This window comes from Oncorhynchus keta, chromosome 29 (genome assembly GCF_023373465.1).
Source record: "Oncorhynchus keta strain PuntledgeMale-10-30-2019 chromosome 29, Oket_V2, whole genome shotgun sequence".
NCBI classification, from domain to species: Eukaryota; Metazoa; Chordata; class Actinopteri; order Salmoniformes; family Salmonidae; genus Oncorhynchus; species Oncorhynchus keta.
The window spans coordinates 39,182,813-39,326,991 of NC_068449.1; the positions used below are offsets into that span (position 1 = coordinate 39,182,813).

Here is a 144,179-nt window from a genome sequence, read left to right on the forward strand (position 1 = left end):
ATTACCTTCAGAAGTCACATAATTAGTTCAACAATGTCCACCTGTATGCAATCTAAGTGTCACATGATCTGTCACATGATCTCAGTATATATACACCTGTTCTGAAAGGCCCCAGAGTCTGCAACACCACCAAGCAAGCGGCACCATGAAGACAAAGGAGCTCTTTAAACAGGTCAGGGACAAAGTTGTGAAGATGTACAGATCAGGGTTGGGTTATAAAAACATATATGAAACTTTGAACAACCCAGGGAGTACCATTAAATCCATTGTAAAAAAAAATGGAAAGAATATGGCACCACAACAAACCTGCCAGGAGAGGGTCGCCCACCAAAACTCACGGACCAGGCAAGGAGGGCATTAATCAGGCAACAACGAGACCAAAGATAACCCTGAAGGAGCTGCAAAGCTCCACAGAGGAGATTGGAGTATCTGTCCATATGACCACTTTAAGCCATACACTCCACAGAGCTGGGCTTTACGGAAGAGTGGCCAGAAAAAGCCATTGCTTAAAGAAAAAAATAAGCAAACACGTTTGGTGTTCGCCAAAAGGCATGTGGGAGACTCCCCAAACATATGGAAGAAGGTACTCTGGTCAGAGGAGACAAAAATGTAGCGTTTGGGCCATCAAGGAAAACACTATGTCTGTGCAAACCCAACACCTCTCATCATCCCGAGAACATGTTTTTCATCGGCAGGGACTGGGAAACTGGTCAAAATTGAAGGAATGGTGGATGGTGCTAAATACAGGGAATTTCTTGAGGGAAACCTGTTTCAAGTCTTCCAGAGATGTGATACTGGGACGGAGGTTCACCTTCCAGCAGGACAATGACCCTAAGCATACTGTTAATCAACACTCGAGTGGTTTAGGGGGAAACATTTAAATGTCTTGGAATGGCCTAGTCAAAGATTGAGAATCTGTGGTATGACTTAAAGATTGCTGTACACCAGCGGAACCCATTCAACTTGAAGGAGATGGAGCAGTTTTTCCTTGAAGAATGGGCAAAAATCCCAGTGGCTAGATGTGCCAAGCTTATAGAGACATACCCCAAGAGACTTGCAGCTGTAATTGCTGTAAAAGGTGGCTCGACAAAGTATTGACTTTGGGGGGGTGAATAGTGATGCACACTCAAGTTCAGTTTTTTTTCTTATTTCTTTTTTTTTCTTTTGCCAGGACTCTGAAGGACATCACCCTCAGCTGCAGCCCCAGCACCTCACACAGGAGCAACAGAGCAAAAGACACCCTGCCCAGACCAGCGAGACACCCTCCTAGACCTGTAAGACCCCCTCCCGAAGGACATGCACAGAGAGAAACCACGCCAAGAGGACCTACACCCAGACCACAGCATCACCAGCCACACCCTAACCAGCTAAGACCACCCCAAGTATACCCTGGCCACACCCTATACAGGCCACTCCATATCAGACCTATGACCTTTCTGCCCTGCCCATGCCCCCCGCCCTTGTGGCATGGACCTTAACATGACAGCAACCCCCGCTATTACACCAGCCCAAGCCCCATCCTGCGACCTAAAAGGTATGTATCATATGCTCAACATGCTCTGCTCACACCTACTGTGATGGTCCGTACCTAAACCACACACAAAAAACACTAGACACTATGGAACACAACGCTTTTACTATCTCATCTTGGAATATATAAGGTCTGAGGTCATCTGCCTTTGACCTAAAGAGCAGGAACCCAGACTTCATCAAAGAAATCAGAAATACAGACATTGTCATCCTGCAAGAAACATAAAGGAGACAGACCCACTGGTTGCCCTCTAGGTTACAGATAGCTAGTAACCACCAAACTACCAGGTGTGAAACAGGGAAGAGACTCAGGGGGTATGCTAATTTGATATAGAGCAGACCTATTCCACTCTATTAAATTAATCAAAACAGGAAAATGTTACATCTGGCTAGAAATGAATAAGGAAATGATCTCAACAGAGAAACATGTCCTCATGTGTGCTACCTATATCCCCCAATAGAATTCCCTTACTTTAACAATGACATCCTAGATGAAGGACATTTTCAGGCTCAGGGACATGTGCTAGTCTGTGTTGACCTAAATGCCAGAACTGGACAAGAACCCAAAACCCTCAGCACACAGGGGGACAAACACCTACCTGGAGGTGACAGCACTCACTCCCCCATATGCCCCCCTAGACACAACTATGACAACATACTGTAACCAACAAAAATGGGTCACAACTCTTGCAGCTCTGTCGGACGCTGGGTATGTACATAGTTTATGGTAGGCTTCGAGGGGACTCCTATGGTAGGTACACCAATAGCTCATCCCTTGGCAGTAGTACTGTAGACTACTTTATCACTGACCTCAACCTAGAGTCTCTTAGAGCGTTTACAGTCAGCCCACTGACACCCCTATCAGATCACAGCAAAATCACACTCTACTTAAACAGAGCTGTGCTCAATCATGAGGCATCGACGCCAAAGAAACTGAATAATATTAAGAAATGCTATAGATGGAAGGAAGAATGTGTGGAAAACTACCAAAAAACTATTAGGCAACAACAAATTCCATCCTTTCTAGACAATCCCCGGACAAAAGGTTTCACTGTAATAGTAAAGGTGTAAACTTGGCAATAGAAAACCTAAACAGTATATTTGACCTCTCAGCTTCCCTATCAAATAAAGAAATGTCAAGCAGAAAACCTAAGAAAATTAACCAACAATAACAGGTTTTTGCATTCTTCATCAAACCATTTAAGAAAATTAACCAACAATAACAAATGGTTTGATGAAGAATGCAAAAACCTAAGAAAGAAATTGAGAACTTATCCAACCAAAAACAGAGACCCAGAAAACCTGAGTCTACGCCTTCACTATGGTGAAATACTAAAGACAGAAATACACTACGGAAGAAGAAGGAACAACACGTCAGAAATCTGCTCAATGTAATTGAAGAATCCACCAAATCTAACCACTTTTGGGAAAACTCAAAACACACAACAACACAGAGTTACCTATCCAAAACGGAGATGTGTGGATAAACCACTTCTCTAACCCTTTTGTCTCTATAACAAAGACCAAACAGCTAAAACATATACATGATCCAGAGATATTAAGACCTGAGCCCTAGGACCATGCCTCAGGACTACCTGACACTTGCTGTCCCCAGTCCACCTGGCCGTGCTGCTGCTCCAGTTTCAACTGTTCTGCCTTATTATTATTGGGCCATGCTGGTCATTTATGAACATTTGAACATCTTGGCCATGTTCTGTTATAATCTCCACCCGGCACAGCCAGAAGAGGACTGGCCACCCCACATAGCCTGGTTCCTCTCTAGGTTTCTTCCTAGGTTTTGGCCTTTCTAGGGAGTTTTTCCTAGCCACCGTGCTTCTACACCTGCATTGCTTGCTGTTTGGGGTTTTAGGCTGGGTTTCTGTACAGCACTTTGAGATATCAGCTGATGTACGAAGGGCTATATAAATACATTTGATTTGATTTGATTTGATGATCAAACACATATCTTAGAATCAACTATTAAAGACTACCAGAACCCACTGGATTCTCCAATTACCTTGAATGAACTACAGGACAAAATAACAACCCTCCAACCCAGAAAGGCCTGTGGGGTAAAATATACAGACCACAAATTCTGATTGGCTATACTTAAACTCATTAACATCATCCTCAGCTCTGGCATCTTCCCCCAATATTTGGAACCAAGGACTGATCACCCCAATCCTTAAAAGTTGAGAAAAAGTTGACCCCAATAACTACCGAGGGATATGAATCAACAGCAACCTTGGGGAAATCCTCTGCATTATCATTAACAGCAGACTCGTATATTTCCTCAGCGAAAACAATGTACTGAGCACATGTCAAATTGGCTTTTTACCAAATTACCGTACGACAGACCACGTATTCACCCTGCACACCCTAATTGACAAACACACAAACCAAAACAAAGGCAAGGTCTTCTCATGCATTGTTGATTTCAAAAAAATCTTTCGACTCAATTTGGCATGAGGGTCTGCTATACAAATTGATTGAATATAGTGTTGGGGGGAAAAACATACAACATTAAGAAATCCAAGATGCAATTTAAGCCCCACCCTCTTCAACATATATGTATTTCAACGAATTGGAGAGGGCACTATACAATCTGCAGCACCCGGCCTCACCCTACTAGAATCTGAAGTCAAAAAATGTCTACTGTTTGCTGATGATCTGCTGCTTCTGTCCCCAACCAAGGAGGGGCTACAGCAGCACCTAGAACCCAGAACCGATTCTGTCAGACCTGGGCCCTGACAGTAAATCTCAGTAAGACAAAAATAATGGGTGTTCCAAAAAAGGCCCAGTTGCCAGGACCACGAATACAAATGTAATCTAGACACCGTTGCCCTAGAGCACACAAACAACTATACATACCTCGGCGTAAACATCAGCGCCACAGGTAACTTCCACAAAGCTGTGAACGATCTGAGAGACAAGGCAAGAAGGGCCTTCTATGCCATCAAAAGGAACATAAAATTCAACATACCAATTAGGATCTGGCAAAAAATACTTTAATCATTTATAGAACCCATTGTCCTTTATAGTTGTGAGATCTGGGGTCCACTCACCAACCAAGAATTCACAAAATGAGACAAACACCAAATTAAGATTCTGCATGCAGAATTCTGCAAAACTATCCTCCGTGTACAACGTAAAACACCAAATAATGCATGCAGAGCAGAGTTAGCCCGATACCCGCTAATTATCAAATATCCATAAAAGGTCCATTAAATTCTACAACCACCTAAAAGGAAGTGATTCCCAAACCTTCCATAACAAAGCCATCCCATATAGAGAAATTAAACTGCAGAAGCAAGCTGGTCCCGGGGCTCTGTTCACAAACACAAACAGACTCCACATAGCCCCAAGACAGCCACACAATTAGACCCAAACAAATCATGAGAAAACAAAAATCATTTACTAAAAAACTGAGCAAACTAGAATGCTATTTGGCCCTAAACAGAGAGTACACAGTGGACTGACCCTTAATCTAGGAAAACTTTGACTATGTACAGACTCAGTGAGCATAGCCTTGCTATTGACAAAGGCCGCCAGGCATAGACCTGGCTCTCAAGAGAAGGCAGGCTATGGGCACCCACAAATGAGGTGGAAACTGAGCTGCACTTCCTAACCTCCTGCCATACATTTCCCTCAGATTACATAGACCCACAAAGAATTTGAAAACAAATCCAATTTTGATAAACTCCCATATCTATTGGGTGAAATACCACAGTGTGCCATCACAGCAGCAAGATATGTGACCTGTTGCTACAAGAAAAGGGCAACAAGTGAAGAACAAACACTATAGTAAATACCTATTTAGGTTCATTTATCTTCCAGAGAGAGAGAGAGAGAGAGAGAGAGAGAGAGAGAGAGAGAGAGAGAGAGAGAGAGAGAGAGAGAGAGAGAGAGAGAGAGAGAGAGAGACAGACAGACAGACAGACAGACAGACAGACAGACAGACAGACAGACAGACAGACAGACAGACAGACAGACAGACAGACAGACAGACAGACAGACAGACAGACAGACAGACAGACAGACAGACAGACAGACAGACAGACAGAGGCTGAGTTGTTATACCTAGCTGTAGATGTATGATACGGTACACACACATGTGTATGCCCCAGAGGTATTTTTATGTGCCCCAGTATATCAATCATAAAGTAATCTTCACATACACACACACACACACACGCATGCTCACACACACACACATAAAAATTGTCACTCAAGTCATAGACTCTTCTCTCTGCCACCACATGGGTAGCAATACCGATGTACCAAGTCTGGAACCAAAAGGACCCGAACAGCTTCTACTCCCAAGCCATAAGACTGCTAAATAGTTAACCAATTAGCTAACCTTGCCAAATAGCTAACCTTGCCAAATAGCTAACCTTGCCAAATAGCTAACCTTGCCATGCCAAATAGCTAACCTTGCCAAATAGCTAACCTTGCCAAATAGCTAACCTTGCCATGCCAAATAGCTAACCTTGCCAAATAGCTCATCTGCATTGAATGGACTATAACACTTTGTCTCACCACATACACTGCTGCTACTGTTTATTATCTATCCCGTTGCCCAGTCACTTTAAATCAAATCAAATCAAGTCCAAGTTTATTTGTCACGTGCGCCGAATACAACAGGTGGTAGACCTTACAGTGAAATGCTGACTTACCTACATGTACTGTACATACCAACCTCAATTACCTCGTACCTCTGCACACCGACTCGGTACTGTTACTCCGTGTATATGGGCCAAGTTATTCAATGTGTATTTTATTCCTTGTGTTATTCTTTTTCTATTCCTTTTTCTCTCTGCATTGCTGGGAAGGGCCCGTACGTAAGAATTTCACTGTTAGTCTACACCTGCTGTTTACGACGCATGTGACAAATACAATTAGATTTCACATCTATCGGAAACAGGGTGGGGAAGAGTGAAAACACATGACACGCGCAGAATGACAAGAGTACAATCATTCATTACTGTAATTACAACCCGCGCCTGTTCCCTATTGCATTCAGTGAGAGGGGAGAAGAGAGGGAGGGAGTGCTCCTGTGAGCAGCGGTGTTTAACACAGAATGCACTGGCCAAGCGAGCACTGATGACTGCGTTCCAACCACTACCTGCCTAGGATGGAGAGGCCGGAACCTAGAGATGATTCCCTTGCCAACCCCCTGGGAGAGCGAGACAGAGCACCAGTGCCCCCTGCTGGATAGAGCCAGTACTACAACTTTACTTCTTAAATTGGGATAGACACTGTTGGAAGAGGCAGGCAACAGTCTGGGCGATGCTCAATCGGAGAGTTTGTTCTCTCCTCGACTCCTTCTTCCGACCTCTTCGCCGTGACCCAGGAACCGATAAGTGACCGCCATATGTAGGAGACTGTCAATTCACGTTTGATCCTTTCCTCCACTGCCTCCTCCTCCGGAATAGAAATACTCAGGCGTATCCTACACCGGAAGAGTTTTGAAATCCACCACACCCCCTTTGTGTCAGCAGTGGTGTTCTCGGAGAAGAAAAGCACGCGCACATTTAAAAACAACACCTACTGCTAGAACTAGAACAACTAGCCAAGAAATACCACTTCACACACGTGTTTTGGGATTCCTCTGTCAGCTTCATTCGACTGATGCACGAGTGGAGAAGTGGCCTCACGTCACACAAGCGCATTATTTCCACCGCTCCCTCGCTTTCCCGCCCCTCCTCCGTTATCTTTGACCTTACTTCTAAAGGAGGAGAGCAGGGAACGGAGGAGACGACCCGAGGAATCGAGGGAATCCAATTGCAGTTGTCCCTCTGTCTGGTTTCACACTGACAAACAGAGGATGACCGTGACCCAAAGCGCAGAGTAATATGCCCTCAGTCAAGTCACTCTTTTTGTCTAGTATATACAGTATAATAAAAATATATAAAGTGCCTTGAGACCAATGCGAAATGCACTGTATATAAACCTGACTTGACTGTGTAAGGAAGAGTTAACAGGAGTAGCCTATGCTACGCTGGGTGGTGGGCTGTGTCAGGAGCCGGGCCTGTATCGGTCAGGGCTGTAGTGGGGAATCAGGAGGTCTGGACCAGTGCTTGCAGTTCAAAATAAGATTATGTTTCATTTCCCTATCCATTCACAATTATAAAGTTCGGGAGAAAAGGGAATGGTAATGAAATCACAATGGAATTCTCCTGCTCTACTGGCCTTCTCCTGCCCATGAGAACATTCTAGTTCTCAGTAACCCACACTGGTGTGTGGAATCTCCGTGCTCCAGTGAGGATGCATCCCACTGATCCCCATACTGTACAGCCCTGACCTCTCCATCTCCCTCCTGGTCTCAGTTACTTATAATGGAGAGGCAGGGGTCTGGTGATCAGTGGTATGGGCCCAGTCCTCCCTCCTCTCACTCTGGTTCTGCTCTGGCCCATTTGAATCCACACGCATGCACGTGTCCGCGCATACTCACAAACACAGCCTTCCATTGGTTGGGCAGCTGTGTTCCAGATCTGTGCGTGGTGCTCGATGTTTTGGATTGGGGTGGATGTACGTGTCTGCATTAGTGTGTGTATGTGTAATCTGTTCACCTCGGTCTCCTCTCCTCTGGGTTTGGGGGACCAGCACCACGGTAACTCAGAGCAGATTTGGCACGCTGAAACGGGCGCGGTGACAACATTCCTGCTCAGCGGGAGGGAGGCACGGAGGGTTTGTGTGTATGCTGTGACCACCCTGCCCATCTCTCCATCCCACCAGGCTGACACATTAGTTAGTCACAGCTGCTGTGGAGAATGTGGACTCAAATCCCTATGAAGGCAGAAGAGCTGGAGAGGAGAGGAGAGGAGAATAAATGAGAGGAGAGGAGAGGAGAATAAATGAGAGGAGAGGAGAGGAGAGGAGAGGAGAGGAGAGGAGAGGAGAGGAGTGGAGAGGAGAATAAATGAGAGGAGAGGAGAGGAGAGGAGAGGAGAATAAATGAGAGGAGAGGAGAGGAGAGGAGAGGAGAGGAGAGGAGAGGAGAGGAGAGAGAGCTGGAATCCATATTTGATCAAAGTGACCGTTACTGGTGGTGGAGGGGCAAAAGGGAGTGGGGGGGTGGAGAGAGAGAGAGAGTGTGTTCTTCGTTTATTCCCTTTCCTTTAAGGATATGAAAATGCCCCAGGGAGGTCGATACAGGGGTCATGACCTTTCCACCCCTCTGGGGGTGGGGGGTGAGGGGGGCAGTTTGAGGCTTGCACTTGAAGAGGACGCTGGCTGTCGTGTTAACTGTCTTAACGGTCCTTTCAAAGATTCTCTCACTAACTGTCTTCTTATAGACAGGCACTTCTGTCTCTCCTTCTTGCTGTGTCTCAAGGGGGACTGTGTGGGGGGGACTTGAAGAAGCTAGTGGGGTCTAGGTTCTTCAAGCATCTGCTGTTGGTGTTGAGGGTTGAGAATCTCATAAGACATGTGTAACTGTTATAGACATGGTGTTATTGACTCTTTTGTTATATCTGCCTCCGAAAACGTTGAACCGGAATGTTTGGTTATTAAAGGAACTGTTTGAAAGCTGCTCAACACATTCTGTACCAACAGCTGCTGTAAATGTGTAATGTCAGTTATTTCACTGTAGGATTCTCAAGAATTACGACAGGCCTTTTATTTAACCCCCTAGAGTCTATTGACGCACCGCTGCGTCAATTTAAGTAACATAATAAAAAAAATCCCCATCAACATCCGTCAATTCAATCCACCGCAGCTGCCTATGGCAGCCATCTTTATCTGCTGTGGAAGGAGTCCTGCAATTCAAAATCAAATAGCCAAATGATCCCTGGTATGACCATCTTAAAACAATTCCATTTGTCAGCTTGGAATCCCCCACTCCTAATGGCTTAGACTCTCTTAAGAACTCATTTCAAAAACGGGACCAAATGTAACATACCTACAACCCCACCGCACAATTCAAAGGATCTCTAACCACCGAAATGACGATCTCTTACCACCGAAATGATGATCTCTAACCACCGAAATGACGATCTCTTACCACCGAAATGATGATCTCTAACCACCGAAATGATGATCTCTAACCACAGAAATTATGATCTCTAACCACCGAAATGATGATCTCTAACCACCGAAATGATGATCTCTAACCACCGAAATGATGACCTCTAACCACCGAAATGATGACCTCTAACCACCGAAATGATGACCTCTAACCACCGAAATGATGACCTCTAACCACCGAAATGATGATCTCTAACCACCGAAATGATTTTCTCTAACCACCGAAATGATGATCTCTAACCACCGAAATGATGATCTCTAACCACCGAAATGATGATCTCTAACCACCGAAATGATGATCTCTAACCACCGAAATGATGATCTCTAACCACCGAAAGTGCAACGTTAGAAACACTAGATGACAAGACGTTTGACTGATGTAATGTCCATTAGACAGAGAAGTACCTGGATGACAGTGATCTTATTTCTCACAGATTTTAGTGAGCATTTCTCCTTTGCCAAGATAATCTTAAGGCCTGCAGTCGAATGAAACGTAAGATCCCCCCCCATTCATTCTGTTGGATGGATTATCTTGGCAAAGGAGAAATGCTCACTGAAATCTGTGAGAAATAAGATTTTTGTGCATCTGGAAAATGTCTAGGATCTTTTATTTCAGCTCATGAAACATGGGACCAACACTTCACATGTTGAGTTCATCTTTTTGTTCATTGTATAATATATATGTATATAAATAGTTTGTTCTATTTTGGCGGACTCTTGTGGTTAGTTTCCTTCAGTTTATTCAGTCAACAGCAGGGGGCACTATGGGGTAACACTTCATTTGGATAGTCCATCTGCAGACTATCAGTAGCATTTCAACTAACTATCTACTAACCCTAATCCTTAACTTAACCCTCACCCTAACCCTTAACTTAACCCTCACCCTAACCCTTAACTTAACCCTCACCCTAACCCTTAACTTAACCCTCACCCTAACCCTGATTCTAAACCTAACTCTAACCGTAACCTTACCAAGCGGTTGCTTACCAGCAGATAGTTTGTTGATAGTATGACCGTCTGTGGAGCATCTACAGATGGAAAATCCTGACCATCCAAATTAAGTGTCACCCAGTACGCTTCTAAAACTGTGAGGTGACAACACAATCTATGATCTAGTACTATTGATATCAATTCAATTGGATGGAGGGATGTTTTTGTTGGTGTTGTTGAAAGGATTAACACCTCTGTCACCCCCCAGATACATGCTCATGAAGACCAATAGGAACGTCAGATACTAATGCATAACTCACAATTTTTTTGCACAAAGCTCTGGGTTACCGCCAACACAAGAAAGGTGTGAAGAACGGCTTGAGTCTCAAGCGAGGACCTCAACGAGCCAAGGCCAGTGCTGCCAAATACGCACAATGTGGGCGCAATAGACACGGGAAAACACCTACTGTGGCAATAGAATATAACAGTAGAATTTCACAGTAGAAACTAACAGTAATATTGCACTGCAGAATCTCACAGTAGAGTCTAACGACCGGGGCAGAAGTGTGTTTTCTCCTGTGGTTTAGCACAGTGCTAGGGTTTAACCTTGGCTAGATCACTACAGAGGGAAACACCCATTCATTACATAAACAAGCCAGCGACTGAGGAAGGCCAGAGAGTGTGTACAGACACACACGCACACATACACACAGGCACACGCTCGCATGCACCACGGATTGAGTGGTATGGGTTTGTGTTTGTCTATAAAACTCTGTACTGTACAGCTGTTTTTCCCTCCTCTCTCCTCTGCTGTTTTCTATTCCCTCTCCTCTGTCTGTGTCTGGTATAGTCATCACTCTGCCCCCCTCCAGCCCTACAACACTACAACCCTCCAGCCCTACAACCCTCCAGCCTTACAACCCTAAAACCCACACCCCTCTGTTTTTCAGCTCGCTCCATGAAATCCAGCTCAGCCCCCCCCCCCTCTGTCTCTTTTCCTCCTCTCCCATTCTTCCACCCTTCCCCTCTCTTATTTCTCTCTTTCCTCCTCTCCCCCGTCTTTCTCCGTTCTCTCCGCCTGCAAGCTCGATCTCTGTCTTCAGCTGAACACTGTCAAGGCGATTGACTGTCTGTCTATGACATCACCCCGGGTATCAGGGCTCACCGCTCATCTCCTGTTCACCTCAGAAGAAAGCTGGCCCGGGGACATGAATGTGACACCTGATGACTCACAAAGGAGTAGAGGGGAGGAAGTGAGGGGGTGTTGTTTTCTGGACAAGTCGGACTTGGCTCTCCGGTTCGCTGTCCCTTGGAAGTAGAGAAGTCACATGAGGAACCTGCGGTGGGTCTCTCCCTCTGACAGCAACAAAAGACAGCCCGGTGTTGCTTCAACACTCCTCCTCTCTGTAACTCCCTTGTCTTGTGGATGTCTGTGTGGGCTTTACACCTCTACCGTCACACAGATAGTTACACACACACACACGACAGTCTCATTCTCTATCCCCACGCCCTCTCCCGCTTTCTCTCTTTCCCTCTCTACCCCGCTCCCTCACTTCCCCGTCTCCTCCATTCTCTTTCCTCCCATCTCTCTCTTTCTATCCCTTTTTCTCTCCTGTTCTCTTCTTGCAGTTGATTTTCCCTGTGGTATTTCCCAAAGTAAACAGACGGCATGTTGTGTGTAGACAGATCACATCTGTCCACAGTACCGCCGCGCTGCCTGACACACACACACACACACACACACACACACACACACACACACACACACACACACACACACACACACAGTCTGTCTTGTCTGTGGTAAACACCATGAGTGATTGAGATCTCCCGATGCCTGTGGATCCGATGTGTGCAAGCGGATGTTTTCACTCAGCTCCTTCAGTCTGTTTTGACAGTCAGCAAAACAACACCATGATTTGGTTAGTCCATCTGTAAAACCAAGGGAGGGAGAAGGAGAACACCCTGCCCGGAGAATATTTAGGACGAGCTTCCTTCCTTTTTAGAATTTGCATCTATAATTATAATGCAACTTAAAGTACAATAAGCGCATACAATTTAGTGTGTGTATGTGATCGATGAAGGAAATGAACCCATGACCTTGGCATTGCCACACTTCTGCTAACTGAGCCCTGCACGAGCTGTAGTAGCCTACTACTGCAACAGCCCCAGCCTCTGTCTGTCTTCTTGACAGTGTGCTGTGAACGTGGCTAGTTTTACAGATCCAAGCAGGATGGAAAACACTGCTCAACAATTATGGCTAGTGGTCCCTGGATCAGCTGTGGATGGTTGAAGTCGACGCACGCGCAAACACACGCACACACACACACGCACACGCACACGCACGCACACGCACACGCACACACGCACACGCACGCACACACACACACACACACACACACACACACACACACACACGCACACGCACACACACACACACACACACACACACACACACACACACACACACACACACACACACACACACACACACACACACTGAGGCCAGCACTGACCAACAGAGTGTAAACATGTTGCCTGCATGGGGTTCTTCTGGTTAGTCCTCCTCACATAGAGAATCCACAAGATGAGAGCGTGCATTGTAGTTTAGATCTTTATACTGTCATCATCGAGAAAACCGCGAGGAGACGCATATTACTGTACTCAGACAAACAAACACACGTGTACGTACTGTACGCACACGTCCGGAGCATCACGCCTTGTAAAATGAAGCCTCTCCCGAAAGGCATTGTTGTGTGACGTACAGTAGATGAACAGCCGCCAATCCTTTAGCCCCAGTGATTTAAAGATCACTGTCTAGCCACACTCACACGGTCTGCATCCGAAGCCACTGTGCTACCCGCTCACAAACACACGCACACACAGTACACACACACACACAGTGCACACACGCGCATACGCACACACAGTCTGCACCCACTGCCACCATGTGCTGGCCTACGTCTCACTCATACTCACTTGACCAGAGTGGATTTTACAGGCTGGTGGGGAGATGAGTTTGTTGAAAATGTGAACACAGCCAACTAAACCACTCACTATAAACCCTGTTACAAAATGGCAATGGTGAATCATGGGATGTGAATACTGAATATGATATATATGATTATAACATTATTACACAGTATACATATTGTGATTAAGAGTGTAAGTGGAGGGTAGGTTTTTCTTTCCTGTTTCCATTGCAACGCCATCGACCACAGTAGCACTAACTAGCCTTCACCCGCAGGTGTCTGCTTTGTCAGCTCCAGCACAACACCACAGCTAAACAGACCACACACAGAGTTACTAGGAAAGGAAGAGGGAGAAGAGGAGGGGAAAGACAGAGCCAACGAGGGAGAGGTAAAGCTAATGGCCTTGTCTTAAAGACAGAAAGAAAAAAGAAAAACGCCCCCCTTTCTTTCAAACATTTTATTAGACCTTTTCAGTACATCACAGTCACCAACAACAATGCAAAACAACCTGAACATACTTTGTGTAACACGTAACACAAAGCAACAGGAGCAAATAATGTCGTTGTATTTTACTCAACTCATTCATCTGGTCCGAGGTATAATAACATCATTCATGAACACTGCCTGCTGTCTCTTTTTTAGTCAAATGAAGCTCTTTCCCTTCCAGTGCTTCTCTCTCTCTCTCTCTCTCTCTCTCTCTCTCTCTCTCTCTCTCTCTCTCTCTCTCTCTCTCTCTCTCTCTCTCTCTCTCTCTCTCCTCCTTTTCTCCTCTCATCTTCAGCTGTGTGTCGTCCTCCCTCACGTTGCTGCTGTAAAAATGGGATTTTGTTTATTTTCCTTTTATAGTGAGTTTCCATCATGTTGTTCCACTCCTCTCTGGCTGTGGTTCCCTCTGCCCGGCCAAATGGCAGTAGCACGGCTCCCAGGACATCAAGAGGGAAAAACAGACCTATTTGTTGGCCTAACTAAGAAAAGCTCTCCAGTCTTCAGACAACTAGTCAACACGTGAAATGGTGACATGGACGAGCCAAGGTTGTACAATAAAAAGCTGTGTCAAGGTTAGGGGCTCCAATATTGCAACCTGTTGTGGCCAATCACAATCTTCCTGTCAATCCAGGTCACTGGCGTTGACAACCAATGAATGGGCGCCGAACTGGGTGATACTACTGGCTCAGTAGTATAAAGGTTTCCTGGTCTTTCTTCAGTCCTGGTCTAGTACGGTCCACAGACGCATGCAAACGGCAACGTCGCGCAAACATCAACGACATCACACCCTGCCCAGAGCCACTAGCACACAACCCCCATCACTTTCCACCACCTGGCCTGAAACTGCACCTTTTTGTTTCTCTCTGCAGCCCACGCACTATTCAATATTTCAATAATAAAATCAGTCCATTTTTCATTATGTTTACGGTGGCGGATTGATTCGTTTCCACGTTTTAGTATATGTTTCTCAGGGCGAGTGATGAGAAGAGAATCGTCCAGCCCATTGGGTGTCTCACTACACCCCCCATATGCCATGTCTTGAAATATGCAGACAGACGGATTAAAAGTGTGTTTACATTGTCATACTTCAGACCGTCAACTTTCTAGCTCCGCCCACAACTTCCAGACTTTAAGGCATTCCCAGAAAGCAGGCTCCGCCCACAACTTCCAGACTTTAAGGCATTCCCAGAAAGCAGGCTCCGCCCACAACTTCCAGACTTTAAGGCATTCCCAGAAAGCAGGGATTATTGAGTCAGTAGTCGGCTAAGCGAACCGAACGAATGTGTTCGCAAACTCCCTTAAAATACCTCCGCTTGAAGAAAAAAATGTCAAGGTGGGAAAAGTACTGTTAGTCCATTTGGAGATCAAATCAAATCAAATCAAATGTTATTTGTCACATACACATGGTTAGCAGATGTTAATGCGAGTGTAGCGAAATGCTTGTGCTTCTAGTTCCGACAATGCAGTAATAACCAACAAGTAATCTAGCTAACATTTCCAAAACTACTACCTTATAGACACAAGTGTAAGGGGATAAAGAATATGTACATAAAGATATATGAATGAGTGATGGTACAGAGTGGCATAGGCAAGATACAATAGATGGTATTGAGTGCAGAATATACATATGAGATGAGTATGTAAACAAAGTGACATAGTTAAAGTGGCTAGTGATATATGTATTACATAAGGATGAGATGATATAGTGTACAGTATATACGGATACATATGAGATGAATAATGTAGGGTATGTAAACATTATATTAGGTAGCATTGTTTAAAGTGGCTAGTGATATATTTTACATCATTTCCCATCAATTCCCATTATTAAAGTGGCTGGAGTTGAGTCAGTGTGTTGGCAGAAGCCACTCAATGTTAGTGGTGTAGCTAGTATACACTTCCTCAAAATAGTCTGAAATGATCTAAAATAACTCAAGAAATCTTTCATTAATTTTGATATTTTTGCTGAGGAGATCTTAGTTCCGCAATTTTCCATCTAAACAAGATATTTAGGGCGAGTCGTCTGTCGTTGAATGACAACAAAGACTTTATCGAAGAATCCGTCCTGTTGACCAATCACCTACGAAGGGGCGTACACTTCTCTTACCGACTTCGGCTTGCACCCGAACAGCCGGATTCCGAAGTCCAAAACTAATAAAAATGTCACAAAATGTAGTCATAATATATGCACGAACTCTTACAAACATTTTTGTCTCAGAAGAATGCTGACTCCTTTACTACACTTGCAACTCTAGAGCAGAGAGAGCAGACCACGTAAACCAGGGTTCCCCAAATGGCCCCAAAATGGAATTTGTCCCACAGTTGATTCTATTTGGCTCCCGAAGTTTCCCCCAAAAATAGAGATAAATGTGATCTTATACAAATGTAAGCAAGGTTTGAAATTATTATGTTTTCGTAAAATATTATACACCACGTCTAAAAGTAGGTGGACATCAATGAGTGGATTTGGCTATTTCAGCCACACCCGTTGAACATTGAGCACACAGCAATGCATTCTCCATAGACAAACATTGGCAGTAGAATGGCCCATACTGAACATGGCACTGTCATAGCATGCCACCTTTCCAACAAGTCAGTTCATCAAATGTCGGCCCTGCTAGAGCTGAAATGTCTAGGAGCAACAAAGGTTCAGCCATGAAATGGTTGGACCGCCGAATGCTGAAGTGCGTAGGGCATAAAAATCATCTGTCCAACACTCACTACCGAGTTCCAAACTGCCTCTGGAAGCAATAACTGTTTGTCGGGAGCTTCATGAAATCGGTTTTCATGACCGAGCAGCCGCACACAAGCCCAAGATAACCATGTGCAATTCCAAGCATCGGCTGGAGTGGTGTTGGACTCTGGAGCAGTGGAAACGCATTCTCTGGAGTGATGAATCACGCTTCACCATCTGGCATTCCAACTGACAAATCTGGTTTTGACGGATGCCAGGAGAACACTACCAGCCCCAATGCATAATGCCAACTGTAAAGTTTGGTGGAGGAGGAATAATGGTCTTGGGCTGTTTTTCATGATTTGGGCTATGACCCTTAGCTCCAGTGAAGGGTAATCTTAACGCTACAGCATACAATGACATTCTAAATGATTCTGTGCTTTCAACTTTGTGGCAACAGTTTGGGGAAGGCCCTTTCCTGTTTCAGCATGACAAAACCCTGCAGTGCACAAAGCGAGGTCCATACAGAAATTGTTTGTCGAGATCAGTGTGGAAGAACTGACGTCAACCCCATCGAACACCTTTGGGATGAATTGGAACACTAACTGCAAGCCAGACCTAATCGCCCAACATCAGTGCCCGACCTCAATAATGCTCATGTGGGTAAATGGAAGCAAGTCCCCGCAGCAATGTTCCACCATCTAGTGGAAAGCCTTCCCAGAAGAGTGGAGGCTGTTATAGCAGCAAAGGAGGGACCAACTCCATATTAATGCCCATGATTAAGGAGCAGGTGTCCACATACTTTTGGTCATCAGGTCAAATTATTTTTTATTATGTTCCAGCCCCCTGACCATTCGCTCAAGAAGAAAATCAGCCCGCGGCTGAATCCAGTTGATGATCCATGATGTAAACCCTGTAGGCCTGACAGGCAGACATTGTTGTGACTGAGAGCACTGGAGCACATTGTGCAGCTCAGGCCAGGCCAGCCATCCAGCCACCCTCCTTTCCAGCCAGGGCCCTAGATAGTGCTCTGAACATTTCCTCTGCAGCCCCAACAGACAGACACAAGCCAGTGATAAACCAGCGGCTGAGCTATTATACCAACAATGGGCTGAGAGAGAAAGAGGCAAAGAGAGCGAGAGAGACAGAGAGAGAGAGAGAGAGAGAGAGAGAGAGAGAGAGAGAGAGAGAGAGAGAGAGAGAGAGAGAGAGAGAGAGAGAGAGAGAGAGAGAGAGATTAGGACTGGTGAGCTGGCTGATGAGTGCTGGCTAAAATAAGGAATGTTTAGAGTAGCAGAGGGGAGAGTAGCACCACAGTACATTAGCTCTGTTCAGACACAAGTACATATATACCATATACAGTACACTCAAAGAATCAATCATGATGTTCTGAGGACTTAATAAAGACTTTATACACCGAGTATACATCACATTAAGAACACCTGCTTTTTCCATGACATAGACTGACGTAATGTAACTAGATGTAACTTGTTAAATCCACTTCAATAAGTGTAGATAAAGGGGAGGAGACAGGTTAAAGAAGGATATTCAGGCCTTGAGACAATTGAGAAATGGATTGTGTATGTGTGCCATTCAGCGAGTGCATGGGCCAGCATCCCTGTGGAACACTTTCGACACCTTGTAGAGTCCACGCCCTGACGAACTGAGGCTGTTCTGGGGGCAAAAGAGGTGTAACACAATCAGTGCCAGGGGTTCCTGATGTTTGGTATACCCGGTGAATATGTGTTACAGAAGTGTGTTTGTGTGCTTTACTGTACAACATGTAATGTAATGCTCCATTTCTTTACACCTACCACACATTGACCGTGTGTGTGTTGTATATATGTGTGTGTGTTGTATATGTGTGTGTTGTATATACAGGTGTGTGTGTGTGTGTGTGTGTGTGTGTGTGTGTGTGTGTGTGTGTGTGTGTGTGTGTGTGTGTGTGTGTGTGTGTGTGCGTGCGTGCGTGCGTGCGTGCGTGCGTGCGTGCGTGCGTGCGTGCGTGCGTCTGTGTTTAGTGTTGAGCGATTATTGCTTTTTGAGGTCGGTTGGATTTCGGTTAAACATTTTTGGGGGGACATTAAATGCACTATGCATTATGAGGGTTGAATACTGTAACAACACAGAATACATAAATGAATAAATGTCACATGATGGTAGTGACTGCCCATTGCTGCTTACCATTTAGCAACCATCATTCATCCACCGAGCTGCAAAACCTGCACCCGAACAAATCAGCTGGGCTTGACAATCTGGACCCTCTATTTCTGAAACTATCCGCCGCCATTGTCGCAACCCCTATTACCAGCCTGTTCAACCTCTCTTTCATATCGTCTGAGATCCCCAAGGACTGGAAAGCTGCCGCAGTCATCCCCCTCTTCAACGGGGGAGACACCCTGGACCCAAACTGTTACAGACCTACAGTATATCCATCCTGCCCTGCCTATCTAAGGTCTTCGAAAGCCAAGTCAACAAACAGGTCACTGACCATCTCGAATCCCACCGTACCTTCTCCGCTGTGCAATCTAGTTTCCGAGCCGGTCACGGGTGCACCTCAGCCACGCTCAAGGTACTAAACGATATCACAACCACCATCGATAAAAGACAGTACTGTGCAGCCGTCTTCATCGACCTTGACAAGGCTTTCGACTCTGTCAATCACCATATTCTTATCGGCAGACTCAGTAGCCTCGGTTTTTCTGATGACTGCCTTGCCTGGTTCAAATCAAATCAAATCAAACCAAATTGTATTTGTCACATACACATGGTTAGCAGATGTTAATGCGGGTGTAGTGAAATGCTTGTGCTTCTAGTTCCGACAATGCAGTAATAACCAACAAGTAATCTAACGAATAATTCCAAAACTACTGTCTTATACACAGTGTAAGGGGATAAAGAATATGTTCACCAACTACTTTGCAGACAGAGTTCAGTGTGTCAAATCGGAGGGCATGCTGTCCGTTCCTCTGGCAGTCTCTATGGGTGTGCCACAGGGTTCAATTCTCGGGCCGACTCTTTTCTCTGTATATATCAATGATGTTGCTCTTGCTGCGGGCGATTCCCTGATCCACCTCTACGCAGACGACACCATTCTGTATACTTCCGGCCCGTCCTTGGAAACTGTGCTATCTAACCTCCAAACGAGCTTCAATGCCATACAACACTCCTTCCGTGGCCTCCAACTGCTCTTAAACGCTAGTAAAACCAAATGCATGTTTTTCAACCGTTCGCTGCCTGCACCCGCACGCCCGACTAACATCACCACCCTGGATGGTTCCGATCTAGAATATGTGGACATCTATAAGTACCTAGGTGTCTGGCTAGACTGTAAACTCTCCTTCCAGACTCATATCAAAAATCTCCAATCTAAAATCAAATCTAGAATCGGCTTTCTATTCCGCAACAAAGCCTCCTTCACTCATGCCGCCAAACTTATCCTAGTAAAACTGACTATCCTACCGATCCTCGACTTCGGCGATGTCATCTACAAAATAGCTTCCAATACTCTACTCAGCAAACTGGATGCAGTTTATCACAGTGCCATCCGTTTTGTTACTAAAGCACCTTATACCACCCACCACTGCGACCTGTATGCTCTTGTCGGATGGCCCTCACTACATATTCGTCGCCAGACCCACTGGCTCCAGGTCATCTACAAGTCCATGCTAGGTAAAGCTCCGCCTTATCTCAGTTCACTGGTCACGATGGCAACACCCACCCGTAGCACACGCTCCAGCAGGTGTATCTCACTGATCATCCCTAAAGCCAACACCTAATTTGGCCGCCTTTCGTTCCAGTTCTCTGCTGCCTGTGACTGAAACTAATTGCAAAAATCAGTGAAGTTGGAGACTTTTATCTCCCTCACCAACTTCAAACATCTGCTATCTGAGCAGCTAACCGATCGCTGCAGCTGTACATAGTCTATCGGTAAATAGCCCACCCAATTTTACCTACCTCATCCCCATACTGTTTATATTTATTTACTTTTCTGCTCTTTTGCACACCAATATCTCTACCTGTACATGACCATCTGATCATTTATCACTCCAGTGTTAATCTGCAAAATTGTAATTATTCGCCTACCTCCTCATGCCTTTTGCACACAATGTATATAGACTCTCTTTTTTTCTACTGTGTTATTGACTTGTTAATTGTTTACTCCATGTGTAATTCTGTGTTGTCTGTTCACACTGCTATGCTTTATCTTGGCCAGGTCGCAGTTGCAAATGAGAACTTGTTCTCAACTAGCCTACCTGGTTAAATAAAGGCGAAATAAAAAAAATAAAAAATAAAAAAATCTAATATTTCAGTTGTTAGAATACTTTATTATTTCGTTTCATGTCATCATCTCATCATTATAGAGCTGCTGCCTATGCTGTCTGAGAAAATCACAATTACTTCTTCGAAGGAAGTAAGTCATTATTTCATGACTGCTGAATACCAAGTATCAATCACTCAGGTAGAGATACCTCGTGAAGCAAATGCTTTTTATATCTCTTGATCGCACATTCTCTCTTCTCTCCGTCTCCGTGTCTGCTCCACGCAGACCCGACAAGTGGGCGCACGTGCAATGGATTATGGTCATTGTAGTTAATTACCATATTTTCTGCTAAACTATGTCAAATATTGGCCTGTCGGAAACTGTCGGAAACTACAACTCCCTGCTACATCACACAGTTCTGATTTATCTCTTGAGAAACTGCTCATCTAGCTCACAGAAGAAGAAAAAACTAAATAGAATTCAAATAATTTAACCAATGTTGGTTAAACTAATTGAATCAATTAGATGTTTAAAAACGGAAAAATAACCAACATTTCGGGTTAATCGCTCAGTGTGTGTGTGTGTGTGAGTGTGTATGTGTGTGCGCGGCTGGTAGTGACCTCATCTCTCCGTGCTCTTTAACGCAGGTCATAAGCCCATAAAAACTGTGTGTGTGTGTGTGTCATCCTGTTTTTAGCTGGTCTTTTATAATAGCGTAGATTTAGGCATTTGTATATTCCACTTATGGCACCTAAACTGTGAATTATGTGAATTATTTGGGTATATCACACACATGTAACCGGTGTAAAATGGCTAGCTAGTTAGCGGTGCGTGTTAGTAGTGTTTCAATCGGTGACGTCACACGCTCTGAGACCTTGAAGGAGTTGTTCCCCTTGCGGAGGTCTTTGAAGCGATATGGGTAGTGATGCGTCGTGGGAGGCAGTTGTTGAGGTGTTACTAGTGTTTCAATCGGTGACGTCACACGCTCTGAGACCTTGAAGGAGTTGTTCCCCTTGCGGAGGTCTTTGAAGCGATATGGGTAGTGATGCGTCGTGGGAGGCAGTTGTTGAGGTGCTCAGAGGGGTCCTTGGTTCAAGCCCAGTATGGTGCAAAGAGAGGGACGGAAGCAACATTGTTACACACGCAATACAACAATCTAAACGCTTCCAGATTGCTCTAGCCTGGTCCCAGATCTGCTTGTGCTCTATAGCCAACTTCTATGGTCGTTGTCATGGGCTTGTACGAGATGTTTTGTCCTGGACAGCCAGCCCTATGTTGTGTCAAAACATGACAATGACCACAGGCGATGACAAGACAGCACAAACAGATCTGGGACCAGGCTACCATCGCTTTACTCACTGCAGACAACTGCTATGTGCTTATGTATCTATATGGACTCAAACCTCTTCAACATCAGCTCTGCGGATGGAACCACATTTGTTGACAAACCACTGAATATCTCATATCAGACTTAAAACCATTGAAACCCGGTAGATCGACTGAACTAGGGCAGGTATTGTAGGCTACCGTGTGTATCTGACGCTGAGGTGGAACAAAGTACTGTTTAGTCGGTAGAAACCCAGGTCAAAAACAGGCCTGATTATCCCCTCACAAAACTTTTACAGCCTGGCTAATGATTCAGTAATAGTCCACTCTCACACCACAGTCTAAAATCTTTCTTTCCAGTAAAACTGTAGGTGATTAAACAGAAATAAGACATAAGGCTATACTGGATACTCACAGAGGACAGACCGTATAAACAAAACAATACAGTCTACTGATTCGTGAAATATTTCAGGTTACTACTAGTTTATTGAAACGTTTGCAGTCAAACGGACACACTTACACCATCATTAATCATCATTAAAAACATAGGTGCTGGCCTATTAAAGAATACCAGTATAGAACAAGAAGGCCGCACACTGTTAAAGCTCCCAATTCGACGACTTATTGAGAACGTTTCGATCCGAAAAACGGATCATCCTCTCATATTCTGTTTATACTATAGTAATAAGCTTTCTACCACTTACAACACAATCAATTCCCAAATAAAATCAGCGTTGAGCTCTGATGCAATATCCTGTGCAGTTCCTACCATAGTTCCTGGCACGAGTGGGCTTGACTCCCTGCGAAATCTGATCCTGCACTTGGCCCTTTAAAGGAATAAGGGATGCATTTAGTGACTGGAGAATCGGGATCCACGGCACGGTGACACAGTCCCCTGAACTTTCTCAGTCTCTCTACGTGCATGAGAGACACGGACAACCGGGGTTATACCGGACGATACTACAGCATGAAACGTTGAAAGAAGAAGCATAAGTAGGCTAGGAATTACAGTCAGAGAGTGAGTGTTAATTGCAGCGTGATGTGATTTACCAGGGCGAGTTTACTAGGCTACGTGAAGCAAGAGAGAGCGAGAGGGAGCGGACTGACTGCAGGACTACAAAGTCACAAGGTGAGAGGTACTGGTGTTAGAAATAGGTCCGCTAGAAGCAGCAACGCGTAAGTTGTTGTCTATTTCCGATTGTAGCATACTGCTCATCCGCTTTGATTTATGCTCTCTGACAGGGACCTACAGTAGTTATTACTAGTTTGCGCTATTATGGTCTTACTATTCGTTTTACATCGTTAGAAGAGAAATGCAACATGAGTTTAGGATTGAGCATTGATACTTTGCTATATACGTTTTCATGGTGGTTTATAGTCCAGTGTGTGTGTGTGTGTGTGTGTGTGGCACACCTGTGCGTTGCTTGTGACCATTCTTGGACAATATCACACCAGCAATGTAACTTTGACGTCATCCTCTTGGCATGCAAGAAGAAGATATACAGAATATTATGTTTTTATGCAATAAACATACACACTTTTGCAGTTTCTGTGTGTGTGGGCACATGCATGTTTGCGTGTTTGTGTTGTGGAGTGTTTTGGTGTGTATCTCTCCCCAGGTAGCCAACTGTCTGTGTATCACATTCACATCCATAATAATGGTCATACTAATGAATACATGTGTACCTAAACAGCCCAGGTGTTATCCAAGGGCAGCAGGGACAGTGGCCTACCATCTGTCCTGTACTGCCACTTCCACACTAAATGCATTCGGTTGGGTGTTGGCAATTCAGCTTTTTCCACCATCAGAATTGGATCATGTGGTATGTACAGTACAGTAGCATCTATTTGATCAGAGTGGTAAATCATAGTCTTATTTATGACATGGGTATTAACCATGACGGTATTTCATCTTTTTCCTCCTTTTCTTTCTAACTCTAAATATGTAGGCTACAGTCGGTACAGACAGAATCCCAAGCATGGCAGATGTGCACTTATTAGGCCAGTTCAGACTCCACACCTAGTTCCCCGTGTTGAGCTTTTGATCGAGGACCTGTGTTAAGGCATGCGCTGCTATATGCCTCTACCCTACTGTATGTCCGAGCTGGGGATTACGTTTACACTGCTGCAACGTTTTCCCCACAGCACAGTCCTGCTCCCTCCTCTCCTGTAGTTAGTCATGCATTGTTGAGGGGAGACAGGATTGTGTGTGTGTGTTTTCCGCTATGGGACAGCAATGCCCTGGTCTGTATTTACGGCAGAGACTGATAATGAGTGTGGTCAGTTTACAGAGAGCCTGTCATTAGACTACCCTGCTTGCACACTCAGCTTCCTATAGAGGTAGGGAGGGAGAAGAGGGGGCGAGGAGAGAGGGGTAGAGGAGAGGAGGAGAGAGGTGGAGAGGAGAGAATGAGGAGAGGGCACGAGAGGAGGAGGGCAAGGAGAGGTGGAGAGGAGGAGGAATAGAGGAGGAGAGAAGGACAAGGGAAGAGGTAGTGAGGAGAGGGAAGGAGAAGAGAGGAAAGGGGAGGAGAGGTGGAGAAGAGAGAAGATAAGGAGGAGAGGAGAGAGAAGGAGGAAAGTAGAGGAGGAGGAAAGAGGGGGAGGATAGAAGAAAGGAGGGGAGGAGATGAGAGGTGGAGTGGAGAGGGAAGGAGGAGTGGAGTGGAGGAGGGAAGGAGGAGAGAAGAGGTGGAGTGGAGAGGGAAGGAGGAGTGGAGTGGAGGAGGGAAGGAGGAGAGAAGAGGTGGAGTGGAGAGGGAAGGAGGAGTGGAGTGGAGGAGGGAAGGAGGAGAGAAGAGGTGGAGAGGATAATGGAAAGGACAGGAAGGAGATGGGAGGTGGAGTGGAGAGGAGAGAAGAGAAGAGGAGTGGAGAGTGGTGGAGAGGAGAGAAGGAGGAGATGAGAAGTGGAAAGGATATGAGATGAGGAGAGGGGAGGAGAAGAGAGGAGAGGAGGGGAGGAGAGAAAAGGAGGAGAGGAGCGGAGATGAGGAGAAAGGTGGAGAGGAGAGAAGGAGGAGAGGAGAGGAGAGGAGGGGAATAGAAGAGAGGAGAGGAGGAGAGAGAAGGAGAGGAGAAGAAGAAAGGGGGAGAGAGGAGAGGAGAGGAGAAGAGAAGAGGGGAGGAGAGGAGGAGAGAAGAGGGGACGAGAAGAGGGGATAGGAAGAAAGGGGGGTCCTACATTGGCTCTTAGGTGCCCCTGCACATGCCAGTCTTTGCATGTACAGCTGTTACAGACCCTTGAGCTGCATAATGTGTATAAAGCTGTATTCATAAAACCACTAAAGTTGGGGTTTGGACAGTATACCATGTAGAGGTCGACCGATTATGATTTTTCAACGCTGATACTGATACCAATTATTGGAGGACCAAAAAAGCCGATACCGATTAATCGGCCAATTCTTATTTATTTATTTGTAATATAAATAAGAATTACAACAATACTGAATGAACACTTATTTTAACTTAATATAATACATCAATCAAATCAATTTAGCCTCAAGTAAATAATGAAACATGTTCAATTTGGTTTAAATAATGCAAAAACAAAGTGTTGGAGAAGAAAGTCAAAGTGCAAGGACCGTTTCAGTTCCTTGCTCAAAACATAAGAACATATGAAAGCTGGTGGTTCCTTTTAACATGAGTCTTCAATATTCCCAGGTAAGAAGTTTTAGGTTGTAGTTATTATAGGAGTTATAGGACTATTTCTCTCTATACCATGTGTATTTCATTAACCTTTGACTATTGGATGTTCTTATAGGCAGTTTAGTATTGCCAGTATAACAGTATAGCTTCCGTCCCTCTCCTCGCTCCTCCCTGGGCTCGAACCAGCAACACAACGACAACAGCCACCATCAAATCAGCGTTACCCAAGCAGAGCAAGGGAAACAACTACTAGAAGGCTCAGAGCGAGTGACTTTTGAAACGCTGTTAGCGTGCGCTAACTAGCTAGCCATTTCACTTCAGTTACACCAGCCTTATCTCGGCAGTTGATAGGCTTGAAGTCATAAACAGCTCAATGCTTGAAGCAAAATGAAGAGCTGCCGGCAAAACGCACAAAAGTACTTTTTGAATGAATGTTTACGCGCCTGCTTCTGCCTACCACCACTCAGTCAGATACTTAGATACTTGTATGCTCGTATGCCCAGTCAGATTATACGCAACACAGGACACGCTAGATAATATCTAGTAATATCATCAACCATGTGTAGTTAACTAGTGATTATGATTGATTGTTTTTTATAAGATAAGTTTAATGCTAGCTAGCAACTTACCTTGGCTTACTGCATTCGCGTAACAGGCAGTCTCCTCGTGGAGTGCAAGGAGAGAGAGGCAGGTTGTTATTGCGTTGGACTTAACTGTAAGGTTGCAAGATCCCCCGAGCTGGCAAGGTGAAAATCTGTCGTTCTGCCCCTGAACAAGGCAGTTAACCCACTGTTCCTAGGCCGTCATTGAAAATAAGAATGTGTTCTTAACTGACTCAAATAAAGGTATAAAAAAAAATTATAATAATACAATTTAAAAATCAGCAAATCGGTGTCCAAAAATACCGATCTCCGATTGTTATGAAAACTTGAAATCGGCCCTAATTAAACAGCCATTCCGATTAACCGGTCGACCTCTAATACCATGTTCACTTCACCGTAAAGTTGCACGCTTCTGTTTAGACGTCTAGAGTAAAAGGCTGGTCATTTAAATCTCTATAGCTTAGTGTTTATTTTGTTTCCAATAACAAACCTCTTTAAGAACACACTCAAAAACAAAGTCAGGAAACCCCATAAAAGGTGTGTGTGTGTGTGTAATCTTTCCCTTCTGCTTGCTAATCTAAATTGAATACTGTAGCTACTTTGGTGGTAAAGTGAGGCACTGAGACCAAAACATTGAGTCATAGTTTTAAACAAGAGTGTGTGTGTGTGTGTGCGTGTGTGTTGGGGGACGGGGGTGGGGGGCTCTGTCCTAGATAGTTATGTGAACCAGACAGGAAGACCATACTGGATATATCTATGTAATGTAACCTGTCCCTGACCACTCCACATCTATAAACATAACTCTCTCCTTGTGTTGACTTCTGTCTCTTTTTCTCTATTACACGCACACACACACGCACACACGCACACACACACACACACACATTTAGACACTTGGTCCTCCCTGATCTGAGTCATTCTGGTTAAAAGACAGTGGGGATTTGAAATGTCTACTGGGATGATATCATCCCATCCTCGGTCCAATCACCTAATCTATTACATCACCCCAGCTGCATGCTCAGCACTGTGTATGCATGTGTGTGTGTGTGTGTGTGTGCGTGTGTGTGTGTGTGTGTGTGTGTGTGTGTGTGTGTGTGTGTGTGTGTGTGTGTGTGTGTGTGTGTGTGTGTGTGTGTGTGTGTGTGTGTGTGTGTGTGTGTTGTTTGTGTGTGACAATGAGAGAGAGAGAGAGTGGGTGGGTGTGGGTGTGTGTGTGTGTGTGTGTGTGTGTGTGTGTGTGTGTGTGTGTGTGTGTTTGTGTGTGACAATGAGAGAGAGAGAGAGAGTGGGTGTGGGTGTGTGTGTGTGTGTGTGTGTGTGTGTGTGACAGTGAGAGAGAGGGAGGGAGAGAGAGAGTGGGTGTGGGTGTGGGTGTGAGTGTGGGTGTGGGTGTGTGTGTGCATGCGCTTACCAGTGTTGAAGAGATATGGCTGGCTGGGGAGTGTGTGTTTGAAATGGTTAATTGAAGAGGTAGTGGTTGAGTATATGATCAACTAGCAAGCTCTCTATGCACTAAAGACCAACACAAGCCCTCCGACCCAACACACACACACACACACACACACACACACACCAAAATGTTTAAGCAGTGAGTTAGCCACGTCAATTTTTGCACATAGCTCATCATGCTCAGATTATTGCCAAACATTTCAGTCAATAGCCATTGTCATGGAGCCAGACGTTTTCAGAGTTACTGAGTCAGTGTAGCTCATATGTAGATTACATGTACACTGCCGGTTTGGGGTCACTTAGAAATGTCCTTGTTTTTGAAAAGAAAAGCACATTTCTTTGTCCGTTAAAATAACATCAAATTGGTCAGAAATGCAGTGTTGACATTGTTCCTTTTTGTAAATGACTATTGTACCAGGAAACGGCAGATTTTTTATGGAATATTTACATAGGCGTACAGAGGCCCATTATCAGCAACCATCACTCCTGTGTTCCAATGGCACGTTGTGTTAGCTAATCCAAGTTAATCATTTTAAAAGGCTAATTGATCATTAGAAAACCCTTTTGCAATTATGTTAGCACAGCTGAAAATTGTTGTTCTGATTAAAGAAGCAATAAAACTAGCCTTCTTTAGACTAGTTGAGTGTCTGGAGCATCAACATTTGTGGGTTCAATTACAGGCTTAAAATGGCCAGAAACAAATACATTTCTTCTAAACTCGTCAGTCTATTCTTGTTCTGAGAAATAAAGGCTATTCCATGCGAGAAATTGGCAAGAAACTGAAGATCTCGTACAACACTGTGTACTACTCCCTTCACAGAACAGCGCAAACTGGCTCTAACCAGAAAAGAAAGAGGAATGGGAGGCCCCGGTGCACAACTGAGCAAGAGGACAAGTACATTAGAGTGTCTAGTTGGGAAACAGATGACTCACAAGTCCTCAACTGGCAGCTTCATTAAATAGTACCCGCAAAACACCAGTCTCAACGTCAACAATGAAGAGGCGACTCCGGGATGCTGGCCTTCTAGGCAGAGTTCCTCTGTCCAGTGTTCTTTTGCCCATCCTAATCTTTTATTTTTATTGGCCAGTCTGAGATATGGCCTTTTCTTTGCAACTCTGCCTAGAAGGCTTCTTTAATCAGCCCACAGTTTTTAGCTGTGCTAACATAATTGCAAAAGGGTTTTCTAATGATCAATTAGCCTTTTTAAAATGATAAACTTGGATTAGCTAACACAACGTGCCATTGGAACACAGTGATGGTTGCTGAAAATGGGCCTCTGTACGCCTATGTAGATATTCCATTAGAAATCAGACATTTCCAGCTACAATAGTCATTTACAACGTTAACAATGTCTACACTGTATTTCAGATCAATTTGATGTCATTTTAATTGACAAAAAATTAGCTTTTCTTTCAAAAACAAGGACATTTCTAAGAGAACCCAAACTTTTGAATGGTAGTGTATATCTTGGTTCCAGCGAACTGCTTGCAGCAGGGTTTTAGTCCAGTATCCCCCAGACAACTAGTGTTTTCTCAACTCAGTAGGTGTTTCAAGGTCTCCCAGCTGGAGAAGAAGGGAGCAGAGGAAGGAAGACCCACAGAAGGCCTAGACAGGGACCAAGGGAGGCAAGGCCCAGGGAGGGAAGGCTCAGGGAGGGAACACCCAGGGAGGGAACGCCCAGAAAGGGAAGGCCCAGGGAGGGAAGGCCCCAGCCCAGGCTCCTTGCAGCAAGAGGAGAGGATAGGGGACCAACCCTAGCCCGCTCTCTACCCCCTATGTTAAACAAGCATGCAGTGCTAAAGGAACTAAATTAATTGTTCCATGGAAAATTAGCATGGTCGTGCAGAAAGTGTTTAACCAGCAAATGGTTTGTTTGCACCCATTAGCTAGCGTACTGGTGGAGGTGGCCTGGCCTGGGCTTACCATGGCAGGGATGTTTTGGCCTGGTCTGGTCTAGCCTGAATGGACTAGCAGGGCCTACCATACCAGGGTTGGCCTGGTTTGGCCATAGCTAGCTGGGCCTACCGTAGCAGGCCAGCTCTATGCTAGGCTGGCAGGGTCTAGCATGGCTGTCTGCTTTCACTCCTGCTGACCTCTCCTCCCTTACACACCGTGTTTCCCTTTGCCTGGCTGGTTCTCCTAAACCTCCAGAGAGATCCATCCAGCACTCGACCAGGGTCTAGGCCTTGTGGTGGGCCAGAGGAACCTCTGGATATATGGCTTCTGTAATTAGCCTGCTAGCCGGTGCTAACCCTACACTTATGAGCAGGCTAATTGCAGAGAGTACAGAGAGAACTGGCTCAGTTTCAGCAGCCATCTGTTTGTCTGGCCGGCAGGCTGGTTAGCTAAGTGGCTGGTTGTCTATCTGTTTGTCTGGCTCTCTGACTGGCTGACTGGATGGCTTCTCATCTGTCCGTCTGTCTGTCTGAGTCTGTCTTTATGAGTTACACATTCAACACTTTGCTATCATTACTATAATCAACTTTTCCCCCATTGAATTCCCGCTTGAGCCTTTATGAATAAACATGCTAGAGTGTCCGTCTGGCCATAGAAAAAATGAGAACTAGTCAAATCATTGTATTTGTCACATGCTTCACAAACAACAGGTGTGGACTAACAGTGAAATGCTTACTTACGGGCCCTTCCCGACACGAGTAACGATAACTTGGCTGTATACACGGGGTATTAGTGCCGAGTTGATGTGCAGGGGTACGACGCAGTCGAGGTAGATATGTATGTTGAACGCTGAGCTCTAGTCGATGAACAGCATTCTCACGTAGGTGTTCCTTTTGTCCAGGTGGGGAAAGGGCAGTGTGGAGTGCATTAGAGACTGCGTCATCTGGGGACCTTTTGGGGCGGTATGCGAATTGGAGTGGGTGCAGGGTGTCTGGGATGATGGTGTTGATGTGAGCCATGACCAGCCTTTCAAAGCCTTTCATGGCTACAGACGTGAGTGCTACGGGGCGATAGTCTTTTAGACAGGTTGCCTGGGCATAACGGGATTTCTTTCAAGTGTCCGGATTAGTGTCCCACTCCTTGAAAGTGGCAGCTCTAGCCTTGAGCTGAGTGGGGATGTTGCCTGTAATCCATATGGCTTCTGGTTGGGATATGTACATAGGGTCAATGTGGGGAGAATGTCGTCGGTGTACCTATTAATGAAGCCGGAGACTGAGGTGGTATACTCCTCAATGCCATCGGATGAAGCCCGGAAAATATTCCAGTCTGTGCTAGCGAAACAGTCCTGTCGCTCAGCGTCCGCTTCATCAGACCACTTTCATATTGAGCGCGTCACTGGTGCTTCCTGTTTGAGTTTTTGATTGTAAGCAGGAATCAGCAGGATACAGTTATGGTCAGATTTACCAAATGGAGGGAGAGGGAGAGGGAGAGGGAGAGGGAGAAGGGAGAGGGAGAGCTTTGTATGTGTGTGGAGTAAAGTTGTTCAAGAGTTTTTTCACCTTTAATTGCACAGGTGACATGCTTGTAGAAACACTATTGTACCGGCCTGGATCCCGTTTCACTCCTGCTGGCCTGTAATTAAGAAGGGATTGCCTTGGTCTGGCTGGGGAGAGCTGGGGAGAGCTGGGGAGAGCTGGGGGCTGGGAGTGGGGGTGGAATACAGGCCTTGCATGGCCAGGCTGCGCTAGGCCTTGGCAGCACATATACTAAAGCTATGGAGATCTTGGTGTGGGACTGACACTGGGGGTGGGGCACAGAGACTGGGTTACGAGGCATTAGGTCATTTAGTTAAAAAGCACGGCCTGGGCCTGCTGTGTGTAGAGCTAAAGACAGTTTGAGGTTCAAAGAGGAAGCTTTTATTTAATGAAGTCATCGCTGAGAGGTGAGTGTTTGCTTTTCTCACATTGCCCCACTGAGTCACAGGAAGTGAAGTGAGGATGAGTTGTAAAGGTGAAACTATTTCCATAAGATCTTCAGAGGGGATTCACATGATTTTGCTTAGCAAAAGATGCTGTATCTTAATTTGATCATCCTATTGTTGCAGGGATTTTTCTGTACAGAAAGGAAATGCAAGCTTGTATTTGTATTCAAGGTTTAAAAAGGCTTCTAAAGTTTGTCATTTCCACTTTAAAATGTCAGACTGGATTAACTCTTACAAATCATTTATTTACTTGTATGTCAATATAATATAATTCAATATAATCCACATAATAATAATGTCCTGTTTAGTGTTGTGATTAGTTACTTGAAAGTAACATATTACATATTTCTAGTTAATGCGTGACATTAAAACATTACTTTGTGTGGAAAGTAACACGCTATATTACTAGTTATATTACTTTGCGTTACTTTCATGAAAAAATGTGGATTGTTTGAGGGAGCAAGGCGAGCCGCACACACACACATACCAAAGATAGACTACTTACTAACTCACCCAATGATGCGCAGCTCACGCACCAGAGATGACGATGTGCTCGTGCCAAAAACCTCTCTCTCTCACTTGTTAAACAATGCTGTTGGCTCAATATGCCTATTTGGAAGTGGAGCTATTTGCTTTCCAACCAGTTTTTTCCCCCGCGATTGTATTTGAAATATCGTGAAGGCCTGTTTTGGCTGCATGCTGTTCACTAGGGCTGGGCGGCATTCTGTATTTGACTATATACTGGTGTAGCAATATTGATGTTACACAGGAAACGGAAACCAGTTGTTACTTACTTCATTAATGTGCTGGCTGACAACATGCCTAGTAAAGTAAAGTTTGCTTAACGATATATCTTTGTCTGTCGTGACCACAACACAAAGCATATTGAAACAGGGTGGCAGCGGTTCTCAAAAGAACCTGGATCTCATCGATGTAAATGAAGAATACATCCCAGGCGGCAGTTTGAAAAAGTGCAGCTTTTACAGGCTAGTCATCGTGCCGAACGTCTACGTTAGCTGGCTATCGTGAGAGACTCCGTGCTAAAAGCTAGCTGGCTATTGGACACAAGCAGATTCGTGAGTAGCCAACGTTCCATTCTACCAGTAAATCGCCATAGAAAATGCACTGCAACCTCTAGACTTTGATGATTGTATTGTATTGTGATTTAGCACTGACCTGGAAAAGATGGAAAGAAGAATTAAATTTGTACATGGCTCTTACAATGAGAGAAAAACCTGAGGACTACAAAGTGAAGCTACTGTATTATCTCATTGGGGGAAAAGGCAGAGAGATTTGTGAGACCCTATGTGTGGGCATTACAAAAGACAATCTCTCTCTGTTGAGGAAGTAATTGCATTACTGGATGCAGTTTGTGATCCCACGAAAAATGAAACAATTGACAGAGATCATTTTTTCATGCGAAGTCAGGGCCAAATATCTCACCGAATTGAGGACTCTAGTGGCCACCTGCAACCTTGGAGTAATCACAGTCTCTCTTATCAGGGACAGGATTGAGTGTGGCACGTGTGACCCACACATAAGAGAGCTCTTACTCAGAGAGACTGATCTCAGTTTAGAGAAATGCATACAGATTGGAAGAGCTGCAGGACTGCCCAGACGGAGAGCTAAAGTCATAAATGTACAGGGCCCTGTAGCAGTGCATGCAGTAACACAGAAAGAGAGACCGAGAGGGAGAGGAGACCCTACAGAGGGACAGAGCATTATACAATGGAGAGCATATGGACAGAAATGTAAATCTGTGGAAAAAACAATCACTTCTCTACAGTTTGCGAAAGGGTAGGGACCAGCAAGAGAAACAATAGTCCTGGCAATGGAAAATGCATCAGCTGACTCAGAGAGCGTTGACGATGTTCTGTGCATCACACTAGGGCCAAAGTCAGAGAGCATCAACGTGGTGCAGGAGAAAACCACAGACCCCCAAGTGCAGCTCTCTTTGCAACCATGCTGGTCAACAAAAAGTCAGTCAGATTCCAGCTGGATTGTGGTGCTAGTTGTAATGTTATCCCTGCAAACCTCATAAAAGCCAGTCACCTCGAGCCCTGCAGTCGGGTATTGGTGATGTACAACAAGTGTACTCTGACGCCACTGGGGCAGTGCGCACTTAAAGCGATCAATCCACGCAATACGAAAACCTACCGAGGGGAGTTCATGGTAGTCAACAAGAATGTGCACAGGCCCATTCTAGGCAGTAAGGCTATCCAGGCAATGGAGTTGATTACTGTGCAGCATCACAACATCCTGGCCATCGAGAAAAGAACAGGATCCTGGACTAAAGAGCCAATTAAAGAGGAGTACTCTAATGTATTCCAGGGAGATGGATGCTTACCCGGCAAACTGAAGCTGGAAGTGGATGAGCGAGTGGAGCCCGTCCAGCTGCCAAAGAGAAGAGTGCCAGTAGCACTATATAAACCACTCAAAGAGGAGCTCAGTGGTCTAGAGAAAAGAAGGATGATTAAAGCAGTTGAAAAAAGCATAGATTGGATTAGCAGCCTGATTGTAGTGAAGAAACCGTCTGGAAAACTAAGAGTGTGTATTGATCCGAAACCTCTCAACAAGGCGCTCAAGGGGAGCCATTACCCACTTCTCACTATTGAAGACACACTGCCAGATCTGAACAGGGCACGCGTGTTCTCTGTTTGTCATGTAAAAAAAAAACAGATTTTGGCATGTGGAACTGGAGGAGGAATCCAGCTATCTCACCACGTTCTCTACTCCCATGGGACGCGACAGGTGTCTGCGCACCAGTTCACACATGGACGAACTGTGGACGTGGAGTCAGATCACAAGACCTCTAGAGAGCATCATGACAAAGACTCTCCACAGCGCACCAAAAAGACTACAACGCATGCTCATGAGGCTCCAAAACTACGAGGTCAGTCTCCGATACATTCCGGGAAAACATGTGGTGCTGGCCGAGACCCTGAGCAGGGCGTACCTCACAGAACAAGCCAACAGAGGCCCTGTGGAGGTCGGAGTGGAATCAATTAATATGATACACTACCTCCCTGTGTCAAGCGAGAGACGAAAGCACATCCAGAGAGCCACTGAGCTGGACCAGGAGCTCCAGACACTGAAGAAATGTGATCCTGCAGGAGTGGCCTGAAGTGAATAGACATGTACCCTTGGAAGTAGCCATGTATTTTCACAACAGAGATGAGCTCACCTCTTCAGAGGTGAGCGAGTCGTTGTGCCTACTGCCCTCAGGTCAGAGATAATGCCGAGAATCCATTCGTCACACATAGGAACAGAGAGATGTCTGAGAAGAGCTCATGAGTGTGTCTACTGGCCAGGCATGAATGCACAGCTGAGAACATAAATGGCACAATGTAGCACCTGCACTGCATGAGGTATGAAGCAGCGGCAAGAAACGTTGAGGCCACACGAAGCACCAGAGCGTCCCTGGGAAAAAATAGGGACCGACCTGTTCCAGTTCAACGAGAGAGACGACATGGTCACAGTTGATTATCTCTCCAACTTCTGGGAAGTGGACCATTTGGAGAACACGCAGTTGTAAACGGTCATGCACGCTATGGGATACCTGACATCCTTTACTCAGACAATGGTCCCCAGTACTCGTCAGACGAGTTACAAAGTTTCAGCAAGGCTTGGGACTTTACACACAAAACATTGTCTCCAGGATACCATCAAAGTAATGGGAAAGTGGAATCGGCAGTGAAAACAGCCGAAAAACTGATAGCAAAAGCAAAGAGAGCAGGTGCTGACCCATACCTGGTCCTGCTGGATCACAGAAATACCCCGTCACAAGGAACAGATGGCAGCCCTGTAATGGTGCTCATGGGAAGAGTAGTAGTACAAAGACTACTTATAATGAGTGAAAATCTTCTGAGACCGGGGATGGTAAACTGTCAGCTGGAGAAGTTCAAAGAAAGACAGCAGAAACAGGCAAAGTACTACGACACCTCTGCTAAGGATCTCACAGAGCTGCAACGAGATGACAGGGTGAGAGTTCAGCCACTCACAGGACAGAAACAGTGGTGGCAGAGGGCCACAGTAGTCAGACCTGTGGAGCAAAGGTCCTACGAGGTGAAGACAGAACAGTGACAAGTCTTCAGGACGAACAGTCGTCACCTGAGGAAGAGCAGAGAAATAGAGGAGGATTTCCCCACTGTTGAGGAGCCTGGCACAGAGCCAGTAAACGGAGCACCAGCTGACGCCCAGCAGGGTGCTGAACACAACCTAGAGGTGAACGCTGCACCTCAACAAGAAGATCCAAACATCTCAGGTCAAGCACCTCCTGATGTAATCAACACTCCCCACGCAATGTCTGGTAGGGCCATCCGAAGACCTGTACATCTGAAAGAATTTGTGTGAAGGTAAAAAATGATAATAATTAATAGACAGTCAGAGACAGTAAACAAACATTCAGTTCACATTCCAGTTTATTGCAGACATGGACTTACAATCCAAAGTTAGGTGGAGTCTCCCCTTGTTGGAAAAAAAGGAAAAAAAGAGAACATGTAGCAATATTGATGTTACTCATATTGATGTTACACAGGAAACGGAAACCAGTTGTTACTTACTTCATTCATGTGCTGGTTGACAACATGCCTAGTAAAGTTTGCTTAACTATCTATCTTTGTCTGTCATGACTACAACACAAAGCATATTGAAACAACTGGTATTTATGCACGGACAGTTTTGGGTTTTTACTTTACCTTCTACAATGGCATTTTAATGTTTGGTTTGTTAAATGTAATGCGCCATGTTTAACGTCCATTTTTATAGTTTACACCGCTACTTGAGTCATCCCTCTCCGCTCTCTCTCCATGGTGCTTTCCACACAGACCTAACCCCACCTCCGTCACTCAAGGAGCGCGTTTGTTGTTGCTTGACAACGAGACACTTGCGTTCAGTCTGCATGGTCAATGCAGCACATGCAACAATGTTGATGACAACGATGCTGTTTCTACTTTGATCCTAATATAAATCCACAGGCATTCTATAATTACAACATTCCTTTGTGTTTCTTACATCTGCAAACAGCTAGTTTGTATCTTCTTTGCAAGTTTAGCTAAATCGTGTTAGCCACTAATGATAATCGCTAGTTAGCTGGCTAGCATGTTGTTTGTGCAACAGTATATTCTAAATCAAAGAGCAATAGGCAAAGCATGATTATGTTGCCTATATGAATGAAGATTTAATATAGCCAAAGATTATAGAGTCCACTGATCATCACCTTGGTTCCTACCATGTCACAATAACTCGTCCATGGCATTTTCATTCGTTATCATGTCAAACAGCACTATATTCAAAGTGCCCACTATTAGTTAACTAACTATAGAATTTATTTCTATTTCCACGATTCCAAAAGTTCAAATCGCAATTGCAACATTTGGTTAAAAATAAGGCCTCGTATTTTTGCCCATATCGTGGCAGTGTGGAAATGATCTCAAATGAGTGCAGGAAATGCAGAAATTGGTGGAAATGCAGGAAATTATCTTAGGTTGAAGTTGAATTGAACAGTATAAAACAATCAGAATGGAGACAGACCCATTGAAATCATTTAGAATATATGTGTTGCCACCCTACACACTACTCATAAAGCAAATTTAGAACTTTTATTAATCAAAAACATAATATACTGTCAAATACCGTCATACTGTCAATCATACCATGATATGATATTTTGGCCATATTGCCCAGCCCTACTGTTCACTGACAGATTTTCCGCCATTCTGGAATGTAGACTATGTGACCTTGAGATTGGGATACACACAATCCACAGCTAGGCAATAAACAACAACAACAAAAACCAATTGATCTTCCGTGGCTAAATTATAGGCCTACTCCCGGTGTAGTATTCTGAATTATTACATTTCTTTCTGAACAGACAGCAGTAATTCTATACATTTGGCAAATGTATTTCAATTGATCAGTGGTGCTGCAGTACTATTCCCACAGCTAGGATTCTATAGAGAGATGGTAGTTGCAGGCTCATGTCTATCAGAACAGAGAGAGGGAGAGAGATAATGGAAAGTTCATCTCATTCTAGTTCTGTGAGAGATAGGCTGCAGGCATGCTTCTATCTCTCACCACAGCAATGGCCACACATTGGTCTCTAGGCTACAATGTTGTGCAAACCATAAACCCGGGCCGACCAACCCAGATCAATTCTTACAATATCAGGAACGGGCTGAAAATCTACATCAACATTCGCTTTTATTCAAATTGTCACCTCTCAGTGAAAAAAATTGTTCATGCCACAAGAGGTACCGAATCCCGGCAAATAGGTTCAGGAACGAAAACGAGAGGTGCTCGATCATGATCCAGCAGGATCCAGCTCAAATTACCCACAGTCGTTACCCCCCCAACAATCTCTCACAGGCTCACGTCAGAATTAGAAGTTCATTCGTGTTTGTCAAACGTAAAATGTAGAAGTTGTACCAAACGTCAAATTTCAAAGTGTTTAAGGTTAAGTTTAGGCATTAACTCTGAATGGTTAAGTTAAGGTTTGGGGTAGGCATAAAACAAACATATATTAAAAACAACTTTCTATCGCTGGATTTGAACATGCAACCTTTGGAAACAGAAGCAGACGCTTACACACCGATCCACCATCCCTGGCTACAAAACCCTAGCAAAACCTGCTTGAAAGGAACAGCACTCACTGTTGCCCCAAGTGTCTGGTTTTCACATCATCTCCCAATGTCCTCAGACATGGATGGACGTCGAATACTGACTTGTACCACGGGTGATCTGGCTGTACCCCCAACACTAGTCCTGCAGTATTATTAAGAAGCTCCATCTGTAGCTACCCCAACACTAGTCCTGCAGTATTATTAAGAAGCTCCATCTGTAGCTACCCCAACACTAGTCCTGCAGTATTATTAAGAAGCTCCATCTGTAGCTACCCCAACACTAGTCCTGCAGTATTATTAAGAAGCTCCATCTGTAGCTACCCCAACACTAGTCCTGCAGTATTATTAAGAAGCTCCATCTGTAGCTACCCCAACACTAGTCCTGCAGTATTATTAAGAAGCTCCATCTGTAGCTACCCCAACACTAGTCCTGCAGTATTATTAAGAAGCTCCATCTGTAGCTACCCCAACACTAGTCCTGCAGTATTATTAAGAAGCTCCATCTGTAGCTACCCCAACACTAGTCCTGCAGTATTATTAAGAAGCTCCATCTGTAGCTATCTGCTCATCCATTCCTGTGGCCTGACGCTTGATATCTCTTTGTGTGAGAGACGTGGTTTTATGTGTTGTGTCTGCTTAATACTTTAATATGCATTTGTAATGTGTGTGTGTGTGTGTGTGTGTGTGTGTGTGTGTGTGTGTGTGTGTGTGTGTGTGTGTGTGTGTGTGTGTGTGTGTGTGTGTGTGTGTGTGTGTTACAGTTTTTTTCCATTGCTAAACGACAGTGGGCACAACTGGAGTCACATGTGCAAAACTCTAACTACAGTCTGCACTACCAACAGTCACCTGAGCTAAACAGTTCACATCACCTGCAAAACTCATTCCAAGCAACACAACTCTTAACACATGGCTCAAAACACGCTCAGTGCAGCCAAACACTATGCACAACCCTCACTGAGATAACACACACTGTCACTCAGAACACACTGAGAGTAAAAACACTAGCATCAAACACCAATACAGAAAATACAAACTTTTCATCTTTACAGTTTGAACAATTTCAGTGACTTCATACAAAGTAATATTTTCTTCAAAGAAAAGAGTGACATTCTTTCACATGATTTATTAAAATGTTTAGAACATAACAATTCTTTAAGGTAAATGAAAATTAGCAGTTTGCTTCAATAGTCTGTAGTAATTTACGGAATTACAGTAATGAGAAAAAAAAGGTAGAAACTAAAAGTACATACTGTAATTCAAACAAATAATTGAGGGGCTAATCCTGCCTCTCTCTATAGCATCAGGCCACAGGTTTTCTTCAACATCACATCTAATGTTTTCTCTTGCCATGCACCTGGGGAAGAACCTTCTGGAGTGCCTTATCCATCCCTGGCAGTCCTCTGGACTCGTGTCCTCACATCCGACACGCATGGCTTCCAAAAGAGACATTTGGTCATGTGGGTGGTGACCAAACACTTTCCACCTCCAGGCAGAGAAAAACTCCTCTATTGGGTTGATGAAGGGTGCATATGCAGGCAGGTACAAAACCATAAATCTGTGATGTGCTGCAAACCAATCTTTGACAGCTGCAGAGTGGTGAAAAGCAACGTTATCGCAAACTATGACAAAAACTTGGGGGTTTCTTACTGGCTCCCCCTGTTCTGCTGGCACTAGCTGAGCATAGAGCTGTTCTAGGAAAGCTATAAGCCTTTCTGTGTTGTATGGGCCAATGAGTGGTGTGTTGAGAAGCAAACCATCATTGTCCATTGCAGCACACATGGTGATATTTCCCCCCCTTTGGCCTGGAACCTCCACAGTGGCCCTTTGACCTATAACATTCCTTCCTCTGTGCCGTGTTTTGGCAAGGTTAAATCCAGCTTCATCGATAAATACAAATGAATGTGGTCTTTCCAGTGCTTCCACCTCCATTACTCTCTGAAAAACAGTAAGTGCACAGTGTTACTGTAGAAATGCTAGTGTTTTTTTTTTAATGTAAATATTTTGTATAGCTGTGTACGTATCCTCAGACGTCTTACCTGGACATATTGGTATCTTTGCGCTTTTACCCGTTCACTGTTTCGCTCGAACGGTACAGTGTATAACTGTTTCATTGTAACTTGGTGTTTCTTTAGGACTCAAGCAATAGTTGTTGTGCTGACAGAATTAACATTTTCAAATATATCATTATCAGCCAGCACTCTATCTTGAATCTCCCACAGTTTTATTGCATTGTTGACAACAACCATGTCAACAATAGCATTTTCCTGCGCATCTGAAAATATTTTTCCTCTTCCCCCTGTTGGGGGCAGCCTTTGGGTCCTGTTGTAAAAATATATTTTTACAGTCAAACTTACTGTAATATATATCTGTGTAAATATTCTATAATTGCAATACAAAATAGATTCCTGTAATGTTTTCATTTACTGTAAGGATGTAACTCTCACCTGTTTGCATGATGGAAAATTCGCATTACAGATGCCACTGTGGATCTTTGCAGATTGGGTTGCACCCTCAACCCTGCCTCTCTCAATGAGAGACCATGGTTCACGAGATGGTCTATAAGTGTAGCCCTTATTTCATCTGAAATAACAGCTCTTTGTCTTCTTTTTTCTTCCTCCACGCATCCGCCCTCTCCCTGCCACCATTCTCCCTCCACGAACCCATCTTCCTTGTTCCATTTCCAAAATGAGTCTTTCTGAGCTCTACCTATATATACTGTAATATGTGTGTGTGTTCACTAACAAGTCTAAAACAAGATACCTGCTTAGCCTTTCAGCTGAAATTGCAATCAGCAGTGTTTGAAAGGCACAAGGCTGAAATCTATTCCGTTTTGAATGTGTGGTTCACAGTTTTGACAGCAGTTGTGTTAGCATTTGAACAAAGTGCTGTAAATCCACAGTGTTGTGCAGGTTGTGGTTAAAGTCATGGGATAAGTGTGTAGAGTTTTGAAAACTGTGTTCAAGCAATGAAAAACGAACTAGAGTTTGGTCCACATGAACTGCTGCTGTGCAGACTGTAGTTAGAGTTTTGCACATGTGACTCCAGTTGTGTCCACTGTCGTTTAGCAATCAAAAAAAAACGGTAATCACTGTGTGTTGTTTGGCAGGTCCGGGTCAGTCGGTCGGCTACCAGTCTGCGAGTTCTGTCGGTCAGCGGTCAAGATGGCGGACGTCTTGGAGAGCGGCGGGGCGGGAGCAGGCTCTGTAGGAGGAGCCGGCAGCGTGGATTGGCAGAAGCATTGCGTTGCCTTGGAGATGCAGCTGCTCAGGTTCCGTCTGCAGGCGGGGAAGATCCGAGAGCTGCTGGCTGAGAAGGTGAGAGAGGGGGGCATCATGGGTAATGTAGTATATCCACCATCACGTGCCGTTGCTACTTTGTAAGGTCTAAGGCAGCGTTTCTTTATCCTGGCCAAAATAGGTGCCCATTTTGTTTTTGCCCTAGCACTAGACCTGATTCTACTAATCAACACATCATCAAACCTTTGATTAGTAGAATCAGCTGTGTAGTGCTAGAGCAAAAACAAACTGTGCACTTAGCTGTATTTGAGTTCCCAAGACCAGGATAAAGAAACGCTGGTCTGATGGAAAAGAACAAACAGTTGTACCCAAATCTACATGATTTTGTCATCACATAACATAAAGTACGGGATTATGTTTCCCACCCACGGGGCAGCCTTGCCAGTGTGTGTTTTGACCTGACATTGATTTGTTGTGCATGAATGAACTGTACTATGTCCAAAATGCACCGTTTGTTTACCATTATACAGCCAACAGACACAGACCGTGTGGGATCTGGTTATGCTATGATGATGATCATTTGTGTTGATTTAGTAGAACCGGCTGGTTCAAGAACATTTTCTTTGAGTATTCCTCCTTGGCCAGTTGCCACACTGACACAAAAGACTACCTGTGAATGAACACCTACAACCTCCCTCCTCCTATCCCTCTGTCACTCCCTTTGGTGCTTTTGTCGTCCTCTAGACTCTGTCATGCTGCATTGACCTCTGTGTTGCAACAAATGGTTAACTGTCTGTTCCTTGTCTGTTCCAAACAGCCCTGCATGAAAGCAAGTAAACTGCTGACTTGTGTGAATGAGTGCCTGAGGGAAAATACAGGTGCGTGTGTGTGTGTGTGTGTGTGTGTGTGTGTGTGTGTGTGTGTGTGTGTGTGTGTGTGTGTGTGTGTGTGTGTGTGTGTGTGTGTGTGTGTGTGTGTGTGTGTGTGTGTGTGTGTGTGTGTGCGTGCGTGCGTGCGTGCGTGTGTGTGTGTGTGTGTGTGTGTGTGCGTGCGTGCGTGCGTGCGTGCGTGTGTGGTTTGTGCTGTGTGGTTTGTGCTGTGTGTGTGTGTGTGTGTGTGTGTGTGTGTGTGTGTGTGTGTGTGTGTGTGTGTGTGTGTGTGTGTGTCGTGGTTTGTGCTGTGTGGTTTGTGCTGTGTGTGTGTGTGTGTGTGTGTGTGTGTGTGTGTGTGTGTGTGTGTGTGTGTGTGTGGTTTGTGCTGTGTGTGCGTGTGTGTGTGTGTGTGGGTATCAGGGAGGCTGCTGAGGGGAGGACGGCTCATAAGAACGGCTTGAACGGAACAAATGAAATGGCATTAAACGCATGGAAACCATGCATGTATTTGACACCATTCCACTGACTCTGCTCCAGCCATTACCACGAGCCCGTCCTCCCCAATGAAGGTGCCACCAACCTCCTGCGTAAGTGTTCTGAGAAAGTTCCTTATAAAATCCTTCCAGAAACAGTATAGCAACATTTACGAGGGATAGTTCTTAACATTTTTAATTGTAACATGAAACAAACATTTTTCCTTGCTTGTTTCAAAACATTATAATAATGTTCAGAGTATGTAAAAAAAGGGCTAACCAAGAAAAACTTCCAAAAACACTAATTCAAGGCAAAACATTGTTGGAGCAACAAAAAAGGCAGAGATCATTTATTATTTGCTCACTTGCTTAGTGTTCGGAGTAACGTTGTTCTCATTTTGCTCTGGGACTGCTTCTTGCTAGCTGTAAGGGAGTATAAAACCAAGTATATTTGCATTGTTTTGGTAAGGAGGACTGTCATTTTAAGTTTCAGCCCTTATCCTCCTGCTGCTGTAGGTCAATCAGCCGGATGTTTACAGGGCAAATTTAGGATTAATGATAAGATCATAAAGTCTCTCTGTTGCCCAGTGGCCTCTGTAGGATTTACTTTTCTGTCTCTTGTCAACCTATCAGTCCTCTACCTTCACTCTCTCTGTGTGTGTGTGTGTGTGTGTGTGTGTGTGTGTGTGTGTGTGTGTGTGTGTGTGTGTGTGTGTGTGTGTGTGTGTGTGTGTGTGTGTGTGTGTGTGTGTGTGTGTGTGTGTGTGTGTGTGTGTGTGTGTGTGTGTGTGTGTGTGTGTGTGTGTGTGTGTGTCTGTGTGTGCGTGTTAATCACTGTGTGTTGTTTGGCAGGTCAGACGGTCGGTTACCAGTCTGCGAGTTCTGTCTGTTTGTCGGTGTCGCGTGTGTGTGGCAGGGGTGTGAGGCAATCATTCCAAACAGCAATAACATGGCCGATTAGCACTCAACACCCTCCCCCTCCCCAGAGAGAACACACTAAGCAACAACACAGACCTCCACCCACCATCCTTGTGTGTGTGTGTGTGTGTGTGTGTGTGTGTGTGTGTGTGTGTGTGTGTGTGTGTGTGTGCGTGCGTGCGTGCGTGCGTGCGTGCGTGCGTGTGTGTGTGTGTGTGTGTGTGTGTGCGTGCGTGCGTGCGTGCGTGTGTGTGTGTGTGTGTGTGTGTGTGTGTGTGTGTGTGTGTGTGTGTGTGTGTGTGTGTGTGTGTGTGTATGCGTGAAATATGCCTTGTTTGCTCTTTATAGAAGAGCTGTTTTCTATTAGTGATGGGTTGGCTACAGTAAGTAAACACGAGACATGTGGACTTAGGAAGAAATTCATGTAACTATGAATGTCTTCCTAATGGCCCTAAGAAGTGGAGACGTGTGCTCTATCATGTGATGCAGGTCAATGGTCACCCCAGAGAGGAAGTCTATAGAAGGCAAAAGGCTACTGGCTCTGAGTGCACTGCACATATAAACATGATTTGTTGGGTTAGTTTGTTGATTTTATAGTACTGGAACCAAATGTGTGGAGTCTAAAAACATAGGATGAGGATAGTGCAAGGGAGACTAGAAGCTGTGTTCTCCAACCAAATTAGGTCTCACTGGACTTTGGGAAGAAACCTGAAATAAGCGTCTGGACTGGAAGATTAGAGAGAAAGGACTCTTTCTCTGTCTCTCCCACCCATCTTCCCTTTGTCTATCTCTCCTCATGTAACATGTTGACCTCTGGATGTCCACTTAATGATTGAGCCAACATTTCACTAAACCATCAACAGTAACAATGGCTCTCACTAACCATTAACAGCCATATCACTGGGTTAATGATTATACTGTAGTCAGTTGCAGCTGAAACACCGAGGTAGATGGATGTTGGAGTTTGGCGAAGAATAGCCTGCGCTTTCTCTCTCTCTCTCTCTCTGGTATTAAGACAATATAGTATAAGTTGCAGGTATGGCTAACCTACAGACCAGCAGCAGCTTTCTGAGGGTCTGCAAAAAAGGTGTAGAATGCAGGCATACATTTATGGGAGTATTCTTAGATGTGTGTTTACTGCTAGCTGCATTTCCAGGTCCTCTTTCAAATACTTGTTTCGATGTCTCACTATGGGATTCCCTGATAGGCGGATCACTACAGGAGGAACCAATCACACAACTCCTGTCAGGGAGACAGACCGGAGTCCTTCCCTGCCAGTCGCCCCAACGCTGGTTATTCTCGCTCTCTTTCTCAAAAGCCTGTGATTGCGGCTCGCAATTCGGGGCATTCCTGCATGTGGCAATACCACCTACTGTACTGGAGCGCCCGCGCCCCCGCCCCTGCCTGTGTACTGGAGGCCTAGCTTAAAAATGGACCACTATAAGTATGAAGAGGGGTTCCTGCAGGTGCAGGAATTCCTACAGAAGGGTGCATGAACCTTTTACTTTTTTAGTTTTGGTCCACCAGCTTCAAACAGCTGTAAAAAAACAAAACAATATTTTTTTTGTATTTGAAAAGATATTTCACAGCGATTTAGATGTTACAATGATTCCCTACACTAATCAGTGCTTGTTTTCACACATAAACTGAAATTGAGCAAACAGTATAGAATTTTTGCAACCAGAAAAGGACCGAGCGATTTCCACTAGAAGAAGTCAGAACAGCTTTCCCATTTTGACAGATGCTGCTCCGGCGGGAGAAATCAATAGGAAAATATCTCAATACTGTGAAACACTATCATTTCACTATTACTGCAGACACTTCATATATATATATATATTTTGAACATTTTCAGAAATTCCAAAGCAAAAATCCTATGTGTTGTACCTTTAAACATACAAAAAAGGCTAGTGAATTTGCCAGCTTGTCCCAATGACTTAGCATGAGTTTAGGTTAGCATGCTAATCAATTAGCATGCACCCCAGCCTGGATATTTTTGTCAGTTAAACATGACGAACTGAATACATTATGTACAGTATATTAACGCATCATTATCAAATATTGTAATGAGGAAACATTTGAGAAGTGAATGGCCAACATATTCACTCCAAAACAGGACTTGATTTTCTCTCAACTCAGCTCAAAAACATCTGCCATTGTTTTCCAAAATATTTTAGAATGGCAGACTCATCACATGACCAATATCTGTTCTCTGATTGGAAGATTCCAAAAAATTGCCCACTAGGTGGCACTACCGATCACAATTGCTCAGTTTTATGGAAAAATGTTGCAGCAACCATTGCCGCAAGGCCAGCTAAACCACCAAACTAGCTTTTCTACCTAGCCAGACTGTAAAAATGCTAGCTCTCCTCTCTCATTTAGTTCAACCCACTTTCCCTCGTGACGTGTTGACTAGACTGACTGACCTAGCTTCACAGCTCGACTGTCAAGAGCAACGCTTTGTTCATTGAGAGACAAAGAAAGCACGTGCTTTCTCCAGCTGACATTGTGCTAATTAGCTAGGTTTATATATTTTTTTTAGCTATTACCTTTCTCCTCTTTCTCTACATTCACTTGTTTGTGTTAACTAGACCGACCGGTTGAGCCTCACTGCATTACGTTCATGAGAGAATATCAGCCCAAAGTCGAACAACGCAACCATTTAGGGATGCAGGATGGGTAACAGTGGTTTTGACCGCGGACCAAGCCAATCGTTCAAAATGTAACAAGTAGTTTTGGGTGTCAGGAAAAATGTAAAAAGTGCATTCTTTTCTTTAGGAATGTAGTGGAGTAAAAGTAAAAGTTGTTAAGAATATAAATAGTCATGTAAAGTGCAGATTACCTAAAAAACGACTTAAGAAGTACTTTACATTATTTTGCTTTACACAACTGGAGGAAGCTCATGTTCCGTATGCTTACGCTTAACATGCTGTCTCACTCTGTTCGTCCAGGCAGCTGGTTCACTTCAGTCGACATACAGGACGCTTATTTTCACATTAGCATTCTACCAGCACACAGGACGCTTCTCAGGTTTTCCTTTCAGGGCACAGCCTATAAATATCTCGCTGTCTCCTTCGGGCTAGCACACGCTCCACGGACGTTCAGCAAGTGTGTTGGACAGCTCTAGCACCCCCGAGTAATCAGGGGACGAAGAGTCTTCGCCTACATCGATAATTATTTGCTTTGCTCCCGGACACAGGAGCCAACAGTGTGAGACACGGTTTCCCTTAAAACCCACCTCTTCGCGTTCGGGTTCAAGATCAACCAGAAAACAAAGAGCTGTTTGGTGCCCACACAGAGAGTAGAATACCTAGGTGTCACGTTGGATTCTCTCCTCTGTTCCACAGAGGGCACTCGGTCATGTTCAGTACGCATCTCAAAGTGTTGGGGGTTGATGGCGCCCACCATCTCCGTAGTCCCACTAAGACTACTGAGGATGAGAGACCTCCAGTGTTGGGTATCTGCCCAGCATCTGTGCACACCACGTCACCTCAATAGAAAGTTAAGGGTGACCACAGAATGACTCTCGGCTCTCCGACATTGGAGAAGCACCTCGATCTTTGATTCAGGCACTCCCCTACGGTTAGTATCAATGAGGAAAGTGGTGATAACAGGCACACTCACGGTGTGGGGGGGTACAGTTTTACGAAGGAAGACCAGTAAACGGATTGGGGTCCCCACAGTTACGCCATGCTATTATAAACTGCGTCAAACTGCTGACATTGTTCCTTTCATTGAAACACTTTCAGCCTTTCCTTCAGAATTGTCACATCCTAGGGCCTCCTGAGTGGCGCAGTGGTCTAAGGCACTGCATCGCAGTGCTAGCTGTGCCACTAGAGATTCTGGTTGGAGTTCAGGCTCTGTCTCAGCCGGCTGCGACCGGGAGACCCATGGGGGCGGCGCACAATTGGCCCAGCATCGCCTGGGTTAGGGGAGGGTTTGGCCGGCAGGTATGTCCTTGTCCCATTGCGCTCTAGCGACTCCTGTGGCGGGCTGGGCGCGGTGCACGCTGACACGGCTGCCAGGTGTACGGTGTTTCCTCCGAGATATTGGTGCGGCTGGCTTCCAGGTTAAGCAGGCATTGTGTCAAGAAGCAGTGCGGCTTTGCTGAGTTGTGTTTCGGAGGATGCGCGGCTCTTGACCTTGGCCTCGTCTGAGTCCGTACGGGAGTTGCAGCGATGGGACAAGACTGTAACTAACTACCAATTGAATACCATGAAATTGGGGAGAAAAGGGGTAAATAAAATTAAAAAAAGACAAAATAATAAGGAAAAATATCAAAGAAAAAGAAAGGTCCAATTCGACTGTGGTGGCATGCATCAACTGTCCGGGTGGCGCTCGCTCTCTGCGTCTACACAGACGAGCTGTCAATATTATTCTGTGAAGCAGACCTGCTCTCACTACGCTCAACTTGTCTCAGGCGTGCTGAATGTGGGAGCGGACGAACATATCTCTCCCTTATTAAAACTGCTTTGCTGATTGCACGCCTGCAAAGCGAGTGAGTGAGATGCACGCACTGTCCGTCCCCAATTCGTGCCTACAGTTTTCCCGGGGTTATCCAAGGGTTAATTAATTGGCTTTTGGTTTCCACCCGCCACTCTTCTCTTCTACGGTGGAAAATCGTCTCTACAGTTTGTGTCCACAACACGCTTTGCACACTTACTTGGATAGAACAAGAGCAACTGTTCGTTTCTTGGGCACCTCTCTACAAGGGTCAGCCCTTCTCTCGTCAACGGCTATTCCATTGGACAGTGGAGGCTATTATAATTGTCTTTATGGACCCCGGACGGCCTGAGGGCTCATTCCACTGGAGGTATCTCCTTGGGCCCTGTTCAAATGCATCTCTTTGCGAGAGATTTGCGATACAGCATGTTGGGCCACCTCTCACACATTTATGAGCTTTTACCAACTGGATGTCACTGCACCTTTGTTGGTGCATCCTGTCCTCGGTGACAAAGCCTCCGAGGCAGTGGTGAAGTGGTGCCTAGAGAAGTGGGTACACTTCAATTTAGCTAAAAAAAATAAAAAAAAGGAAAGGCATCCTGTGTGAAAGTTTTCATGAGAAACAGTTATAAATCCCATATTGGTCTTTCAGAGTCAGGCCAACAACCCAAGCTGTACTGTGCAAGTAGGTTAATAGTAGGCCTAAACAGATACCGTAAATGAGACTCAACTGAGTCAGGAGAAATTGACAGATTTCTGATTTTTCACATTTCTTTCAGATTTTTGCTCTCAAAAGTCACACTTCAATAGAAAAACATCAGGAGACCATTTTTGAGGTCTGGGGAAAATCCAATAAATGTAGATTTATTTTTGCGTGTGTAATTACCCTTCAATTCAAGTGCACAGGCACTGCTGTTTGCTTAGCGGTGTTTCTGTAGCACATGAGATGTCGTTTCCAAAACAAATGGCCACTGGATTGATGCAAATCATCATGATATCATTTTGCCAGTTAGGCATAGGCGACTTTGTAGCTAGTTAACATTTCATTGAGAAGGTTTTTGGGAAGCCTTTCCCTCTGTCATAAGCGTCGCTATATTAGCGTCGCTAATTGTTTGAAACCTGGACGTTTTACATCCTATAATGAGGCATGTCTTACGTTGCTTCAAAGTAGCCTATAGCCAAAATCCCACCATAGAAACGAGGATGCAATTATTTTACAGACTTCCTCATATGCATTCTCCTGTACTATTGGTTTCCTTTCAACATTCTTTCATTGTCTAGCAGCCAAAGGTATTATCTTAGTCATATTATCAACCCATGATGGTTGTTGCATCTTTAGATCTCCCCTCTTTCTAAATTTAGAACAGATCCTTCCATCTCTGTTCATGAAACCGCTCGCGTGTGCTGAGAGTGCATTTAAGAACGGTGTTTTCCCACAAATGTTATTTTGGAACAGTTGCGTGTTGGCCTACCGCCGCGTGCACTTCGCTGGGCCTAAAATGTGAATAAATAATAGGTCAGAATTGTAAGCGAAACATTCTGATCTGTTCCATCAGCCTTATTAATCGTAGACCTCCCCTACACTACTTCAACACACATTGTGGGGACTAAGAAGTGAGTATACGCAATGCCCACTGAAAGATTAAGTGGGTACCCCGTGTATACCTGCGTATACCCTCCATGACACCACTGCTCTGAGGGGTGATATTGTTGGGACTACCCTGGCTTCGGGAGAGCATGTCTGTGATGCGAGAGTTCTCCATAACCCATTGTGAGACATCAAAATGAGTATTTGAAAGAGAACTCAAGGTTACTTTTGTAACCCCCTGTACTCTGAGGATGAGTGAGATGTCCCAGTGCATTTCTCTGCTAGCAAGAGGGCAAAGAAGAGAGACATGCTTGAGAATAACCAGAGGGTCTCCGACAGACATTGTGTTATTGGTTCTTCTTGTAGTGATCCTCCTATCAGCAAATCCCATTGTGGGGCATCTCACTCATCTTCTCAGAGAACCAAGGTTACAAAAGTGACCTTGTTTCTCCATTTGTTTACTCATGTCCAGATTTTCTTAAGATAGTTGCAGCAGGAGTAAGTTAACTGCGCTGACGAAGCTATCAGCTGTTAGTGGATGAGATGACCCGCTGTGTCTCGTCCAGTCTGTTATCCTGTCTGCCACTCTCTCTGTCCACCTCCCTCCCTGGATACTATCAGCCCCTCTGGATTCCTCAGTGTTAAGAGAGAAGAGGAGTACCATACCATCACCCGACCCACCTTCCAACCTTACAGCATTTACAACTCCGCTCAGCTCAACTTTCGAAACACAAGACTCCATTTTGAAAAGAAAATCTAGGCTATTTTATCTTCCACACAAAGAAATACTAAGCATTTAAATAAACATGTAATACATATATTCATCTTAGATTCTATGCTCTTACAAGTAACTTGGTTGAGGTACTTGGTGAAATATGTATTAAATGTAGCAGAAAGATGATTCTGAAGTCAGTCAGAGTGAACAACAGTTGCTGGATACTTGAGATACTGTACTGTAGTTGTCTCATGCCTGGTCAGTGGACCCCCCCCCCCACACACACACACACACAATCACACACACAAGCACACACACACACACGTACAAAACACAGTAATGTCAGCCTTCAATCCCATGACTCAAGTTGATTCCCTTTCCCAGCTCCTTCAACTTCTAACCTGCTCGGACCTCCTTTGTTTTCTAAAGTTTACTACAAGCTCCACTCCGTTGATCCACGTGCGTTCGCGTGGGTAAAGTGGGATTTCGTGAGCAGCATACACATTCACAAGGTGGCGACAGCAAAGGTTTTTCTTCTTGTCATATTATTTTGTGAAAGAGTCACTTCACTAGCTAGTAGTAGCTAGCTGGCAGCCTGGCTAGCTGGCTTTAGACTGGCTAAAAACATAGCACGCTAGTTAGCCTTTTTAGCTCCCCACATCTCCATGTGAAATAATACGATTTATAATTAAAACAATATGCCTTGGCAAATATTTGTATCCTTGCCGGTGTAACCTAAAACATTATCCCATGCTGCTTATTTATTTATTCCCATATCAGCTAAAAATACAACATCATCATGTTTTGGTCACGGAGAAAAAAAGCACATGGCTAGCTAGTTGGCTCCAGTAGCTTCTTCTTAGTTAATACTTGGATTATTTTTGGTTGGTTTACTGTTTGAACTGTCGCTGGGATTACATTTGGCTATTCTGATGATCAGATATACTGGAGATCAGATCAAGGAACCAAACGACAACACTGCCCCCAGAGATGATACGGCACGTCTCAATTTTCAGCGAGTACAAAAGTATGTTGAACGCCGGAGAGTATATAAACTCGGCAAAAAAAGAAACGTCCATTTTTCAGGACCCTGTCTTTCAAGGGTAATTTGTAAAAATCCAAATAACTTCACAGATCTTCATTGTGCGGCAGGGTAGCCTAGTGGTTAGAGAGTTGGACTAGGAACCAGAAGGTTGCAAGTTCAAACCCCCGAGCTGACAAGGTACTAATCTCTCGTTCTGCCCCTGAACAGGCAGTTAACCCACTGTTCCTAGGCCGTCATTGAAAATAAGAATTTGTTCTTAACTGACTTGCCTGGTTAAATAAAGGTAAAATGTTAAAAAAAATTATGAAGGGTTTAAACACTGTTTCCCATGCTTGTTCAATGAACCATAAACAATTAATGAACATGTACCTGTGGAACGGTCGTTAAGACACTAACAGCTTACAGACGGTAGGCAATTAAGGTCACAGTTATGAAAACTTAGGACACTAAAGAGGCCTTTCTACTGACTCTGAAAAACACCAAAACAAAGATGCACAGGGTCCCTGCTCATCTGCGTGAACGTGCCTTAGGCATGCTGCAAGGATGCATGAGGACTGCAGATGTGGCCAGGGCAATAAATTGCCATGTCCGTACTGTGAGATGCCTAACACAGCGCTACAGAGAGACAGGATGGCAACAACAATTGCCCGAGTTACACCAGGAATGCACAATCCCTCCATCAGTGATCAGGCTGTCCTCAATAGGCTGAGAGAGGCTAGACTGAGGGCTTGTAGGCCTGTTGCAAGGCCTACAAACCACCGGCAACAACGTCACCTATAGGCACAAACCCACCATCGCTGGACCAGACAGGACTATGCTCTGAATCTTGCGTCTCCATAGAGCTTGTAGTAAGCTTTACTTGGATGTGTCAGATACTTTAATGTTCATTCCATTTTATAAGTACCTCCTATGTCCCCTCGTTGTCATATTTGCCTGCTTAAAATCTTCCTGAGAGACTTGTGACTGACTATAAGCTAACCATATGCTTTTTACTACTGGTTAATGTGTGGTGAAGACTTTGTTTACTTTTCTGACTCCTTTCTCACTCGGCCAGTAATGCCTTTCTTTGGACTCATTCTCAAGGTTTTTGACCTTGAGGTGAAGAGTCACTTCACCACTAACCACTAACACCCTACGCCCACTCCTTCCCTCTGTTCCCCCCCTTCTCCCCGAGATTTAGTCAGTGTTAATCCAGCCGTGAGTGACTAAATCTGTTTCCTAAATGGCGTCATATTCCCTATATAGTGCACTAGTTTTGACCAGAGCCCTGTAAGCCCTGGTCAAAAACAGTGCACATACCTACAGCTGAAGTCTGAAGTTTACATACATCTTAGCCAAATACATTTAAACTCAGTTTTTCACAATTCCTGACATTTAGTCCTAGTAAAAATTCCCTGTCTTGGGTCAGTTAGGATCACCACTTTATTTTAAGAAGGTGAAATGTTAGATTAATAGTAGAGAGAATGATTTATTTCAGCTTTAATTTCTTTCATCACATTCCGAGTTTACATGCACTCAATTAGTATTTGGGAGCATTGCGTTTAAATTGTTTAACTTGGGTAAAATGTTTCGGGTAGCCTTCCACAAGCTTCCCGCAATAATTTGGGTGAATTTTGGCCCATTGCTCCTCGCAGAGCTGGTGTAACTGAGTCAGGTGTGTAGGCCTCCCTGCTCGCACACACTTTTTCAGTTCTGCCCACAAATGTCCTATAGGATTGAGGTCATGGATTTGTGATGGCCACTCCAATACCTTGACTTTGTTGTCCTTAAGCCATTTTGCCACAACTTTGGAAGTATGCTTGGGGTCATTGTCCATTTGGAAGACCCATTTGCGACCAAGCTTTAACTTCCTGACTGATGTCTTGAGATGTTGCTTCAATATATCCACATCATTTTCCTACCGCATGACACCATCTATTTTGTGAAGTTCACCAGTGCTTCCTGCAGCAAAAGCGCCCCCACAACATGAGCCTGCTTCATTGTTGGGATGTTGTTCTTTGGCTTGCAAGCTTCCCCCTTTTTCCTCCAAACACAACAATGGTCATTATGGCCAAACAGTTCTATTTTTGTTTCATCAGACATTTCTCCAAAAAGTATGATCTTTGTCCCCATGTGCAGTTGCAAACCGTAGTCTGACTTTTTTTTATGGCGGTTTTGGAGCAGTGGCTTCTTCCTTGCTGAGCAGCCTTTCAGGTTATGTTGATATAAGATTTGTTTTACTGTGGATATAGATACGTCTGTACCTGTTTCCTCCAGCGTCTTCACAAGGTCCTTTGCCGTTGTTCTGGGATTGATTTGCACTTTTCGCACCAAAGTACGTTCATCTCTAGGAGACAGAACGCGTCTCCTTCCTGAGCGGTATGACGGCTGCGTGGTCCCATGGTGTTTATACTTGCGTACTATTGTTTGTACAGATGAACGTGGTACCTTCAGGCATTTGGAAATTTCTTCCAGGGATGAACCAGACTTGAAGAGGTCTACAATTTCTTTCTGAGGTCTTGGCTGATTTCTTTTGATTTTCCCCATGATGTCAAGCAAAGAGGCACTGAGTTTGAAGGTAGGCCTTGAAATACATACACAGGTACACCTCCAATTGAGTCAAATGATGTCAGTTAGCCTATCAGAAGCTTCTAAAGCCATGACATCCTTTTCTGGAATTTTCCAAGCTGTTTAAAGGCACAGTCAACTTAGTATATGTAAACTTCTGACCCACTGGAATTGTGATACAATGAATTACAAGTGAAATAATCTGTCTGTAAACTATTGTTGGAAAAATCACTCATGCACAAAGTAGATGTCCTAACCGACTTGCCAAAACGAGGTTTAATGACTCCAACCTAAGTGTATGTAAACTTCCGACTTCAACTGTATATGGGCAAAACGTATCCTTATTCTAGTATTAATGTCAGAGGTCGAGGCAGTCTTTGCGAGGTTTCCACAGCTAAGCTTTAACTGACGTGTATCTCAATCGTTGTGCTCTATGTTTAGCTTATCATGCTCCAGTGTTGAAGTACCAGTCCTCTAGAAATGTAAAAACATCTGATCTCACCACAGATAATTCCTCCGAGACTCCCGTCACACACACGCGCACGCACACACACACACACACACACACACACACACACACACACACACACACACACACACACACACACACACACACACACACACACACACACACACACACACACACACACACACACACACACACACACACACACTATCCTTGTGGGGACCAAGCAATTGATTCCCATTCAAAGTCCTATTTTCCCTAACCCCTATCCTTAAACCTAACCCTTAACCTAACTCCAAATCCTAAACCTAACCCTAATTCCTAAACCTAACCCCTAACCCTTAACCCTAATTGTAACCCTAAACCTAACTCCTAAGCCTAAACTAGCCTTTTTCCTTGTGGGGACTGTGAAAATGTCCCCACCGTTACCTTGTTTTACGATCATTGTGAGGTCCCATCAAGGATAGTAAAACCAAAAAATACACAGACACACACACAGACTGTAGCCCCCTCTGATGAGCTCAGTATATGGCAATTTCGAGACCACCCTCCACTATAGGATGAAGTTAGGTTCAGTGTTTCCTGAAAACCCTCTGATGACCTTGCCTGATAATGTTCAAGGTTTTATTGTTCAGTAGAATTGCATGCTGTGAAGAGAAATGTCTGAGTTGAATTGGTATCGTGCAATGACTCTCACAAGGTTTGACAAACCAAGGGTCCTCCCTCCTCTACCCCCGCTCCCCTCTCTCCCAGACCCCCCACAGCTGTGTGTGTGCGTGTGTGTGTGTGTGTGTGTGTGTGTGTGTGTGTGTGTGTGTGTGTGTGTGTGTGTGTGTGTGTGTGTGTGTGTGTGTGTGTGTGTGTGTGTGTGTGTGTGCATTTGTTAACAGAGTGTGTGTTTGTTTGTGGTCTATAGAGCTAATAGAGAGTGTGTGTGTGTGTGTGTGTGTGTGTGTGTGTGTGTGTGTGTGTGTGTGTGTGTGTGTGTGTGTGTGTGTGTGTGTGTGTGTGTGTGTGTGTGTGTGTGTGTGTGTGTGTGTGTGTGTGTGTGTGTGTGTGTGCTAGCCTACATTGCAAGATGTGTCTTGTCTGAACCTGTGCATGGCAGCGTCTCTGAGTTGAGTTGTTGAGTTTGTGTAAGCACTAGAGCTAACAATTGTGATTGTGGAGGCTCAATAGTTACCCCTCAAAAGGAGGGCAGTGCAAACTCTCTCTTACACAACCACACGCACACACAGGATTTTCCAGTGACCCTCTTGGACCCCATACTGACACAGCTGACCCGTAAGAAGGAGTAACCATGGCAACCTTTTTGTCCCCTAGATGCAAGAGCTGGAGCAGAGGGTTACAGAGTCTGACCAACGGGCTGAGAGCGCCGAGAAACGGGTACGGCAGAGTTTTAAAACCACGGCTTCAGTTACTGGAAAAGCTTCAGTCGCCTCAAGTCGCTGCAGCACAGTCTGCCCAGAGTCAGGCTCGTCTCCACTACACACAAGTCAAAAGAGATGTTCAGAACTTTCTCTCTCCTTCACCTTCTTCCTCTGTCTTTGTCTCGCTCTCGTTCCTCTAAGTTCCGCACTATGCTCCGTATAAACATCGAAGGCTCTACTTTTTTTGTCTCCTCTACCGAGAGTCAGAGAAAGAGCCCGCTTATTCCCGTCTACCTTGCGAGTCTGTGAGCATGTAATCCTACTGTAGTTAATGATCTATTACAGGTCCATGTCATGGAAGAGAAGCTGAAATCTGCAAACATGCTACAACCCAGCGAATCAGAGAACTCGTTGTACAGAAGGTACCAGGAGCTGACCAATCAGGTGCAGGAGAAAGATGCTGTGATAAAGAGATTAGAGGTGCAGCTGGAAAAACAGGTATGGAAGTTATAGGGTGAGTCACAAATGGTTTCCTATCCCTTTTATATAGTGCACTACTTTTAAGCAGAGCTCTATGGCCCCTGGTCCAAAGCAGTGCACTACATAGAGAATATGGTGCCATTTGAGAAGCAACCATAGATAAGGAACATACATGTCCATTTATGTTCATAATGATGTGGGTTTTGATAAACCCCTGACTAACCCTAAAGCCCTGTTTTCTTGGCCTATAGATCTTAGTCAGAGCCCAGGAGGCTAAGATCATTGAGGAGAAGGCTGCTAAAATCAAAGACTGGGTTACATTCAAGCTACGAGAGGTAAGCTCAAATACAGCATGCAGTATTGTTGTCACGATACCAGTGTGTATCACAATACTATGAAGTAAGGAAGAAAAGGACACAAAACGTGAATTGGACTTAATGTCCTGAGGAAAATAGTCCTAATGTAGGGAAAAAACAGCCTTGTGTCGTCACCCAGTGTCACATTTGTTTACTTTGCACGGTACAGATGTAGGACGTCTTTTCGAGACAGTTTGGAGGAAAAAGATCCTCCAGCAACAGGACATTTGAATTATTATGTGGATTATAATGCAGATACATTTTTGTTTTTGAAGGACCATCGGAGTTTAGCCTGCTTTGTATGTTCTCTTTTTGGCAAGGAACATTTTAGTATCACAATACTGGCATCGTGTACAGTACATGTAAATCCTATATGGACCAGCCAAGTCAAAGATTTCTTTGCCATTATTTCAACTGGAACACAAACATAGGGTCATGATCAGTTGATAGAGACAACGAGAACAATTCACTCAAAACTTCTACTCTTTGTCATCTTCTTTCTGTACGGTTCTTCAGATGGAGATTGAGAACCAGCAACTGAAGGTGTCAAACCTGAAGCAGGCAGAACAGATCATGATGCTCCAGGACAAACTCCAAGGTGATCCTCCTTCCACCACAGTTGTACAAAACTCATGGGAACTTCAGTTAATCTACCCAGAATACTCTCTGAGAGTGCCACACTCTGTTTTAATAGACAGGCACACCTCGCCCAGAGGCCTTGGATGCTTGCCAGCTGCTAGTCAACTGTTTTCCCTGCAATAACAACTACAAGGATCTGTCCCAGTGGGAGTATGTAGATTATGAAGAGAAGGGGGCCCAGCACAGAGCCATGGAGCACACCCTATGTTACTTTGATAGTAACACCCTATGTCACTTTGATAGTATGTTGGTCTATGTTCTTCAGAGCATGTTGTGATATTGCCAAAAGCTGCTGTTGTGTCGCTAGATTGACTATATTTTCCCCTCTTGTTCAATAGCTATCTTGGAGAACCCTTCATCTCCTGGACCACCCACCTCTCCTTCCACAGACACCCACCAGGTACCCTGCAGCCCCTTATACCCCCCAAGATGTCCAGGGACCCCGCCAGTCCAGGAGGAGACAAGCTGGGGAAAACAGACAGGCATAGGGGACAGGTCAGAGCAGCCCTGTAAACGGAGCGGTGACCGAGGGGACAGAGACACAACAGGCCACGGCACAGTGACAGTAACCCTGTCAAACACTCCCTGTTTGGGCAGCAGGGGCAGGGAGACTAGGGCTGGACCTGGTAGTCCTGTTCCAACCACTCGAGGTCAAGACCAACCACTAGGTGGTGCTACTCCCAGAGACCACTCCTCGGACGAGCTCAGCAGCAAGTTCCGCTCCCAAAGTCTCCGCTCCTCCTCCTCTTCCTCCTCCTCCTCTTCCTCCACCTATGAAACAACCCACGGGGGTCCCGGTATCCCTGACACCCCTACCCCCACCTCCACCCCTAAAAGCCCTCTCCTCTGCCGTTCTCCGTCTAACTCCCACCCCTTCCAGACCACCTCCCAGACCCTGGCTCTACCCTCCCATACTGGGACCAGCATGACCTTACCCAAGGTGTGATACGTTCTACATTCCTAACTAGTGGCCCTTAATCACCTGTCATCACAGTGCTCTTTCCCTTGCTTGTATCTGTGCACCTGTGTCGTACATTCCTTGTGACTCAGGGATTCTTGGAAAACGGAACGATCTGTACTTTTCCCCCCCACATTGTTTCTTAATATTAACAACATTTGAAATACTGTATATATTTTGATAGACCAAAGTATCGGCTTTCACACAATGTAAAGGAACAGCCTCCTAATTCTCCGTCAGACACCATAAAAGGCATTTCATTTTACATTTACATAGGCCTTGATTGTTTAATTCTAACATTATATGTAATACAAATAAGTCTAACTTAATATGTAATACAAATCTCTGAACGCATTTTTGTATTGTTTAATTGCGCTATACACTGAGTGTCCAAATCATTAGGAACACCTGCTCTTTCCTTGACATAGACTGACCAAGTGAATCCAGGTGAAACCTACGATCCCTTATTGATGTCACTTGTCAAATCCACTTCAATCGGTGTAGATGAAGGGGAGGAGACAGGTTATTAAAGAAGGATGCTTAAGCCTTGAGACAATTGAGACATGGGTTGTGTGTGTGTGTGTGTGTGTGTGTGTGTGTGTGTGTGTGTGTGTGTGTGTGTGTGTGTGTGTGTGTGTGTGTGTGTGTGTGTGTGTGTGTGTGTGTGTGTGTGTGTGTGTGTGTGTGTGTGTGTGTGTGTGTGTGTGTGTGTGTGTGCCATTGAGAGGGTGAATGGGCCAGACAAAAGACTCAAGTGCCTTTGAACCGGGTTTGGTAGTAGGCGCCAGGTGCACCGGTTAGTGTCAAGAACTGCAACGCTGCTGGGGTTTTTCACGCTCTACAGTTTCCTGTGTGAATCAAGAATGGTCCTCCACCCAAAGGACATCCAGCCAACTTGACACAACTGTGGAAAGCATTGGAGTAAAAATGGAACAGTATCCCTGTGGAAGGCTTTCAACATCTTGTAAAGTCCACGCCCCGGCAAATTGAGGCTGTTCTGGGGGCGAAAGGGGGGTGCAACTCAATATTAAGAAGGTGTTCCTAATGTTTTGTACACTCAGTATATAATGCTCCAGGGCTAATTTCATTAGTATTTAGGCATGTTTTTCTAGATTCAGAACTTGAATCAACATTTATAAAGCAAACATTCTGCCTCAGATCAAGCACAGCAAATACTTCAATAGTTTAAGCATATGTTGCGGAACAGTGGTAAAAACGATCTTAGGGGGGTTAGCCATCAGTGACGGAGTTGACAACAAATACTCAAAGCAGACACATTTTCGCCTCTAAATATAAAAGATGAAAATAAGCATTTGTTAAAATCCCCAGTGAAACTGAACCATTCTCTCAGATCTTTCAGCAATCTGACAGAATTGAAGTTAAGCAAAAACCTGACAGGGTTTGTATTTTACAGAGTTGACAAAAATGTCATTTTTCTTCTTCATTTCAAGTGGCATAAAAAAAGTGTCAATGTAGAGTGGCGTTATGACTAAAACCTCATTAAAATCAACATATTTGAACCAAAATTCTATTTTATCTTAATCTATCCGGGAGCTGGAGTTGACAGTTTATGCTTGTAACCATGGTGATTTGGAAAAAAAATAGTATGAAGAGAACTTTACAGACCTTGAGTGATCTTGTTGCACGACATGTAGTGAGGACATGAACAAGGGGTACTTAAGGGGGAGCGAACCCTGCTCATTCCTGAGTTCATTTAGGATTTTAGACACATCTGACGAGAAAAATATTCCTTAAAGTTAGAGAGAGCTATAATACAAGAAATTACATAAGACCTTTTTCAGTTCATATTCATTAATGGCCGTTTCTAGAATTCGAAACACCTTTTGGGGGGAGAATTGGGATCCTTTGCTTCGGACAAGGGCATTTCCAGGAATAGAGCCGATATGGAAATGAATACTATCGAAAACATTTTGAACATTCTAAAAACAAATCTTTCCCCTTATAGAATTGCCCTAAATGTAATTTTTAAGCTCAAATAATGTTACAAAATCAGACAATGATTGTCCCAACTTTCAAGAATTCCTGCACTGTTTGACTGTACCTATGTGTGATGGCCGCTCTGGGATGTAAACCTGTTAATAAACTTAGTTGAACTTGAACCACATCAATCTATCAATCAAATTTCAATCAGTCATGTCATCTTTATTTGTGAACTAACAGTTGCGGACGCCCCTGACCCCCCGCGATAGCGTCCAGCTGGTGAAGAAACACTACAGCCAGCCCCAGCCTGGAGGTCTGGACCGGCTGCACCACATCAATGTCCCCACAAACATGATGGCCTCCAGCACCCAGGTAAAGAGAGGGAGCCTGCTCAACTCTATCCTGTTGTACAAAAACAGTGAGAGGGTGCCTGAAGTCAACCGTCTGTCACGTAACAACGGAGAAAAAAAAGAGGACCTGACCTCACTCACTTGATGTAGTTTCAATTGTAGCATTTGTTTGTTGTATTTGCATCTTCTGCACCCTGTAGAGCCCTGTGTCCCCTTCCAACTGCAATCATGTCCTGGAAGAGACAGATATAGATGACGGGCTGCCTGACGGTATGGAGGGGGTGGTGGAGGGGGCCGGGGACAAAGGTCCTCCCGAGGAACAAGTGTTTGTTAGGTTGGCTGAGGATCTGGAACTGCTGGACCCAGATGTCCTGAAACCCCCCACCCCTCCTCTCCACCGGTTCCCTTCCTGGGTAAGATCAGTGTTGAGGGTAATGTGTTACAAAAGGAATCAATAGGGTAACGCGTTACAAAAGGAATCAATATCAATATAGTAATCAGATTACTTTCATGAGCAACGGAGTAAAGTAACGTGTTACTTTTTCAAGTTGGGTAATATTATTACAGTCGCTTTGTGTTTCCATGATCCGATCTCGACTTGTTTCCTCATTTAGTTCCCGAGCGAGCGGAGAAGGGCTGTTTGGAGACAAATGTCGTAACAGGTGCTGTCCATATAAATGTATAGAGGACGCACCGCTGATCATTGCCATGGATCACTTCTGTGATAGCAGGGCTTTCCCGTCTAGTGTCAAGTGTGTGGTCTCTAACCAGAACTAGTGGCTCGAGAGAAACATTTTGAATGAAAAGATAGGAAATCTGTCCAGATGTTTGGCTTACAGTATATTATGGCTAATTAAACAGCCCATATATATATATATATATATATATATATATATATATATATATATATATATATATATATATAGCGCAGTACGTGTAGACTAGCACAGGAAAGCAGCGCCACAGATAAAAGAAGCTAGTGATCAAACCTGCGTTAGTAAGTAACCTATCTTTTTTCATGAAAGTAACGCAAACTAATATGCCATGTTACTTTCCACACCAAGTAATATTGTAAAGTAATGCGTTACTTTTGTTAAATGTAACGAGTAATATGTAATATATGCTGTATTTCTAAGTGTTTTTTTGCAGTTGTCTCATATCTGTGTACGTGTGTGTTCCTGTAGAGTGGCTGAGAGCAGCCAAAGTATTGTTATACAGATGAGGTCAAATATATTGACACCCTGCCACCATGTCTTCTAAAATAAGTTGGAATTGAAAAAACTTTCATAGTTCATATGTGTATTTGTTTGATTTACACATGCACAGGACCCCCCCAATTTTTTTTTTATTGCAAACTAAAGTTGAGATTTTTCACTTCAAAGTTCAAAATAAATGACTTAATAATTTATCATTCAAATGAATTTGGTTGGAGGCAAGTGATTCTTGTTAACTGCTAATCTATCTCACCTGTGGTAAGTTTCAGGGTAAGGAGAGAGAGAGAGAGAGAGAGAGAGAGAGAGAGAGAGAGAGAGAGAGAGAGAGAGAGAGAGAGAGAGAGAGAGAGAGAGAGAGAGAGAGAGAGAGAGAGAGAGAGAGAGAGAGAGAGAGAGAGAGAGAGAGAGCGAGAGCTCTATTGCCAATATCTTTGACCACATCTGTGGAACACAAACACACACTCATGCTTGCACATTGATCTATGTGCTCTACAGGAGAGCCGTATCTATGCTGTGGCCAAGTCGGGGATGAGAGTATCAGAGGCGACTGCAGGAGCCAGAGGTCCTGGACGAGGTGAGTTACCCTGCTTATGTTGGAAAAGACTCTCTGTGTCTGTGGGGGGTTACAATATGGGATCTGTCAGTGGTCCTTTTGATGGTAACATCCTCTCACAAGACCGGGCTAAGTAACACCTGTGCAGGTGCGATCCGGGAAGCTTTTATGAGCTCTCCGAAGAGATGTGTAAGGACGGAAACCTTGTTTTTTTCCCCCCATCGGCTGTGATGAAACAATGGGACTTAAACGCAGTAAGACACACAGCTATAATTATCACCTTTGCGTTCTCTCTGGATCACATACATCTCGTGCTTTCTGCAGGATCCAGCTTACCGCAGTACCCCTCCACAGGACCGTTCACTCACCTGATTTACAAGAATATCAGTGTGCCCGTGTATACCACACTCAAAGGGGTAAGTGCCATACTCTACAGTAGCTCGAGTTGTGACAGACTGACAAGGACATATCGACTTCCTGTGGACTGTGGTATGAGCTGAGGAATATCTAAAAGTCTCTCCTGTGTGTGTGTCTGCAGAAAGCCACTCAGATCAGCAGTGTGCCCCTGCATGATGATGACTCTGGTTCGGAGGACGACAGTGGCTCTCTGGCCAGCCTCAGGACCTCCACCCTTGGCCCAGACAGGAAGGGAAGCACCCCTGGGAGCCCCCGCGCCGTCAAGAGGGGTGAGCATTGCTACATCAGCGTTGTTATCCTTCATAGTTCACTGACACGGATTTAGTCTGTTCTCCGGTGCTTATTTTAGTGTAAACGGTCTTCCAACTAGGAATAACTATCGGTTGTTGGTCCCTGACACAAGAAGAAACATATACTACATGACCAAAAGTATGTTGAAACCTGCTCGTCAAAACATCTCATTCCATGATCATGGGCATTAATATGGATGTTGGTCCCCCCTTTGCTGCTATAACAGCCTCCACTCCTCTTGGAAGGCATTCCACTAGATGTTGGAACATTGCTGCGGGGACTTGCTGAAACAGGAAAGGGCCTTCCCCAAACTGTTGCCACAAAGTTGGAAGCACAGAATAGTCTAGAATGTCAATGTATGCTGTAGCATTAAGATTTTCCTTCACTGGAACTAAGGGGCCTAGCCCGAACCATGAAAAATTGTCCCAGACCATTATTCCTCCTCCACCAAACTTGACAGTTGGCATTATGTATTGGGGCAGGTAGCGTTCGCCTGGCATCCGCCAAACCCAGATTCGTCAGTCGGACTTCCTGATGGTGAAGCGTGATTCATCGATCCAAAGAACACGTTTCCACTGCTCCAGAGTCCAATTATTGGCGACCTTTACACCACTCCAACCGATGCTTGGCATTGCGGATGGTGATGTTTGGCTTGTGTGTGGCTGCTTGACCATGGAAACCCATTTCATGAAACTCCCGACAAACAGTTATTGTGCTGACGTTGCTTCCAGAGGCAGTTTGGAACTCGGGAGTGAGTGTTGCAACCGAGGACGCGCTACGCGCGTCAGCACTCGGTGGTCCTGTTCTGTGCGCTAGATGTTTCCACTTCACAATAACAGCACTTACAGTTGACGGGGGCAGCACCAGCAGGGCAGAAATTTGACGAACTGACTTGTTGTAAAGGTGGCATCATATGACTGAGTCACTGAGCACTTCAGTAAAGCCCTTCTACTGCCAATGTTTGTCTATGGAGATAGCATGGCAGTGTGCTCAATTATATACACCTGATAGCAACAGGTGTGGCTGAAATAGCCAAATCCACTAATTTGAAGGGGGTCTACATACTTTTTTATATATAGTGTAGTTACAGGTTTTCTCAACTTTTTTGTACTGTACCAGGGACCAACAAGCTATGGTTCTTCTCTATTTTTTATTTATTTTTTATTTCACCTTTATTTAACCAGGTAGGCTAGTTGAGAACAAGTTCTCATTTACAACTGCGACCTGGCCAAGATAAAACATAGCAGTGTGAACAGACAACAACACAGTTACACATGGAGGCCTGCTTACATGTAAACTAATACTAAACTAGTACTTACATGTAAACTAGTACTAAATGAGTGCTTGGCTAGCTAAGCATCTAAGGGACCATACAGCAACATCCTGAGGACCAGTTGAGAGCATGTCAATAAGTCCATCAGCTGTCGGTCATCTGAGTCACCTGTCTGTCAATTTGTTGACCTCTGACCTTTGATTTCTCCAGGTGTGTCCATGTCGTCCATCAGCTCTGAGAGTGACTACGCCATCCCACCTGATGCCTACTCCCTGGACTCTGACTACTCTGAGCCGGAGCACAAAGTCCAGAGAACATCCTCATACTCCTGTGAGAGCCTGCGAGAGCCCGTGAGTGTCCATTTACCGTACAATACAATGCAAAAATTAAACAAAATCATACCATACCATACAATATAATAATGCTGGAAGTGACCATACAGGAGATGCTGGAGAAGTCAGGGTACCTGCTGAAGATGGGCAGTCAGGTGAAGGCTTGGAAAAGACGCTGGTTCATCCTGAGGAACGGAGAGATACTCTACTACAAGTCTCCTGTGAGTCGCCACACGTCACCACTATGTGCTTTTCTGACAGAATTACTTCAACAATAGCCTGGTCCCAGATCTGTTTGAGCTGTATTGCCAACTCCTATGGTCTTCCTCGTGGTCTTTCAGAGCGACGTTATACGGAAGCCTCAGGGTCAGATGGAGCTGAACTCTTCCTGCAGGATCGTCCGTGGAGAAGGAGCACAGACATTCCAGGTGAGTGATATTGAAGAGGGACTGAAAACCAAGATTTTGGTTCTGGTTCCGAGAGCACCTCTACACACGTACACATGCACACACACTAACCTACCACCATTACCAAACTGGGTCAAAGAGAAAGGGCAGCATTCCTCTAGAGGGGCTTAACATCATAAGGGATAGCATTGCAGGGAATGGAATGTTGTGTTCTAAAGCTGATTCTCATCTGTACTGATCTGGTGATCTGGTGTGTTTGTTTGTGTGTCTGCTGTGCGTGCGTGTATGCGTGTATGCGTGGCGTGCATCCGTGTGAAGAACGCCGATGGAATGTATAGCGGCTGTTTTTTCGGGCTCCTGACCAGTTCTGCTATGTTGTGTGGTTTTTTTTTGTGCTGAAATTAACAAGTTTTTTACATAATGTTTCCACCATCATTTCCTATGACCAAGAATAGCTTCTGGAAATCAGAACAGTAATCACTAACCTAGATTCGGATGGCAATTTCTACTTCAATGAGTCGGCGGCACAGGACATACTGCTCACCCCGGATCAGTTCCTAGTCTCTGACACTCGGAAGGGAAAGAGACGGCGATATAGGGGCAACGTGTGGGTACCCTGATGAACTTGTGGGTACCCTGATGAATTTGTGGGTACACTGATGAACTTGTGGGTACCCTGATGAATGTGTGGGTACCCTGATGAACGTGTGGGTACCCTGATGAATGTGTAGGTACCCTGATGAACGTGTGGGTACCCTGATGAACGTGTGGGTACCCTGATGAATGTGTGGGTACCCTGATGAACGTGTGGGTACCCTGATGAATGTGTAGGTACCCTGATGAACGTGTGGGTACCCTGATGAACGGTGTAGGTACCCTGATCAGTGTGTGGGTACCCTGATGAATGTGTGGGTACCCTGGTGAAAGTGTAGGTACGTGTGGGTACCCTGATGAACGTGTGGGTACCCTGATGAACGTGTGTGTGGGTACCCTGATGAATGTGTGGGTACCCTGATGAACGTGTGGGTACCCTGATGAATGTGTGGATACCCTGATGAATGTGTGGGTACCCTGATAAATGTGTGGGTACCCTGATGAACGTGTGGGTACCCTGATGAACGTGTGGGCACCCTGATGAACGTGTGGGTACCCTGATGAACGTGTGGGTACCCTGATGAACGTGTGGGCACCCTGATGAACGTGTGGGTACCCTGATGAACGTGTGGGTACCCTGATGAACGTGTGGGTACCCTGATGAACGTGTGGGTACCCTGATGAACGTGTGTGTGGGTACCCTGATGAACGTGTGGGTACCCTGATGAACGTGTGTGTGGGTACCCTGATGAACGTGTGGGTACCCTGATGAATGTGTGGATACCCTGATGAATGTGTGGGTACCCTGATGAACGTGTGGGTACCCTGATGAACGTGTGGGCACCCTGATGAATGTGTGTGTGGGTACCCTGATGAACGTGTGGGTACCCTGATGAATGTGTGGATACTCTGATGAATGTGTGTGTGGGTACCCTGATGAACGTGTGGGTACCCTGATGAACGTGTGGGTACCCTGATGAACGTATGGGTACCCTGATGAACGTGTGGGCACCCTGATGAACGGCAGCGAGTAAGTGTTGCCGAATGTACAATCACACGGGACAAGCTGGACAAGCTCTATCCTATCAACGGGACCTGAAGAACTGTAATATCCTATGCTTCTCGGAAACTTAGCTGAACAAGGACATGGATCATGTTCTAGCTGGTTTTTCTATGCATCGGCAGGACAGAACGGCAGCGTCGGGTAAGCTCAAGGTGGGTGGTGTGTGTCTCTTTGTCAACAACAGTTGGTGCATAATCTCTGATATTAAGGAAGTCTCGAGGTTCTGCTCACCTGAGTTAGAATACCCCATGATAAATTGTAGACCATACTATTTACCAAGAGAGTTTTCATCTATATTTTTCATAGCTGTCATTTTACCACCACAAACCGATGCTGGCACTAAGACCGTACTCAACAAGCTGTATAGGGCCAAAAACTAACAACAAAATGCTCATCCAGAGGCGATGCTCCTAGAGGCCGGTGAGGTAAAACTTAAATCCGTTTTACCTCATTTCTACCAGCATGTCATCTGTGCAACTAGAGGCGAAAAATACTCTAGATCACCTTTACGCCACATACAGTGATGCATACAAAGCTCTCTCTGACCATTACTTTATCCTCCTGATTCCTGCTTAAAAGGAAATCTCAAACAGGAAGTACCAGTGACGCGCTCAATACAGAAGTGGTCCGATGATGTGAATGCTAAGCTCCAGGACTGGAATATGTTCCGGGACTCAGCCGATAGCATTGAGAAGTTTACCACATTAGTCACCGGTTTCATTAATAAGTGAATTGATGATGTCATCCCCACAGTGACCGTTTGTACATATCCCAACCAGAAGCCATGGATTACAGGCAACATCCGCACTGAACTAAACTAAAGGCTAGAGCTGCCACTTTCAAGGAGCGGTACACTAACCCGCACGCTTTAAAGAAATCCTACTATGCCTTCCGATGAACCATTTGAAGGCAGCGTGTCAATAAAAGACTAAGATCAAAATCCTACTACACTGGCACTGACAATCGACAAATATGGCTGGGCTTGCAAACTATCACGGTTACAAAGGAAAACCCGGCCGCGAGCTGCCCAGTGACCTGAGCCCGCCAGACAAGCTCAATGCATTCTATGTTTGCTTCGAAGCAAGCAACACTGAACCATGCATGACAGCACCAGCTGATCTGGATGATTTTATCATCAAGCTTTCCGCAGCCAATGTGAGTAAGACCTTTAAACAGGTCAACATTCACAGGGCTGGATCAGGGTGCGTACTCAGAGCATGCACTGACCAGCTGGCAAGCATCTTCACTGACATTTTCAACCTCTCCTTGACCCAGTCTGTAATACCAACCTGTTTGAAGCAGATCATCATAGTCCCTGTGCACAAAAACGCCAAGTTGTCTAAATGACTATCGCCACGTAGCACTCACATCTGTAGCCATGAAGTGCTTTGAAAGGCTGGTCATGGATCACATCAATATCATCATCCCAGACACCCTAGACCCACTCCAATTCACATACCGGCCCAACAGATCCACAGATGATGCTATCTCTATTGCACTCCACATTGCACTGTCCAACTTGGACAAAAGGAACACCTATGGGAAAATGCTATTCATGGACGACAGCTCAGCGTTCAACTCCATAGTGGCCTCCATGCTCATCACTAAGCTAAAGACCCTGAGACTGAACATCTTCCTCTGCAACTGGATCGTGGATTTCCTGACGCGACGCTTATTCCTAACACGCCATGCTTATTCCCCTCCTGTACTCCCTGTTCACCCACGACTGCCTGGCCGTGCACGACTCCAACACCATCATTAAGTTTGTCAATGGCACAACGGTGGTAGGCCTGACCACCGACAACAATGAGACCGTCTATAGGGAGGAGGTCACAGACCCCTGGCAGTGTGGTGCCAGGACAACAACCTCTGCCTCAATGTCTCAATGTCAGCAAGACAAAAGAGCTGATCCAAACATACCAACATGATCCAAACATACCAACACAGTCGTGAAGAGGGCACGAGGGCCTCTTATCCCGCAGGTGGCTGAAAATATTTGTCATCAAAAAGTTCTACAGCTGCACCATTGAGAGCATCTTGACTGGCTTCATCACCGCTTGGTATGGCAACTGCTCGGCATCCAACCGCATGGCTCTACGGAGGGTAGTGCATCACAGAGGGTAGTATATCACTGGGGCCAAGCTCCCTGTCATCCAGGACCTTTATAACAGGTGGTGTCAGAGGAAGGCCCTACAAATTGTCAAAGTCCCCAGCCACCCTAGTCATATACTGTTATCTTGGAAAGCAGTTAGCGATGCACCAATTCTGGAACCAACAGAACCCTAAACAGCTTCAGTTAACCAAATAGCTACCCGGATAATCGGAATTGACCCTTTTTGAACAAACTTTGTTGACTCATCACAGACGCTGCTGTTTATTGTCTGTCACTTTATTCCTAGTTATAGGTACATTTATACCTCAATTACCTCGTACCCCTGCACATGGACTCAGTACTGGTACCCCGTGTATATAACCAAGTTATCATTACTCATTGTGTATCTATTATTACTTTTATTATTACGTGTTTCACTTTTAAATGATTGATCTATTTCCTTTCTCTCTGCATTGTTGGGAAGGGCCCATAAGTAAGCATTTCACTGTTAGTCCACACCTGTTGTTAATGAGTCATGTGAAAAAATGTATTGTATTTGATTTGATTTGTGCGCCTGTGTGTGTGTGTGTGCTTGCTTACAGGTACGTGTCTGTGCCTACCTGCTTTCACAGGCACACTTTTACCGGCATGCATTCACACTCAATAATGCATTTCTCTCGTATTTTATCCATCTCCTGTTCTAATCAGTTGATAACGGAGAAGAAGACGTTCTACCTGACGGCTGACTCTCCCAACATCTTAGAGGAGTGGATCAGAGTTCTACAGAACATTCTCAAGGTCCAGGCCAGCAGCCCCGTCCCAATGGAGACCACTGCAGCCAAACCTACTGTGAAGGGCTGGCTCACTAAGGTCAGGGGTCAATGCATCACTAGGCTGGAGGTGGGGCCTAAGATATGAGGGTTATGGAGATGAGAAACAGACAGCATGTTTAAGGGGATTGGCTTGAGCAAGGCGACTTATCTTGATCACATGATGGGCGGTTCATTGGGATGTAAAGCAGGATGGTTTGTAGATCACAGATTCTGGATACAGCCTTGCTCAGGCGATCCTTTCAAACACACAGTTGTCATGGAAGCTTTTAACTTGTCTTTTTAACGGGAGACAATACAGAACAATACAGCTATTCTCGCCCAACATAGAGAGAGACCTGTTATATCAACCATATGTTTCATACTGGGACACAGGAACGTTTAAACGAACCATTCTTTCGACTGCAAGTCACAGTTTGACAGAAGGCTTTCACTTTCGGCAAGATTGCTGGAAAGCTCATTTGCGTTGGGACACGGCTATGGTTAGCACCCCTTACTGGTCAGGGTATGATGGAATGTTTGAGTGATATCCTCCCTTTCACTCCATCCCCCTCTGGCTCTTTCTTGTCTCTCTCCACTGAGGTGTATCTGTCAGTATGGTTAATACAGGGGGCTTGGCAACCTTCTAACATCAGAGGGGTGTCTGTTATGGCTGACTGACAGGTGAAACCTCCCTCTGCTCTTCCTTTAAAGAGGCTTTGATCTCGACACGATGACGTTGTACACCTCAGAGCTCTATAGTTATGTACTGTTGGTTCACTACCTCTCTCGCTGCATATTTGACCTTTGACCCCGATGAAGAGATGTACAGCTGGGATTATGAGTCATGATGACATGTGGCCAGGAATCCACAGACACACATACACACCCACTCTCTAGTGCCACCTGGTGTTCAAAGGAGAAATATGCGATTCAGTCAGTGGTTAATGAGTGTATGACCCTCAGTACTTTCTCCTCGCTCTCTTTTTCTCTTTCTTTCTTTCTTTCTTTCTTTCTTTCTTTCTTTCTTTCTTTCTTTCTCTCTCTCGCTCTCTGTCCTCTAGGTGAAGCATGGTCACTCTAAGCTGATGTGGTGTTCTCTGGTCAGCAAGGTGTTTTATTACTACAGGAACCAGGATGACAAGGTACTCCCTTCCTTTTCTCCTCATAAACTTACCCTCAAGTGTCCTCAATTGTTGTCTGTCCTATATCAGGGGTGCTCAATTTTTGGGCTTGGTAGGATGCAGGCCGAACAATAAAGGGTAAGCAAAATATTTCTACACATTTATTCAGAAAAATAAAAGGTAAGCAATAGTTTTTTAGGGTCTCGAATCAATAGCTTTTTAAAAATGTAATCATAAAATTACACTTCAAACATGAATCAAATTGTAGCCATATATTTTGACACTCTGATTACCAGTATTAAAGATTTATTCACATTTTTACAATTATAGTATAGAAACTGCAACAACGTTTCTATGTTCATAAAACTAAAAACAACTGTAGCGTTCAAGTTGAAGGTGCTACACACAGGATTTTGTATAATGTTTGCATTGTAATTTCAGAAAATGTCCATAATGTATCAGGCGCTAATAGTGGAATGATAGTGTTTCACAGTATCACTTAACCGCCATTGTTGTGATTGGCTTGTTGATTTCTCTCGCGGGAGCAGCATCCGTTGTAATAATAATAATAATATATGCCATTTAGCTGACGCTTTTATCCAAAGCGACTTACAGTCATGTGTGCATACATTCTACGTATGGGTGGTCCCAGGAATCGAACCCACTACCCTGGCGTTACAAGCGCCATGCTCTACCAACTGAGCCACAGAAGGACCCAAAATGGGATGTCAAAATGGGAAACCGTTCCGACTTTGTGGCTGGGTTATCTGGTGAAAGTCTCTGTCATTTCCTGGTTGCTAAAATTCTACACTGTTCGCTCAATTTCAGTTTGTGAGAAAACGAGCACTGAATAGTGTAAGGAATCATTGTGCTGTTTAAATCACTGTCGAATATCTTTCCAATAACAAAACAAATGTGTTACTACGGCTGTTTGAAGCACTTTTGGTCCACCAGCTTCAAACAGCTTTAAAAACAATATTTTCAGTCGTTGAAAATATATTTCATAGCGGTTTAGATAATATGGCAGGTAGCCTGGTGGGTAGGAACTCTGGGCCAGAAACCAAATGGTTGCTGGATCAAATCCCTGAGCTGACAAGATAAAAATCTGTTGTTCTGCCCCTGAGCAAAGCAGTTAACCCACTGTTCCCTGGGCGCTGATGATGTGGATGTTGATTAAGGCAGCCCCCGCACCTCTCTGATTCAGAGGTTAAATGTGGAAAATGCATTCAGTTGAGTGACTAGGTATCCCCCTTTCCTTTCACTACACCATTCAGTGCTTGTTTTTTTTCCCACATAAACTGAAATTGAGCGAAAAGCTTAGAATTCTAGCAAACAGGAAATTAGTTATTTCCACTAGATAACACAGCCACATAGTCAGAACAGCTTTCCCATTTCGACAACAGATGCCACTCCGGCGGGAGAAATCAATAGGTGAATATCCCAGCCAATCACAACAATGGAGGCTAAGTTATACTGTGAAACACTATCATTCCACTATTACTGCAGATATATTATGGACATGTTCTGAAATGCAAAAATTCTAAACAATCCTATGTGTAGAGTTGCACCTTTAATGTCCTGCAATTCCACATATTTTGCCATGGGATGGAGTTTTGTTTTTGCAGTTTTGATGCCAATTCCCTGCATTTCTACATATTTTGCCATGACTTATGCCATGTTCAAATGATATCTGAGTGAGAGTGACTAAGAAAGTAAATCAATGGGGGCCCCCTGGAGGTCAGGACCCCTGGGCACATGCTTTGGGTGCCCGGTCAGTAATTCAGAAATGATTACTACGAGGCTTAGATAGCTGGCTAGACTAACTTATCTAGAAAATGTTAGCTGACATGGGCTAATTGATTGACTGTCAGTGACTGACATGACGTGAGGAACACTGCTGATGCACTAGCACGTGTATTTGTTTTTTGGTCGGGGGCCCCTTAGTGGTCCTGGAGGGCCAAATCAGACATCACCCTAGTTTGGTTGGCTCTGCTCTATATCATATTTGAATATATTCCCTAATGTGTATGTGCGTGTCAGCTCCCCCTAGGCCAGCTGCGGATTCGTGAGGCGGCGGTGGAGGAGGTGGACAGGTCATGTGACTCGGATGAGGACTACGAGGCCAGTGGGCGTGGCTTCTTGTCGTCCCACTGTACCCTAGTGGTGCACCCCAGAGAGCAGAGCCCCACCTACCTGCTCATAGGCACCAAGCAAGAGAAGGTACAGCACTCTAAAACTACACCACCCATACACCCCCTCACCTACCTGCTCATAGGCACCAAGCAACAGAATCTGCAGCACTCTAAAACTACATTACCCACACACCCCCTCACCTACATGCTAATAGGCGCCAAGTAAAACTCCACACTAACCCTAACCTATGACCTCTTCCTATGGAGGTAGATAAGTGCCAGTATTATGTAAATAAGTACAGTGCAACTCACAATATTTGTAAACAGGAAACACAATACTCAAATGTAAATCGCAATCCACAGACAAATCAAATCAAATGTGATTTGTCACATGCGCCGAATACAACAGTGTAGACCTTACCGTGACAAGTGTACTTACAAGCCCTTAACCAACAATGCAGCATAGTTTGAAAAGTAAGAAAATATTTGCACAAAACATTTATAAAAAATAAAATAAACTAAAGTGTAAAAAAGTAACACAATAAAATAACAATAACGGGGCTATATACAGGGGGTACCGGTACCGAGTCAGTGTGCGGGGGTACAGGTTAGTCGAGGTAATTGAGTTAATATGTACATGTAGGCAGGGTTAAAGTTACTATGCATAGATAATAAACAGCAAGTAGCAGCAGAGTAGAAAAGGGGGTCAATGCAAATAGTCCAGGTAGCGATTTGATTAGCTGTTTAGCAGTCTTATGGCTTGGGGGTGGAAGCTGTTAAAGGAATCTTTTGGACCTAGTCGTGGGCATCCGGTAATGCGTGCAGTAGCAGAGAGAACAGTCTATGACTGAGCTTTGAGGGCACTATGGTGTTGAATGCTGAGCTGTGGTCAACGAATAGCGTTCTCACGTAGGTGTTCCTTTTGTCCAGGTGGGAAAGGGCAGTTTGGAGTACAATAGAGATTGCGTCATTTGTGGATCTGTTGGGGCGGTAGGCGAATTGTAGTGGGTCTAGGGTTCCTGGGATGATGGTGTTGATGTGAGCCATGACCAGCCTTTCAAAGAACTTCATGGCTACAGATGGGAGTGCTACGGGCCGGTAGTCATTCAGGCAGTTCATTTTGGCAGTTAGCTACCTCCATATTATAAACTGGGTGGTTCGAGCCCTGAATGGCTGACAACCGTGGTATATCCGACCGTATACCATGGGGATGACAAAACGTTTATTTTTACTGCTCTAATTACATTGGTAACCAGTTTATAATAGCAATAAGTCACCTTGGGGGTTTGTGGTATATAGCCAAATACCACGACTAAGGGCTGTATCCAGAATATCCCTTAGCGATGGTATATTGGCAATATATACCACACCCCCTCCGGCCTTATTGTTTAAATATAATACACGGTCACACTTTGGCACTTACCTATCTCCATTCTTTCCCATTCATTCCTGTCCAGGACACCTGGCTGTATCATTTGGCGGTGGCAGCGGGCAGCAGTGCCAGCTTCAAGGTGGGCACAGAGTACGAGCAGCTAGTCGGGAACCTACTGGACGTAGAGGGTGACCCAGGTAAGACATCTACAGTCACCAAATCAGTCAGTCGGTCAGTCAGCCATCCAATCAATCAAATCAAATCAAATCAAATCAAATCAAATTTATTTATATAGCCCTTCGTACATCAGCTGATATCTCAAAGTGCTGTACAGAAACCCAGCCTAAAACCCCAAACAGCAAACAATGCAGGTGTAAAAGCACGGTGGCTAGGAAAAACTCCCTAGAAAGGCCAAAACCTAGGAAGAAACCTAGAGAGGAACCGGGCTATGTGGGGTGGCCAGTCCTCTTCTGGCTGTGCCGGGTAGAGATTATAACAGAACATGACCAAGATGTTCAAATGTTCATAAATGACCAGCATGGTCAAATAATAATAAGGCAGAACAGTTGAAACTGGAGCAGCAGAACAGTCAGGTGGACTGGGGACAGCAAGGAGCCATCATGTCAGGTAGTCCTGGGGCACGGTCCTAGGGCTCAGGTCCTCCGAGAGAGAGAAAGAAAGAGAGAATTAGAGAGAGCATATGTGGGGTGGCCAGTCCTCTTCTGGCTGTGCCGGGTGGAGATTATAACAGAACGTGGACAAGATGTTCAAATGTTCATAAATGACCAGCATGGTTGAATAATAGTAAGGCAGAACAGTTGAAACTGGAGCAGGAGCATGGCCAGGTGGACTGGGGACAGCAAGGAGTCCTCATGTCAGGTAGTCCTGGGACATGGTCCTAGGGCCCAGGCCAGTTGAAACTGGAGCAGCAGCATGGCCAGGTGGACTGGGGACAGCAAGGAGTCATCATGTCAGGTAGTCCTGGGGCATGGTCCTAGGGCTCAGGTCCTCCGAGAGAGAGAAAGAAAGAGAGAAGGAGAGAATTAGAGAACGCACACTTAGATTCACACAGGACACCGAATAGGACAGGAGAAGTACTCCAGATAAACAAACTGACCCTATCAGTCAATCAATCAATCAGTCTGTATGTCTGACATCACAAAATATGACACACGAGAGGGCTACTGACTAACAGCAGTTTACCTTAAAAGATCTGTATCAGATGCCAAGGATCCAAGGATTTAGTCAGGGGCTCTTTAATGTTATTTTCAACCAGAAGGACTGACTATTGAAACGTCTTTATCCAGTCGTCAATCTGCAGACAGTGTTTATGACTGGGCTCTAGTAGGGCTGTTCCTGGTCAGCTGTTGCACCACTTGAGTTTGTAACCCAATCTCTCTATGTGTGTGTGTGTGTGTGTGTGTGTGTGTGTGTGTGTGTGTGTGTGTGTGTGTGTGTGTGTGTGTGTGTGTGTGTGTGTGTGTGTGTGTGTGTGTGTGTGTGTGTGTGTGTGTGTGTGTGTGTGTGTGTGTGTGTGTGTGTGTGTGCGCGTGTGTGTGTGCGTGTGTGTGTGTGTGTGTGCGTGTGTGCGCGTGTGTGTGTGTGTGTGTGCGTGTGTGCGTGTGTGTGTGCGTGTGTGTGTGTGTGTGTGTGTGTGTGTGTGTGTGTGTGTGTGTGTGTGTGTGTGTGTGTGTGTGTGCGTGCGTGCGTGCGTGCGTGTGCGTGTTTGCGTGCGTGCGTGTGATTGTGTTCTCAGACTCTGCGTTGTGGAGGAGTGAGTCTCTATGTTTCTGTAAAGACGGCCTGCGCTCCCCTCTCACCACTCTACCCTCTGAAGCTCTGCAGACTGAAGCCCTCAAACTCTTCAAGGTTGGTCCCTTCATCTCTCTCTCCTCCTCTCCTTTGCTTCCAACTTCCTTCACTTCCTTTCTTTCAGTCCCTTTGCTTTCTCTTCCTTTTTGTATTTCCTCACGTCCCTCCTCTCTTTCGCCTCTCCTGGCTGCATTCATGTCTACTGCTCTGACTGAGGCTCCCAGCCCTTCTGTCTGTCTGTTTGAGGCATCCCTCCTTTTCGTCTCATGGCCCCCTACTCCATGGCCCTCTACCCTACCGTCGCTCAGAGATCAAAGCCTCACAGTAGGAGTCTCGGGCTCATTAGAGCGGTAATGGGGGTGATCATCTCATCTGATTGAATGGACCCTTTCTTCTTGTACTTGTCCTTGTTGGGCGGTAGATGGATGTAATCGAATGAGGGGGGAGTGTGACAGACAGACAGACGGCACGGTGAATGTGAGAAGTAGTTGGGAGAAGGGAGTGGGACAGGGACGGGGGTAATAAAGTGGATCTGGAGGAGGATGGACCTTGATCTTGATGTATCCTGTTCCTCTCTGTTCAACCCGGCCGCCCAGTCCGCCTCCCCCCTCCCCTTCTCTCTATGCTTTACTGAGCTTTCCCTCTGCCCCACATTTCGGGTGGCTTTGTCTGATTTGCTGTTCCATATATAGAGGAATGGATTAATTGAGCTCACTCGCAACCCTTTAAAGTCTCTGTTCCTGTTCAAATACTTTGAACATGCACCCTTCTCGTCTGTCCTCCCCATCTTTGAAGTATAGTCCCTGATCCGACACGACTGGGTTAGTGAAAGGCCCTTTCATTTTCACAATATTCATTTATACAGTGCCTTGATCCTGATGGTGAACATTCTCTTGTTGCCCTCCAGCCATGACATGACAGGCTTGTTTGACGGCTGCATCCTGACTTGGTTTCATTAGAATAGTAATCAGTCTCCAAGTAGGAAACACCACCATGTTGCTGCATGTTTCATTACAATTTTCTACCTGAGTTAGGTAGTCTCACAACCGTATGTATTTGCCTCCACCTGCTGGTAGGAAAGTGGTATTACGCAGACATATCATTGCAGGTGTTTTAGATTGACTTCGCGGTCTGACTGCACAGAGCCACTGATCTACAAATCAACCTTCTTAAAATACATCCAAAGTAACTACTCATTATGTGCTCAAGACTACCGATTCTACCCCTTGCTTATACCCTTAAATACATTTATTATATTGTTTCTCAACACATAAACGTCCCTTTTTCAGGACCCTGTCTTTCAAAGATAAAAATCCCCAAAACTTCACAGATCTTCATTGTAAAGGGTTTAAACACTGTTTCCCATGCTTGTTCAATGAACCATAAACAATTAATGAACATGCACCTGTGGAACGGTCGTTAAGACACTAACAGCTTACAAAAGGTAGGCAATTAAGGTCACAGTTATCAAAAACTTAGGACACTAAAGAGGCCTTTCTACTGACTCTGAAAAACACCAAAAGAAAGGTGCCCAGGGTCCCTGCTCATCTGCGTGAACGTGCCTTAGGCATGCTGCAAGGATGCATGAGGACTACAGATGTGGCCAGGGCAATAAATCGCAATGTCTGTACTGTTAGACGCCTAAGACAGCGCTACAGGGAGACAGGACGGACAGCTGATCGTCCTCGCAGTGACAGACCATGTGTAACAACACCTGCACGGGATCGGTACATCCGAACATCACACCTACGAGACAGATACAGGATGGCAACAACAACTGCCCGAGTTACACCAGGAACGCACAATCCCTCCATCAGTGCTCAGGCTGTCCTTAATAGGCTGAGAGAGGCTGGACTGAGGGTTTGTAGGCCTGTTGTAAGGCAGGTCCTCGCCAGACATCACTGGCAACAACGTCACCTATGGGCACAAACCCACCATTTCTGGACTAGACAAGACTGGCAAAAAGTGCTCTTCACTGGCGAGTCGCGGTTTTGTCTCACCAGGGGTATTGGTAGGATTCACGTTTATCGTCGAAGGAATGAGCGTTACACCGAGGCCTGAACTCTGGAGCGGGATCGATTTGGAGGTGGAGGGTCCGTCATGGTCTGGGGCAGTGTGTCACAGCATCATCGAACTGAGCTTGTTATCATTGCAGGCAATCTCAACGCTGTGCGTTACAGGCAAGACATCCCCCTCCCCTCATTTGGTACCCTTCCTGCAGGCTCATCCTGACATGACCCTCCAGCATGATAATGCCACCAGCCATACTGCTCGTTCTGTGCGTGTTTTTCTGCAAGACAGGAATGTCAGTGTTCTGCCATGGCCAGCGAAGAGCCCGGATCTCAATGACATTGAGCACGTCTGGGACCTGTTGGATCGGAGGGTGAGGGCTAGAGCCATTCCTCTCAGAAATGTCCGGGAACATGCAGGTGCCTTGGTGAAAGAGTGGGGTAACATCTCACAGCAAGAACTGGCAAATCTGGTGCAGTCCATAAGGAGGAGATGCACTGCAGTACTTAATGCAGCTGGTGGCCACACCAGATACTGACTGTTACTTTTGATTTTGACCCCCCTCGCCTTTGTTCAGGGATACATTATTCAGTGTCTGTGGAACTTGTTCAGGTTATGTCTCAGTTGTTGAATCTCGTTGTGTTCATGCAAATATTTACACATGTTAAGTTTGCTCAAAATAAACACAGTTGACAGTGAGAGGACATTTGTGTTTCTGCTGAGTTTACATGTATCACAATCATTGCAAGTAAAACCTTCTTTATCCTCTTTATCCCTCCTTTCTTCAGTCCTGTCAGCTATTCATCAACGTGCTGGTAGAGTCTCCCTCCATCGACTACCACACATCCCTTGCCCAGAATGCATTGCAGGTGTGCCTGACGCACTCCGAGCTCCAGAACGAGATGTACTGTCAGCTGATCAAGCAGACCAACCGACGCACGCCACACAACTACTCCCTCACTCAGGTATGTTAGAGACCGGAACCCCTTTCCACTTCTCAGCATGGCTGGCCTGATTACACATCCACTAAGTGTCGAAAAGCACTATCTGGTAAGCATATATCAGAGTTAGCACAGTTTGGTTCTGGTGAGCAGATCTTCCTGTCACTTGTTAAATGTTATGCTTGGTTGCTTTAGTGTTGTATGAATAGTTGTGAATAGTGTGTTCTGCTCTCCTCAGTGCTGGCAGCTGTTGTCTGTGTGTGTGGCTCTCTTTCTGCCTCAGCAACACTTCCTGTGGTACCTCAGACAATATCTGCAGCGTCATGCAGACCCCAGGTATACACAGCGATGCACGAACACACACACACACACACACACACACACACACACACACACACACACACACACACACACACACACACACACACACACACACACACACACAAACCAATCAATTAATGATAATCCACTGTCAAAGATAATCCAACTACAGAATAGTATGATCATTGTTGATGACCCTGTGTGTGTGTGTGTGTGTGTGTGTGTGTGTGTGTGTGTGTGTGTGTGTGTGTGTGTGTGTGTGTGTGTGTGTGTGTGTGTGTGTGTGTGTGTGTGTGTGTCTGTGTGTGTGTGTGTCTGTGTCTGTGTGTGTGTGTGTGTGTGTCTGTGTGTGTGTGTGTGTGTGTGTGTGTGTGTGTGTGTAGGAGTGAGGTGGGGAAGTATGCAGTGTACTGTCAGAGGTCTGTGGAGCGTACCCTACAGAACGGGGAGCGAGAGGCCAAACCGTCACGTATGGAGATCCTGTCCATCCTACTCAGGAATCCCTACCACCACTCACTACCCTTCAGCATCCCTGTCCACTTTATGAACAACACCTACCAGGTAACCTGGGGCGGCAGCGTAGCCTAGTGGTTAGAGCGTTGGACTAGTAACCGGAAGGTTGCGAGTTCAAACCCACGAGCTGACAAGGTACAGATCTGCCCCTGAACAGGCAGTTAACCCACTGTTCCCAGGCTGTCATTGAAAATAAGAATCTGTTCTTAACTGACTTGCCTGGTTAAATAAAGGTAAAATAATTTTTATTTTTATTTTTTTAAACCCACTAAACACAGACACGCAGCCAACTAGCACGCAAACAATCAAACACCTACCAAGTCAGAAAGATGGAGAGGCGCATACAAAAAGTTGACAAAGTGCAGACCACTGGACAATAAATTATGAAAAAGCACACGTTCTGTTACACCCAATCATTTAAGAAGTCACACTCTCCTCTCCCGTCCTCTAGGTTGTAGGCTTCGATGGCTCCACTACGGTAGACGAGTTCCTGAGCACCCTGACCCAGAGGGTGGGCATGAGGAAACCACACCTGTCTGGCTTCGCCCTCTTCACTGACGACCCCTCAGGGAAAGACCTGGAGCACTGCCTACAGCCCAGCGTCAAGGTCAGTGTGGACTAACATACTCTGATTATATACCTGCACATGCATTGTGGCAGTTGTTCTAATACGGCACAATCAAACCTTTTTAGTGCCAGTATAAGGCTGTAAACAGACGGGTACACTGGAATCAGAACAGGGAACAGGGAATAATGTACAAGAGAGTCTGCCCGTAGAGATAGATAGAGGACTCATCTTTTTATCGGTGCCGTTATAGCTTCTGTGACAGCATGGGCAGCGCCATTGAGGATATATATCTCCATTGTAAAGTAATCAATTGTCTTCTTCTTCGTTGGCTGATTGTGCCCAACTCGTAGGAATCCCCACCCACGTGACTACTTTAAAATGGTGGAAGCACTCAATTTTCAACGTCCATATTATAACAGGTTTGAGCCACAGTGAGTCCTGTATCTATGTCAATGGGTCTCTGCCCGGTCAGTTTGCACAGTCGGGAAAACTCCTGGTTCCAAAGTAGAAGACAATTAACTAATTGAACTCTCACCTCTGCCAACAGATCTGTGATGTCATCTCCAAGTGGGAACAGGCCCTGAAAGAGCTGCATCCTGGGAAATATGAGGGGACACGCATCGTCCGTCTGACATACAAGAGCAGGTAGGCTTTGCCTTGTTTTAGTTCCTTGATGTGTTTCATTGTTGACACCCAAAATTGATGGCGAGGTGCAGACCAGACAATGTTTGATTTTGATTTTTACAAATACCGTATCACTCAGTGCCACACACATCATGCGTTAACCATTGTGATGTCTGTTGTGTAGGTTGTGTTTCCGGGCCCAGGCTAAAGGGGAAATGGACCGTGAGCGCCTCCTGCTGGCCTACCAGGTGAATGAAGAGGTCCACCAGGGACACTTCCCCGTCAACAAGGAGTTGGCTCTGGAAGTGGCTGCTCTCATGGCTCAGGTTGGTAGTGCTTTGGTAAGGAGAGGGGCATTATGGGAACTGAAGCACATCACGCCAAAGGTTTAAAAAAAAAATAAAATAATGGTCTAATACGATTGACTTCAAATGTGTTTTTATTACAAATCACACCCTCTCCCTCCCCAGGTAGAGCATGGTGACCTGGACCGTCCGGCCCCCTTCTCCCCCAGCAGTAGCTCCTCTCCTCAGCCTAAAGCCCAACAGAACTCCCCTAGCTGCAACTCTCCCAAAACCCAACAGATCCTCGTACAGGCCCTGGAGCGCTTCTACCCCAAACGCTACAAACAGGACTGCAGCATGGACCAATTCAGGTAATCCGCCCATACGCACGACCAGCTCAGGTGATGCATTACCCTCACACACAGATGAAGTAAGACGCAGGCTTCTACCCCACAAACGCTACTAACAGGACTGCAGCATGGGTCAACTCGGGCAATACCGGCCACGTGCACACATTATACTCAGATAAAGATGCCTATACAGACACAGACAACACTAATTATTTCTTCAACTCCCCTCAGAGACCTATCAGAGTGCCTGGCCACTAAGTGGTCAGTCCTGCGTGGCTGCAGTGCCTCAGAGTGTGTCAGAATCTACTTGACCGTCGCTAGGAAGTGGCCGTTGTTCGGTGCCAAGCTCTTCAGTGCTAAGGTACGTGGGGATGCAAAGTAGGCTGAACAACCTCTACCGCGTTCCTGAACGAGAATTCTACTGCAAGGGTCCAGCATAGTGTATCTGTGCTGTATGTTTCCAGCTTTTGCTGAATCTGTGTCTCCAGTGACGTGGAAGGTCTCTCTATAATCAAATAATGTTTCCGTCCTCTTTCCTCTTTTTGGAAGGCCAAGTGTTTCAGTATTTACCCAGACAATAGCCCATTCCTGTTGAAACCGTGAGTGGCACCGATATACATGGAGCAGGTACCGGTGTATCAAGTCTGACACCGACAGGCTCCTGAACAGCTTCTATCACCAAGCCATAAATCTGCCAAATAGCTAACAGATTTTCATCAAATCAAATTTTATTAGTCACATTGCGTGCCAGTACAGCGGGTGTAGACCTTACAGTGAAATGCTTACTTACGAGCCCCTAACCAACAATGCAGTTTAGAAAAATACGGATAAGAATAAGAAATAAAATGTGATTAAAGAGCAGCAGTAAAATAACAATAGCGAGACTATATACTGGGGGGTACCGGTCAATGTGCGGGGGCACCGGTCAGTTGAAGTAATATGTACATGTAGGTAGAGTTATTAAAGTGACTATCCATAGATGATAACAACAGAGAGTAGCAGCAGTGTAAAAGGGAGGGGGGGGGGGTAGTCTGGGTAGCCATTTGATTAGATGTTAGAAGCTGTTTAGAAGCCTTTTGGACCTAGACTTGGCGCTCCGGTACCACTTGCCGTGCGGTAGCAGAGAGAACAGTCTATGATTAGGGTGGCTGGAGTCTTTGACAAATTATAGTGCCTTCCTCTGACACCGCCTGGTAGGTCCTGGATGGCAGGAAGCTTGGCCCCAGTGATGTACTGGGCCGTATGCACTACCCTCTGTCTGAGTTGACCCTTGTACTTTATTCTCTATGCATACTCACAGGACTCACACGCCATGACACTCCAACACACACATAACATGCACACACATTTATACTGACTCTACACACATACAATCATAGTTTACGCTGCTGCTACCCGTGCTTCTACACCTGCATTGCTTGCTGTTTGGGGTTTTAGGCTGGGTTTCTGTACAGCACTTTGAGATATCAGCTGATGTACAAAGGGCTATAAAATACATTTGATTTGATCATATATCCCGATGTCACGCCCTGACCATAGAGAGCCCTCCGTTCTCTATGGTGTTTAGGTCAGAGCGTGACTAGGGGGGTGTTCTAGTCATTTATTTTCTATGTGGCTGGTTTGTATGGTTCCCAATTAGAGGCAGCTGGTAATCGTTGCCTCTAATTGGGGATCATATTTAGGAAGCCCTTTCTCCCAGCTGCTTTGTGGGATATTGTTTTTGAGTGAGTGCATGTAGCACTACGTTTGTTCACGGTAGGTGGTTATTGTTAAGTTTAGAAGAAGTTTAGAAGTTTCACTTTAAATAAATATGTGGAACTCAAATCACGCTGCGCCTTGGTCCGTCTTTCCACACAATCGTGACACCTGATGCCTAGTCACCCACATTTGTAAGTCGCTCTGGATAAGAGCGTCTGCTAAATGACTTAAATGTAAATGTAAATACAGTATCTACCTCTATCACTCCAGTATCCCTTCACATTGTAAATATGGTACTGGAACTGACATTGCATATACAAAAGGTATTTGGACACCCCTTCAAGTTAGTAGATTCGGCTATTTAGCCATACCCGTTGCTGATAGGTGTATAAAATTGAGCACGCATCCATGCAATCTCCATAGACAAACATTGGCAGTAGAAGTTCTCAGTGACTTTCAACATGGCACTTTCATAGGATGCCACCTTTCCAACAAGTCAGTCAGTAGAATTTCTGCCCTGCTAGAGCTGCTCCGGCCAACTGTAAGTGCAGTTATTGTGAAGTGGAAACATGTAGGAACCGTCTAGAAGTGGATACGGCTAACTGCTCAGCTGCAAAGTGGTAGGCCACATAAGCTCACAGAACAGGACCGCAGAGTGCTGAAGCGCGTAGCGCGTTAAAATCGTCTGTCCTCCGTTGCAACACTCACTACCAAGTTCCAAACTGCCTCTGGGAGGAACGTCAGCACAACAACTGTTTGTTGGGAGTTTCACAAACCTAAGATCACTATGCCCAATGCCAAGCGTCGGCGGGAGTGGTATAAAGCTCGAGATGGAACGAGAGACCAACTTCATTTGAATGGCCATGATTTTTGGAACGAGATGTTCGATGAGTAGGTGTCCACATACTTTTGGTCACGTACTGTAGCTTCTCACTTTCTCAGCATTCTTCTTTTTTTTTTCTTGTGTGTTTTTGTTCTACCTGATGTTATTTTTAGCGCTACATTGACATTGATTACTGCATTGTTGGGTTTTAGATGGCAAGAAAAGGCATTTCACTGTGCTTGTGCACGTGACATTAAAACAAAAACTTTAGGCTTGAGCTACTGTCTCTGTATACCATCTGTCTCTCCTCCGTCTCTGTCTGCAGCCTATACCTCCCTCGTCTGTGGAGCAGTCCCAGGTTTGGCTAGCCGTCAATGAGGATGGACTGTGTGTGCTTGACTATACCATGGTAAGTGTGTGTTTATCTACATGTTTATATGTCTGCTTCCTTAGCTCATTTACCATGGAGTAAGTGATTATTAACCGTAATCCAACCATGTGGCATTACTGGTACTAAAAGTGGCCACAAGGGGGGGGGGGCGTGTTTCGTTGCTTCAGTACCCACAGCCAGTGGTCAGAAGACCACCATCAGAAGAAAGCTCTTGAACAGATAATGACATCATATTTCAACCATTAATTACCTTCATTACACTTTTTTTTTAAGACAACAACCTTTCAGAATCCAACCAAAAGCTTTATGCTTTTGGTATTCTCTAATTCCTTTTTTAATCGGGCACAATCTTAGTTTATATTCAGAGCACTTAAGGTTTGGGGTTTCTCTTCTCTCTTTACCAGTCTGCCTGTTGCCAGACCACAGGGGCAGAAGCTTGTTGATCTACTGGTCTGGAATGATTTTCTACTGCAGCGTTTCAAACACCAGATCCCCACAGGGAAACAGAAACTGCTGGCCTACAATTTTACCAGACATGGGTTCAATTCAAATACTATTTGAAAGCATTTGAAATACTTAAGCTGGGCTTGATTAACCTGGCCTGGGTTTATAAAACCAATGAAAATGACCCAAAAGTGCAAATCCCACCCATCTGGTTCTTAAGGCAGTCTAGAGAAAAGGGCCAAAGTATTTGAAAGATTTCAAATAGTATATGAAACCAGATCTGGGTCTACCCGGAGATCAAAATGCTGACTGAGATATAAACAACGTTAAACTTAAAACACTATAATTATCTTAGCCGTATTCCTCTGTCATTTCTGGTTTGGCGTCCGTTCGTGCTCCAATACATTTACTAGTTCTTAGGGAGAAAATAAGGAAAATACACAATAAAGAAATGATGTCTGGCTGCTTCATTGGTTCATGCTCAATTTGCCTCTTGAGAAAACAATAACAAGAAACCAATTCCCAAAGAAAGGATCCTCTGGCCTGGTACCAGGAAGAGCGATGAGACAGATAACTTAAAGGACAATTCCACTCAAAAACTGTCTTTTTGGTACTTGTTTCATCAGTCCACTGTTGATACAGTCCCAAAATGTTTTGCATGTCAGCAATCAACTTTGAAAATACAGAAAGTGTCACAGTATGATGTGTTTTGCATCATCATTTTGGGACAGTGTCAACAGTGGACTACTTAAACAAATACCAAAATATTGTTTTTGAGTGGTATTTTCCTTTTAAGGGCTTTTTACACTACTGAACCGAACAAACCAAACGTGAGAAGATCAGAGTCATCAAAGTCAAAAGAGTACAATTTGTTTTCCTATTCACATACAGACAGTACCAGTCAAAAGTTTGGACACACCTACTTCAAGGGTCTTTATTTTATTTAGACTATTTTCTACATTGTAGATTTATAGTGAAGACATCAAATGCCAAGAGTTTGCAAAGCTGTCATCAAGGCAAAGGGTGGCTACTTTGAAGAATCTAAAACATATTTAGATTTGTTTAACACATTAATGGTAACTACATGATTCCATATGTGCTATGTCATAGTTTTGATGTCTTCACTATTATTCTACAATGTAGAAAATAGTACAAATTAAGAAAAACCCTGGAATGAGTAGCTGTGTCAAAACTTTTGACTGGTACTGTATTTAAACAACTGAAATAAATCATCCATTCCTTTACAGCACCTTCTGGTCATGTACTCCTACCAATCAGTGATCACGTTTGGCGGTTGCCGTGACGACCTGATGGTGGTAGTGAGCCAGACCAAAGAGCAGGGTGGAGGGAAGAAGAGTGTGGAGAAACTGGTCTTCGCTATGGCTAAACCCAAGGTAAAGATACCTAGTCGTCTCTATTGCTAAACCCAAGGTTTATTTCACATGTCTGGGAATACAGATATGCATATGTTGGTCACATATACCTTAACAAAAAGTAGGTGAGTAAATCAGAAAACCAGTCAGTATCTGGTGTGACCACCATTTACCTCATGCAGCATTGATCAGGCTGTTGATTGTGGCCTGTGGAATGTCCCACTCTTCTTCAATGGCTGTGCGAAGTTGCTGAATATTGGCGGGAACTAGAACACGCTGTCGATCCAAAGCATTCCAATCATGCTCAATGGGTGACATTTCTGGTGAGTATGCAGGCTATGGAAGAACTGGTTAGTGGTTTGTATTCATGTATGCCAAGGAAGACAGGCTTTCCCCCAAAATGTACCAAATAATTCATCTTTCGTCTCCCTGTGGTTCATAATTTTCCTTAAATTATCATGAGTCTGAATGTATCTCACTGGAGAACGCGTCCGAGTGAGCAAAACAGCGCCCCTCTGTTTCTATATGTGTAGGCCATCTATCTGATGCTGTCTGGTCATAATGAGTATGACATTGTTGCCACCCGTAGCATTGAATGCAAGGGAAGCCAGCGAGCATTTGGGATCCCTTGACAAAAAAGTATAAAATAATACCCAATCAGCGTTGAGCTAAACTGAGCGAGCTCAACTGTGAATGATCCTGGCTCACCAAAAAAAAGGGTTAAGGGAAGCCATCTTGGATTTGGCGTAACTCCTATCAAATTGCATTGAGAGCCCACGTCATGGACAGAAACAAATTGAACTGTTGCATTTCGTTGTGTTGTTGTCCTCCAGTGGCTAGCTAGCTTGGTAAAATTGGCACTTACCTATATTAGCCATGGATGGAGACAGGGATTTGGACTTACTAATTATCCATACAGGCCAATGATTATAATGGTAATTCTGATCCAATCATAAATTCATATATTGTGCCCCTGGCCTGAGAGGATGGAAGTTCAATATGTAGCTAGATGTAGAAGGCAAATGCTAACTAGCTAACGTTGCCCATGAAAGGAAGTTAGGCTGGCGACCAAACATTTTTGACAGGTAGCCGTCGACAACAACAAAAATAAAAGCGTGTACTGTGTGACAGAGTGATAGAGACCGTTTCGTCAAAATGAAGGAGAGGAGAATGGCATTGGCGTTTCTCTACAAGTAGGGTGAGTCGACATGTTTTTTTTTCTACTTACACAAATGCACACAGAAATCAGAAACATGGACAGCCACATATTTAGCTTACGTTGATTGGACTCAATTGTTTTTGGTATCTTTTCGTTGTCACTGCATTCGACTAAGCATAGTTGATATGATCGTGCTGGAATAGTAGAGGCAGCTCCTGTTTTCTTTGCGACTTGCAGTAACTCTCCGTGGTTCTAAATCAATAACGTTAGTTGTTTAGTGGTCTGAAATGTTGTAAACATTAACATGCATGACCATGCTGTAGGTCATGTAACTGTTTATTACATGCAATATGCATTGTGGCCTTCACCAGACAGAGGTTGCTCTACGGTTTTGTGATGAAACAATGTTGTGTCTTCTTATTGTGTCGGCCTATTAGACTATACACTACCGTTCAAAAGTTTGGGGTGACTTAGAAATGTCCTTGTTTTCCATGAAAACATACATGAAATCATTTGCAAAATGAATAGGAAATATAGTCAAGACGTTGACAAGGTTATAAATAATGATTTTTAGTTGAAATAATAATTGTGTCCTTCAAACTTTGCTTGTGTCAAAGAATTCTCCATTTGCAGCAATTACAGCCTTGCAGACCTTTGGCATTCACCCCAAGTTTCCTGAAGCACCTCCCACAACAGCTCAATAGGGTTGAGATCAGGTTGCTGGCCACTCCATTATAGACAGAATACCAGCTGACTGCTTCTTCCCTAAATAGTTATTGCATAGTTTGGAGCTGTGCTTTGGGTCATTGTCTTGTTGTAGGAGGAAATTGGTTCCAATTAAGTGCCATCCACAGGGTATGGCATGGCGTTGCAAAATGGAGTGATAGCCTTCCTTCTTCGAGATCCCTTTTACCCTGTACAAATCTCCAACTTTACCACCACCAAAGCTCCCCCAGACCATCACATTGCCTCCACCATGCTTGACAGATCTTTTAATTTTTTTTCTGCCCGTCTCACAAATGTTCTTCTTTATGATCCGAACACCTTAAACTTAGATTCGTCTGTCCATAACACTTTTTTCCAATCTTCCTCTGTCCAGTTTCTGTGTTCTTTTGCCCATCTTAATCATGTATTTTTATTGGCCAGTCTGAGATATGGCTTTTTCTTTGCAACTGCCTAGACGGCCAGCATCCCGGAGCTGCCTTTTCACTGTTGACGTTGAGACTGGTGTTTTGCGGGTACTATTTAATGAAGCTGCCAGTTGAGGACTTGTGAGGCGTCTGTTTCTCAAACTGGACAATGTACTTGTCCTCTTGCTCAGTTGTGCACCGGGGCCTCCCACTCCTCTTTCTATTCTGGTTAGAGCCCGTTTACACTGTTCTGTGAAGGGAGTAATACACAGCGCGTTACGATATCTTCAGTTTCTTGGCAATTTCTTGCATGAAATAGCCTTCATTTCTCAGAACAATAATAGACTGACGAGTTTCAGAAGAACATCTTTATTTCTGGACATTTTGAGCCTGTAATCGAATCCAAAAATGCTGATGCTCCAGATACTCAACTAGTCTAAAAAAGGCCAGTTTTATTGCTTTTTTAATCAGTACAACAGTTTTCAGCTGTGCTAACATAATTGCAAAAGGGTTTTCTAATGATCAATTAGCCTTTTAAAATTATAAACTTAGATTAGCTAACACAATGTGCCATTGGAACACAGGAGTGATGGTTGCTGATAATGTGCCTCTGTACGCCTATGTAGACATTCCATTAAAAATCAGGCGTTTCCAGCTACAATAGTAATTTACAACTTTTACAATGTCTACACTGTATTTCTGATCAACTTAATGTTATTTTAATGGACAAAAAAATTGCTTTTCTTTCAAAAACAAGGACATTTATAAGTGTCCCCCAACTTTTGAACGGTAGTGTATATCACGGCCGCAAGGCATATGAATTAACAGGTTATAGAGCAAACAATGCATTTATCACAACACATAGGTTATAATATGGCATTTTTTCTGGGTTGGCTTCCCCAGTGATTTTACCCATGTACCGCTACTGGAACCGGGACATTTTCAGTTTCCAGGAATTGTGTACAGGTCTTTTGCGACATGGTGTCGTGCATTATCACGCTGAAACATGAGGTGATGGCGACGTATGAATGGCACAACAATGGGCCTCAGGATCTCGTCGTGGTATCTCTGCGCATTCAAATTGCCATCCAATAAAATACAATAGTGTTCGTTGTCCGTGGCTTATGCCTGCCCATACCATAGCCAACCCGCCACCATGGGGCACATTTTAGATTGGCCTTTTATTGTCCCCAGCACAAGGTGCACCTGTGTAATGATCATGCTGTTTAATTAGCTTCTTGATATGCCACACCAGTCAGGTGGACGGATTTTCTTGGAAAAGGACAAATGCACAATTTGTGCACCACATTTGAGAGAAGTAAGCTTTTTGTGCATATGGAACATTTCTGGGATATTTTATTTCAGCTCATGAAACATGGGACCAACACTTTACCTGTTGCGTTTATATTAATGTTCAGTGTATTTCTATAGGTAAGACTGACAGTTTGGCTTTACCTCTGGCCAAGTGCAAGTGGTCAGTGAAAACAATTAGTGGATAATTATCGTCATGGACCACAACAGCTCTGCCAACTTTCAGTCAGTCAATAGGATCTTACCGTGCCGAAAGCCAGTGTGAAAAGTTGGTGAGCTCCTGCTATGTTGCGCGCGCGGTCCACAAGCAGCAACCAGAGGGTCATGGTTTCAATTTCGCACAGGGATCACATCACTGTACCTTAAATAGCTTTGGATAAAATCTCATATTACGTGATATAATAGCAAGGTTACCCTCCACTGCCTTGGGCAGATGTAGAAAGCAGGTTGATTCTCAATTTTATTTCATCTATTCTGCCTCAGAGGAGCCAAAGGGAGCGATTCAAAGAAACACAAATAAATGACCAGTTCACTGAAATCGTCTTTAAACGGTGATTTTGGTTTGAGCCATCAGTTGTTAATGTGTTGGGTTGATGCCTGGCCTAAGCATACAGTAGAGTCAATTTACTACTGTAGGACGTGCTAATAAGGGCCTGCTGTATTCGTGACAGGTTGCTCAATATCATGTTATTTCTATGGTTTTCTCTTTAAACTGAACTTCTAAATGTGAGCATATGGGCATCCAAGCTCCCTTGGATCAAATGAAATTCAATCATTTAAAATGGTTAAACAATTCCCCCTCCTTACTCTGTCTTCTCCTCTCCCCTCCTGCCTTCTCCCCTCTGCTCTCTCCTCCTCTCTCTCCCCTACACGGTCTCCTCCTGTCCTCCCTCCTTCTTCTCTCCTCCCAGATCCTGGAGTTGACTCTGTTAATGGCCAGCTATATTAACTACTGGACACCCATCCTCCCTGGGGCCCAGAACCAGCCCACAGGACCATGCTCCCCTCTGGGGCCCTGTGAAGCTGGGGCTGAGGCCAGGAAGATGTGGGACGTGGATAGCAGACACTTTCCCTCCATGACCTACACAACCAAAGGACCCACTCTACTGTGAATACAGAAACAACAATCAACCCCCTGTTCCAGTGCATCTCTGGGAAAACATGGTAATGTTCCTTAGCCAATGAATGGAAGAAAACTGACTGAAACAAGGAGGATCTATACCTGGATGTGTCAAATAAGAAATGCTCATTTTAGTTTTCCATTTCAAACGATTTTGCGACAGTGTACCCTACTGAACATGATCCAGGACTGAGAAACTACAGGGTATTGTGGGAGTTGTGGTACAGACGATATTTAGCTCCACATACATTACGTTACACCTGAAAATGGCCATTGTTTTATTTTGCCCTCATTCCCTTTGGCCAGGAGTGGATTCTGTTGCATATACACGTGACATTTATTTTTAACCATGATGAATGGGAGATGCTCGTTTGTGGAAGGGGACCATAGGTAAAAGGGGTAACAGTTGGTCGGAAGAAGTGGGAGAGGATATCGTTTGTGGTTCATATGAAGATGTCGCTCTTCGAATGTCTGTGTTTTAGTCTTTAGATTGTTGTGTTTATTCCTGTAACAAGAGTGTTCACCTCTGCTTAATTTACAAAAAATATGCTCACGTTTGCGGACTATTTGAAAAACAATTGAGCCTTGAAAAATGAGATTTACAGTGTGGGATCAGTATAAAGGACCAACACACACAACTTGTTGACGTTGGTAGTCTGGCCATTAGCTATACAATGAGAAATAATAAGCTTCTCCCTCCTCATTTTAAACCTCAACTCTCCCACACCCACACCCTTGTCTGTTCCAGACAGTGTATGCCAAATGGCACCCTATTCCCTTTCTAGTCCACTACATGCAACGCATACACTGTCTTTTGTTAAAGGGGAAAAAAGCTGTTTTTAAAAAAAGAGGAAAATACTGTTGATTTCTTCTGGCTCTTTGGTACCTAATATGGATTGGACTAACGTTATTTAACATTAAACCAGTACAAAATAATTATAATATTCAAGAAATCAAATTGTACTTGATTTTTTTCATCAAAGAATTGAACAAAATGTCTGACTTTTATAGAAAACACCAGGCCTGAGGAGGAACCATCAAAGCTCTATAACGTATAATACAATTGATGATTGTACCATTCTGACCAAGCAATGTTTTTATAACCATTTTGACCACATAATGGTTATCAATATTTTTTTTAAAGATTATAGTGTAGAATAGAAATAGAGATGGAATACAATGTGTGATGTGTCTGTCAGATGTATGAACTCATTGGGTGGCATGTTCCTACTGAAGAATCAGCAGCTGTTCTTCCTGGGGGCCACACAAAACGTAGAACGTGACATAATACAGAACACTAATGGACAGGAACAGCAACACCAAAATTGAAAGGAACAACGCTACGACAATACAATGGAAGGTCATGAGAACACAGCCAGGTGGGACAGATTACATGGAGAGGTCCAGACACATACGACTGGTACGATTACAGATATTCAAATGTTATTTAGTGACTTGAATTGTTTTGGATCAAACCACTTGTTTTTTGTATTTATTTCATTTTCGGCATTTTGTGGCTTTTTTTTATTTTTTTAATGCTGTAAATTATGTTTGGCAGAACGGTTAGGTTTTCAACTGAAACATACATTCAAAACTGACAATGACTTTGTTTGTCTAAAGTATCTGAATAGTTTAACTTGACAGTTTTACACTGTATGAATGCAGTATGATTTGCGAATTAGGGATGTTAAGTCAATGAAACAGATTTATATACGATGTGCTTAGCTGTTATTGAGATCCTGTGTTTAAAGTCAAATAAACCGTACGATCTACACAACTGTTTTGTGTGATACATTTTCAATTCCACTTTCAAGGGACATTGAGCCCCATTAATTATTTCTCAATGTGGAAATAATCCTACATTTATACCCTAATTGGAAAATATGCTGACGTTGAAAGTGCTTATATCCAGTGTGATGTAATTGCTTTGACCTAGGAAACATTTAGAAAGACTTCAAACATACTGGCGAATACAATACGCTTGTTCTTATCTTGTTTTTTAAAGTTTTTTTTTACACCCAAACTATCCACATACATTGGCAAATGTGCCAGTGTGATGTACAGTAGGCTATGCATTGTGCATATGTTGACGTAGGTGGGGTTTGGTAGCTAGGGTGGTAGTTGCTCTGATTTGCTTCATCCAAACAGGTCAACGTGGTAATGATGTTTTGCTGCCAACAGCATTGCTATAAATCTTTCTCTTTTTCTTGAATGATTTCTCAAAACCTCCTGTTTTTGTAGTTACTCTAATATGACCAAAAATTATCATTTGGACACTGCCAACTTAGGAAAAAGACAATTCTTTGTCATTGTTTTTGCTCTCTGTTGAAGAGGATAGCTTGTAGGTTTGGCCATTCCGTAACGTTGCTTTTGTGTTTGTCTCTATTTGAGCCTTTATGATTTTAAATAGCAGTGTTTTGCTTTAGGCCCTATGGGGGAAATTCAGACCAAAGTTGCGCATGTATAAATGGAACTGGTCCCCCTTTTCTGCACTTTTCTCCCTATGCGTTTCTGACCTTGAACCTATGCATGGGGGTAAATGTCAACAAGGCAAAGAGACATGCCAAATGTTTTAATCATATGCCCAAACGGTTTCCTTAAATGTCTAGGCTATAGGCTATGTTAAATATTATTAGCCGCTATCAGTAGCGGCCTTTTGTAATAACCATTTATATATAACTTTTCATTTAGTTTTTGTTCCCTTCCCTGCATTAGTATCATTCCATTACATTGTTTGATTCAGCCAACCTTTATTTCTTTCCTCTGTAAAACGCTGTCACATCCTTGTGGTTTTGGCTGAGGGTCAAGTAATAGTGGATACTAGGCCAAATACAAATTATAGTAAAAAAACGAATGTGGACATGTAGGTTTAATAAATCATTATGGAGCTCATTATGGAGCTCATTATGGCGCTCAAACCTGAACTTGACGCATGGTACAAGACTTGGCATTTGCCATCACACAGTTCCATGATCAGTGCAGGCAATTAGGGTATATTTATTATATCGTACCATTGCATGCTATTCTCCATAGTATAAATATAGTGTAGGCTACATTACTTCCAATGTTACCATTGATGAACTGAATGTGGCAACTTTCAGAATGAATCAAACCAACTTTTGGGGGTTTGTGCGTAAAAGCTCTATTTTTTTCCAGTAGGATCTGTGATTTTTCCCTAAACATAAATGATGTGTAATAATGTGTACATATGTTTTCATGGCTATCTTTCTGTGTTCTGAGCGCATTCTCCATAGTCTACATTTTAGTCTTGTGCCAATCAAATTCTAATTAAAGGTACACCATATTTAGAGGAATTACTTGGAAGAAATTAACAGAAAAACTAATTAAACAAAAAACAACTGATTAAATTGGTGGGCTACCCAGTGGGTGTGTTTTCTGGGGTTTAATTAAATGTATTCAGAGAAGGTTTTCCCATCTCCACAGAGGAACTCTGGAGCTCTGTCAGAGTGACCATTGGATTCTTGGTCACCTCCCTGACCAAGGCCCTTCTCCCTCAATTGCTCAGTTTGGCTGGGAAGCCAGCTCTAGGAAAAGTCTTAGTGGTTCCAAACTTCTTCCATTTAAGAATGATGGAGGCCACTGTCTTCTTGGGGACCTTCAATGCTGCAGAAATGTTTTGGTACCTGTTACAGGAATTAAATTCCTTTTATGTTTTATTTAACCAATTCAATTAAAAACTCTGCCCACTCCTAAGAATTTGTAAGACCCCTATTTGCATAAAATGGACAGCGACCAGTCTCAAAATCAATCAGTCGCATTTATTCTCGAGAGTACTGAACACGATACAATTTACCACAGGTTATAAACTGAAAATTACGTCATTAGTTTTCGAACTGTCCCATCTCTTCTCCACTCTGGTACAATGGCAGTATAGTTCTCAGGCCTTCCTACATCGACTCCCACCAGTATAGATAATTTATGACTGAGCCAAGGTCTTCCTGTGTAGATAAGCATTCTAGCCAGTTCATTCGTTTCTACCAAGGAACAGACAGTCATTGTTCTAATTCTTGATTATAATTACACACATTATATTCAGTACTAGGATTAAAATAAAATTCATACATCTACACAGTAACATAATAGTATTCTGATTAGTCAGTCCTGATTGAAATGTATACATAATTAGTCATTATTGATAAAAAATCCCTTAACAGTACCCTTCCCCAGATCTGTGCCTCAACACAATCCTGTCTCTGAGCTCTACGGACAATTTCTTTGACCTCATGGCTTGGTTTTTGCTCTGACATGAAACTGTCAACTGTGGGACCTTATATAGACAGGTGTGTGTCTTTCCAAATCATGTCCAATCATTGAATTTACCACAGGTTGAATCCAATCATGTTTGGAAACAGGATGCAGCCCAAGTCTCATAGGTCTGAATACTTATGTAAAAAATGTATTTCTGCTTTTATTTTTTAATAAATTAGCAATAATTCTAAAAAACTGTTTTCACTTTGTCATTATAGGGTACGGTGTGTAGAATTATAAGGGAAAACAATAATTTAATCAATTTTAGAATAAGGCTGTAACGTGGAAAAAGTTAAGGGGTCTGAATCATTTCCGAATGCACTACACATGTGTATTTAATACACAGCCCAAAACAAATACTTTTATTTGAATATTTAAATGGTTATGAAAATCAAATGTATTATTATTTATTTATTTCACCTTTACTTAACCAGGTAGGTGTCACGCCCTGGCCTTAGTTATCTTTGTTTTCTTTATTATTTTGCGGACTAAGACTATGGTGAAGTGGGGTCCACGTCCCGCGCCAGAGCCGCCACCATGGACAGACGCTCACCCAGACCCTCCCCTATGGGTTTGGTGTATCCGCACCTTTGGGGGGGATTGTTATCTTTGTTTTCTTTATTATTTTGGTTAGGTCAGGGTGTGACATGGGGGTTTTATGTGTTTTGTCTTGTCTAGGGGTTTGTATGTTTATGGGGTTGTTTTCTATCTAGGTAAATTGTATGTCTTGGTTGCCTAGATTGGTTCTCAATGGAGGCAGCTGTCTATCGTTGTCTCTGATTGGGAACCATATTTAGGCAGCCATATTCTTTGGGTATTTTGGGGTGATTGTTTCCTGTGAGGAAATCAGCCGTGACAGTAGGCCAGTTGAGAACAAGTTTTAATTTACAACTACGACCTAGCCAAGATAAAGCAAAGCAGTGAGACAAAAAACAACAACACATAAGTTACACATGGGATAAACAAACGTACAGTCAATAACACAACAGAAAGTCTGTATACAGTGTGTGCAAATGAAGTAAGGAGGTAAGACAATAAATAGGCCAATAGTGGCGAAGTTATTACAATTTAACAATTGACACTAGAGTGAAAGATGTGCAGATGAGGATGTGCAAGTAGAAATACTGGTGTGCAAAAAAAAAGAGCAGAAAAAAAATAAAAACAAATATGGGGATGAGGTAGGTAGTTGGTTAGATTGGCTATTTACAGATGGGCAGTGTACGGCTGCAGTGATCAGTAAGCTGCTCTGACATCCAATGCTTGAAGTTAGTGAGGGAGATATAAGTCTCCAACTTCAGTATTTTTTGCAATTTGTTCCAGTCATTGGCAGCAGAGAACTGAAAGGAAAGGCGGCCAAAGTAGGTGTTGGCTTTGGGGATGACCAGTGAGATACAGTGGGGCAAAAAAGTATTTAGTCAGCCACCAATTGTGCAAGTTCTCCCATTTAAAAAGATGAGAGAGGCCTGTAATTATCATCATAGGTACACTTCAACTATGACATGCAAATAACTATACTTATTTCCCACCATAATTTGCAAATAAATTCATTAAAAATCCTACAATGTGATTTTCTGGATTTTTTTTCTCATTTTGTCTGTCATAGTTGAAGTGTACCTATGATGAGAATTACAGACCTCTCTCATCTTTTTAAGTGGGAGAACTTGCACAATTGGTGGCTGACTAAATACTTTTTTGCCCCACTGTATACATGCTGGAGTGCGTGCTACGGGTGGATGTTTCTATGGTGACTAGTGAGCTGAGATAATGCAGTCCTTTTCCTAGCAAATACTTATAGATGACCTGGAGCCAATGGGTTTGGCAACGAATATGTAGCGAGGAGCAGACAACGAGAGTATACAGGTCGCAGTGGTGGGTAGTATATGGGGCTTTGGTGACAAAATGGATGGCACTGTGATAGACTGCATCCAATTTGCTGAGTAGAGTGTTGGAGGCTATTTTGTAAATGACATTGCCGAAGTCAAGGATCGGCAGGATAGTCAGTTGTACGAGGGTATGTTTGGCAGTATGAGTGAAGGAGGCTTTGTTGTGAAATAGGAAGCCAATTCAAGATTTAATTTTGGATTGGAGATGCTTAATATGAGTCTGGAAGGAGAGTTTACAGTCTAGCCAGACACCTAGGTATTTATAGTTGTCCACATATTCTAACTCCGAACCGTCCAGAGTAGTGATGCTAGGCGGGCAGGAGGGTGCGGGCAGCGATCGGTTGAAGAGCATGCATTTAGTTTTACTAGCGTTTAAGAGCAGTTGGAGGCCATGGAAGCAGTGTTGTAAGGCATTGAAGCTCGTTTGGAGGTTTGTTAACACAGTGTACAAAGAAGGGCCAGATGTATACTGAATGGTGTCGTCTGCGTAGAGGTGGATCAAAGAATCACCCGCAGCAAGAGCGACATCATTGATATATACAGAGAAAAGAGTCGGCCCGAGAATTGAACCCTGTGGCACCCCCATAGAGACTGCCAGAGTTCTGGACAACAGGCCCTCCGATTTGACACACTGAACTCCATCTGAGAAGTAGTTAGTGAACCAAGCAAGGCAGTCACTAGAGAAACCAAGGTTGTTGAGTCTGCCGATAAGAATATGGTGATTGACAGAGTTCAAAGCCTTGAGCAGGTCGATGAAGACGGCTGCACAGTACTGTTTTTTATCGATGATATAATTTAGGACCTTGAGCGTGGCTGAGGTGCACCCGTGACCAGCTCGGAAACCGGATTGCAATGCGGAGAAGGTATGGTGGGATTCGAGATGGTCGGAGATCTGTTTGTTCACTTGGCTTTCAAAGACTTTAGAAAGGCAGGGCAGGATGGATATAGGTCTGTAACAGTTTGGGTCTAGAGTGTCTCCCCCTTTGAAGAGGGGGATGACCGCGGCTGCTTTCCAATCTTTATGAATCTCAGACGATACGAAACAGAGGTTGAATAGACTAGTAATAGGGGTTACGACAATAGTCTACAAAATTGTAGGAAATTGTAGGGTGAGTATTGGAAAAGTGGGACACTTTCTGAAAATGTAATTTCTTGAACGCCTTACAGATTCAGCCCGTCTTAACCCCCAACGTGATAACATTCTAAATAGCTTAAGAACTCTACTACACTATACAAAATATTGTCTTTTTTCAGCCAATATTGGGAAATTTGGACAACTTGATTGGCAAAAATGGGACACAATTATTTATTGTAAAGAAGGAGAAATTAGCGTATATGAGTCATTTCTATATTTCAATGATAAAATAAAAGAATTCATACAAATTAAATATATCTTTTTGGAAATTAGCTATTTTTGTGGTACAATAATCATTATCATTTATTGTTAGTATTAATATTTAATTAGTATTATTAATATTATCATACTTGAATATAATTATATTATGTAGAAATTGTGTAGCCTATAAATGTATTACATGAATTATACTGAATAAAAATCTAAACACTACATGTAAAGTGTTGGTCCCATGTTTCATGTGCTGAAATAAAAGATCCCAGAAATGTTCCATATGCACAAAAAGCTTATTTCTCTCAAATGTTGTGCACATATTGTGTTTACATCCCTGGTAGTGAGCATTTCTCCTTAGCCAAGAGAATCCATCTACCTGACAGATGTGGCATATCAAGAAGCTGATTAAACAGCATCATTATTACACAGGTGCACCTTGTGCTGGGGGACAATTAAAGGCCACTCAAAAATGTGCAGTATTGTCACACAACACATTGCCACACATGTTTCAAGTTTTGAGGGAGTGTGCAATTTCATACTGACTGCATGAATGTCCACCACATGCAGACCACATGTTACCACTCCAGCCCAGGACCTCAACATCTGGTTTCTTCACCTGTGAGATTGTGTGAGACCAGCCACCCAGCCAGCTGATGAAAACTGAGGATTATTTCTGTCTGTAATAAAGCTCTTTGTGGGGAAAAACTCATTCTAACACCTACTGGGCCTGGCTCCCCAGTAGGTGGGCCTATGCCGTTCCAGGCCCACCCATGGCTCCGCCCCTGCCCAGTCTTGTGAAATCCATAGATTAGTGCCAAATTAATATATTTCAATTGACTGATTTCCTTATATGAATTGTAGCTCAGTAAAATCATTGTAAATTGTTGCATGTTGTGTTTATATTCTAGTTCATTATACATTTAGGCTTATCAGCTCAACATTCTCAACATTAAACTCTAGTGGACATTTCGTTGAATGCAACCAGAAAGACCCCCTCAACAATTCCAATGACTGTTTTATTGTCACCCTAGTCAAATACTTCAAAATAAACGTTTTTAGTCATATACCTGTATGGTTATGAATATAGCTTGCTAGGGTTTTTTTAAGTTGGTGAAGTCATATCTTTCTAAGTAAAATCCAGCTACGCCAGCTTTCACTATCAAGCTAGCTGATTGCAAATTTGAGGAAAATTAAATTGATCCTATTTAAAAAATGGATTTCTGTTAAGAAACATGTATTTCACAAACCTCCCCCCCAAAATTCTCCATTATTTGACAATAACAGGGACAATATTCTAAAAAGGTGAGAGTATTAAGAAAATAGTCATTTTGATTCACAATTACATCCCATTACAAAATATGTTGTAATGAGACACTGAATATCCTTTCTTAGTTTTTCTTATAGCCTTAGCATTGTTTACCTCAGAAGGCTATCGTTTTACTTAGTATTATGCCGCTTGAGACGTGTGCCACGCCCACTATGATGACGGCATACCCATTGAACCCGTTTACAGAGAGGGGGTGACGCAGGAAGATAGTACTCCACCCAAAATCTGTCAGCGTGAGATTGGCCCTTTTTCGGATGGAGGTCTATAGAGAGACTGTTGAATTATGTGAGGCTTATTTGATCGAATAGAAGTTTCATAATGTTTAGGCTGTTACAAAAACGACCTATTGCACACATGTTTTATTTATTTAACTAGGCAAGTCAGTTAAGAACAAATTCTTATTTACAATGACCGCCGAGGAACGGTGGGTTAACTGCCTTGTTCAGGGGCAGAAAGACATATATTTTTACCTTGTCTGCTCGGGGCCCAACGCTCTTACCACTAGGCTACCTGCCGCACCATGGACAGCTTAGGTATCACACTATGTTAGTAACTTAACAAATACTAACCCTATTTGAGAGTATTTTCAAATACGTATTTCAAATACATGGGTTAAATGCATGGGAGCGTATTTAAGTCAGTGTATTTGAGTATCTTTCCACGTGTATTTCCAAATACATGTTTTGAGTTTTTCTTGTAGCTATGCTGTTTCACCATGCACCACTACCGTAGAAACCTTTACCATCGTCAAGGTTAAATTTAAACTGAGCGTGTCGAGTAGGGGTACACCATAGAGAATGATAGAGGTCTCTTGTGGACAGAAGGCCATTTTAGCGCCATTTAGGGCTCCCATTTTAACGTAGCCAACTGGGTGGGACTTCCAACTTCATTGGCTGATCCCTCCCGATACCCATTCTGCACAGTTACAAATGAGTTCTCTATGTATCTCTATGGGCTACACAACTCGGAAATGCATAATTTTGCTATTGCGCTGGTCAACGTTACGCTCGAAGCGAAATTGACAAGCGGCAGAATATGTCCATAGAGAGTTTCTATTGGATAAATTCAGGTAGGTCCCGCCCCGTTTCGTGTTCTTCCGTTTAAAACACGTTTTTCAACAGAATCGGTGTTATGAATATGCCCAAACTGTCATTTCTGATCCACTAACAGGTAAACCCGAAGTTTGAATAGCCTGAAATTCCAGTTGCCCGTGTTTGGGACATACTCGACACTTTGGTCACCCCCAAAAAAAACACTAGGTCATAGTTACACATTGTATTTCACCACGTTGAAATGAACTTACTGTATGTAGATTTTGTATCGCGTTTTTCTGGAAGGTATGTCAGTGAACTCATGTTGATGTGATGTGTGCTTTTGCAGGCAGACTAACGAAACAACATGACATCCCCCAAAAAGCAAGGTTTATTACGGGAGGCATCTCACCAGATCATTGCCGGTGGATCAGCAGGTAAGACAAACTTTAGGTTAGTAACACTCTTAGTATGTGAAATATGGTCTTACAATCGGTTGTAATGGTTCAAATGAATAAGCGGCTGCGCTTGTTTAAGTAAATTTTCCAACATGCCTACTGTAGAATGTCAGTTTTAGTGGGAATATTGCTTTCCATAATGTGTATCTGAATAGTTGTTTTCACTGTAGACATAATTCAAGAAGTGATATCATTGTTGTGATGAACTATTCAAACTGTTTCTTACCGGATGGTCTCCTTTTTTATATGCCTTCTGAAAACATTACTGTTCGCATTGGGTTCCGCATTCCAGATTCCTTTCCACATACTGTATGCGGCTGCTTGTTGGTTTATGAAAATGTGTGCATGCAAGTCCCTCTCCCGTCAACGTCTCTTGAATTCAATCACCCCCCCAAAAAAAAAAAAATATATATATATATATATATATAATATACAGTTGAAGTTGGAAGTTTACATACACTTAGGTTGGAGTCATTAAAACTCGTTTTTCAACCACTCCACAAATTTCTTGTTAAAAAACTATAGTTTTGGCAAGTTGGTTAGGACATCTACTTTGTGCATGACAAAAAAGTAATTTTTCCAATAATTGTTTAGACAGGTTATTTCACTTATAATCCAATGTTTCTCAATTCTAGTGGGTCAGACGTTTACATACACTAAATTGACTGTGCCTTTAAACAACTTGGAAAATTCCAGAAAATTATGTCATGGCTTAAGAAGCTCCTGATAGCCTAATTGACATCATTTGAGTCAATTGGAGGTGTACCTGTGGATGTGTTTCAAGGCCTACCTTCAAACTCAGTGCCTCTTTGCTTCAGCCAAGACCTCTGAAAAAAATTGTAGACCTCCACAAGTCTGGTTCATCCTTGGGAGCAATTTCCAAACGCCTGAAGTTACGACGTTCATCTGTACAAACAATAGTACGCAAGTATAAACACCATGGGACCACGCAGGCGTCATACCTCTCAGGAAGGAGACGCGTTAGGTCTCCTAGAGATTAACATACTTTGGTGCGTAAAGTGCAAATCAATCCCAGAACAACAGCAAAGGACCTTGTGAAGATGCTGGAGGAAACCGCTACAAAAGTATCTATATCCAAAGTAAAGCGAGTCCCATATTGACATAACCTGAAAGGCCGCTCAGCAAGGAAGAAGCCACTGCTCCAGAACCGCCATAAAAAAAGCCAGACTACGGTTTGCAACTGCACATGGGGACAAAGATCGTACTTTTTGAAAAAATGTCCTCTGCCCTGATGAAACAAAAATAGAACTGTTTGACCATAATGACCATTGTTATGTTTGGAGGAAAAAGGGGGAGGCTTGCAAGCCAAAGAACACCATCCCAACCGTGAAGCACGGGGGTGGCAGCATCATGTTGTGGAGGTGCTTTGCTGCAGGAGGGACTGGTGCACTTCACAAAATAGTTGGCATCACGAGGAAAATGATCTGGATATATTGAAGCAACATCTCAAGAAATCTGTCAGGAAGTTAAAGCTTGGTTGCAAATGGGTCTTCCAAATGGACAATGACCCCAAGCATACTTCCAAAGTTGTGGCAAAATGGCTTAAGGAGAACAAAGTCAAGGTATTGGAGTGGCCATCACAAAGCCATGACCTCAATCCTATAGAAAATGTGTGGTCAGAACTGAAAAAGAGTGTGGGAGCAAGGAGGCCTACAAACCTGACTCAGTTACACCAGCTCTGTCAGGAGGAATGGGCCAAAATTCACCCAACTTATTGTGGGAAGCTTGTGGAAGGCTACCTGAAATGTTTGACCCAAGTTAAACAATTGAAAGGTAATGCTACCAAATACTAGTTCCATGTATGTAAACTTCTGACCCAGTGGGAATGTGATAAAAGAAATAAAAGCTGAAAAATCATTCGCTCTACTATTATTCTGGTATTTCACATTCTTAAAATAAAATGGTGATCCTAATTGACCTAAGACAGGGATTTTTACAAGGATTAAATGTCTAGAATTGTGCAACTGAGTTTAAATATATTTGGCTAAGGTATATGTAAACTTCAACTGTACAGAACCAGTCAAAAGTTTGGAGTCACGGTACTCATTCAAGGGTTTTTCTTTATTTTTACTATTTTCTACAATATAGTTTTGATGTCTCCACTATTATTCTATGAAATAACACATGTAATCATGTAGTAACCAAAATATGTTTGAGATTTGAGATTCTTCAAAGTAGCCACCCTTTGCCTTGATGACAGCTTTGCACACTCTTGGGATTCTCTCAACCGGCATCACCTGGAATGATTTTCCTACAGTCTTGAAGGAGTTTCCACAAATGCTGAGCACTTGTTGGCTGTTTTTCTTTCACTCTGCGGTCCAGCTAATCTCAAACCATCTTAATTGGGTTGAGGTTAGGTGATTGTGGAGGCCAGGTCATCTGATGCAGCACTCCATCACTCTCCTTCTTGGTCAAATCGCCCTTAGACAGCCTGGAGGTGTGTTGGGTTATTGTCCTGTTGAAAAACAAATGATAGTCCCACTAAGCGCAAAACAGATGGGATGGCGTATCGCTGCAGAATGCTGTGGTAGCCATGCTGGTTAGGTGTGCGTTGAATTTTGTTTACCGTAATTGCTGGACTATTAAGCGCACCTGAATATAAACCGCACCCACTGAATTATTAAAAAATATGTATTTTGTACATAAATACGCTGCACATGTCTATAAGCCGCAGGTGCCTACCGGTACATTGAAACAAATTAACTTGGTCACTATCTTCCTCCTCCTGTCCACTGAAACCACTGAAGTCATCTCCTTCAGTGTCAGAGATGAATAGCCTCAGCATTGCTTCATCCGATGTTGGATCGTTTTCATTGTCGCTCTCGTCACTTTCATCCGGAGGCAAATACCCCGCTGAGCTCATGCTGCCCCTTCAACACGCAGCAGTCCAGCCTTTCGAAACCCGTTGATGATAGTGGATTTTTTGACAATGCTCCACGCTGTCAGGACCCACTGGCAGACTTGACCATTAGTTGCTCTTCGCATGCAGCCCGTTTTAGTGAAGGATTTCTCCCCACTTGTCATCCAAGCCTCCCACTGAACAAGGAGCGCCACCTTAAATGCACGATTTACACTGATGTCGAGTGGCTGCAAAAACTTTGGGCCATCTGCTTTTCTTCCCTCTGAAAGCCTTTGCTGTCTTTTTGCAGTTCCTCACGCTGCTGTTTCCAACGTATTATCATCGACTCATTAAGGCCAAGCTCCCGTGCAGCAGCTCTCTTTCCTTTTCCAACAGCCAGATCGATCGCCTTCAACTTGAAAGCTGCATCATATGCATTTCTCCGTGTCTTTGCCATGATGAGGGTGACAAAATTACTACCGTAATCAGAATGATGGGAAGTTTGAGCGCGCTCGCTTTTACGTCACATTATGTGACGGTGCTCAGTTGTTTGGCGGCATGAATCTTGTGAAAGCGGGAAAAATCCATAAATTAGCCGCGTCATTGTATAAACCGCGAGGTTCAAAGCGTGGGAATAAAGTAGCGGCTTATAGTCCAGCAATTACGATATATATATATATATATATATATATATATATATTATTCACTAAAGTAGTACACTGGGCCTTTAATATTCCTCTATTAGCAGACATTCTCTCTACCCCACCCTCATCACCCCCACTATGCTTCTATTGATTCCCTGTTTATCTGAGTTATTGCCATTTCAAGAAGGCAGAAATCCATCCGGTATGACGTAGCACTGTGATAGTCACTCTCACCAGACTAATTTTCCATGTTGCTTCAAACCTTACTATAATGCCAAAATGAAACATTTGTTTCAGGTAAAACTCTGGAGCCTATTCATAGGCTATGTCAAAATATTCATATTATTCATATTATTATTATAGGTGGCTTATTTCCCTTTTAATCTGTGCTATGACTATAGGGTTGGGAGTTTTCTTGTCAGGTTATGTGAATTGGAAACACTCCTGGCCAAAGGTGGATGAAACCCTTTCAAACTACCACAAACCTTGTTATTATTCATTCTGAATTGGATATCAAATGAGCCAGAAACAACTACTTCAATGGACAGCATACTCTGTAGTTTAGCGAACTACTATAACACGGCTGAGCGTTATGCAAAGAACGGTTACAATGTCTTTCACTCTAGACACAATGTTAAACAGTGGACCTTGAAAAATCAAAAAAAGACAGACACTTTTCTACATTGTGAACTATTTGAATTGTATGTCAAACTATTATTTGTTCATCTGACGACAGTGCTCTTCTGCAATTATTCAGTCTGTAAGCTTTATGATAAACAGAGAGTAGCAGTAGCGTAAAAGAGGGGTTGGTGGGTGGCGGGTGGCGGGACACAATGCAGATAGTCCGGGTAGCCAATGTGCGTGGTCACCGGTTAGTATGTACAGTGGGGCAAAAATGTTTAGTCAGCCACCAATTGTGCAAGTTCTCCCACTTGAAAATTACAGGCCTCTCATCTTTTTTATCATAGGTACACTTCAACTTCAACTTCAACTACTATTCAACTTCAATTATGACAGACAAAATTTGTTTAACAGAAAATCACATTCTAGGATTTTTCATGAATATATTTGCAAATTATGGTGGAAAATAAGTATTTGGTCAAGAACAAAAGTTTATCTCAATACTTTGTCATTGCCAAGAAAGGGTATATAACATAGGTCAAACATTTTCTGTAAGTCTTCACAAGGTTTTCACACACTGTTGCTGGTGTTTCGGCCCATTCCTCCATGCAGTTCTACTCTAGAGCAGCGATGTTTTGGGGCTGTTGCTGGGCAATACAGACTTTCAACTCCCTCCAAAGATTTTATATTGGGTTGAGATCTGGAGACTGGCTAGGCCACTCCAGGACCTTGAAATGCTTCTTACGAAGCCACTCCTTCGTTGCCCGGGCGGTGTGTTTGGGATCATTGTCATGCTGAAAGACCCAGCCACGTTTCAACTTCAATGCCCTTGCTGATGGAAGGAGGTTTTCACTCAAAATGATGATGATACATACATGATACATGGCCCCATTATTTCTTTCCTTTACACGGATCAGTCATCCTGGTCCCTTTGCAGAAAAACAGCCCCAAAGCATGATGTTTCCACCCCCATGCTTCACAGTAGGTATGGTGTTCTTTGGATGCAACTCAGCATTCTTTGTCCTCCAAACACGACGAGTAGAGTTTTTACCAAAAAGTTATATTTTGGTTTCATCTGACCATATGACATTCTCCCAATCTTCTTCTGGATCATCCAAATGCTCTCTAGCAAACTTCAGACGGGCCTGTACATGTACTGGCTTAAGCAGGGGGACACGTCTGGCACGGCAGGATTTGAGTCCCTGGCGGCGTAGTGTGTTTGTTACTTTGGTCCCAGCTCTCTGCAGGTCATTCACTAGGTCCCCCCCGTGTGGTTCGGGGATTTTTGCTCACCGTTTTGACCCCACGGGGTGAGATCTTGCGTGGAGCCCCAGATCGAGGGAGATTAACAGTGGTCTTGTATGTCTTCCATTTCATAATAATTGCTCCCACAGTTGATTTCTTCAAACCAAGCTGCTTACCTATTGCAGATTTAGTCTTCCCAGCTTGGTGCAGGTCTACAATTTTGTTTCTGGTGTCCTTTGACAGCTCTTTGGTCTTGGCCATAGTGGAGTTTGGAGTGTGACTGTTTGAGATTGTGGACAGGTGTCTTTTATACTGATAACAAGTTAAACAGGTGCCATTAATACAGGTAACGAGTGGAGGATAGAGGAGCCTCTTAAAGAAGTCGTCACAGGTCTGTGAGAGCCAGAAATCTTGCTTGTTTGTAGGTGACCAAATACTTATTTTCCACCATAATTTGCAAATAAATTCATACAAAATCCTACAATGTGATTTTTCTCTTTTTTTAAATTTTGTCTGTCATAGTTGAAGTATACCTATGATGAAAATTACAGGCCTCTCTCATCTTTTTAAGTGTGAGAACTTGCACAATTGGTGGCTGACTAAATACTTTTTTGCCCCACTGTACATGAATGTATAGTTAAAGTGACTATGCATAGTTTATAAACAGAGTAGCAGCAGTGTAAAAGAGGGGTTGTGGGGGCGGGACAATGCAAATAGTCTGGGTAGCCATTTGATTACTTGTTCAGGAGTCTTATGGGTTGGGGATAAAAGCTGTTTAGAAGCCTTTTGGTCCTAGACTTGGAGCTCCGGTATCACTTGCCATGCTGTAGCAGAGAGAACAGTCTGTGGCTGGGGTCCTTGACAATTTTTAGGGCCTTCCTCTGACACCGCATGGTATAGAGGTCCTGGATGGCAGGAACCTTGATTTATTGGGCCGTACGCGCTACCCTCTGTAGTGCCTTGGGGTCGGAGGCCAAGCAGTTGCCGTACCATGCTCTCGTTGTTGTAGAACCTTTTGAGGATCTGAGGACCCATGCCAAATCTTTTTAGTTTCCTGAGTGGGAATAGGCTTTGTCATGCCACTCCAAGAAACGACTGTCTTGGTGTGTTTGGACCATTCCAGCATAGTCCTGTAGTTTAGCATCTGCTTCATCTGACCACTTTTTTTATTGACCGAATCACTGGTGCTTCCTGCTTTAATTTTCATTTATAAGCAGGGATGAGGAGGATAGAATTGTGGTCAGATTTATCAAATGGAGGGTGAGGGAGGTCTCTGTGTGTGGAGTACAGGGGATCTAGCATTTTTCTCCCTCTGGTTGCGCATTTAACATGTTGATAGAAATGAGGTAAACTGATTTTAAGTTTCCCTGCATTATAGTCCCCGGCCACTAGGAGCGCTGCCTCTGGGTGAGCGGTTTCCTGTTTTCTTATTTCCTTATACAGCTGACTGAGTGGTGTCTTTGTGCCATCATCTGTCTGTGGCGGTAAATAAACAGCCACGAAAAGTATAGAAAACTCACTTGGCAAATAGTGTGGTCTACAGCTTTACATAAGATATTCCACTTCAGGCGAGCAAAATCCAGAGACTTCCTTAGATTTCATGCACCAGCTGTTGTTTACAAATATGCACAGACCCCCCATCTTACCGGAGTGTGCTGTTCTATCTAGCCGGTGCAGCGTATTACCCGCTAGCATGAAGATCCATGTCATCATTCAGCCACGATTCTGTGAAACATAAGATGTTACAATTTCTGATGTCCCATTGGTAGGATATTTGTGATCGTACCTCGTGTAATTTATTGTCCTTTGATTGTACGTTGGCAAGTAATACTGACAGTTTTCACACTCGCCGTCTGCGGATCCTTGCGAGGCACCTTGCTCCGTGTCCTCTGTACCGGCATCTCTTTCTCTTGCCAATGACGGGGATGTTGGCCTTGTCAGGTGTTCAAATTACATCCTGTGCTTCCTGCTTGTTGAAAAAAACATTTTTGTGTAATCTGAGGTGAGTGATCGCTGTCCTGATATCGAGAAGCTCTTTTTTTTCTGTAGGATATGGTGGCAGAAACATTATGTACAAAATAAGTTACAAACAATGCGAAAACCCCCTACATAATAGCACAATTGGTTAGGTGCCAGTAAAACTGCTGCCATTTGCCCCGGCGCCATTTTATCGCTCCTGTCTATATAAGGTACCACAGTCGACAGTGCATGTCAGAGCAAACACCAAGCCATGAGGTCAAAGGAATTGTCCGTCGAGTTTCGATACAGGATTGTGTCGATGTACAGATCTGGGGAAAGGTACCAAAAAATGTCTGAACCATTGAAGGTCCCCAAGAACACAGTGGCCTCCATTCTTTTTTTTACATTTAACTAGGCAAGTCAGTTAAGAACAAATTCTTATTTACTATGATGGCCTACCCCGGCCAAACCCGGACGACACTGGGCCAATTATGGGACTCCCAGTCACGGCCAGATGTGATACAGCCTGGATTCAAACCAAGGACAGTATTTTTATTTTTATTTTTTATTTTTATTTCACCTTTATTTAACCAGGTAGGCTAGTTGAGAACAAGTTCTCATTTGCAACTGCGACCTGGCCAAGATAAAGCATAGCAGTGTGAACAGACAACACAGAGTTACACATGGAGTAAACAATTAACAAGTCAATAACACAGTAGAAAAAAAGGGGAGTCAATATACAATGTGTGCAAAAGGCATGAGGTAGGCGAATAATTACAATATTGCAGATTAACACTGGAGTGATAAATGATCAGATGATTATGTACAGGTAGAGATATCGGTGTGCAAAAGAGCAGAAAAGTAAATAAATAAAAACTGTGGGGATGAGGTAGGTGAAAATTGGTGGGCTATTTACCAATAGATTATGTACAGCTGCAGCGATCGGTTAGCTGCTCAGATAGCTGATGTTTGAAGTTGGTGAGGGAGATAAGTCTCCAACTTCAGCGATTTAAAAAAAAAATAAAAAAAATAATAATAATTATATATATATATTTTTTTTTTTTTTTTTTTGCAATTCGTTTCAGTCACAGGCAGCAGAGAACTGGAACGAAAGGCGGCCGAATGAGGTGTTGGCTTTAGGGATGATCAGTGAGATACACCTGCTGGAGCGCGTGCTACGGATGGGTGTTTCCATCGTGACCAGTGAACTGAGATAAGGCGGAGCTTTACCTAGCATGGCCTTGTAGATGACCTGGAGCCAGTGGGTCTGGCGACGAATATGTAGCGAGGGCCAGCCGACTAGAGCATACAAGTCGCAGTGGTGTGTAGCATAAGGTGCTTTAGTGACAAAACGGAAGGCACTGTGATAAACTGCATCCAGTTTGCTGAGTAGAGTGTTGGAAGCAATTTTGTAGATGACATCGCCAAAGTCGAGGATTGGTAGGATAGTCAGTTTTACTAGGGTAAGCTTGGCAGCGTGAGTGAAGGAGGCTTTGTTGCGGAATAGAAAGCCGACTTAATTTGATTTTCGATTGGAGATGTTTGATATGGGTCTGGAAGGAGAGTTTGCAGTCTAGCCAGACACCTAGGTACTTATAGGTGTCCACATATTCAAGGTCGGAACCATCCAGTGTGGTGATGCTAGTCGGGGCATGCGGGTGCAGGCAGCGATCGGTTGAAAAGCATGCATTTGGTTTTACTAGCGTTTTAAGAGCAGTTGGAGGCCACGGAAGGAGTGTTGTATGGCATTGAAGCTCGTTTGGAGGTTAGATAGCACAGTGTCCAATGACGGGCCGAAAGTATATAGAATGGTGTCGTCTGCGTAGAGGTGGATCAGGGAATCGCCCGCAGCAAGACCAACATCATTGATATATACAGAGAAAAGAGTCGGCCCGAGAATTGAACCCTGTGGCACCCCCATAGAGACTGCCAGAGGACCGGACAGCATGCCCTCCGATTTGACACACTGAACTCTGTCTGCAAAGTAATTGGTGAACCAGGCAAGGCAGTCATCCGAAAAACCGAGGCTACTGAGTCTGCCGATAAGAATCTGGTGATTGACAGAGTCGAAAGCCTTGGCAAGGTCGATGAAGACTGCTGCACAGTACTGTCTTTTATCGATGACGGTTATGATGTCGTTTAGTACCTTGAGTGTGGCTGAGGTGCACCCGTGACCGGCTCGGAAACCAGATTGCATAGCGGAGAAGGTACGGTGGGATTCGAGATGGTCGGTGACCTGTTTGTTGACTTGGCTTTCGAAGACCTTAGATAGGCAGGGCAGAATGGATATAGGTCTGTAACAGTAGTGACGCCTCTTGCACTGAGATGCAGTGCCTTAGACAGCTGCGCCACTTGGGAGCCCTATTCTTAAATGGAAGACCACCAAGGCTCTTCCTAGAGGTGGCCGACCGGCCTAGCTGTGCAATCGGGGGAGAAGGGCCTTGGTCAGGGAGTTGACCAAGAATCCGATGGTCACTATGACCGAGCTCCAGAATGCCTCTGCGGAGATGGGAGAACCTTCCAGAAGGACAATCATCTCTGCAGCACTCCACCAATCAGACTGTTCTGTTTTTATTTATAGTACTTACTTATTACTTACCTTGCATTTGGCTCCCCCTATTGTTGATCTGGAGTATTTTCCTTTAGCTAGAAAATGACTTGTCATGTGACCTGTTAAGAGGAAGTTGGTCATTGTTGCCTCATGGAGAGCTCAGAGTGCTCTGTTTGTTGTTTTGTGGAAGCTTTGTCTGAGTATTTTCAATCCTTTTGCAATAATCTTTCGTTTCAGTGCATTATTTGTGGAATTTAGATGTGTATGTTTACTTTGTGGAATAGATGGATAGCACCAGCTTCATTGCTACAATATGTTAGGTTACAAACTAGCTTTTGCTAGTTTTCCGTGTGAGCAAAATATCAGGTTAAGTTCATATCTACTTTGTATTTTAGGACAAATTACGTTGTTTTATGCAGGCATTGTTGTCTTTGTTTCAGTTTCACACTGTTTCAACTCGATAAATCTTGTGACCATGGAGATCATGCTTGGAGGGTTATTGATGTGAAGGCGTTTATCCTGCTGTCAAGATATGCACAGTAACTCATGGAAGACAGTATACAGGCCTTCGTGGTAGAGTGGCCTGCTTGGAGTTTGCCAAAAGGCACATAAAGGATTTAGACCATGAGAAACTAGATTCTCTGGTCTGATGAAACCAAGATGGAACTCTTTGGAGGGAATGCCATGCATCACATCTGGAGGAAACCTGGCACCATCCCTACAGTGAAGCATGGTGTTGGCAGCATCATACAGTGGGGATGTTTTCCCACCCAAGGACTGGGAGACTAGTCAGGATCGAGGGGAAGATGAACAGAGCAATGTAGACAGAGATCCTTGATGAACTTGCTCAGGACCTAAGACTTGGACAAATGTTCACCTTCCAACAGGACAACGCAGGAGTGGCTTTGGGACAAGTCTCTGAATGTCCTTGAGTGGCCCAGTCAGAGCCCGGACTTGAACCCGATCGAACCTCTCTGGAGAGACCTGAGAAAAATCTGTGCAGCGATGCTCCCCATCCAACCTGGCAGAGCTTTAGAGGATCATCGGAGAAGAATGTGAGAAACTCTCCAAATACAGGTGTGCCAAGCTTGTAGCGTCATACCCAAAAAGACCTGAGGCTGTAATCGCTGCCAAAGATGTTTCCACAAAGTACTTCAGTAAAGGTTCTGAGTACTTATGTACATTTTATATTTCAAAATGGTATAAATTAACAAAAATGTCTGAATCTGTTTTTGCTTTGTCATTATGGGGTATTGTGTGTAGATTGAGTTAAAACAACAATTTAATACATTTTAGGATAAGGCTGTAATGTAACAGTGTAAAAAGTCTGAATACAGTACTTTCAGAATGCACTGCAATTTGGTCCTGGCCTGTTTCCTTCTTCCAGGGGCTAGAGTCTTGGAACTATCTCCGAGGACTTAGAGAGCCAGGATCTGGGTTCTAGGGGGCTGCACCTTGTGTAGAATCAATGACTGCAGTGTTTCCCCTCCTCACCTTCCTTAGGGGGGTGTGTGTGTATTGTTAGCATCCTTACTTCCCTGTTAACGAGGTTGGAGCGGAGACCGGTGTTTATTTATGCGCGACCCGGCCCGGTCTGTGTGTGTGTGAGTAGTGTATACTATAAATGGAGTAAATCTACCTTGGCTTTGGTGCTCTTTACAATCTGCATGTGTGTGAGTAGTGTACAGTGCCTTGCGAAAGTATTTTGCCCCCTTGAACTTTGCGACCTTTTGCCACATTTCAGGCTTCAAACATAAAGATATAAAACTGTATTTTTTGTGAAGAATCAACAACAAGTAGGACACAATCATGAAGTGGAACAACATTTATTGGATATTTCAAACTTTTTTAACAAATCAAAAACTGAAAAATTGGGCGTGCAAAATTGTTTTGGTCCCATAGCTACCATGTTGTAGCAGTGTGAAGGGAACCTCTGCACATGTGTTTGACTGTGTGAGAGGAAAGTCTTGCATCGTGCTCATCACCATCTCTGCAGTGCTGTTTGTGGCAACGGCATCTAAAGACCTAAAATGACACCCAAATCTAACTGCCTGTAGCTCAGGACCTGAAGCAAGGATATGGATTTTCTTGGTACCATTTGAAATGAAACACTTTGAAGTTTTGAGATGTGAAAGGAATATAGGAGAATATAACACATTAGGTCTGGTAAAATATAACCCAAAGAAAAAGCCAATTTCTTTTGTTTTTTTGCACCATAATTTTTGACATGCAAGAGAAAGGCCATAATGTATTATTCCAGCCCAGGTGCAATTTAGATATTGGCCACTAGATGGCAGCAGTGTATGTACAACGTTTTTGCATTTCTGTTCAAAATGTTGTATCAAGACTGCCCAAATGTGCCTAATTTGTTTATTAATAACTTTTCATGTTCAAAACTGTGCACTCTCCTCAAACAATAGCATGGCATTCTTTCACTGTCATAGCTACTGTAAATTGGACAGTGCAGTTAGATTAACAAGAATTTAAGATTTCTGCCAATATCAGATATGTCTATGTCCTGGGAATGTTCTTGTTACTTACAACCTCATGCTAATCACATTAGCCCACGTTAGCTCAACCATCCCACAGTGGACCCACCAATCCTGAAGAATTAACGAGAAGTGGCATGGTTTCAATTCAGTCTTTTCACCACAATGGGGCAGCAATTACCTACTCTTTCACTTTTCAACAGGAGGGTACAGTATAACTTTCTGCTGTTTCTTAACAGTAAATGGCTTGCAAATGTAACACTTCGTGGATGTCTGTAGCATATAGCGGCTACGTGTGTGTGTGTGTGTGTGTGTGTGTGTGTGTGTGTGTGTGTGTGTGTGTGTGTGTGTGTGTGTGTGTGTGTGTGTGTGTGTGTGTGTGTGTGTGTGTGTGTGTGTGTGTGTGAATGTTCAGGATCATTTTCGTGCTTATACACATTGCAAAATTACATTGACTTATGTCTGATGTGAAGTATTGCGAATGTATGATGTGAGAAATACTGCTAATATTATATATCGAATATTGATGTTTTAAGAGAAGTAGATATGATGCTCCCAAGGTGCCCCCAAAAGTGAATGCTTTACCTGTGAATAACTACTCATGTTTCTGGTATTGATTATTTCCTTTTCCTTCCCACTTGAAAATGTAACTTCATAACATTTGCAGTTTTCGTTAACGGCTGGGTAAACCACCCTTCCTTAGCAAATGGAGCGTGTCGATACCAGACAGACACCTTAAGTATGATTAGATACATTCCCAGATGACGTCCATGTAGTAGACTGTCAGAATCTTACTTAAAACATACTTCATTTGAATTGGTTTTAAACTGTGAACCTAACATGAGGCGGCAAATAAATCCCACTTTGTTTAAATAAAGAAGAAGAAAAGATAGAGGAAATCAAATAAATAGAACCAATCAAAGTGAGTGGTGGAACTCCATGAGGATGACGAAGAGAGAGTCCATTACAAATGAGCGTTCCTTTTCCTTACACTTCCAGACTAGACCAGGTTTGCGATTGGATTGCCTGCCACAATCAGAGCTGAATTACTGTAGGCCTGATATTTATTTCCAGAAACAATTGTACATGTTGTAGCGGGCGCTTTGATTGAACTCCCGGCGGACATGCTGTAGACAGATGTTTAGATGACCTCATGTTTGAAGTAATGTTGATTTTGGATGGGGTGCTGCTTTGCAGTTTTCTCTAAATCACCCCCCTCCCGAACCCCCCCCCCCAGCGCTCTTCGCGTGACTGTGCGTCTGATACAGCGAGGGCAGGGAGAGGTGCATCCTTCAGAACACACACACACACACACACGGTTGGGCGGTGTTTCGACTGGGAAGGAAGAGAAGATATTTATGTTCCTATTTCTTTGACATACAGATGTCTTGTGGGGGGGGCTGGGTGAAAATGAAGCATGACAGTGTTGAAGGATGGATACTGGTGGTGTGATATATTCTCCTCCCTCTCTGTGTGTGTTTTACTGAGGCGTATGACATACCATCAACATAATTCTGAAAGACGTGTCTAATAAACACCGCATTGTCTGAATTCCATCTATAGATAATTAGCTGTCCAGACTCCAAAGCGACATTCTTCGTAACAGACTGTTGTAGATTTAAGTCTTTCTCAGTAAGACATTTAGTTCGGATAGAAGGGATTTCATTAAAAGATTTAAATCTCTCTGAGGGAATCCATTATTCTGATGTTGTTCCTTTATGAAGCAGCCATTCCATTATGTTACTCTGACTTTTACCATGTCCAAAATGGCACCCTATTCCCTATGTAGAGCACCATGGGCTCTGGTCAAAAGTAGTTCACTACATACGGAATAGGGTCCCATTTGGGATACTGCCTCCATCTTCGTGTGTAGCCTAGCCTAACTGATAGAAACTCCCCTCATTTTAGATTTTAGAATGGGGGGGGGGGGTCAATTAAAACACAACCAAACATTAAAAAAATAAACAAAAGATTTATTGTCCTAGTCTCCCTAATTACTGTAGTCAGGAAATGTGAAGGATCATAACGTCAGTAGAAATCAGTTGACTGCAACCATGCATGAAGGGTAAATGGGAACAAATGGACCCATGGACCCTGTGCTTCCCAAAATAGATTTGATATGTCCCAGTGGTCTTAAGGCGTCAGCATCCCTCAGTTCGGCTGGTTGACCCGAACGAGTGTGCTTGCATACTCCCTTGAAAGACCTTCGCTCAAAAAATGAGGAAAAGTGGCAATAGTACTATTTGTCTGTTTTTGAGACGTCGTAGTCAGTATACACTTACTCAAAATGTTCTGAATTAATCTAGGAAATCCATAATTTCCATGTTTTTTTTCTGAGATCTTAGTCATGCAATTTTACACCTAAGATATTTCATACATTATTCCTCAATGGAAAAATTGGCATGCAAATGAGTCGTCTCTCGTTGAATGACGACAAAGACTTTATTGAAGAATCCCTACTGTTGACCAATCGCCGACGAAGGGGTGTAGACTTTGGCGGCTTGCCTCCAGAAAAAATGTTGTGTGCACGAACAACTGAACAAAAATAAAAACGCAACATGTAAAGTGTTGGTCCCATGTTTCATGAGCTGAAATAAAAGACCCCAGAAATGGTTCATGATGCACAAAAAGCATTTTTGGTCACAAATTGGTTTACATCCCTGTTCGAGAACATTTATCCTTTGCCAAAATAATCCATCCATCTGACAGATGTGGCATAGCAATAAGCTGATTAAACAGCATGTTCATTACACAGGTGCACCTTGTGCAGGGGACAATAAAAGGCCACTCTAAAAGGCCGCAGATGTCCACCATAGCTGTTGACAGAGATTTGAATGTTTATTTATCTACGTCGTTTTAGAGATTTTGGCGGCACGTCCAACCGACCTCACAACCGCAGACCACGTGTAACCACGTCAGCCCAGGACCTCCACATCTGGCTTTTTCACCTGCGGGATTGTCTGAGACCAGCCACCCAGACAGCTGATGAAACTGTGGGTTTGCACAACCAAATAATTTCTGCACAAACTGCCAGAAACTGTCTCGGAAGCTCAATTGCGTGCTTGTCGTGTCTGCAGTTAGGCATCGTAACCGACTTCAGTGGGAAAATGCTCACCTTCCATGGCCACTGGCAAGCTTCAAGTTTCAACTGTACCAGGACGATAGCAGAGAGAGTGTATTGCGTCGTGTGGGTGAGCGGTTTGTCAATGTTGTGAACAGAGTGCCCCATGGTGGCGGTGGAGTTATTGTATGGGCAGGCATAAGCTATGGATGTAGCCGGATGTGGAGGTCCGTGGCTGGCATGGTTCACATGTTCTACGGTTGTGAGGACGGTTGGATATACTGTCGATTTTTCTCTACAAAGACATTGGATGAGGCTTATGATCATTTAATGTTCATTTCCCTATCTAGCAACAGCTCTGTTGGACAATACAAATTCAGCATGCCAATTATGTTGTGACAAAACTGCCCATTTTAGAGTGACCTTTTTATTGTCACCCATCACAAGGTGCACCTGTGTAATGATCATGCTGTTTTAATCAGTTTCTTGATATGCCACACCTGTTTGGTGGATAGATTATCTTGACAAAGGGGAAATGTTCACTCACAGGGATGTAAATGCAATTTGTGCACAGAAACTTCTTGTACATATGGAACATTTCTGGGATCTTTTCAGCTCCTGAACCATGGGACCAACACTTCTTGCGTTTTTTTTTTGTTCAGTGAATATTTTTCTAGGTAGTTAACATTAGCTAGTCGGCTGTACCTGTACCAAAACTCCAGTGTTTCTCCTTCTGGTCTCTATTCTCTTGTTAAATGGTGAGCCAACATGTTTTCAACACTTATTTGGATTGTTTCCATGACCGATCAAAACGTATTTTCTCTCTTGTCCCTCTGCAGCAGACATATGGTGAGCAATATGTTTGGAACATGGAATCACAATTTAAAATCGCAGTATCGAATCACAATACACATAAAATCGTGATGCGTTTCGAAGTGCAATTCATATCGTATCGTCACCTAAGTATCGTGATAAAATCGTATCGGGAGGTCCCTGGCAATTCCCAGCCCTATGCAGTAATTTGGTCGTCAATTTCTGTCTCAAAGAAGATAATGTGCCATTCAATAGATATCTAATGTCAACATAAAAGAGGACCGTAGGCTACCTCTTAATCAGCAGTTGTGTGTATGAGAGAGTGGTTGGGTGGTCTAGTGGAGATTTAGTCTGTGCTGTAATGTACGACCCTGAGACCAGCTGCTGACGTTATCTTAATAAGGTGATTTATGGAACTGCCTCACTGACTGAGTGGGGGACCACAGGATGCAGTGTGTAGGAGGAAACTTCTTTATTGTGATGCTGAAGAGTTAGCATGAAACACATTCACTCTCAAATACAGACACACACACACACACACACACACACACACACACACACACAAGCCATCCATCATGCATGTTAGGTTGCTGTGACCAGTAAGGATAATTGCGGTGTTATGTTAGGAGCAGAATCTGCAGGATAATTATGATTTTTCGAAATGGGAGGCTGTCCCTGGACTATCGCTAGTCTCATTTACCACGGTACAATTATTACGAGGGCACTGCATCCAGTCGAGGTGGCTGTAGCGTGCAGTGACAACGTTTTGTATGGGGTAATATTGTAATGATGCTTTTTATGTCCTCTCTGACGTCTAGTGAATAATCTTCGGTTGGGTCAGCATGACATTACATCCTCCTCACCCATGCTCAGCAAATTCACTACTTACTAGAGGTCGACCGATTTTATGATTTTTTTTTTTTTCAACGCCGATACTGATTATTGGAGGACAAAAAAAGCAGATACTGATTTAATCGGCCGATTTTTAAAAATGTATTTGTAATAATGACAATTAAACAACACTGAATGAACCCTTATTTTAACTTAATATAATACATCAATAAAATCAATTTAGCCTCAAATAAATAATGACACATTTTCAATTTGGTTTAAATAATGCAAAAACAAAATGTTGGAGAAGAAAGTAAAAGTGCAATATGTGCCATGTAAGAAAGCTAACATTTAAGTTCCTTGCTCAGAACATGAGAACATATGAAAGCTGGTGGTTCCTTTTAAAAGGAGTCTTCAATATTCCAAGGTAAGAAGTTTTAGGTTGTAGTTATAGGAATTATAAGACTTTCTCTCTATACCATTTGTATTTCATATACCTTTGACTATTGGATGTTCTGGCACTTTGGTATTGCCAGTGTAACAGTATAGCTTCCATACCTCTCCTCGCTCCTACCTGGGCTCGAACCAGGAACACAACGACAACAGCCACCCTCGAAGCAGCGTTACCCATGCAGAGCAAGGGGAACAACTACTCCCAAGTCTCAGAGCGAGTGACGTTTGAAAGGCTATTAGCGCGCACCCCACTAACTAACTAGCCATTTCACATCACATCGTTACACCAGCCTAATCTCGGGAGTTGATAGGCTTGAAGTCACAAACAGCAGAGCTGCTGGCAAATGCACGAAAGTGCTGTTTGAATGAATGCTTACGAGCCTGCTGGTGCCTACCATCGCTCAGACTGCTCTATCAAATCATAGACTTAATTATAACATAATAACACACACAAATGCAAGCCTTAGGTCATTAATATGGTTGAATACGGATACTATCATCTCGAAAACAAGACATGATATTATTTCAGTGAAATACGGAACCGTTCCGTATTTTATCTAACGGGTGGCATGCATCAGTCTAAATATTCCTGTTACATTGCACAACCTTCAATGTTATGTCATAATTCCGTAAAATTCTGGCGAATTAGCTCACAATGAGCCAGGCTGCCCAAACTGTTGCATATACCCTGACTCTGCGTGCAATGAACGCAAGAGAAGTGACACAATTTCATCTGGTTAATATTGCCTGCTAACCTGGTTTTCTTTTAACTAAATATGCAGGTTTAAAAATATATACTTCTGTGTATTGATTTTAAGAAAGGCATTGGTGTTTATGGTTAGGTACACGTCGATTTATATGCAACGCAGGACACGCTAGATAAACTAGTAATATTGATTATGATTGATTTAAGTTTAATGCTAGCTAGCAACTTACCTTGTCTTCTTACTGAATTCACGTAACAGGCAGGCTCCTCGTGAGGCAGGTGGTTAAGAGCATTGGACTAGTTAACAGTAAGGTTGCAAGATTGAATCCCTGAACTGACAAGGTCAAATCTGTCGTTCTACCCACTGTTCCTAGGCCATCATTGAAAATAAGAATGTGTTCTTAACTGACTTGCCTAGTTAAGTAAAAGATTTAAATAAAGGTGTAAAAAATAATAATAATTGGCTTCCAAAATGACCGATTTCCGATTGTTATGAAATCGGACCTAATTATTCGGCCAACCTCTACTACTTACTCTACCGTTTGTAGCGCTGCACTCAATGACAGAAACCAAATATTTTTGGGGAGTAATATATTCCATTCTGAAGAAATTGCACCGGTAATGTAAATGGGGAGAAGGGGACAGATGTTAAGGAAACAGCCAGACCATCTCAGTGAATTCCTCTGTAATAGAAATGTGAAGGCATACGTACTACAGCATATGGTAACTATGAGGAAATCGGCTAAACAAGCTATGCTTAATTGAGCACTTAGTCTAAGTAGTCAAGGGGCAAGGCTAGAGTGACCCTGGAAGAAAGTGTGTGTTCCCTTCTCTCTGTGTGTGTGCATGCGCCCCTGTGTGTATACGACTACGCCTGTGTGTGTGCATGCGCCCCTGTGTGTATACGACTACGCCTGTGTGTGTGCACGTTGTGTCTTTGTCGTATGTTCTTTGTGTTTTGAAGAGCTCTATATTTCAGTAAGACCACTCCTGTCCAGGCACAGGCAGGCCCAGTCTTTTGTTTCTGAACCCATTTAATTAAGTAACAATGGAAAATAAGTACTGTATAGGCTCTCTGAGAAGAGTGGTGTTTGGCAGCACCGTGCCCTGATCATCACCATCCGGATAGCTGGGTTTCATTTTAATAAAGCAGAACCCTCCTCTTCAGATGCTAGTCTATAGCAAGATCTTCATCCATGTTGCCATCCCCTCTGCTCTGTCCTGCCATCGCCATAGCCTGCAAACCAGACTCAATGCCTTGGAAGTGAGTTATTATTTGACATTGAACTTGCTGAACTGTAGCATCTGTTATACTGTACTAGAGACCACTACGTAAGGGATAATCAGCAAGGAGCTATGCTTTCTATGGAAATGAATGCACAACGCGGAAGCTATGTTCCACGATGTGCTGGTGGAGTGGAACTAACCTTCCACGGAGTCTCATTATTTTCCAGAGAATGCATAGAGCCCAGAGTTGATTATCCCGCTTTTAACGCGGCTGTAACTTAACACATTTGCAACAAGAAATGTGTTAATTTGGTGGTTTGAATGTGTTCAACATCCACTGAAGTAGCTAGGGAGTTTACTAGGTAGCTACAGTAGTTGCCTTGGGGAATGTCCATCTAAAAGGACCCATGAGCAGCAAAACTGTGAAGGTCATAGGAGAATGTCAAATGAAAGCTAAGAGTCTATATTTTTAAGAAATGAAGTCATATTTTTTTCTCCAACCATTTCCCCACGCTGAAAATGAGTAATTACGCAAAGGTTTGATTTCTGGTCAAACGGATGGAAAAGGGGTCTTCGTCAACATCTACCAGAAATATTATAAAAAGGTATTAGAAATACATCAAAACACAGTTATGTTGGCGTAAAGACACCCTGCCAGCTAATATCAACACTTATTTTTTATTTTGGAGAAACGATTTGCTTTCTGTGACTTAAAGAGACATTGCCTTGTAATTCCGTTACCAAAAACCCACATATTTTCTCATTTCTCTCCCTCGTGAGGAGGGAGAATAATGAAAGTTCAGAAGTAACATGTAAGGGCAGACCTAACGATTTTAGTTAAGGTTTTTACTGATATTATTAAGTGATTTAAAACGTGTAATTATGTTAACAAATCTGTATTAGTTTTTTAAGAACACAGTTGGGTCACCTGGTACTGTTCTCCTTTTCACGGGCATACTGTTATGTTCAGCTCATAACAGTTTGTTTTTTTCTCTCTTTCTGTCATCCGATGGTCAAAGCAAGACTGTGAAAACAGTCTGGACAACCCCTCTCTCTGCCGGTCTCTCTCTCTCTATCTTCTCTCTCCAGTAAATCTCACTTCTCCCGGCTCTTTCTGACTACCATGATGCCTACCCTCTCTTCCCTGTAACGAGCGTCCTCGCCCACTGAGTAACGGCCGACACTGAACGTCGATGGATGTTGAAATTTGGTCAGTCCACCCTGGCCCGGAACATACCTGTATTAGTCATAGACATCTATGTTTCACAAGTTTGGACAGAACAGTAGAGAACAGTAAAGTATATTTGAGTTCAGTACAGTAGAGCACTCTAGAGTAGAGTCCTTTACTGTGATGTGCTCTACTGCACTGTGCCTCACTGTGATGTCCAAACTTGTGAAATGTAAACATCTATGATTGTTTCAGATTTGGTCTGGAATGTAGAAATAATAGCCAATGTATAGAATAATACCCAAATATGCAAAAGAGAGTATATTGCATATTTCTACCTTGTGTACCTAATTTAGGATACATCACCACGAAGAGAATAATATTCATATCCATAATGATGTATTTCTGGATAGTACAGATCGGGAACCCATGATGTAATTCCGTTACCGGATGTCATTCCACTGTAGTTCAATAACCAAAAGGCATTTCTTCAAATTCACGGTGTCATGCCACAGCTGACACCCTTGTTCTTTCTGCATACGTCTTCCAGTCTTCATTCGGAGCAGTTTTTGGAAAACGTAGTCGCATAAAAACACTGAGGGAGATTTTACCCTAATTCTGTTACCAAACTTTGCATCTGCGCCGGTTCTCCCACTTAAATGTGTTTTTGTGACATTTTCTGTGTAGATTTTTTCAAAGTAGTCATTGTGCACGGACTTTCATGGTTTAAACTTTTGTTGAGCATATATTTTAAAGTGAAAAATCTCCGTCGGTGTAATTCCATTATTGTGGAATTGCCCCTTGGTAACCAAACAGACTTCCTAGGTGAGTTAACCAAACCATCAGTCCAAGCTTGCTATAAAAATAGAATTGAACAATGCCGATAATGTTGTCAATTTGACTTTTGCTTTCAAAAGCAGCTCAAACATAGAACATGTAGGCTAAGAATGAGCGATAGCCATTGAATTATTCCGTGCGTTATAGGGAAATAATGCACTCTCTAGAATGCCCTTCAAGCCAATCAGAAATGAGTATTCAACAATTCCATGGTATAATTAAGCAATAATTGATGAGGGAGTATGATATATGGCTACGGCTGTATACCACGGCTATGGACTGTTCGTATGCACAATGCAACGCAGAGTGCCTGGCCATATACCACAAACCCCAAAGGTGCCTTATTGCTATTATAAACTGGTTACCAACGTAATTAGATTAGCACAAATATTTGTGGGGTAATAACCATGGTATACGGTCTGATATACCACGGCTTTCAGCCAGTCAGCATCCAGGAGCCAAACCAACCAGTTTGCAATGTGTATTATCAGTGATTGTTCAGATATAGATGTGATTGCCAAAAGCCGATTTTTGTTTGTTCTTAACATTTTGTGTCAGATAAAATCTAACTAAGGCAACTGAATTTGATGCAAAAAAAATCTAAAGTTCAGATAATTACAAACCTTGTTTCTACTGGAAGTACAGAAATATAAACATAATAAGTACTCTCAAAAAAACACAAACAAAAAAAGCCCAAAAGAAACAACCCTTGAATTACATGGCTGTGTGTGTGTGTGTGTGTGTGTGTGTGTGTGTGTGTGAGTGATGTGAGTTTGTGTGTGTGCTCTTGTGTGTTTGTCAGTGCGCATCATGTACTTTCCCCTGTGTGTGTGTGTGTGTGTTTCTCTGGATAAGATGGTAGAATGTGTTTTACAGTAATCCTCTGCCAAGATGTAAATCCAGTTTTAAAAACTAGCTCTCACCATGCATACAGCCTCCTCTCCCTCCCTCCCCCCTTTGTTAACTGTATCAAGATGAGTGTTTGGGCCAGTGCAGTAATCATAATGTGATTTGTTGTGCTCGTGAGCCAATTTGTACCTTTACTGCATGGGGAAAATATCCCGTGTGTCTGGTCGCTGGGTGAGCTTTTGTTTGCGTGTGTCAAAGAGGATCTTGCCACCAGGCTTTGATTAGGGGAAGCTCCAATTTTTACACACACTTTAGATTATGTGTGATCTTGAGTTGGTAGAGAATGACATGGGTTTAGGAGGAGGACGTTGGCGGAGGAAGAGGTAACATTTGATAATGAGGAACAAAACTGAACTCATTTGGAATTTGTTTACAATTTCATTTTCCTTTCAAGGAGGGCAAGAGCCTCGCAGTGAAATCAAGGCAGACGCAAATGTCACAATCGTGAAAGTGCATGTGAAGACAAAGGCAGCGACTCAGCTTTATTTTGTGAAATAAAGCCAATATGCTCTGGATATGATGAAGATATAAACCTGTTGCTGGGTCATGGAAATGAGCAGGTTCTGTCACGGTGGTTTTCACCCCTCCCTCGTGTTCTGTGTTCCCCAGTGTTCAGTGTCTCCTATAGGGTGGGGCTGGGACCCTCGGGCAGAGGGGGGGGACTGACTCAACTCTAATGTACTCTAGCTATTGTTACATTACATTTTAAACATCTGACAGAGGCTCTTATCCAGAGCGACTTACAATCAGTACATTGATTCAACTTAAGTAGTTAGTAACCAACTGGGTTGTACCTATTGTTTACAGCTACTGTCAATGTGATTGGACTGACTCACCTCTGGTCTTCAGAGCACTGGGCTGTAGCAAAGCGCTATAAAATGTTTTGCAATGGAAAAAATGAAAAATTAGCATTTTATTTTGGATGAATTCAGTTACAATTGGTTGCAGGCCGTATTCAGACTTAGTCGCTGTGTGTTACAATCTGGACATTGAAAGAAATTGAAAGGTCTGGAGGAAATCGCACCATAGATTTTTACACCAAATTACTGTGCTTTGGTTTACGCTTAGCTTAAATGTAGCATAAGCCATAAGCCAACCATTACACTAGCAACACAAGTCACCCTTTTGACTAACATTCTTTGTGAGTCTAGAGGGCAGAAGAGAGCTATGTTGATGGCGAAACACTACTTGCTTTGCATCAGAAGCGCACTTGTACACCCGTTAACATTTTTCAGGGCATGACATTGACTTGAGTTTTCGCCAAAATCACGAGAGGCCTCAACACACAGATTTACGGGGGTTCGGTATAGCTGTCAATGTGATACAATGTTATTCATTTGTATATCAACTGACAAAGATGCTAAAAGCAATGCAAACGACTTCCCATCCTTGTTGCGGTACCACCGTGGGTATGACTCACCCCTCTTCTTGTCCCTGAAAGACTACAGTATTGTCACACCAGATACATCCCATGTGTAATGTGAGTTCATCACAGAGAAAAGACATTCCATTGCGCTGCAGGTGTCAGGTCAATGGTTCAAGGGCTTTCGCCTAATCTTCAGTCCCGGTCGGTAACTACTGCTGTGCGACTGTGAGGCGTTGAAAGGCTCACGTGTGTCTTCACCGCTGTGTCAAGTCGCACATCATTTGACGTGTCCTACTGGGAAAGGCTTGGTATGGCTCGCAATGGCTCGCAAATCCACATCAAACAACGTGAGATTACATGCCTTTTCCTTTCCTACTAATAGGACTCCAAACCTATCCAGTTTTCCGTTCATATTGATCTATTATTACCTGTATGGTTTTCCAACAACAGGAATTTGCTCCGTGATCAGTATGTTAGGAAGTAGTGGACAGACCACACAGGGAAGGGAGCCCAGGAGCTGTTTGGGTCCAGGGGGAGAAGAAGAGTAGTGGACAGACCACACAGGGAAGGGAGCCCAGGAGCTGTTTGGGTCCAGGGGAGAGAAGAGTAGTGGACAGACCACACAGAGAAGGGAGCCCAGGAGCTGTTTGGGTCCAGGGGAGAAGAAGAGTAGTGGACAGACCACACAGGGAAGGGAGCCCAGGAGCTGTTTGGGTCCAGGGGGAGAAGAGTAGTGGACAGACCACACAGGGAAGGGAGCCCAGGAGCTGTTTGGGTCCAGGGGAGAAGAAGAGTAGTGGACAGACCACACAGGGAAGGCAGCCCAGGAGCTGTTTGGGTCCAGGGGGAGAAGAAGAGTAGTGGACAGACCACACAGGGAAGCCCAGGAGCTGTTTGGGTCCAGGGGGAGAAGAAGAGTAGTGGACAAGGGAGGAGAGGAGGAAGGAGGGCGGGAGAGAGCAATGGATTAAATTATCAGTGTTTTGTGTGAGTGCCACTGAGCGCTCGTGTTTGCGCGTGTGCCTACTAAAGACCTCTCTGCTCAGCCGGTCTGCTCTCCTCTGCGATGATGAGATCCGTGACAGATGCTTTCTCGATAGGAAGAATCCCCCAGAAGCCTTTGGCAGGACAGAACACACAGGTCGGTGAGGCGCCGTTTCCATTGTGGCTGCGTCCCAAATGGCACCGTATTCCCTTTATAGTGCACCACTTTTGACCAGGGCCCTCATTGCATGACAAAGGGAATAGGGTGCCATTTGGGACACGCTAAGTCAAGGGGCTGGATGGGGCCGGGGTGAAATATTGATGTTAATGTCTTCAAAAGGGGGAAAATATGACTGGTTTCTTACAAGGGAGATTCCAAATGTTCTTCATGTGTATCCGCGGGGGAGGTGATTTTATATCCTAACGCTTAAGTTCAGGTGTGTGTGTGTGCATGTGTGTACGTACATACACTACCGGTCCAAAGGTCTAGAACACCTACTCATTCAAGGGTTTTTCTTTTCTTTTTACTATTTTCTACATTGTAGAATAATAGTGAAGACCTTAGAACTATGAAATAACACATATGGAATCATGTCGTAACCAAAAAAGTGTTAAACAAATCTAAACATATTTTATATGAGATTCTTCCAAATAGCTGCCCTTTGCCTTGACTGTTTTGCACACTCTTGGCATTCTCTCAACCAGCTTCACGAAGTTGTCACCTGGAATGCATTTCTATTAACAGGTGTGTCTTGTTAATTTGTATAATTTCTTTCCTTCTTATTGCATTTGAGCCAGTCAGTTGTGTTGTGACAAGGTAGGGGTGGTATACAGAAGATATCCCTATTTGGGTATAAGACCTGGTCCATATTATGGCAAGAACAGCTCATTTCAGCTAATTTCAGAACTTTGAATGTTTCTTCAAGTGCAGTAGCAAAAATCATCAAGCACTATGATGAAACTGGCTCTCATGAGGACCACCACAGGAAAGGAAAACCCAGAGTTACCTCTGCTGCAGAGGAGAAGTTCATTGGAGTACTGCCCAAATAAATGGTTCACAGAGTTCAAGTAACAGACACATCTCAACATCAACTGTTCAGAGGAGACTGCATGAATCAGACCTTCATGGTTGAACTGCTGCAAAGAAACCACTACTAAAGGACAGCAATAAGAAGAAGAGACTTGCTTGGGCCAAGAAAAACACGAACGCTGGAAATCTGTCCTTTGGTCCAATGAGTCCAAATTTTGCTCATCTTGTTTGCTTTTAGTGGGACTATAATTTGTTTTTCTACAGGAGAACCTCCAGGCTGTGTAAAGTAAAGGCTATTTGACCAAGAAGAAGAGTGATGGAGTGCTGGATCAGATGGTTTGGGATGAGTTGGACGGCAGAGTGAAGGAAAAGCGGCCAACAAGTTCTCAGCATATGTGGGAACTCAATCAAGACGGTTGGAAAAGCATTCCAGGTGAAGCTGGTTGAGAGAATGCCAAGAATGTGCAAAGCTGTCATCGAGGCAAAGGGTGGCTACTTGAAAGAATCTTAAATATAAAATATGTTTTGATTGGGTTAACGCTCCGGTTACTACACGATTCCAGATGTTGTTTTGTAGTTTTGATGTCCTCACTATTATTCTGCAAATGTAGAAAATAGTCAAAATAATGAAAACCCCTTGAATGAGTAGGTGTGTCCAAACTTTTGACTGGTACTGTACGTGTGTGTTTGTTGCAGGGGAGGTGATAACAAAATAAACGTCTTCCTTTGCTGCATTAGTATTTTCCGTCTTCACTCTGGCTAGCTACCCCCCAGGAAGCGGACTTTAGTGGAGCCCAGTGCTATGTTCTCCTCTGAATGGCTGTTCACTGGGGTGCATTTCATAACGGATCTCTCTGCTCTCTGTGCTGCAGCAGCCTCAACATATGGGGCCCAGGGGACAATCTTCACCAGCCACCAATTTATCAGCTCATATCCACACCAATGCAGACTGACACACTCAAGGATGCATCGAAACGGAGACGCAAGCATGCATAATCACACATGCGCGCACGCGTGCACACACACATAGAGAAACACTAGACACACACACCCGTCATGATTTTCTAAAATGACTTGAGTTGATAGCGAGGTTTTTCTTAAAGGTAATGTCATCACGTGGTTCTATACAGACCATTTCCCTTTTCTATGCTCTGATTTTGTTCTGATTTATTTGAGGAAATGTTTTGTTTAGTCAAATCTACATTTTGTACCCAAATGTAATATTGTTTTTATGTTCTAGTTGTTCAGAAATGCATCTGTAGCGAAAGTGGAATTGTAATGACCAGTTATGCCTTGTAGTTGTACATTTCTGGCAAAGTTTGATACAATAAAACGTTTCTTTTTGAACAGGCAGATTGCATTACATTTTTTTAAATGAAATTAAGTAAATGCATAGCAAACAGTAAATTAAAGAATACTGTTATAGAAGAATAATTACCTAAATATATAAATTATTATTATTATTATAAATATTTTTTTACATATGAGTAATGTAAACTTGTATTACTTATACATTTTATCATAAATTATTATTAATACACATTTTAGACTTGATAAGATGGCTGTTGACTTTTCAAAATAAGTGGAAAGGGGACCGGGTCAATCAGAGGGAGGAGGCTGAGGGAGTGTGTTTTCTAACCAAAACATCCTCGTCCTAGGGTACGAGGCTTGGGCTGGGGTGGCTCGACCTCCTTCTGGAACCCCCCCCAGCCCCAGCCTAGCCCCACGGCCCTGCCCGCTCGCGGGGAGCCGTTTGTGGGGAAATGGATCGGGCTTTGTTTTCTTTCCCTGTAAATCTGCCTCGGAAAGTTCTGACAAATGAGCAGCACCTGAATCCACCCCCCCCAAGTGTCAGCCCAGAGGACGCCCCCTCCTTCCTCAAACACATGCTCACGCATGCAAGTGGAGTAGTGCTTTTAAGTCCTTAACACATACTGCACTGTATACAGTACACATACACACTGTATACAGTACACATACACACTGTATACAGTACACATGCACACTGTATACAGTACACATGCACACTGTATACAGTACACATACACACTGTATACAGTACACATGCACACTGTATACAGTACACATGCACACTGTATACAGTACTCATACACACTGTATACAGTACACATGCACACTGTATACAGTACTCATACACACAAGACATTATTGTAATAGTAATGATAGTATTTATTTTCTGGAGCACATTTCCCATCCTCAATATGGAATACACAATTCTCTTCTTTAATTAAATTCTCTATACTTTTGAAATTCAGTTCATTTTCTTTACTTTAAGAATCTTTTCTCCAAGCACATTGGTCATGTGCTCTGCATGTGCTCTGCATGTGCTCTGCATGTGCTCTGCATTTGCTCCCACTTCCCAGACTTCTGTCTGATTTTGAGCCGGAGCTGGACAGAGAACAGCTAGAAAATGACCGATCGAGAGGGGAACAGTATTTCAGATCAGGGACCAGGTCAGACAGACAGGGAGAGGGGGATGAAATGGCACCGATACAGAGGGAGAGGCGAGTGTTGGCCGATAGAGCTATTCAGGAAGAAAGTGAGAGGGGGAGGGAGGAGCGGAAGAGACGTTTCATGAATATGGAAGCAGGAGAGACTGGGTTGTCCTGCGGGCTGCGTTGCTCGTGGTCCGCTGTTGCGTTTAATGATATGAGAGTCATTCAGTCAGATTGCATCCCAATTCCTATTCCCTATACAGGCCCCTCTACCTTTGGCGAGAGCGCTGGTCAAAAGTAGTGCACTATAATAAGGAATAGTGTGCCATTTGGAATGCTGACAGAGAGGTGTTCAGAAGCCTAACATGTTGTGTGTGAGACAGGGGGGCCCACAGGCGTTTTGGCGGTGGGTTTGGCTTTTTTCAGACCTTATGGGGGGGGGGGCCCCGCAAAACTGAGGTACGCCACTGGTGATATCAATCAGAAAAGAACAGGGCGGAAAAAGAGCGACATACCAACAAAAAAAACCTGCATGAAATATTGAGGTTGGTGGGGGAAAGAAAGGGAGAGAGCGAGCGTGCGGAGAGGGAAATGGGTGTCTTGCGCGTGGGTCGAATCGAGCGTCATTCCAAGTGAAGCAGTGAGCTGACTAAACGACAAAAACCAGTTCATTTATTAGTCCTTCCAGAGCAGAGCTATGTTGAAGTCCCAAATGGCACCCTAATTCACTATATAGTACACTAGTTTTGACCAGGGCCCATAGGGATCTGTATAGGGAATAGGATGCCATTTGGAACAGATACACGATTATAATATTTTTTTGCCTTTATTTTCATTTTTTCCCATTGCAGTTGATCTTAGGGTACTGTAAGAGCGAGAAAAAAGGAGCTCATATTTGCCTTATTCAAGACTGAATGAGAATTATTGTTGGCTCTCGGCCAGGCATGTCTCAAGGGCAAACGGTGTGTTTAATCATCCTGAGGTTGAGGTTTGGCGGGAATGAGCTTGATTGTTCTAATCTTCCACTCTCACCTCGGCTAGGAACTAAGCCCACTCCTCTTCTTCTATACGCTGCGTCCCAAATTGCACCCCATTGCTTATATCAGGGGTTTCCCAACTTTTTTTGCTTTGTGACTCGCCAATTTCAGTGTCTTTTGAGTCGCGATCCACCATAGGTTTTAAGAGGTGGAAAAAACATACGCAGACTAAAGAATAAGTTAAAAAAAAAAAAAAAAGCTAATTTCCTATTTTGACAGCTATGTTCTTATGCTTAAACATATATATTTTTTTTATGAATGGCAGCCTTTTATTTTGCTGATTGTAGGTAACTCTGGGTCTTCCTTTCCTGTGGCGGTCCTCATGAGAGCAGGTTTCATAGCGCTTGATGGTTTTTGCGACTGCACTTGAAGAAACTTTCAATGTTCTTGAAATTGTCCGCATTGACTGACCTTCCTGTCTCAAAGTAATGATGGACTGTCGTTTCTCTTCGCTTATTTGAGCTGTTCTTGCCATAATATGGACTTGGTCTTTTACCCAAATAGGGCAATCTTCTGTATACCACCATTACCTTGTCACAACACAACTGATTGGCTCAAATGCATTAAGAAGGAAAGAAATTCCACAAATGAGCTTTTAAGAAGGCACACCTGTTAATTGAAATGCATTCCAGGTGACTACCTCAATGAAGCTGGTTGAGAGAATGCCAAGAGTGTGCAAAGCTGTCATCAAGGCAAAGGGTCAATACTTTGAAGAATTTCCAATATGAAATATATTTAGATTTGTTTCCCACATTTTTTTGGTTACTACATGATTCCATATGCGTTATTTCATAGTTTTGATGTCTTCACTATTATTCCACAACGTAGAAAATAGTACAAATAAAGAAAACCATTGACTGAGTAGGTGTGTCCAAACTTTTGACTTGGTACTGTATATTTTTCCAACACACAATGTCGTCCCGTGACCCACCTGGACCCCCAGTTTGGGAACCACTGCCCTCTATAGTGGCCCTATTCCCCATAGGGCTCAGGTCAAAGGTAGTTCATTATGCAGGGAATAGGATGCCATTTGGGATGCTGCCATAGCCTACATACCTGTCAGAACTGGTTCCAGACCTGGGTTGAAATAACATTTGAAAGCTTTCAAATACTTGTATTTTCTTTAGCTTGCCTGGAGTTGCCACCTCCTTAAATGCTACTTTTACACTTTTGGGGATTTTCTATTGGTCTCATTCCAACAGGAAAGCTCGATTAAGCCCAGCGAATCAAAATTATTTCAAATAATATTATAACCAAGGGCAGACAGGTTCTGTGATTCTTTCCCCCGTCTCACCGTGGTGCATTTCACTGTGGAATAAAATGTAGAGAGGAAAGAGAGATGACCCACTGTCGTTTTGATTTAGCTCCATTTTTATTCTTTTGTAGAGTGGCATTTTTAGCTGTTGAGAGGCACCCTATTCCCTACACGGCACACTACTTTTGACCAGGGCCCCATGCCCTGGACGAGAGTAGTGCGCTATGCAGGGAATAGGGTGTCATTTGAAAGAGCAGAGGAGGGGTTTATTTGTCATTGTGAGTTTGCAGAGTTCATAGTTAGCAAGCAATGCTGTGCTGGTGGGAGCGAGAGGTTTGCCATCGGCCCTCTAACAACAACAAGCCTCTCCTGCCAAACGTCCTCGCTAATTAGCTGAGTATGTCACACGCTGCATCACATCAAAAAGGAAATGGAAAATTGACCAATGTAAGCTTGTCTGTGTGTGTGTATACACTATATATACAAAAGTATGTGGACACATTCAAATTAGTGTATTCGGCTATTTCAGCCACACCCATTGCTGACAGGTGTATAAAATCGAGCACACAGACATGCAATCTCCATAGACAAACATTGGCAGTAAAATGGCCCCACTGAAGAGTTCAGTGACCTTCAAATTTCTTCCCTTCTAAAGCTGCCCCGGTCAACTGTAAGTGTTGTTATTGTGAAGTGAAAACGACTGGGAGCAACAATTGCTCAACCGCGAAGGCGTTGGCCACACAAGCTCACAGAATGGGACCGTTGAGTGCTGAAGCATGTAGCGCATACAAATCGTCTGTCCTCGGTTGCAACACTCACTACCGAGTTCCAAACTGCCTCTGGAAGCAATGTGAGCTCAAGAACAGTTCATCTGGAGCTTCATGACATGGGTTTCCATGGCCGAGCAGCCGCACCAATTTCAAAATCACCATGCGCAATGCCAAGTGTCGGCTGTAGTGGTGTAAAGGTCGCCGTCATTGGCCTCTGGGGCAGTAGAGTGATCCCGCTTCACCATCTGGCAGTCCAACGGAATATCTGGGTTTGTTGGATGCCAGGAGAACGCTACCTGGCCCAATGCATAGTGCCAACTGTAAAGTTTGGAGGAGGAATAATGATCTGAGGCTGTTTTTCATGGTTCAGGCTAGGCCCCTTAGTTCCGTTGAATGTAAATCTTAACACTACAGCATACAATGACAATCTAGACAATTCTGTGCTTCCCACTTTGGCAACAGTTTTGTGAAGGCCCTTTCCTGTTTCAGCATGACCAAAGCGAGGTCCACACAGAAATGGTTTGTTTGGAATAACTTTACTGACCTGCACAGATTCCTGACCTCAACCCCATCGAACATCTTTGGGAGAATTTGAAACGCTGACTGCGAGCCAGGCCCAATCACCCAACATCAGTGCCCGACCTCACTAATGCTCTTGGGGCTGAATGGAAGCAAGTCACTGAGCAAATCAAGAGTGGAGGCTGTTTTAGCAGCAAAGGTGAGATGAACTCCATATTAATGTCCTTGATTTTGGAATGAGATGTTTGACAAGCAGGTGTCCACATACTTTTGGTGCCGTAGTGTAGTGCATTCGGAATGCATTCAGACCCCTTTACTTTTTCCACATTTTATTACATTACAGCCTTATTCTAAAATTGATTACATACAAAAAATCCTAATCAATCTACACACAATACCCCATAATGACAAAGCTAAAACACGTTTTTAGACATTTTTGCAAAAAAAACAACCCAGAACTCTTATTTGCTTATTAAGTATTCAGACCCTTTGTTATATGACTCAAAATTGAGCTCAGGTGCATTCTGTTTCCATTGATCATCCTCAAAGTTTCTATAACTTGGTTGGAGTCCACCTGTGGTAAATTCAATTGATTGGACATGATTTGGAAAGGCAGACACCTGTCTATATAAGGTCACACAGTTGACCGTGCATGTCATTGTAAAAACCAAGCTATGAGGTCGAAGGAATTGTCCAAAGAGCTCCGAGACATGATTGTGTCGAGGCACAAAACTTCTGCAGCTTTGAAGGCCCCCAAGACCACAGTGGCCTTCATTCTTAAATGGATGAAGTTTGGAACCACCAAGACTCTTCCTAGAGCTTGCCGCACGGCCAAAATGGGCAATCGGGGGAGAAGGGCCTTGGTCAGGGAGGTGACCAAGAACCCAATGGTCACTCTGACAGAGCTCTAGAGTTCCTCTGTGGAGATGGGAGAACCTTCCAGAAGAACAACCATCTCTGCAGCACTCCACCAATCAGGCCTTTATGGTAAAGTGGCAAGACGGAAACCACTCCTCAGTAAAAGGCACATGACAGCCCACTTGGAGTTTGCCAAAAGGCACCTAAAGACTTTCTGAACATGAGAAACAAGATTATTTGGTCTGATGAAACCAAGATTGAACTCTTTGGACTGAATGCCAAGAGTCACATCTGGAGGAAACCTGGCACCATCCCTACAGGGAAGCATGGTGGCAGAATCATCATGCTGTGGGGATGTTTTTCAGTGGCATGGACTGGAAGACTAGTCAGGATCGAGGGGAAAAATGAACAGAGCAAAGTACAGAGAGATCCTTGATGAAAACCTGCTCCAGAACACTCAGGACCTCAGACTATGGCGAAGGTTCATCTTCCAACAGGACAACGACCCTAAGCTCACAGTCAAGACAACGCAGGAGAGGCTTGGGACAAGTCTCTGAATGTCCTTGAGTTGCCCATCCAGAGCCGGGACTTGAACCCAATCTAACATCTCTGGAGAGACCTGAAAATAGCTGTGCAGCTACACTCCCCCATCCAACCTGACAGAGCTTGAGAGGATCTGCAGAGAAGAATGGGAGAAACTCTCCAAATACAGGTGTGCCAAACTTGTAGCATCATACCCAAGAAGATTCGAGGTAGTAATCACTGCCAAAGGTGCTTCAACATAGTACTGAGTAAAGGGTCTGAATACTTGTGTATTGTAAAAAAATTTTTTTTTTTTTTTAATACATTTGCAAAAATTCTATAACCCAAGTTTTTTTGCTTTGTCATTATAGGGTATTTTCTGTAGCTTGGTGAGGGGAAAAACTATATAATCTGTTTTAAAATAAGGCTTCAACACAAGGGAGGGGGTAGTAAGTAGTTTGATAGTAATTCAAATAATTTTCACAACCTACCTCAGGTACATTCATACATTTCAGCAATGCAGATTCAGCAGTGTTTTGCATTGCCTTCAATCTAAGACGCATTATTTACTCTAAATTAATTCATGTCAATCAGTTTCCATTTGTTTATCAGTTAGGCCCCATAACTGATGGTAAGAGTTGAGATCAGATTGAAAGATATGTGTAGAATTGCATTTTAATGAAACCGCAACGTCTTGAATGTTGATTCTTAAACAGTATTAGTATGTTTTACATTTTGTTGGGGAATTTCCAGGTGTCAACCGGCTCCTTTTAGTTTTAATTAAAATAAACGCTGTAAATTTGATCAAACAATGTCTGGGTTCTTTAAATGATTTATTTCAATTCTTTTTTTTAGGGGCACATTTCTGGGCCCACTTAAAATGTCTTAATGTGTCAGTTGTCGAGTGTCATTAATACCACATTGACAAAGCTTGTCCCTCCTTATTTTTCTCTCCCTTTTTAAAAAACTTAAAGCCTTTATATAATGGTGGGCCTTTATACATGGTGGGCCTTTATACAGGCTTAAGATTAAGGTTTATATTATGTCATATCTCTCTCTCTGTATCAAATTGTCTTTTGACTCAAAATGGCTGGTACTTCTGAAAGCCAATAAAACATTGACAGACAGCACTCCGTCTTCTCTATAGTCACAGTAACTTACCCAGAGGTGTCAATCAGGGAGGGGGTGTCCATGCTCCAGCATCCGGGGACTAAGCTCAGCCACTTTGTACTTTTACCTGGACACTTTATTTACATTTTATTACAACAGGTTGCAATCCATCAGCCTTAGACACACACACACACACACAAACACACACACACACACACCCTCTCCCTCCCCCTCCCACTGATGGGGGGGAAACTGTCACCGCGTCAGCCACAGCTAGTCTGGGGAGTTGAACTTGACTGAAACATATGTCTTCAATTGTAATAGTTCTCTCTCTCTCTGTCTCTCTCTGTCTCTCTCTCTCTCTCTCTGTTCGCCCCAGATGGCCTAAAGGGGGGGAATGTTGCCTGAGAAGCGGCGTTTCATGTAAGAATAATTTGTGTTAAGTAGCTGGGCGATCTGTTTGTTACGCTAGAGCTGACACTTGGTTTATGTTTCTTGAGGAGGATGATGGATGAAGCAGGAGTTGATGCTAATTAGCCTAAATTGTCGCAAAGAATGCAAGAGGGGGCTGGCCTGTGCCCAGTACGGCCCTGCGCCTGCCGCGCTCACGGCAGCACAGTCCAGGACAGTCTCCATTGTTCCTGCCTCTTCGCACTTTGGGCGTAATTGAATGGAGCTTGTGGCCATTCATCATTGTACTGGTCCGGGCTGGGCGGCAAGAGGCAGTGGCAGGAAATAAATGGCCAGGGCTGTGGCTTGTAGCAGGGTCGTATTCAATAGGCACCAAAGGGAGGAAAATAGACTTTAGAGAGGGACAAGGGACTGTACTTGTTCAATAAGAAACACATGCGTTTTGTTTTTCCATTGCTGAAACGCTTTGCTACGTTTTGTGCACTAATGACTACCAGGCTATTAGTCGTTGGGTGTTGATGGAGGGTGTCACTCCCCCCCCCACCCGACCAATTTAAGAGACACAACCTGAGTCCAACGGGGCGTGACATGGATGGTTGCCAAATGACCTGCCCTGACTGCGAAGAAATGGTGTCCCTGTCGGCGCCGAGCATCCCTACCCTGTGTTCCTGTGCTTTCTCGCCGCAGGTTGAGAGTGTGCCCTTGCAGACTCTCACAGACGTGTTACTCTGTCACTTAGACATCATGGAATAAGAAAACCAAAAAAAAACAAGAAGCAAATAGACCCACTTGTGTTCGTGATCGATCTGAGAAGATCGATCTGAGAAGATAGATCTGAGGGTAAGATGGAATTCTCACCGTATTGCATAGAGCGACACAGGTAGCCCACCTGTAGGGGTTGGGGGCTATGGGTTGATCTGGGATTGTGTGGTATTACCTAGGAGGGTGTCCTTCTCTACTCAGTGTCGCTCACCTTAATTAGTTTTTGCTGCTTTTTCCTCCGTTTATTTTTCCCTCATTTGCTGTTTTTCTAGCAGGAACCGCTGGGGGGATGTGTGGAAAAGACTTACACAAATACTTGGAAACTGTTCCAGCAGCTTTGCGTTGGAGTGATGCTTGCGTAAACCAGCCTACACACACACACACACACACACACACACACACACACACACACACACACACACACACACACACACACACACACACACACAGTCCTACTCTTAGCAATGCGGGAGATGTGAGTGAGATTCCTTGCCGCTTGTGCATGAAATTATGTTGCTCATACATTTCAGAGCCAACCAAACACTGGTGGTGCACAGCGCTCACACACGGGGCCAAACACCCTCTGCTCCATTGGGCTGTTGGTGGGTTCTGTTCACCAAGAAGCAGCGAGCCTGGCATGTTGCATTGAACCCTACAACACAACACGCCTGACCCCCCCCCCCGATTGCAGCTAGAACATAACCAACGTTGCATCTGCTAGTCATTAACCTTTCTGAGCATGTACAATACAACGCGGCCGTAAACAAAACGGCATCGTTGTAACAGCCCAGAGTGGATGTGTAGTGTCAAAGTCCTATAACAGAGAACAGAGCAAGGTTCGGGAAGTACAGTGGGGAGAACAAGTATTTAATACACTGCCGATTTTGCAGGTTTTCCTACTTAGAAAGCATGTAGAGGTCTGTAATTTTTTATCATAGGTACACTTCAACTGTGAGAGATGGAATCTAAAACAACAATCCAGAAAATCTAATTGTATGATTTTTAAGGAATTAATGTGCATTTTATTGCATGACACAAGTATTTGATCACCTACTAACCAGTAAGAATTCCGGCTCTCACATACATGTTAGTTTTTCTTTAAGAAGCCCTCCTGTTCTCCACTTATTACCTGTATTAACTGCACCTGTTTGAACCTGTTACCTGTATAAAAGACACCTGTCCACACACTCAATCAAACAGACTCTAACCTCTCCACAATGGCCAAGACCAGGGAGCTGTGTAAGGACATCAGGGATAAAATTGTAGACCCGCACAAGGCTGGAATGGGCTACAGAACAATAGGCAAACAGCTTGGTGAGAAGGCAACAACTGTTGGCGCAATTATTAGAAAATGGAAGTTCAAGATGACGGTCAATCATCCTCGGTCTGGGGCTCCATGCAAGATCTCACCTCGTGGGGCATCAATGATCATGAGGAAGGTGAGGGATCAGCCCAGAACTACACGGCAGGACCTGGTCAATGACCTGAAGAGAGCTGGGACCACAGTCTCAAAGAAAACCATTAGTAACACACTATGCCGTCATGGATTAAAATCCTACAGCGCACGCAAGGTCCCCCTGCTCAAGCCAGCGCATGTCCAGGCCAGTCTGAAGTTTGCCAATGACCATGTGGATGATCCAGAGGAGGAATGGGAGAAGGTCATGTGGTCTGATGAGAGAAAAATATAGCTTTTTGGTCTAAACTCCACTCGCCGTGTTTGGAGGAAGAAGAAGGATGAGTACAAACCCTTATAATCTCCACCCGGCACAGCCTGGTTCCTCTCTAGGTTTCTTCCTAGGTTTTGGCCTTTCTAGGGAGTTTTTCCTAGCCACCGTGCTTCTACACCTGCATTGCTTGCTGTTTGGGGTTTATAGGCTGGGTTTCTGTACAGCACTTTGAGATATCAGCTGATGTACGAAGGGCTATATAAATAAATTTGATTTGAACACCATCCCAACCGTGAAGCATGGAGGTGGAAACATCATTCTTTGGGGATGCTTTTCTGCAAAGGGGACAGGACGACTGCACCGTATTGAGGGGAGGATGGATGGGGCCATGTATCGCGAGAACTTGGCAAACAACCTCCTTCCCTCAGTAAGAGCATTGAAGATGGGTCGTGGCGTGGGCCAAAATCCCTGCTGCATTGTGTGCAAACTTGGTCATGAACTACAGGAAGCGTATGATCTCTGTAATTGCAAACAAAGGTTTCTATACCTTTTCTGATGTATCAAATACTTAATGTCATGCAATAAAATGCAAATGAATTACTTAAAAATCATACAATGTGATTTTCTGGATTTCTGTTTTGGATTCCGTCTCTCACAGTTGAAGTGTACCTATGATAAAAAAAATGACAGATCTCTACATGCTTTGTAAGTAGGAAAACCTGCAAAATCGTCAGTGCATCAAATCCTTGTTCTCCCCACTGTAGATACGGAGTGGACGTATGTTCAACCTCACAGGGAAGGGAGACGCTAACAATGATGAGGTTCTGCGGTCCTTCGCTTGCAGCCTAGTTCAGGGTGACTTGCGTAGCCCTTTTAGTTTGGTTCTGTACCCCTCTGGATGTGTCATGCTCTGTTTGTTTAAATGGTCACTGCCGGCATCTGCTAAATTGAGCATTTTTTTTCAACCGATAGTGACTGTAACTCAACCTGATATTAGCATGTTTTAAATGTCATGCCCAAATCATCTCCAAGAAACTTTGATTCAAGTCATTAAGCCACACAATCCTTTTTGGGATGATTTGAACTTTTTTGCCATGTTTTCAGTAGATATTGTGGCCAAATGTGTTTTTTCTATGGTTTGGGTTGGGTTCTGATTTGGCTGATTTCTGTGGAGTGATGGAGGCTCGGGCTTGAGGGGTGTTGGGGGTGGGTGAACAAGGAAAGGGATGAGGAGAGGAAGTGAGTTAGGCTCGGATGGGCGAGAGTGAAACTTTAGTATGATTGAGTTAAGAGGGGAAAGAGCAGGGAGCCCTCAGGCTGCAGTGCCATCCAGCCACTCGGATCCTGTGTATGTACACATGGCGGTTCTCTCGTGTGTGTGTGTGTGTGTGTGTGTGTGTGTGTGTGTGTGTGTGTGTGTGTGTGTGTGTGTGTGTGTGTGTGTGTGTGTGTGTGTGTGTGTGTGTGTGTGTGTGTGTGTGTGTGTGTGTGTGTGTGTGTGTACGTACGTACGTACACGGCGGTCTTGTAATGCTAGCCCAGTCAGTAGAGGGGAGATTGTGATGGAATTATTTGGTCTGCCTAACCTGATTGGCATATTGTGTACATGGAGCTTGTGTGGTGCCATGTATATTAGTTTGGTTCTAGGCCTTGTGGAATTATCTTCGTGTGCTTCCCCTTTTCTATATGTCCCATTTCATAGACACATATCCCTTTTTATAATGGATAAGGCTTTACAACATCATTTAAATGTCCTTATTCCGAGGCTTAAGGGGTTTTCAGCAGTCCTGCTGTTGCATAGTGATACTGTTAGAGAGGAAAGGTCAAGTGTCTCGCTCATCTCTCTCATTCTCTCTCTCATATTATCTCTCCTCTTTCTCTCATTCTCTCTCTCATTCTCTCTTCTCTTTCCTCTCTTTCTCCTCTCTCTCCTCTCTCTCTCATTCTCTCTCCCCTCTTTCTTCTCTCCTCTCTCTTTCCTATTTTTTCTCTCCCTTCTCTCTTTCCTCATTTTTTCTCTCTTCTCTCCTTCCTCTCTTTCCCCTCTCCCCTCACTTTCCTCCTTGTCTTTCTCTCCCCTCCCCTCTCCCCCCTCTCCCCTCTCTCCCTTTCCTCTCGTCCCATCTCCTCTCTCTTTCCTTCTCTTTTTTCTCTCCCGCTCCTGTCTTTCCTTTCTCTCCTCTCTCTCATTCCCTGTCCTCTCTTTATCATTCTCTTTCCTCTCTCTTTCCTCTCTTTCTCCCCTCTCTTTCCTCTCATCTCTCTCCTCTCCCTTTCCTCTCTTTCCTTTCTCCTCTCTTTCCCCTCTCTCCTCTCTCTCCTCTCTCTCTCTCATTCCCTCTTTCCTCTCGCTTTCCTCCCTCTCTCTTTCTATCCCCTCTCCTCTCCCTTTCATTTCTCCTCTCCTCTCTTTCTCCTCTCTCCTCTCTGTCCTCTCTCTTTCTCTCCCCTCTTTTCTCTCTCTGTCCTCTCCTTTCCTCTTTCCCCTCTCCTCTCTTTCCTCTTGCTTTCCTCCCTCTCTTTCTCTCCTCCCCCTTTCCTCTTGTTCTCTCCTCTTTCCTCTCTTTCCCCTCTGCTCTCTCTTTCTTCTCTTTTTTCTCTCCTCCTCTCTTTCCCCTCTCTCCTCTCTTTCCTCTCCTCTCTCTTTCCTCTTCTCTCTCCTCTTTCCTCTCGCTTTCCTCCCTCTCTCTTTCTCTCCCCTCTCCTCTCTTTCCTCTCTCTCCCCTCCCACTCTCTTTCTCTCCCTTTACTCTTTCCTCTCTTTCTCCTCTCTCATTCTCTCTCCTCTCTCATTCTCTCTCATTCTCTCCTCTCTCTCATTCTCTCTTTCCCCTCCTCTCTCTTTCCTCTCGCTCTCCTCCCTCTCTTTCTCTCCCCTCTCCTCTCCCTTTCCTCTTTCTCTCCTCTTTCCTCTTCCACTCTCCTCTCTTTTTTCTCTCCCTCTCCCTCTCCTCTCTTTCTCCTCTTTCCTCTTTCTCCTCTTTCCTCCCTCCCTCTTTCTCTCCCTTCTCCCCCTCCCCTCTCTCTTCTATTTCCTCTCTACTCTCTTTCTCCTCTCTCCCCTCTTTCCCATCTCCTCTCTCTCCTCTCTCTCATTCCCTCTCATTCTCTCTCTCATTCTCTCTTTCCTCTCCTCTCTCTTTCCTCTCTCCTCTCTTTTTCCTCTCTCACTTTTTCCTCTCTCCTCTCTTTCCTTTCCTCTCACTCCTCTCTTTTCTCTTCTCTCTTTCCTCTCCTCTCTCATCTCCTCTCTTTTTCCTCTCTCCCCCTCTCCCCTATCTCCCCCCTCTCTCCTCTATTTCCTCTCTCTCTTTCCTCTCGCTTTCCTCCCTCTCTCTTTCTCCCTCTCCTCTCTTTCTCCCTTCTCCCCCCTCTCCTCTCTTTCCTCTCTCCTCTCTTTCCTCTCTTTCTCTCCCCTCTCCTCTCTTTCTCCTCTCTTTCCTCTCTTTCTCTTCTCTCTCCTCTCTTTCTCCTCTCTTTCTCTTCTCTCCTCTCTTTCTCCTCTCTTTCCTCTCTCCTCTCTTTCCTCTCTCCTCTCTTTCTCTCCTCTCTCCTCTCTTTCTCTTCTCTCTCCTCTCTTTCTCTTCTCTCTCCTCTCTTTCTCTTCTCTCTCCTCTCTTTCTCTTCTCTCTCCTCTCTTTCTCTTCTCTCTCCTCTCTTTCTCTTCTCTCTCCTCTCTTTCTCTTCTCTCTCCTCTCTTTCTCTTCTCTCTCCTCTCTTTCTCTTCTCTCTCCTCTCTTTCCTCTCTCTTTCTCCCTTCTCCCCCCTCTCCTCTCTTTCTCCCTTCTCCCCCCTCTCCTCTCTTTCTCTTCTCTTTCCTCTCTTTCTCTTCTCTTTCCTCTCTCCTCTCTTTCTCTTCTCTCTCCTCTCTTTCTCTTCTCTCTCCTCTCTCTTCTCTCTCCTCTCTCCTCTCTTTCCTCTCTCTTTCTCTCCCCTCTCCTCTCTTTCTCCCTTCTCTCCCCTCTCCTCTCTTTCTCCCTTCTCCCCCCTCTCTCCTCTCTTTCTCCTCTCTTGCCTCTCTCATTTCTTTCTCCTCTCTTGCCTCTCTCTCCCCTCTCTCTCCCCTCTTTCCCCTCTCTCTCCCCTCTTTCCCCTTTCCTCTCTCTCCCCTCTCCTCTCTCTCCCCTCTCCTCTCTTTCTCCCTTCTCCACCCTCTCCTCTCTTTCTCTTCTCTTTCCTCTCTCCTCTCTTTCTCTTCTCTTTCCTCTCTCCTCTCTTTCTCCTCTCTTTCCTCTCTCCCCTCTTTCTTCTCTCTCCTCTCTTTCCTCTCTCCTCTCCTCTCTTTCTCCTCTTTCTCTTCTCTCTCCTCTTTCTCTTCTCTATTTCTTCTCTCTCCTCTCTTTCTCTTCTTTCTCCTCTCTTCTCTCTCCTCTCTTTCTCCTCTCTTCTCTTTCTCTTCTCTCTCTCTTTCCTCTCTCCCCTCTCCTCTCTTTCCTCTCTCTCTCCCATCTCCTCTCTTTCTCCCTTCTCCCCCCTCTCCTCTCTTTCTCTTCTCTTTCCTCTCTCCTCTCTTTCTCCTCTCTTGCCTCTCTCCCCTCTTTCTTCTCTCTCCTCTCTTTCCCCTCTCTCTCTCCTCTTTCCTCTTTTTTTCTCTCTCCTCTCTCCTCTCTTTCCTCTTTTTTCTCTCTCCCCTCTCTCTCATTCCTCTCTTCTCTCTCCCCCCTCCCCTCTCTCCCCTTTCTTTCCTCTCTTTCCTCTCTCTCCCCTCTTTCCTCTCTCTCCTCTCTCTTTTCTCTCTTTCCTCTCTCTCCCCTCTTTCCTCTCTCTCCTCTCTCTCCCCTCTTTCCTCTCTCTCCTCTCCCTTTCCCCTCTTTCTTCTCTCACCCTCCTCTCTCCTCTCTTTCTCCTCTCTTGCCTCTCTCATTTCTTTCTCCTCTCTTGCCTCTCTCTCCCCTCTCTCTCCCCTCTTTCCCCTCTCTCTCCCCTCTTTCCCCTTTCCTCTCTCTCCCCTCTCCTCTCTCTCCCCTCTCCTCTCTTTCTCCCTTCTCCACCCTCTCCTCTCTTTCTCTTCTCTTTCCTCTCTCCTCTCTTTCTCCTCTCTTTCCTCTCTCCCCTCTTTCTCCTCTCTTTCCTCTCTCCCCTCTTTCTTCTCTCTCCTCTCTTTCCTCTCTCCTCTCCTCTCTTTCTCCTCTTTCTCTTCTCTCTCCTCTTTCTCTTCTCTATTTCTTCTCTCTCCTCTCTTTCTCTTCTCTCTCCTCTCTTTCTCCTCTCTTCTCTCTCCTCTCTTTCTCCTCTCTTCTCTTTCTCTTCTCTCTCTCTTTCCTCTCTCCCCTCTCCTCTCTTTCCTCTCTCTCTCCCATCTCCTCTCTTTCTCCCTTCTCCCCCCTCTCCTCTCTTTCTCTTCTCTTTCCTCTCTCCTCTCTTTCTCCTCTCTTGCCTCTCTCCCCTCTTTC

General features: G+C 43.9%; 1 protein-coding gene across 2 annotated transcripts; it reads left to right on the forward strand.

The window, feature by feature from the left end:
* Nucleotides 1-23,011: 23,011 nt before the first annotated feature.
* On the forward strand, nucleotides 23,012-96,184 carry plekhh1 (pleckstrin homology domain containing, family H (with MyTH4 domain) member 1). 2 transcript variants are annotated; one of them, XR_008086305.1, is made up of 31 exons: nucleotides 23,012-23,339; nucleotides 41,514-41,721; nucleotides 56,034-56,096; nucleotides 56,426-56,578; nucleotides 56,812-56,895; nucleotides 57,433-57,514; nucleotides 57,894-58,495; nucleotides 60,695-60,826; nucleotides 61,005-61,217; nucleotides 62,514-62,592; nucleotides 62,896-62,987; nucleotides 63,110-63,257; nucleotides 64,763-64,902; nucleotides 64,995-65,105; nucleotides 65,226-65,312; nucleotides 69,749-69,910; nucleotides 70,914-70,994; nucleotides 73,014-73,193; nucleotides 74,563-74,674; nucleotides 76,234-76,346; nucleotides 79,088-79,264; nucleotides 79,479-79,576; nucleotides 79,945-80,122; nucleotides 80,526-80,681; nucleotides 81,190-81,287; nucleotides 81,451-81,592; nucleotides 81,737-81,921; nucleotides 82,132-82,261; nucleotides 84,747-84,830; nucleotides 86,535-86,650; nucleotides 91,141-91,169. XR_008086305.1 is itself a non-coding variant. In XM_035743567.2 (31 exons), exons 2-31 carry the CDS (start codon nucleotides 41,569-41,571, stop codon nucleotides 91,339-91,341), a joined length of 4,383 nt encoding a protein of 1,460 aa, XP_035599460.2. In that variant the 5' UTR covers nucleotides 23,015-23,339; nucleotides 41,514-41,568; the 3' UTR covers nucleotides 91,342-96,184. The 2 variants fall into 2 exon arrangements, 1 of the variants encoding a protein (XP_035599460.2); XM_035743567.2 differs by having other exon boundaries at nucleotides 23,015-23,339; nucleotides 86,504-86,650; nucleotides 91,141-96,184.
* The last annotated feature ends 47,995 nt before the right edge of the window (nucleotides 96,185-144,179 follow it).

Excerpts from the sequence above, each read along its gene's own strand:
- plekhh1 (XM_035743567.2), top strand. The coding sequence starts at position 41,569 with ATGGCGGACGTCTTGGAGAGCGGCGGGGCGGGAGCAGGCTCTGTAGGA. Across the intron at positions 69,911-70,913 it reads TGAAGGGCTGGCTCACTAAG|GTGAAGCATGGTCACTCTAA; the intron begins GTCAGGGGTCAA and ends TCTGTCCTCTAG. Across the intron at positions 70,995-73,013 it reads ACAGGAACCAGGATGACAAG|CTCCCCCTAGGCCAGCTGCG; the intron begins GTACTCCCTTCC and ends TGTGCGTGTCAG.